This window comes from Coregonus clupeaformis, unplaced genomic scaffold (assembly GCF_020615455.1).
Source record: "Coregonus clupeaformis isolate EN_2021a unplaced genomic scaffold, ASM2061545v1 scaf0212, whole genome shotgun sequence".
NCBI lineage: Eukaryota > Metazoa > Chordata > Actinopteri > Salmoniformes > Salmonidae > Coregonus > Coregonus clupeaformis.
In genome coordinates, this window is record NW_025533667.1 from 417,258 (window position 1) to 548,961 (window position 131,704).

The 131,704-nt window shown below is 42.6% G+C and overlaps 1 protein-coding gene across 1 annotated transcript; it reads right to left on the minus strand.

The window, feature by feature from the left end:
• Positions 1-50,479: 50,479 nt before the first annotated feature.
• Positions 50,480-121,303, minus strand: isy1 (ISY1 splicing factor homolog). Its single transcript, XM_041873321.2, has 10 exons — positions 121,176-121,303; positions 108,820-108,842; positions 103,215-103,266; positions 102,968-103,076; positions 102,677-102,789; positions 92,475-92,592; positions 92,244-92,366; positions 53,432-53,544; positions 52,861-52,953; positions 50,480-51,024 (listed from the first exon to the last, which is right to left on the minus strand). The coding sequence occupies exons 1-10, from the start codon at positions 121,176-121,178 to the stop codon at positions 50,917-50,919; spliced, it is 855 nt and encodes a 284-aa protein (XP_041729255.1). The 5' UTR covers positions 121,179-121,303; the 3' UTR covers positions 50,480-50,916.
• Positions 121,304-131,704: the final 10,401 nt, after the last annotated feature.

Sequence of the window (131,704 nt, forward strand, 5' to 3'; positions counted from 1 at the left end):
GGTGTTGCAATGGTAAGGATTCACTACATCAGGGTTCTTCAATTCCGGTCCTGGAGGGCCGAAACACCTCTGTTTTTCATCCTCTCCTTCTAATCAGGGGCTAATTCAGACCTGGGACACCAGGTGAGTGCAATTAACTACCAGGTAGAAATAAAAAACAGAAGTGTTTCGGCCCTCCAGGACCGGAATTGAAGAACCCTGCACTACATGGTGCTGAAACAAAAGCTCTGCTGTTGTTGCTGTAAATGAGGCTGAATGAACTGTTTCACTGCCAGACGAGGCTCCGCTGATAGCCAGGTGTAGCAGTGGTAAGGTGTTGGGACAGCTTTATGTAGGGTTTGCCCCACCAAGATTTACATGCTAAAGTCGCCACTGGGTTGAGGTGTCAAGGATCAGGGCTGTACAGCTAATCTCCTAGGTGTTTGGTATTTTATTAGGATCCCCTTTAGCTGTTGCAAAAGCAGCAGCTACTCTTCCTGGGGTCCACACAAAACATGAAACATGACATAATACAGAACATTAATAGACAAGAACAGCTCAAGGACAGAACTACATGAAAACATTTTAAAGGCACATGTAAGCTTACATTTCAGTACATACACACAAACTATCTAGGTCAAATAGGGGAGAGGCGTTGTGCCATGAGGTGTTGCTTTATCTGTTTTCTGAAACCAGGTTTGCTGTTTATTTGAGCAATATGAGATGGAACGGAGTTCCATGCAATAATGGCTCTATATAATACTGTACTCTTCTTGAATTTGTTCTGGATTTGGGGACTGTGAAAAGACCCCTGGTGGCATGTCTGGTGGGGTAAGTGTGTGTGTCAGAGCTGTGTGTAAGTTGACTATGCAAACAATTTGGGATTTTCAACACATTAATGTTTCTTATAAAAAGAAGAAGTGATGCAGTCAGTCTCTCCTCAACTCTTAGCCAAGAGAGACTGGCATGTATAGTATTTATATCAGCCCTCTGATTACAATGAAGAGCAAGACGTGCCACTCTGTTCTGGGCCATCTGCAGCTTAACTAGGTATTTCCTTGCAGCACTGGACCACACAACTGGACAATAATCAAGATAAGACAAAACTAGAGCCTGTAGAACTTGCTTTTTGGAGTGTGGTGTCAAAAAAGCAGAGCATCTCTTTATTACGGATAGACCTCTCCCCATCTTTACAACCATTGAATCTATATGTTTGACCATGATAGTTTACAATCTAAGGTAACGGCAAGTAATTTAGTCTCCTCAACTTGTTCAACAGCCACACCATTCATTACCAGATTCAGCTGAGGTCTAGAACTTAGTGAATGATTTGTACCAAATACAATGCTCTTAGTTTTAGAGATATTCAGGACCAGTTTATTAGTGGCCACCCTTTCCAAAACAGACTGCAACTCTTTGTTAAGGGTTTCAGTGACTTTCTTAGCTGTGGTTGCTGATGCGTATATGGTTGAATCATCAGCATACATGGACACACATGCTTTGTTTAATGCCAGTGGCAGGTCATTGGTAAAAATAGAAAAGAGTAGAGGGCCTAGAGAGCTGCCCTGTGGTACACCACACTTTACATGTTTGACATTAGAGAAGCTTCCATTATAGAAAACCCGTTGAGTTCTATTAGATTAGATAGATAGCTCTGAATCCACGATATGGCAGAGGTTGAAAAGCCATAACACATACGTTTTTTCAACAGGTCAACAATATCAAAGGCTGCACTGAAATCTAACAGTTCAGCTCCCACAATCTTCTCATTATCAATTTCCTTCAACCAATCATCAGTCATTTGTGTCAGTGCAGTACATGTTGAGTGGCCTTCCCTATAAGCATGCTGAAAGTCTGTTGTTAATTTGTTTACAGAGAATATAACATTGTATTTGGTCAAACACAATTTTGTCCACCAGTTTGCTAAGAGCTGGCAGCAAGCTTATAGGTCTGCTGTTAGAACCAGTAAAGGCCGCTTTACCACTCTTGGGCAGCGGAATTACTTTGGCTTCCCTCCAGACAAAGACTTTCCTCTATGCTCAGATTAAAGATATGACATATATGAGTGGCTATAGAGTCAGCTACCATCCTCAGTAGCTTTCCATCTAAGTTGTCAATGCCAGGAGGTTTGTAATTATTGATCGATAACAATAATATTTCCACCTCTCCCACACTAACTTTACAAAATTCAAACTTGCAATGCTTTTCTTTCATTATTTGTTTTTTTATGCATGAATACGATGGCTCACTGTTCATTGTTGGCATTTCCTACCTATGTTTGCTCACTTTGCCAATGAAATAATCATTAAAATAATTGGCAACATCAAATGGTTTTGTGATGAATAAGCCATCTGATTCGATGAAAGATCGAGTTGAATTTGTCTTTCTGCCATCATTTCATTTAAAGTACTCAAGTTTTTTCCCATCATTCTTTATATAATTGATCTTGGCGTCATAATACAGTTTCTTCTTCTTTTTGTTGAGTTTAGTCACATAATTCCTAAATTTGCAGTAAGTCAACCAGTCAGATGTGCAGCCAGACTTATGAAGAGAGTTGAAGGGGCAAGAGGCCACAGTTCGGATGAAGATATGGCCGTGGATGCGCCACAACCAATTGCCAATGTTATACGTCAATCAAGTGATCTGGGTACACTTATTGTGAAGAAGGTGAATTTTGTAGCATTTATAGCCACAGTTATTAAAGAAGCTGGACATCGTTATATCTGCAGCCGAGAAGTTTTTGAGCCTCCAAGATTAACGGCAGAACCACTGCAAGGACTACTATCGCCAGAAAATGTACCGCCATCACAGGATCCTTCTTTGCCTGTGTAGGGACCTGATTTAACATTTTGTTAATGCTAGTTTGTATGGAATTTTTTGTAATATTTTTTTTATCCCTCATTTTTTCCTTTTGGGATCTTTATTATCCACCTGTAGAGTAGGTGGTGGAATGCACAAATAATTGTTGTGAACGCCATTATACCAAATAATAATAATAAGAAGGTTCCGGACAGGTATGAATCTCTCGAGTATACGATGGGTATGTGGAATAACAATGATATTGAAGAATAAATAAACTGTTATTCTTTAGGAAGAAAATAAATAAAATCATATGGCGTTCCACAGACCTTTAAACCTAATGTTGCGGTGATAATTAATGTCTGGGGTCATTTTTGTTTGTATTCAGTATCGTGTATTCCTGGTTGCCATGGGAAGTCATGCCAATAAAACAAATATAATAAATACAATAATTGATTTAATCTCTTTGTGTTTCGTAATTTTCACAAGAGGCTGAATGTCACCGGAGAAAGCATCCCGAGTGAAACAGCGCCCCTCTGTGTCTGTATGTGTAACCCATCTATCTGATGCTGTGTGGTCAAAAGGAGTATAACATTGTTGTCGCCCGTAGCATTGAATGTAAGGGAAGCCAGCGAGCATTTGGCCTCCCTTGATATTTTTTTTATACAATAATAGCCAATCAACTATGAATGGTCCTGGCGCAGCAAAAACAAAAAGCCAGTTAGGATTTGGCTTCACACCAATCACATCCCGTCAAAAGACAAACGTCATTGTCAGAAAAAAACTTGAATTGTTGCATTTCGTTGTGTTGTTGTCCTCCAGTGGCTACCTAGCTAGCTAAAATGGGCCCTTTCCCAAATTAACTATGGATGGAGATAGGGATTTGGACTCGTGGTTTTACTTAATTCTCCATACTGGCCAATAATTACAACAGCGATTCTGATCCAACCATAAATTTCATACGTTGTGCCCCTGGCCTGAGAGGATGGAAGTTCAATATGTAGCTAGATGTAGAAGGCTAATGTTAACTAGCTGGCTAATCGTTGCCCATGAAAGGAAGTTATGCTAGCGAGCAAGCATTTTAGCCAGGTAGCCTGGGACAACCAAAACTAAAAGCGTGTACTGTGTGACAGCATCATAGACCATTTCATCAACATGAAAGAGAGGAGGACGTCATTGGTGTTTCTCTACTAGTAGGGTGAGTCAACATGAATGAGAGGAGGATGTCATTGGTGTTTCTCTACTAGTAGGGTGAGTCAACATGAAAGAGAGGCGGATGTCATTGGTGTTTCTCTACTAGTAGGGTGAGTCAACATGAGAGAGAGGAGGATGTCATTGGTGTTTCTCTACTAGTAGGGTGAGTCAACATGAGAGAGAGGAGGATGTCATTGGTGTTTCTCTACTAGTAGGGTGAGTCAACAGTCAACATGTTTTTTCTACTTACACACACACAGAGAAATCAGTTCCATGGACAGCCACATAATATTTAGCTTACGTTGATTGGAATAAATAGTTTTTGGAATCTTTTAGTTTAGTAATCTCACTGTATTAGACTAAGCAGAGGTGATTTGATGATGTTGCAGTTGAAATGGTGCTGGAATAGTGGCGGCAGCTCACTACAGAGAGAGAAATCATGGACATAATAACATAACATACTGTAGGTGATTTGATGATGTTGCAGTTGAAATGGTGCTGGAATAGTGGCGGCAGCTCCTGTTTTCTTTGTGACTTGCGGTAACTCTCTGTGGTTCTAAATCAATAGTTGTTTAGTGGTCCGAAAATGTTGGAAACATTAACGTGATTGACCATGCTGTAGGTCATGTAACTGTTTGTTTACATGCAATATACTTTGTGGACTCCACCGGATAGATGTTGTGAGGAAAAAAAGGTGTGGTTGAATTTATTCTGCCACTGTGTCTTCTAATTGTCTCGGCCTTAGGCCTATATATCCCAGTGGCAAGGCATATGAACTAACGGGTTATAGAGCAAACAACGCAATTATCACAACACATAGTTTGTAATACGGCTTCTTTTAATTTCGGCAGCAAAGAAAAAGCAAACGTAAGTCTATTGGGGAGCGCTAAAGCTTGCAGCAACAAGCAGTAAACAAAAAAACAAAGTAAATAATTTGATATTGCAACACTTTCAAATTAAAAACAAAAACAGGGGCCTCCCGAGTGGTACAGCGGTCTAAGGACCTGCATCGCAGTGCTAGAGGCGTCACTACAGACCCGGGTTCAATCCCAGGCTGTGTCACAACCGGCTGTGACTGGGAGTCCAATAGGGCGGCACACAATTGTATTTTTTTTAGAATTCTATGGAATGTTCTGTTATCAGACCCTTTCTTATCTGGATTGTATATTAAACACAGATCTGCACCAAAACATATTACAAATGACATTGAGTCTTACATACTGTATTACATTTTACATTTTAGTCATTTATCAGACGCTCTTATCCAGAGCGACTTACAGTTAGTGAGTGCATACTTTTTTTTTTTTTCATACTGTATGATAAGGAAAGACATACTACACAAGTAATATAATATGAATAAATCAATAACTTTATTGAGGGTAATACATCATAATAATACATAATCTCATTCAAACCTGAAAACAAATTGCAAGTTACATCGAAAATGTGAATTTAAAAATACTATAATGAATTAAAAGCATGTAAGGGAGGAAATGACCCCAGTGACAATCTGAGCTACTGGGTGAAGACTAGGAGTCCCTTTCCTAGTGCCTATGTCTGCAATGGGTCACTGACTGGAGTACCACAACCTAACACAACTTCAATCCCCTACGATGCATAACTGCTTTCCCTTGCATTCTGGTGCAACACAAACAAACCACGTCATTTCCTCCTTTCTATCTGTTCTGTAACAAAGACAACCATTTCTAGAGTAGTCCTCCAGTACATTGAAGTTCAGCTAGGCTCAACCAGGCTGTGAGGCTGTGATTAGTACTCAGCCTTGTCAGCAGCCCCTGTCCAGTCTCTAAGCCCCTGTCCAGTCTCTCCAGCCCCAGTCCAGTCTCTCCAGCCCCAGTCCAGTCTCTCCAGCCCCAGTCCAGTCTCTCCAGCCCCAGTCCAGTCTCTCCAGCCCCAGTCCAGTCTCTCCAGCCCCAGTCCAGTCCCTCCAGCCCCTGTCCAGTCTCTCCAGCCCCAGTCCAGTCTCTCCAGCCCCAGTCCAGTCTCTCCAGCCCCAGTCCAGTCTCTCCAGCCCCAGTCTCTCCAGCCCCAGTCCAGTCTCTCCAGCCCCAGTCCCTCCAGCCCCAGTCCCTCCAGCCCCAGTCCAGTCTCTCCAGCCCCTGTCCAGTCTCTCCAGCCCCAGTCCAGTCTCTCCAGCCCCTGTCCAGTCTCTAAGCCCCTGTTCTGTCTCTCCAGCCCCAGTCCAGTCTCTCCAGCCCCAGTCCAGTCTCTCCAGCCCCAGTCCAGTCTCACCAGCCCCAGTCCCTCCAGCCCCAGTCCAGTCTCTCCAGCCCCAGTCCAGTCTCTCCAGCCCCTGTCCAGTCCCTCCAGCCCCAGTCCAGTCTCTCCAGCCCCAGTCCAGTCTCTCCAGCCCCAGTCCAGTCTCTCCAGCCCCAGTCCCTCCAGCCCCAGTCCCTCCAGCCCCAGTCCAGTCTCTCCAGCCCCTGTCCAGTCTCTCCAGCCCCAGTCCAGTCTCTCCAGCCCCAGTCCAGTCTCTCCAGCCCCAGTCCAGTCTCTCCAGCCCCAGTCCAGTCTCTCCAGCCCCAGTCCAGTCTCTCCAGCCCCAGTCCCTCCAGCCCCAGTCCAGTCTCTCCAGCCCCAGTCCAGTCTCTCCAGCCCCAGTCCCTCCAGCCCCAGTCCAGTCTCTCCAGCCCAAGTCCAGTCTCTCCAGCCCCTGTCCAGTCTCTCCAGCCCCAGTCCAGTCTCTCCAGCCCCAGTCCAGTCCCTCCAGCCCCTGTCCAGTCCCTCCAGCCCCAGTCCAGTCTCACCAGCCCCAGTCCCTCCAGCCCCAGTCCAGTCTCTCCAGCCCCAGTCCAGTCTCTCCAGCCCCAGTCCAGTCTCTCCAGCCCCAGTCCAGTCTCACCAGCCCCAGTCCCTCCAGCCCCAGTCCAGTCTCTCCAGCCCCAGTCCAGTCTCTCCAGCCCCTGTCCAGTCCCTCCAGCCCCAGTCCAGTCTCTCCAGCCCCAGTCCAGTCTCTCCAGCCCCAGTCCAGTCTCTCCAGCCCCAGTCCCTCCAGCCCCAGTCCCTCCAGCCCCAGTCCAGTCTCTCCAGCCCCTGTCCAGTCTCTCCAGCCCCAGTCCAGTCTCTCCAGCCCCAGTCCAGTCTCTCCAGCCCCAGTCCAGTCTCTCCAGCCCCAGTCCAGTCTCTCCAGCCCCAGTCCCTCCAGCCCCAGTCCAGTCTCTCCAGCCCCAGTCCAGTCTCTCCAGCCCCAGTCCCTCCAGCCCCAGTCCAGTCTCTCCAGCCCAAGTCCAGTCTCTCCAGCCCCTGTCCAGTCTCTCCAGCCCCAGTCCAGTCTCTCCAGCCCCAGTCCAGTCCCTCCAGCCCCTGTCCAGTCCCTCCAGCCCCAGTCCAGTCTCTCCAGCCCCTGTCCAGTCCCTCCAGCCCCTGTCCAGTCCCTCCAGCCCCTGTCCAGTCTCTCCAGCCCCAGTCCAGTCTCTCCAGTCTCTCCAGCCCCAGTCCCTCCAGCCCCAGTCCCTCCAGCCCCAGTCCAGTCTCTCCAGCCCCAGTCCAGTCTCTCCAGCCCCTGTCCAGTCTCTCCAGCCCCTGTCCAGTCTCTCCAGCCCCAGTCCAGTCTCTCCAGCCCCAGTCCAGTCTCTCCAGCCCCAGTCCAGTCTCTCCAGCCCCAGTCCCTCCAGCCCCAGTCCAGTCTCTCCAGCCCCAGTCCAGTCTCTCCAGCCCCAGTCCAGTCCCTCCAGCCCCTGTCCAGTCTCTCCAGCCCCAGTCCAGTCTCTCCAGCCCCCTGTCCCTCCAGCCCCAGTCTCTCCAGCCCCAGTCCAGTCTCTCCAGCCCCAGTCCAGTCCCTCCAGCCCCAGTCTCTCCAGCCTCAGTCTCTCCAGCCCCAGTCCAGTCTCTCCAGCCCCAGTCCAGTCTCTCCAGCCCCAGTCTCTCCAGCCCCAGTCTCTCCAGCCCCAGTCCAGTCTCTCCAGCCCCAGTCCAGTCTCTCCAGCCCCAGTCCCTCCAGCCCCAGTCTCTCCAGCCCCAGTCTCTCCAGCCCCAGTCCAGTCTCTCCAGCCCCAGTCCAGTCTCTCCAGCCCCAGTCCAGTCTCTCCAGCCCCAGTCCAGTCTCTCCAGCCCCAGTCCAGTCTCTCCAGCCCCAGTCCCGTCTCTCCAGCCCCTGTCCAATCTCTCCAGCCCCAGTCCAGTCTCTCCAGCCCCTGTCCAGTCTCTCCAGCCCCAGTCCAGTCCCTCCAGCCCCAGTCCAGTCTCTCCAGCCCCAGTCCCTCCAGCCCCAGTCCAGTCTCTCCAGCCCCTGTCCAGTCTCTCCAGCCCCAGTCCAGTCTCTCCAGCCCCAGTCCAGTCCCTCCAGCCCCTGTCCAGTCCCTCCAGCCCCAGTCCAGTCTCTCCAGCCCCAGTCCCTCCAGCCCCAGTCCCTCCAGCCCCAGTCCAGTCTCTCCAGCCCCAGTCCAGTCTCTCCAGCCCCTGTCCAGTCTCTCCAGCCCCAGTCCAGTCTCTCCAGCCCCTGTCCAGTCTCTCCAGCCCCAGTCCAGTCTCTCCAGCCCCACTCCAGTCCCTCCAGCCCCTGTCCAGTCCCTCCAGCCCCAGTCCAGTCTCTCCAGCCCCAGTCCCTCCAGCCCCAGTCCAGTCTCTCTAGCCCCAGTCCAGTCTCTCCAGCCCCTGTCCAGTCTCTCCAGCCCCTGTCCAGTCTCTCCAGCCCCAGTCCAGTCTCTCCAGCCCCAGTCCCTCCAGCCCCTGTCCAGTCTCTCCAGCCCCTGTCCAGTCTCTCCAGCCCCAGTCCAGTCCCTCCAGCCCCAGTCCAGTCCCTCCAGCCCCAGTCCAGTCTCTCCAGCCCCAGTCCAGTCTCTCCAGCCCCTGTCCAGTCTCTCCAGCCCCAGTCCAGTCTCTCCAGCCCCAGTCCAGTCTCTCCAGCCCCCTGTCCAGTCTCTCCAGCCCCAGTCCAGTCTCTCCAGCCCCAGTCCAGTCTCTCCAGCCCCAGTCCAGTCTCTCCAGCCCCAGTCCAGTCTCTCCAGCCCCAGTCCAGTCTCTCCAGCCCCAGTCCAGTCTCTCCAGCCCCTGTCCAGTCTCTCCAGCCCCAGTCCAGTCTCTCCAGCCCCTGTCCAGTCTCTCCAGCCCCTGTCCAGTCTCTCCAGCCCCAGTCCAGTCTCTCCAGCCCCAGTCCAGTCTCTCCAGCCCCAGTCCAGTCTCTCCAGCCCCTGTCCAGTCTCTCCAGCCCCTGTCCAGTCCCTCCAGCCCCAGTCTCTCCAGCCCCAGTCCAGTCCCTCCAGCCACTGTCCAGTCTCTCCAGCCTCAGTCCAGTCTCTCCAGCCCCTGTCCAGTCTCTCCAGCCCCAGTCCCTCCAGCCCCTGTCCAGTCTCTCCAGCCCCAGTCCCTTCAACCCCTGTCCAGTCCCTCCAGCCCCTGTCCAGTCTCTCCAGCCCCAGTCCAGTCTCTCCAGCCCCAGTCCAGTCTCTCCAGCCCCAGTCCAGTCTCTCCAGCCCCAGTCCAGTCCCTCCAGCCCCAGTCCAGTCTCTCCAGCCCCAGTCTCTCCAGCCCCTGTCCAGTCTCTCCAGCCCCAGTCCAGTCTCTCCAGCCCCAGTCCCTCCAGCCCCTGTCCAGTCTCTCCAGCCCCAGTCTCTCCAGCCCCTGTCCAGTCCCTCCAGCCCCAGTCCAGTCTCTCCAGCCCCTGTCCGTCTTTGACATCGTGGGGACAGCTTCTATTGGCTGCCTGGTGCACGTGGGGACAGCTTCTATTGGCTGCCTGGTTTACAGGTGACATCTCTATAGTACCGTCCTCCTCACAGGTCTGACAGTCCACCAGGGTCCTAATATACAGTATATACAGGCCTAATAGTAAACAACAATAATACATCATTGACAGTTACCAGCTAGACCAAAATGGTCAGATTGAAGGTTCTCTCATATGTGTCTGGAAGTAGCTAGCAAGCTAGTGTGGTGTCGAAGCAATTTATGACTTTGCTAACGTTTGCAAATGGTATCTTAGAGGATGTTGATTCAGCTTAGGGAAGCATCTGGGGAGCAGTTCTATAGGGGCACCCTAAAACAGAGGAAGTCTGTTGTGTGGAGTCATGGGATTGGTCTGTAGGGGAAACCACCCATATCATGTTAAAGATTATAAATACCACGGTTAAAACAAAGGAGGACAGACAACATATTATTTTGGGTCCGTTGTTCTCCAGATGCCTGCAGATGTCTGTAAACTTGCGCTGAAATCTTTTGAAATAATAAACCTTTATAATCAAAGTACCGTGTAAGCGGACTCCTTGTTCTCACAGCATGATTAGCATCATTATTTAGATACCACAGAATGGCGACGAGGAACATTTGGGACGTGCTGCGTCGCTCCAGTGTTCCATTCATGAGCTGCGAAGTGACTCCCGCTCAAGACGCCGGCTCATAAGGTGAGATTTCTCACAATTTTGTGCGGTGGTCGGTTCGCTTGCTTATGTGGGTGTGTGCGCTGGAGAAATGTACCGTTTAAAAGACTTATGTGTGCAATTTTGCTGTTATTTGCTGTGGGATGAGAGTCCGTTCTAAAATTCTAAATTTGTTTGCGCTGGTAACAACGCAAACAGGGGGGAGTGTCTATAACTATTGAAGAATAGAATGAAGGAATAAGGCCAAGGAAAAATGTATACAAATTAGGACATTGCGAATCTATGGCAGCCCTTAAACGAGGCGATCATTAGGATGGGCCGAAAAATCCTAAAAGCACATTAGGTGAATTTAGGTCAATCCCGGGGGTTGTGGTATATTTTATTTTTTTTATTTTTTTTATTTCACCTTTATTTAACCAGGTAAGCCAGTTGAGAACAGGTTCTCATTTACAACTGCGACCTGGCCAAGATAAAGCAAAGTAGTGCAATAAAAACAACACAGAGTTACATATGGGGTAAAATAACAAAGTCAGAAATACAACAGAAAATATATATACAGTGTGTGCAAATGTGTGTGCAAATGTGTGCAAATGTAGCAAGTTATGGAGGTAAGGCAATAAATAGGCTATAGTGCAGAATAATTACAATAGTATTAACACTGGAATGCTAGATGTGCAAGAGATGATGTGCAAATAGAGATACTGGGGTGCAAAAGAGCAAAATAAATAACAATATAGGGATGAGGTAGTTGGGTGGGCTAATTTCAGATGGGCTGTGTACAGGTGCAGTGATCGGTAAGGTGCTCTGACAACTGATGCTTAAAGTTATTGAGGGAGATAAGAGTCTCCAGCTTCAGAGATTTTTGCAATTCGTTCCAGTCATTGGCAGCAGAGAACTGGAAGGAATGGCGGCCAAAGGAGGTGTTGGCTTTGGGAATGACCAGTGAGATATACCTGCTGGAGCGCAGACTACGGGTGGGTGCTGCTATGGTGACCAATGAGCTAAGATAAGGCGGGGATTTGCCTAGCAGTGATTTATAGATGGCCTGGAGCCAGTGGGTTTGACGACGGACATGTAGTGAGGACCAGCCAACAAGAGCGTACAGGTCACAGTGGTGGGTAGTGTATGGGGCTTTGGAGACAAAACGGATGGCACTGTGATAGACTACATCCAATTTGCTGAGTAGAGTGTTGGAGGCTATTTTGTAAATGACATCGCCGAAGTCAAGGATCGGTAGGATAGTCAGTTTTACGAGGGCATGTTTGGCAGCATGAGTGAAGGAGGCTTTGTTGCGAAATAGGAAGCCGATTCTAGATTTAACTTTGGATTGGAGATTCTTTATGTGAGTCTGGAAGTTGAGTTTACAGTCTAACCAGACACCTAGATATTTGTAGTTGTCCACATACTCTAGGTCAGACCCGTAGAGTGGTGATTCTAGTCGGGTGGGCGGGTGCTAGCAGCGTTCGATTGAAAAGCATGCATTTAGTTTTACTAGTGTTTAAGAGCAGTTGAAGGCTACTGAAGGATTGTTGTATGGCATTGAAGCTCGTTTGGAGGTTTGTTAACACAGTGTCCAATGAAGGGCCAGATGTATACAAAATGGTGTCGTCTGCGTAGAGGTGGATCTGAGAGTCACCAGCAGCAAGAGCGACATCATTGATATACACGGAGAAAAGTGTCTGCCCAAGAATTGAACCCTGTGGCACCCCCATAGAGACTGCCATAGGTCCAGACAACAGGCCCTCCGATTTGACACACTGAACTCTATCTGAGAAGTAGTTGGTGAACCAGGCGAGGCAGTCATTTGAGAAACCAAGGCTATTTAGTCTGCCAATAAGAATGCGGTGGTTGACAGAGTCGAAAGCCTTGGCCAGGTCGATGAAGACGGCTGCACAGTACTGTCTATTATCAATCGTGGTTATAATATCGTTTAGGACCTTGAGCGTGGCTGAAGTGCACCCGTGACCAGCTCGGAAACCGGATTGCATAGCGGAGAAGGTACGGTGGTATTCGAAATGGTCGATGATCTGTTTGTTAACTTGGCTTTCAATACTTTTGAAAGGCAGGGCAGGATGGATATAGGTCTGTAGCAGTTTGGATCTAGAGTGTCACCCCCCTTTGAAGAGGGGGATGACCGCGGCAGCTTTCCAATCTCTGGGGATCTCAGACGTTATGAAAGAGAGGTTGAACAGACTAGTAATAGGGGGTTGCGACAATTTCGGCGGCTAGTTTTAGAAAGAAAGGGTCCAGATTGTCTAGCCCAGCTGATTTGTAGGGGTCTAGATTTTGCAGCGCTTTCAAAACATCAGCTGTCTGAATTTGTGTGAAGGAGAAGCGGGGGGGCATGGGCAAGTTGCAGCAGAGGGTGCAGAGTTGGTGGCCGGGTTAGTGGTAGCCAGATGGAAAGCATGGCCAGCTGTAGCAAAATGCTTGTTGAAATTCTTGATTATTGTAGATTTATCGGTGGTGATAGTGTTTCCTAGCCTCAGTGCAGTGGGCAGCTGGGAGGAAGTGCTCTTATTCTCCATGGACTTTACAGTGTCCCAAAACTTTTTGGAGTTAGTGCTACAGGATGCAAATTTCTGTTTGAAAAAGTTAGCCTTTGCTTTCCTGACTGCTTGTGTATATTGGTTCCTAACTTCCCTGAAAAGTTGCATATCGCGGGGCTATTTGATGCTAATGCTGTACGCCACAGGATGTTTTTGTGCTGGTCAAGGGCAGTCAAGTCTGAGGAGAACCAGGGGCTATATCGGTTCTTAGTTCTGTATTTTTTGAATGGGGCATGTTTATTTAAGATTGAGAGGAAATTACTTTTAAGGAACAACCAGGCATCCTCTACTGACGGAATGAGATCTATATCCATCCAGGATACCTGGGCCAGGTCAATTAGGAAGGCCTCCTCGCTAAAGTGTTTTAGGGAGCGTTTGACAGTGATGAGGGGTGGTCGTTGACCGCGGACCCAGTTACGGACGCAGGCAATAAGGCAGTGATCGCTGAGATCCTGGTTGAAGACAGCTGAGGTGTATTTAGAGGGTATGTTATTCAGGATGATATCTATGAGGGTACCCATGTTTAAGGATTTAGGGTTGTACCTGGTAGGTTCGTTGATAATTTGCGTGAGGTTGAGGGCATCTAGCTTGGATTGTAGGATGGCTGGGGTATTAAGCATATCCCAATTTAGGTCACCAAGCAGTACAAACTCAGAGGATAAATGGGGGCAATCAATTCACATATGGTGTCCAGGGCACAGCTGGGGGCTGAGGGGGGTCTGTAGCAAGCGGCAACAGTGAGAGACTTATTTCTCGGAAAGGTGGATTTTTAGAAGTAGAAGCTCAAACTGTTTGGGCACAGACCTGGATAGTATGATAGAGCTCTGCAGGCTATCTCTACAGTAGATTGCAACTCCACCCCCTTTGGCAGTTCTATCTAGACGGAAAATGTTATAGTTGGGAATGGAAATTTCAGAATTTTTGGTGGCCTTCCTGAGCCAGGATTCAGACACTGCTAGAACATCAGGGTTGGCAGAGTGTGCTAACGCAGTGAATAACTCAAACTTAGGAAGTAGACTTCTGATATTTATGTGCAAGAAACCAAGACTTTTGCGATTACAGAAGTCATCAAATGATAGCTCCTGGGGAGTAGGAGTGATACTGGGGGCTACAGGGCCTGGGTTAGCCTCTACATCACCAGAGGAACAGAGGAGGACTAGAATAAGGATACGGCTAAAGGCTTTAAGAACTTGTCTTCTAGTGCGTTGGGTACATAGAATAAAGGGGGCAGATTTCCGGGTGTTATAGAAAAGATTCAGGGCATTATGTACAGACAAGGATATGGAAGGATATGAGTAAAGTGGAGGTAAACCTAAGCGTTGGGTAACAATGAAAGAGATAGTATCTCTAGAGGCATCAATTGAGTCGGTCTCTGAGTGTATGGGGGGAGGGACAAAGGAGCTAACTAAGGCAGGTTTAGCTAGGCTGGGGGGTCTACAGTGATATAGTACAATTAGAAATAACCGAAACAACAATAAACTAACCATGTTTGGGCTGAGGCTAAACATAAACAGGATGTAGTACCGTAAAAAGGAACAGTCCAGCAGATATCAGCTGTATAGCTGAGTTATCATAAGGTCCGGTGGTGAAGCGCTAGTGAGTAAGAGGCCACGGCTAGCGTGTGCTACGTCCGTTTTGTTGTAGCCAGCTGGTAGCGATGAATCCGGAGTTAAAGGTCCAGTGATTCCAGTGATTCCGGCGCGGAAAAACTGATATGTTCTGGGTCGATAACGCGCTGTGCAGACTGGCCGAATATCCGGTGATCAATGTCCAGTGATTAAAAAATTAATCCCGCTGAAAAAAATCCAATATTCTGGGTGAAACACCGCTAGCTGTGGCTAATAGCAAGTAGCTAGTTCAGTAGCTAGTTCAGTTTAGTGAGTAAGAGGCCACGGATAACGTGTGCTAACGGGCCAGGGCTAGCAGATGGATGGAATCTTCGTGGTTAACGTCGTAACCACATCAGGACGATTTCGTCGGCAGACCAGTCGTGTAGGATCGGCGGGGCTCCGTGTCAACACTAGGTGGTCCCGTCCGGTTGATAGAGAGGTAGATAGCCGGGAGATGGGCCTAGCTCGGGATGATTAGCCAGACCACAGCGTCCGCTTTTGTTGTAGCCAGCTGGTAGCGATGAATCCGGAGTTAAAGGTCCAGTGAATCAGTGATTCCGGCGGAAAAACTGATATGTTCTGGGTCGATAACGCGCTGTGCAGACTGGCCGAATATCCGGTGATCAATGTCCAGTGACTAAAATTAATCCCCGCGGAAAAAATCCAATGATCTGGGTGAAACACCGCTAGCTGTGGCTAATAGCAAGTAGCTAGTTAGCTGGCTAGCTAGTTTCAACTGGAGATTCTAGATTCTAGATAAAAGGTAAGTCAATAATAGAATCCGTTCCACATTGAGTGAGGCGGGTTGCAGGAAAGTATATTTTGTAGAAGGATGAAAAGTCTGATAGGGAAATATGTACGAAAAATACAAAAAAACAGGGTATTTACAGGCTATTTACAGACACACGACAGAAACAGGACTGCACTACTTCGCCATCTTGGATTAAAAATATATATACATTCGGTTGCAAGTTAAGATAAGCTCAACTTATAGTTGACGAAGTATATGTTTGATGTAACTGTTCATTGGATGTCCGCGAACTCATAGTAGCATAAATTTAGGAACAATGAAAAAACGGCGCAATGGAGGTAGAATACTGCCTTAGGGGTCCGTAGGAACGGAAAAAAGCCTCTTAAACTGTGTATGTGTGTGTGTGTGTGTGTTTGTGTGTGTGTGTGTGTGTGTGTGTGTGGGAAAGAGAAAAAAAATAAAAATAAAGACGTCTGTTGTGTTTAAACTGTGTGTCGACTCATGTTAGGATAAGATTTATGTTAGAGATATATACATATATATGTTTTGGTTGAGGACAGGGGTTTTTGTTTTTATAAGGAAATATGTAAGTTAAGGTTAAAAATCTTATGAGTCTCCATGGGTGAGAACGTTAATAATTGTTACCTATATATGAGCCCCCTGGAAGGACATTAAGGTAAAAAATCTTATGAGTCTCTATAAAAAGAGAATGTTTACTAACTATTAGAATATCATGAGCCTACAGGGAGGAGTTTTTAACAGTGTATAGAGATGTTTTGTAATGGATAAGAAAATAACTATAAATCTGCAGATTAGGATAAGTGAAGTTAAGAAACTTCAAAGTAGGATTTGTGTTCTATGTTTTGTGTTGGTTTGTGAGCTCTGTTAAGTGTTACTGTTTGCCTCATGAAGAACGGAGGTAAAGTTGGTCTGTCTACTTTTTGTTGTTTAGCTAGGAGAGAGCTCCTTCCACTCTGAAATCGCATTGGTGAATGAACTACGCATGCGTGGGATTTTATGAGTTTAGAGTTACGTAGAGCAAATATGCCACTCCCCTGCCTGCACTGAGCTGCTGGGAGACACAGACTCAGAGCAGACAGAGAAGAAGGGGGAGATTTAGAAACTAATAGAGTAGTCTGTTTGTTAAATCGGCTGTTGTTTAACGATGAAACTATTTGCTTGAGACCTATTGAATTGATAAACTAGAGATATGTTGACAGATTAAAAATAAATAAAAGAAAATGTTATTGAGCTATCTATAAATATTCCTGAGTTAAGTTGTTTGCTTATTTCTTAGCGCGAATGTGAACAGAGGAATATTGAATGGTTGAAATAACACAGTGAGTGCATAAAATACTAAATTATTGTCTGTTCTTTGTTCTTCTGTGATATGAGAGATGATAAGAAGGAGGAGACAGAGAGAGAGAGAGGAGGTGCTGACGAGTGCATTACGCGACAGGGTGTGCTGCAACGGATCCAATCAAATTAAGGCCAGTACTGTTCTATTTACAAAACGTACCTTCCCATACAGGATATTTTGTGTGCCTAGCATATTTGATGTTGTGACAATTTGACAGGGACTTGGCAACAGACTGATCAATTGATGTAATTGCATATTGGAGTTTTTGTGCATAAGTTGGTTTGATTAGAGTTGTGTTGGGAATCGAGTACTGACATTATTCTGTAAAATTAAGGTCATTGGGTGCTTATTAAGCAATTGGTTTGTGAGTGCTGTAGTGTTGCTGGATTATAGGTCTTTCTTTTTTGGATTGCTCTGAAGTTGACTACTTTCCTTTACTTTTCCTGATCGGATGTGGTAAGATTGCCACTAATTAATAAATTGGTAAAAATAAAAATAAAAAAAAAAACTATACATATATTGATTGATTAATTAATTAATTAATTGTTTAATTAAAATTAAAATTAAAAATCATAAAAAAATAAAAGGCTATATATAAGCTATATAGTCTAAAATAATAAAATAATTTACAATAAAGGAATATAAAAGAGTCGTTACAATGGGGAAAAAGGACATCAAAACTATTAAAGTAATTACTCCTGTTGATGTAGTACAAAATAGTAATCCTCTAGTTAATGGTATTGCAAGGTTATCTGGAAAATGGAATAAACGTTGGCCTGACATTGAACAACCATGGCCAGTGGAAGGGACTCTTAACCCTGACGTCATCAACATAATGAAAGTGCTTCTGTCAATTTATAAGGCAGATCAAAAGAAGGGAAAAAAAAGGGAACAACGTAAAGAAAAGACACAAAGAGAGCTGGGTGTTCTTAAGCTGTTTGAAAATGAAGGACACAAACTGATGAAAGATACCAACGATAAAAGAAACAAAGGTATAGAGAAAATGGTAAAAGAAGTGAAGGTGACAGAAAAACTAATGACAGAAGTCAGTACACCTTTCTCACATACGGATTCAGCAAAAAGACCCCCACCTTATGAGAAAGAAGTAGAGTTTAAGGACGTCTATCCTCAGCTTCCAGTGATCATTCAGGAGGGTGATTATTGCATCAGAGATGAAGATGAACGAATAAGAGAGAGGACAAGCAGAAACGACCATAAAGATGAATCCAAACTCCAAAAGTAAGAAGAAAACGAGATGTCTGGAAACTAAGGGTGGAGTGAGGTTCAGGAGGATGGAACTTGAAGATGATGATGATGATGATCAGAGTGATTCAGAAGAGATCATGGGTGGATATGACCCTGTGATCAGACGGAGGTTGGCCAGAGCGGAAAGAAGGGGTGATGGATGTTTGAAGAAGAAGAATACAAGATATTCTAGTTCTGATGAAAGCGAAGATGAAGACAGCGATAAAGATTTGGAGATTAAAGGTGCTTCATATTCAAGAGGATTTTATCCTACAATGACTAGCACAGAAGAAATAGAAAGAGATGTAGACCGATGCGTATCATGCCTGGATAAAGCGAATAATTTAGAAGTAAGAGAACTGGAAGAACAACTCAAGAAGCTGAAGATACAGAAGAAAAAACTGCTGAGAAAAGGATCCCAAGAATAGGAGAAAAAGTATACATTGAGGCCAAGGAAAGAGGGCACCAGTAAGAAGATGATGCCAGTGATCATTCGAGGACAAAACCTAGAATATAAGCCTTTGCAAAATACCGATATGTCAGATATACTTGAGAAGCTGCCTACTCTTCAAGATGGAGCATATCCTTGGATTTCAAAATTGGAAGAAATTACGGTGGGAACACAGTCAGCCATAGGAGACATTAAGAGACTTTTGGCTAATCTCCTTGGGATTCCAGATATGGAAGAAATATTTCAGAGAGCTGGACTCAATAGATATGTGGGGACTGCAGTGAATGACCCTGAATTGTTGGCTGCAAGTAGAAATCGGATGTGGAGAGCACTGAAAGATACGTTTCCAACAAATGTGCATCCTGACAACATTCTGATTGACCCACTAGGACAACAAGAAAATCCGAGAGCCTCTGTGTCAAGAGTTCATCAAGTATGGAGAAATATTACCGGAAATGATCCAGATATGAGTCAAATTGAGCAGTCAATTTTGAGAGCTAAACTGCAGATGGGACTGCCTTCCCAGTAAGGAGCAAACTGGCAGAGGTGGTTGGACTTGGAAGCATGACAAAAGGCGTCTATACAGATCATATAGCCCATCAAGTGGATCTGTACAGGAAAAAAGAACACAACCAGAAAGAACAGGACCAAGAAACTCTCAGAAAACTCAATCAAATACAACTGGTGGAGAATAAGAAGGAGAAGAAACAAGCTTTGGTTATGCAGAATCAGTGTGCACCAAATCAACAATCACTGCCACAGCTTCAACCGGACCAGTTCCAACCGCAATTGTACCAGCCACCAATAGCGGTACCAGTTGTTTCATATCCACAGCCAGTTTCTGGACAGACATAGAATTGGAGAGGAAGAGGACGAGAAGGCTTAGAAAGAGGAAGAGGAGGAAGATTTAAGCCATACTTCCAGCAATCTTCAGAAGTGTGTTATAATTGTGGACAGGTTGGTGACTTTGCTGTGAGTGCAATGGGCCAGGAGGAAACATCAGAAGGAATTTCAAAGGAAGATACAGGGGTCAGTCAAGATCATCTGGAGGACTGGTGAACCCCTATAGGGGCCCGGAGCAAGGATTCTAGGGGTGCCCAGAAGATCCAAAAGGGGGGTGTCAGCTGGTAGCATCAGGACCGGAAATAGATCCAACAATTGAGGTGAAAATAAACAACCGACCATTGGAAGTGATGATGGATAGCGGACCTGCTTTTACCTGCGTTCGGCCTGAAGATGCTACACATCTCCCTATGTCCAATCAACTAATTAGGACAATCGGATTCGAGGGAGTAAAACAGCTGATTCCTCTTACGGAACCAATTGAGCTCTGCTATAAAAATCAGAAAATTACAATACCCATACTGGTATCAGAACATACACCTATTGCATTGTTGGGAAGAGATGCATTGTGTAAGTTGAACTGTACAATAAGATGTACACCAGACGGCTGTCTGGTAGAAGTGCCAAAGGAAAAGGTTTACCAATTGTTGATGATGACAGAGATGGATTCGTCTTTAGTATTCTGGATTGGAAATCTCAGTGAAGATTCTTTAAAGAAGGCTAAGGTTAGGAGAAAGATCACAAAGGAGTAGGGTTTTTGGGAACCATATTTGCTTGAACAGATTGACTATGTCATAGGAAGGTGCACAATCTGTCTGAAAAATAATGTTTGCAGGGGTGTGACTGTTATTCTTGGTTACATTCCTACACCAAGAGGGGAATAAGATGTCAAACTAAGCTAAAAGATGCTCAGTCGTTTGCCAAGTTCTTGTGTAAAGAAGTCATAAGCAGGTGGGGACTACCCGATCACATATCCTCAAATTAGTGGGAAAGGAATTTGTGGATAAATCAGTGAAATGGTTTTTGAAAAGTTAGGAGAAAAGTCAGATTAAAAAAGTTAAGAAAATTAGGGTTGAAGTAACTCTAGGACGGTCAGCTCAGCTTCAATGTTAGTAAGAGAGAGAGAACAGTGGTGAAGGGAAATTTAGAGTTCAGTGGGAAGATAGATATGGCAGGAGTTTAGATCTGTTAGGAGCAGTTGCATTGAGAAAGTATGCGTTGCTGAATGATAAGAGAAGAATGAAGATTGAGGGTGATTGCAGTATCTATATTTACAATTCCCAGCAGGAAGATCAAGGTGATTATAAATGTATTTTTTATAATCAACAGGTTGAAAGTGAGGGATTAGAGTTGGGACTGAGAGTTAATGTAGTGACACTAGTGGTGATAGATGGAAATACAAGTAAAGAGTTCAAAGCTTTAGGGAGAATGGATGAATCAACAACAATGACATCAACACTTCAGCCTATTATAACAACAGTGAGAAGCAATTTAACTCTTTCAACATTGACAGTTATTAAAGCTATAAATATATCACATTTGATTACAAGGGAGCCAATCGCTCCAGCACCAATTTTAGAGGAAAAGACTGTCATTAGGGTTAGGATGGGTGGTACAGCTCATCTTCCTTGTAGATGTGAGAGATGGAGTGGGGGTGGTGACATTCCTCCCACGTGGAGAGATAATTATGGAGAAGAAGTGTTGTTATCAGGACCAGAAGTAGAAGCTGTGCCCCCTAGTCAAAGGAAGTATATTTTGTACAACAATATGAAGTGGAAAAAGGGTTATGAGTGATTGCTCACTTATTTTGCGTAATGTTACATGGAAAGATCAGGGAGAATATATGTGTACTTATTTAGTGCAAGCATTAAAATTTGTTCCGGTTAAGAATTATTGGTTAAAAGGCTATGTAACTCGTAAGGTGACGCTTATGATGGAAGATTTGAAGTATGTTGAAGCTTCCACAGTCCAAAGGAGTTCAGGAGAAGTATATTACAGTAGCCACTCCAACAGTAAATAATACACAGAGGATATCTGTAACTTTCCCACTGGAAATAGTTAAGAGTGTTAATACATCAACTAAAGCAACTATTTTAATAGTAACTTTGAAAGAGATTAATGGTACGACGGCAATAACAATAACTTTTCTGAAACTAAAGGATGTAGCAAGAGTGACTCAGGAGTTTATGATACGGATGGAGAGTGCTGTCAATGGTAGTAAGGATAGTGTTGAAATAGGAGAGCAGATGGTAGTAGAGAATGATGTAGATTCATCTGAAATAGTGCAGAATACCATCATGGAGGTACAGGATGAGTTCTTTGATTTTAATGGAAGACAAGAAGATATATCTGATCAATACCGCTCGTTAGGGAAGAGAGAAACTAAATGGAAGGCATATGGATTTGATTCTTGTGTTTTGCAAATTAAAGATGGATGGGCAGGTAGGAATATTTGGTTCCAGCAGTTAACTCATTCTGTAAGATCAGTGAGGAATCTTGAGGGTCCATGTCTGTTGAGAATTCCAGCACCAGGCACATGGGGGTCTATCTTAGAGACGGTGGCTAAACCTCTATCAAGTACGTGTCAATCTTATGCTTTATCATGGCTGTTGTATCAGCAACAATCATTAACAGATACAATAATGTCGTTGTCGAAGCATTTGTTTAGACCTAGGTTTAAGTGTTCTTGGTTAAATGAATTACCCTATGTGAATTTGTTAGATGGGAAGGAAAATCAGTTAACAGCTATTCCTGAAGCATTGGAGGTGAAACCAGTGAGGGCTAAAAGCTGTTTTTGTTCTAATAAAACATATGATGGAAAGGGTATGTTTATGGGAATATCAGATTGTGATGATTATATGATGACTTTGGGTAAGCATAAACATAAGGTTAGTAATGAGAAATATAATGTAACTTTTTATGTTCCAGTTAGTAAGAAGAGCAGGACTTTGATGGTGAAAGATCAGCTTTTGCCTGGTAATGTGACTATTGGGAATTTTAGAGATATTTGGTGGGTTTGTGGTGATAAAGCCTATATATTCTTACCCTATGGATGGACAGGATGTTGTTACATGTCGACGTTGAAGCTTCCATATGAGGTTTTTACCATTAAAAGAGGGGAAGCACCGGACACAGATAAATCTGAGTCTAGGTTTGGAAATAGGGTGAAAAGGGACATGGCAAAATTTCATAGTCTGGAAGCCTACCATTAGTCTAGGAGAGAAGTGGGGACTTTCCATGGTATGGTGTAACATTTTTGGCAGATCACATTGATAATATTACCTATACTTTGCAGGGTTTTGTAAATGAAACATAAGAGGGTTTAACCTTCTGTCGAATACTCAAAGAAGTCACAGACTGACGCTGTTGAAACATGACATGGCTCTTGACTATATTTTAGCAAAACAAGGTGGCTTATGTTTGGCTATGAATTTGACGGGGATGATTGTTATACTTTGATCCCAGATAGTTCCGATAATATCACTAGTGTTATAGATGCATTGAAGAATATAAGGGATGCGTTTGGTAGATCTGAAGGAGCTGGATGGTCAGCGAAGGCTTGGTTGCAAGATCAGTTAGGCCCAGTGGGAGCAGTGATAGTTCAGATTTTAGTAGCAGCTCTGATAGCGCTGTGTGTGATGTTTTGCTTTTGTACTTTGTTATTGACTTTTGCGAAGGCTATGATATTGAGATGGGTTGGAGTTGTGATGCCTGGAGAAAACACTCAGATGCCGTTGTTAACTGTTACTGATCTGGATGAAGATGAACAAGTGGGACTGGATGGAGTATTGATGGATAGATATCCATTTTGAATATCCGATTATTTTTCACATGTTTTTAAATATTAGTGTGATTTTAGTATTTTGTGATGAATCAAAGGGGGGAAATGTAATGTGATTCATTTTATATATAATTTTATATATCATTTTTAGTTGATATTGATGTTTTAATTTGAATGTGTTGTTTTGCAAAATATACTGTTTGGTCTTTTCTTTTCTTCCAGAAGCATATGGGGGAATGTGTAGAGGGGATTCAAATACTCAAACATGGACAATATGAAGGGACTGGAGGAAGTGGAACAAGGAAGGTGTGGAAATGTTCAGATTCCATCATCGACGTTTCATTGGAAGTCGACACTGCTGAGGAGATGCAGTGTAGTGGACTACATTCCAGTGTCTGTAATGATATATAGACATATTTGCATGTGTAATACATAATTTGTGTCAAATTCTTTCTGTATTAATTTTTGAAGAATGATATTTGCTGTTATTGGGTACATGTGGGGATCTCAGATGTTTTTGTTTATTTCGTGGATGCTTAGGGATATTGGGTCTAGGCAGGGATAGAGAGAATCCACAGGAGGGTCCGATGGGTCGACCAGCCTGAATGTGGACAAATTTGATTGTATTTTGTTTGCTGAGGCTTTCATGTGTATTCAAATTGCATCATAGTTTAAAATGCATTGATAAAGATTTATAAATTGATCTGGAGTACTTAGGTGGTTGCCTGGGGCAGAGGGGCCGTGAGAGAATTTTACTGTCTTGATTGATTGATGGATATTTGGAAAGAAAGCTGCCAGACAGGTTTTTCGCTCTCACACTCCATAAAGATTTGTTCATATTTCATAGAAATGTATTTACACTCCATAGAAAGATGTGTTTTTGGTTTATTGTTAAAGATACTCAATAAGAGAAATTGTTATTTTTCATAATCCTATTCTTTTTGTTTTCGAGACTTAATTAGTCTCGAAGGGGGGAAATATGTGGTGTCGAAGCAATTTATGACTTTGCTGACGTTTGCAAATGGTATCTTAGAGGATGTTGATTCAGCTTAGGGAAGCATCTGGGGAGCAGTTCTATAGGGGCACCCTAAAACAGAGGAAGTCTGTTGTGTGGAGTCATGGGATTGGTCTGTAGGGGAAACCACCCATATCATGTTAAAGATTATAAATACCACGGTTAAAACAAAGGAGGACAGACAACATATTATTTTGGGTCCGTTGTTCTCCAGATGCCTGCAGATGTCTGTAAACTTGCGCTGAAATCCTTTGAAATAATAAACCTTTATAATCAAAGTACAGTGTGAGCGGACTCCTTGTTCTCACAGCATAATTAGCATCATTATTTAGATACCACACTAGCCAACTTTAGCCAGTTAGCTTGAGTGCTTGACTGCTGTTGTGAGGTCAGAATGCTCAGATCAACCTTACTGTATTGCGATCAAATGTTTCATAGATGAGTAAATTAGCAGAATGTCGGCCAAAATCCATCTTGTTCTATCTCCTCCCACTGCCGGCCACTGGGCTTCATCTCACTACCATATTTGCTAGTGAGTGGAAACGCCAAGCGGATGGTTCACATTTATACATCTGGTGAAATATCTGTCATTGTTCTATCTGTGGTATTACCCCGGGACAGTGGAGGGGGATGAGCTAGTAATATCCATCTACAGCCAAACAAGGACGTGATGACACACTCAAACAAGGAAGACACGCACGGGAGAATAACAGCACAATAACAGATACATGAGACAGATATTTCACCGGATGTATAAATGTGAAGCATCCGGTTGGCATTTCCTCTCACTACCAAATATGGTGATGAGAGGAAGCCCAGTGGCCGGCAGAGGGAGAAGATGGAGCGAGATGGATTTTGGCTGACATTCTGCACATTTTATCATCAATGAAACATTTGATCTCGATACAGTTTTCTGTTTCCAAAACTAGAATCTGTAACAAACAGATTGCGTTAAGTTTGGTAGACTTCACTTAGCTAATTGTTTACAGAGATGACTTTGTACAGGACAAGTGCAGTAGGAAAACGTCATATTCAGTAAGGCACAAATGGTCCTCGTCCTCTTCTTGGCGGAAGCTAACTAGCTTGTCCCATGTAGATATCGAGCTGGCTAGCTAGCTAATAGCTAACTAGCTTGTCCCATGTAGATATCGAGCTGGCTAGCTAGCTAATAGCTAACTAGCTTGTCCCATGTGGATATCGAGCTGGCTAGCTAGCTAATAGCTAACTAGCTTGTCCCATGTGGATATCGAGCTGGCTAGCTAGCTAATAGCTAACTAGCTTGTCCCATGTGGATATCGAGCTGGCTAGCTAGCTAATAGCTAACTAGCTTGTCCCAAGTAGATATCGAGCTGGCTAGCTAGCTAATAGCGAACTAGCTTGTCCCAAGTAGATATCGAGCTGGCTAGCTAGCTAATAGCTAACTAGCTTGTCCCAAGTAGATATCGAGCTGGCTGGCTAGCGAATTCACAACTCACAAAGAACAAAGAAAAACGTACTTGGCTTAAATAGCTAGAAATAGATGTCTTTGCAAGTTTTGCCACTACTAGTACGCCGTCTGTGAATCAACCTTTTTCACGATAAGAAACATGTAATCAATAAAGACCTTGTTTACTGTAAAATGTTCTCTGTGATTTTGTTTAGGGGAAGCAATATAAAAAACGACTCATTATGCAAAGCTAATTTCCCGCTTGAAATTGTTGAGCTGGAATCTCATGTGTTTGTTGTCAAAGATACTGATAACTACTGCAATTATTAGGAAGATAGAAAGATTAGGCTTTGTACAGCAATCAGCTGAAATACTGTCCAGAGGAATGGAGAAAAATCCGTTATCCAATTTCCAACAGACGTTGAAAGATATGTAATAAATAAAGAGAAGATGCATTTGGAGTAATTATTGCATGTTGAGGCACACGTCGTTGGCTGTGTAATCAGTAGCGTGCTGTATCCATGACTACCCATCTAATCAATCACTAAAGCAATGATCACTGATAGATAAAACATGCTAGCTACAAGCAACAAAACAAAACTATAGCTGGGTTTAACACAACTAGCATGATGAGGCAGCATGGCTAGCTAACGTTAGTTGACCAATGTGTCCAACTATATTACATCCAAGGGTATCACAGGGTATGCTGCACAATCAGTAGGAGCCATCATTTGTGACACTGGGTCATTGCAAAGCAATTTATCAAGCTGTAGAACACCATTAAGGACCTCTTAAGTTATAGTAGACGTCTGCAAAACATTGTATAGGAAACTACATATGTTCTGTTGCCCTATGATCAGATTAGGTTAGAATACGATAAAATATAGTCTACTATAATTATATGCATCTTCAGAAAATAGACAAAACTCAAAAAGGTTGTACATTTAACAAACATTTATTAAATGCCGTTAACATGGTGAAGAATCTAGAACATATAGAAAGCATGAAAGTAGAGCATGCGTCCCTCTCAATAGGAAAATGGTCCAAAAAAGAAACACGCCTTGTGTAGAATTAGAGCATCGCTTCAAAAGATCAATCAGGTTTAAGAGTGCACCAACTGAAAATGTTTCATAGGATAAAGTGTGGGTCTTTTTCTATAATATGTTCTCAGTTATTGGGGGTGTTGCCAATCAGGCGATGGTTGTTATGGTGGTGTCTCACAGAGAGGAATGTGTCAGTTTTGATTGAAGAGAAGGAATGTGACGTAGACCTCAGAAGTCTGCAGACTACAGGGAAGGAGTCCATATACACTATTAACTATAGCAGGACAGGATCAGTAAGAATGGAAGGTCCTCATTTGGGTACTGGTCACAGGAGTAGCAAGAAAGGTTGCCTTTCCGCTGACTTCTGGAGTCTACGCCACACTCCTCTTTCACATACAGAGAGAAAAACAACATGGCTGCTGTTTAAATGTCCTGGAGAGTACTATTCAAAACAATCAATCAGGGTGAATAACCAGGATAGAGGACATAACCATAAACTATCGTCCACAAACTACAATATACTACCGCAGATGTTATAACAACCACTACACTACTAAATTAACTATAAAACAGGAGACCTTAAGCATATACCAACATCCAGCAGAAACTAGAGTAGAGGTGAGAAAGAGAACAGGAGACCAGGAGACCATGATCATAGACCAACATCCATCAGATGATGCCAAATGTAGTTCAGGTGGTCTGCAGGAGGTTCAGGTGACAGGAGGTGTCCTCAGACTCACGAGCATCTAAAGGACTTCTTAAAACTTCATCTTAAAACTTCAGTGTAGTGTGTAGAGGAATAAGAGAACAAGGATTGAGAACACAACAATAAACTTTAAACCTAACACGCCTATATACACAATGGCTGGGGGTCCCAGAGAAGATGTTAAAAAACAACTGGTGTTAGATTCAAATCAAATCAAATCAAATCAAATTTTATTGGTCACATGCGCCGAATACAACAGGTGCAGACATTACAGTGAAATGCTTACTTACAGCCCTTAACCAACAGTGCATTTATTTTAAACAAAAAAAGTAAGAATAAAACAACAACAAAAAAGTGTTGAGAAAAAAGAGCAGAAGTAAAAATAAAGTGACAGTAGGGAGGCTATATATACAATAGAATAAAGTGACAGTAGGGAGGCTATATATACAGGGGGGTACCGTTGCATAGTCAATGTGCGGGGGCACCGACTAGTTGAGGTAGTTGAGGTAATATGTACATGTGGGTAGAGTTAAAGTGACTATGCATAAATACTTAACAGAGTAGCAGCAGCGTAAAAAGTATGGGGTGGGGGGCAGTGCAAATAGTCCGGGTAGCCATGATTAGCTGTTCAGGAGTCTTATGGCTTGGGGTAGAAGCTGTTGAGAAGTCTTTTGGACCTAGACTTGGCACTCCGGTACCGCTTGCCGTGCGGTAGCAGAGAGAACAGTCTATGACTAGGGTGACTGGAGTCTTTGACAATTTTGAGGGCCTTCCTCTGACACCGCCTGGTATAGAGGTCCTGGATGGCAGGGAGCTTTGCCCCTGTGATGTACTGGGCCGTACGCACTACCCTCTGTAGTGCCTTGCGGTCAGAGGCCAAGCAGTTGCCATACCAGGCGGTGATGCAACCAGTCAGGATGCTCTCGATGGTGCAGCTGTAGAATTTTTTGAGGATCTGAGGACCCATGCCAAATCTTTTTAGTCTCCTGAGGGGGAATAGGCTTTGTCGTGCCCTCTTCACGACTGTCTTGGTGTGTTTGGACCATGATAGTTCGTTGGTGATGTGGACACCAAGGAACTTGAAGCTCTCAACCTGTTCCACTACAGCCCCGTCGATGAGAATGGGGGCGTGCTCAGTCCTCTTTTTTTTCCTGTAGTCCACAATCATCTCCTTTGTCTTGGTCACGTTGAGGGAGAGGTTGTTGTCCTGGCACCACACGGCCAGATCTCTGACCTCCTCCCTATAGGCTGTCTCATCGTTGTCGGTGATCAGGCCTACCACTGTTGTGTCGTCGGCAAACTTAATGATGGTGTTGGAGTCGTGCCTGGCCATGCAGTCATGGGTGAACAGAGAGTACAGGAGGGGACTGAGCACGCACCCCTGAGGGGCCCCCGTGTTGAGGATCAGTGTGGCAGATGTGTTGTTACCTACCCTTACCACCTGGGGGCGGCCCAGAACCTGCAGAGGCCTCTTCTGCTCCTGGAAAGGGTAGAAGCTGTTCTTGCAGGGCTTGAGAGAGAAGAGAGTCAGTCATATTTCCATAAAATGGAAAACATACTGTAATTACAAAAAAAAAAGTAAATTCAATAAATGTGAGATTAAACCTTACACACTTTTGCAATTACTCAGGAGGAAGATCTGGCTGAGAAAACATCAGGCGTAGGGACATCAGTCTGCAGAAGTCCTTCGAGGACCTGAAGAAACGGGGTTATGCTGTGTGCGAGGAGCACTTTGAAGACTGTTTGATTCTGATTACGGTACAGCTACTATCTTTGTCAATAAAAATATATTTCAGTCATATGATACTTTTCTGGTAAAAATGTCTCTTTCAACAGGGTTCACAGAAGACACTGTGCTCCGAGGCAGTACCTACCAGAATAAATTGCAGGAATCCACCCCCTCAATCTGCAACAGATGCACGGCGTAGTAGAAAAATAAGTAAGCCATTAAAGATGCATCGTTATTGTTTTATATCAATACAACAGGTTTAAAGTCTTCAATTGTCTATTTTTGAAGGAGAGGACAGGGAAGCAGATGGAGGAGTTTTAGGTGAGAGAGACAGAGAAAACAAGAGAGTGAAGGAGAGCATAGACCCAGCTCCAGCAGAGGAAGCAGCAGATGGTCTGCAGGAGGTAGTCTGTCAGGTGACAGAGGTGGCAGAAGGAGGCGTCCTCACGACCATACAGGAAGCTCAGGTGACAGAGGTGGCAGAAGGAGGCGTCCTCACGAGCATAGAGGAAGATCAGGTGACAGAGGTGGCAGAAGGAGGCGTCCTCACGAGCATAGAGGAAGATCAGGTGACAGAGGTGGCAGAAGGAAGCGTCCTCACGACCATAGATGTCAAAGGAAGCAGCATGTAGCACAGGTATCATATGCAGGAGGAGGCCATCATCCAATTGAAGGAGGTCTATATTATAATAATAATTGTTGCGGAAATTCAACACAGGGACACTCAAAGTCAATATTAAATGAATCACTCTTTATTGTCAGCAAGCTGGAGAGGTCACAGTCAAACTTACATTTTAGTCATTTAGCAGACGCTCTTATCCAGAGCGACTTACAGTTAGTGAATACATATTTTTTTTATACTGGCCCCCCGTGGGAATCGAACCCACAACCCTGGCGTTGCAAACGCCATGCTCTATCAACTGAGCTACATCCCTGCCGGCCATTCCCTCCCCTACCCTGGACGACGCTGGGCCAATTGTGCGCCGCCCATGAGTCTCCCGGTCGCGGCCGGCGGCGACAGAGCCTGGATTCGAACCAGGATCTCTAGTGGCACAGTTAACACTGCGATGCAGTGCCTTAGACCACTGCGCCACTCAGGAGAACTTAGATGCATAAAGTACCAGTCTGAAGTGAGCTCTGCCGGGGCAGTCCCGTTAGTTCTCTTATATACTGCTTACACAGGCAAGTTATATTTGCATGATTTACATTATTCATAATTAATTCATCATTAACTTTTGGTTCATGCATGTGACCGACCAATACCTCACGAGGCTTCTTCTCTCCAAGCTGAGACCTTGAAACTGAGATATCCCTTTCCGTTCTCAAAACAATGTTCTGGGCGTACTGCCAAATTGCTTCTACTGATAGTGAGGATTCCTCCCAGGCACGATCAATCAGTCACTTGCATGAGCCCAGTCGAATTGGTTATTAGAAAAGCACAAACATTACATTTTCCTTCACATAATAATAATAATAATAATAATACACCCATAGTGATTGATTGCACACACATTGAAACAAAAATATCACAAAGTTAATCTCATAAACGTTACTTTTTTTCAGAGAATACAGTTTCATCATGCATCTATCCTCTTTATAATTTGTAGAACAAAACAAGATCCAATGTTGGAGGCCATGGAGTTGCCACTTCCACATCTAAAGGACTTGTTCAAACTACAGTGCAGTGTGCAGAGAAATAAGAGAGGTGTCACGGTTTTGGCCGAGGCTGCTCCTCCTCCTGGTTCGGGCAGGCTTCGGCGGTCGTCGTCCCCGGAGTACTAGCTGCCACCGATCTATGTTTCATGTTCGTTTGGTTTTGTCTTGATGTTGTACACCTGTGTCTTGTTAGTCCTCGTTAGTGTCCTATTTAGTTCTCGTTGTGTGTGTTTGTCTTTGTGTGTGATTGCTCTTCTGTTTTGTGTTGGAGCTACGTACTTCCCTCCAGTGTTTTGGAGAGGTTTTTCGCACATGTTAGTGCGCCGTTTGTTTGACGCCTGTGTGCGCCGTTATTTCGCCTTCGGGCTTATTGTGCTTATTTTCTACGTGAATATTGCACTAAAGTCTTTTGGACTGAGCTTCTGCGTCCTGCGCTTGATTCATGCACCACACCCACCTTCAGCACCCCTTGACAAGAGGGCGGAGGTTCTCTGTGGAGATGAAACAACTTGGAATACAGCTGTACCGCCACAGTCCTTCCACTTACAGATCTCTGCAGAACAAAATGTATCCTGCCATCCCTAAGTACCCTCCATCGCTACCTTGCCCGCACCATTTGTTTATTTTCTGTAAGAATAAATCTCCTCTAACTGAAGCTAATTGTAGAGATTTTTTTCTATTGATGTAAATGTAAAATTAACAGCCAAACAGAAAGACTCATGTGAAGGTGAAATTACAGAGGAGGAACTTCTGGATGCAATTAAAGACTAAGTCTGGGAAAACTCCAGGGTTGGATGGCATACCAGTCGAAGTATACCAAACCTTTTTTGATATACTAAGAGGACCATTATTAGCATGTTTTAACCACTCCTATGTAAATGGTAGATTATCTGACACTCAAGAAGAAGGTCTGATCTCATTATTACTGAAACAGGATACAAGTGGAAAATATAAAGATCCAGTCCATTAAAAAAATTGGAGGCCCCTTACACTTCAGTGTTGTGACGCAAAAATTCTAGCAAAATGTATAGCGCATAGAATTAAAAAGGTATTGTCGGATATTATTCATTCTAATCAGACAGGTTTTTTACATGGAAGATACATTGGAGATAATATAAGGCAAGTATTGGAAACAATAGAACATTATGGAAAATCTGAGAAACCAGGCCTGCTATTCATAACAGACTTCGAAAAGGCATGTTATAAAGTACGACTGGAGTTTATATATAAATGCCTGGAGTATTTCAATTTAGGTGAATCTCTTATAAAATGGGTCAAAATCATGTATAGTAACCATATGTGTAAAATAGTAAATAATGTATATTTCTCAGAAAGTTTTAAACTGTCAAGAGGAGTGAAACAAGGTTGTCCACTATCGGCATATGTATTTATTGTGGCCATCGAGATGTTAGCTATTAAAATCAGATCCAACAATAATATCAGGGGATTAGAAATCCAGGGATTAAAAACAAAGGTGTCATTGTACGCTGATGATTCATGTTTTCTTTTAAATCCACAACTAGAATCACTCCACAGCCTCATAGAGGATCTAGATACATTTTCTAACCTCTCTGGATTACAACCACATTATGACAAATGTACTATATTACGTATTGGATCAATAAAAAATACAATTTTTACATTGCCATGTAGTTTACCAATAAAATGGTCTGATGGTGATGTGGATATACTCGGAATACATATCCCAAAGGAAATAAATGATCTCACTTCAATAAATTATAATAGAAAGTTAGCAAAAATAGATAAGATCTTGCTACCATGGAAAGGTGGGTGCCTGTCAATTTGTGGAAAAATTACCCTGATTAACTCTTTAGTATTATTTATCCCAGTTTACCTATTTGCTTATGGTCTTGCCTACGCCTAGCGAACAGTTTTTTAAATTATATGAGAAAAAAATATTCCATTTTATTTGGAACGGCAAGCCAGACAAAATTAAATGGGCCTATTTATATAATGAATATGAATTCAGAGGACAGAAATAATTAAATATTAAAGCATTAGACCTATCACTAAAAGCTTCAGTCATACAAAAGTTATACTTAAATCCGAACTGGTTCTCTAACAAATTAGTAAGATTGTCTCACCCAATGTTCAAGAATGGCCTTTTTCCTTTTATTCAGATTACAACCACTCACTTTCAGTTATTTGAAAAGGAAATCATCTCCCAGATATCACTATTTCAAAACAAGCCATAGAAAGTTGGTTGCAATTTCAATTTAATCCTCCAGAAACGACAGAACAAATAATGCAACAAATATTGTGGTTAAACTCAAATAAACTAATTGACAAAAACCCTTTTTTTTTTTACAAAATGTTTAAAAAAGGTATAATCTTTGTAAATGATATCATCGGTAGGACTGGTGGAGTTATGTCGCACATGCAGCTAACAAAAACATATGGAAATGTATGCTCTACCCAAAATACAACCAAATAATTGCAGCCTTACCGCAAAAATGGAAGAGGAAAGTGGAAGGGGGAGAAAGTAAGGAACTTGTCTGTCGGCCCTGCATTAAATAACATAATTGGTTAAGGAAAACTGTGATAAATAAAAAAGTATATCAGTTTCATTTAAGGACCAAAGGATTGACAGCCGTCCCATATAGATTGCAAAATAGTTGGGAAGAGATTTTTGACGTACCGATCCCATGGCATAGTGTTTATGAACTGATACGCAAAACGACACCAGACTCAAAACTTAGAATCTTTCAATTTTAAATTATTATATAAAATTCTTGCTACCAATAGAATGTTATTTATATGGGGGATACAATCTTCCCAGCTCTGCAGATTTTGCTGCGAAGAGACAATCATTAGATCATTTGTTTTGGTACTGTCCATTTGTAGCTTGTTTTTGGACACAGGTCCAGGAATGGCTAAATGATTGCAATATTTACCTGGAGCTAACCCTGCAGATAGCACTACTGGGTGATCTGAAAAGTCATAGTCAATCGATCAATAATATAATAATACTTTTAGCAAAAATGTTTATTTTCAATTTACAATCTGTAGAAACAATGAGAATAGAAAGGTTCAGAACTTTTGTAAGACATCACAGTACAGTTGAAATATATATGGCAAATATAAATCCTATATGGATGGTGTTAAGAGATAGATGGGAGGTATTGAATAGAGTTGAAGGATGGGACTAATAACAACTAACAACAAATAATAACAAAGATAGCTAATAATGTAAGCATACTGTGTCCATAATAAGTATATAGGTTGTATGTTGGGAGCTTTTGGGAAAGAGCACAGTTAGAAAGATATGGCATATAGAAGCAAACCGGATGGACATCATGAAAATGATCGGAGAGGTTGAGAGTAGAAGAAGTTCAGGAGAAAGAACAAACAAAATGTAATTACTGTAAAATTGACTGTGTCCATAAAATGTAGATAGTGGGTATGGGCTGGAAGTAGAGGCCTAGGCGTTGTTGTTCACTAGTTTACTCCAAGTGGGGAAAGGGTGGCGGGGTTGGAAAGTAATAAAAGGGAATATATATATTTTTTTAAAGGATATGTATGTGTATGTATGTATGTGTGTGTGTGTGTGTGTGTGTGTGTGTATGTAGTTTATGTATATATATATATATATATATATATATATATATATATATATATATATATAGTGGGGGAAAAAAGTATTTAGTCAGCCACCAATTGTGCAAGTTCTCCCACTTAAAAAGATGAGAGAGGCCTGTAATTTTCATCATAGGTACACGTCAACTATGACAGACAAAATGAGATTTTTTTCTCCAGAAAATCACATTGTAGGGTTTTTAATGAATTTATTAGCAAATTATGGTGGAAAATAAGTATTTGGTCAATAACAAAAGTTTCTCAATACTTTGTTATATACCCTTTGTTGGCAATGACACAGGTCAAACGTTTTCTGTAAGTCTTCACAAGGTTTTCACACACTGTTGCTGGTATTTTGGCCCATTCCTCCATGCAGATCTCCTCTAGAGCAGTGATGTTTTGGGGCTGTCGCTGGGCAACACGGACTTTCAACTCCCTCCAAAGATTTTCTATGGGGTTGAGATCTGGAGACTGGCTAGGCCACTCCAGGACCTTGAAATGCTTCTTACGAAGCCACTCCTTCGTTGCCCGGGTGGTGTGTTTGGGATCATTGTCATGCTGAAAGACCCAGCCACGTTTCATCTTCAATGCCCTTGCTGATGGAAGGAGGTTTTCACTCAAAATCTCACGATACATGGCCCCATTCATTCTTTCCTTTACACTGATCAGTCGTCCTGGTCCCTTTGCAGAAAAACAGCCCCAAAGCATGATGTTTCCACCCCCATGCTTCACAGTAGGTATGGTGTTCTTTGGATGCAACTCAGCATTCTTTGTCCTCCAAACACGACGAGTTGAGTTTTTACCAAAAAGTTCTGTTTTGGTTTCATCTAACCATATGACATTCTCCCAATCCTCTTCTGGATCATCCAAATGCACTCTAGCAAACTTCAGACGGGCCTGGACATGTACTGGCTTAAGCAGGGGGACACGTCTTGCACTGCAGGATTTGAGTCCCTGGCGGCGTAGTGTGTTACTGATGGTAGGCTTTGTTACTTTGGTCCCAGCTCTCTGCAGGTCATTCACTAGGTCCCCCCGTGTGGTTATGGGATTTTTGATCACCGTTCTTGTGATCATTTTGAGGGTGAGATCTTGCGTGGAGCCCCAGATCGAGGGAGATTATCAGTGGTCTTGTATGTCTTCAATTTCCTAATAATTGCTCCCACAGTTGATTTCTTCAAACCAAGCTGCTTACCTTTGCAGATTCAGTCTTCCCAGCCTGGTGCAGGTCTACAATTTTGTTTCTGGTGTCCTTTGACAGCTCTTTGGTCTTGTCCATAGTGCAGTTTGGAGTGTGACTGTTTGAGGTTGTGGACAGGTGTCTTTTATACTGATAACAAGTTCAAACAGGTGCCATTAATACAGGTAACGAGTGGAGGACAGAGGAGCCTCTTAAAGAAGAAGTTACAGGTCTGTGAGAGCCAGAAATCTTGCTTGTTTGTAGGTGACCAAATACTTATTTTCCACCATAATTTGCAAATAAATTCATAAAAATCCTACAATGTGATTTTCTGGATTTTTTTCTCTCAATTTTGTCTGTCATAGTTGACGTGTACCTATGATGAAATTACAGGCCTCTCTCATCTTTTTAAGTGGGAGAACTTGCACAATTGGTGGCTGACTAAATACTTTTTTCCCCACTGATATATATATATATACAGTGGGGAAAAAAAGTATTTAGTCAGCCACCAATTGTGCAAGTTCTCCCACTTAAAAAGATGAGAGAGGCCTGTAATTTTCATCATAGGTACACGTCAGCTATGACAGACAAAATGAGGAAAAAAAATCCAGAAAATCACATTGTAGGATTTTTAATGAATTTATTTGCAAATTATGGTGGAAAATAAGTATTTGGTCAATAACAAAAGTTGCTCAATACTTTGTTATATACCCTTTGTTGGCAATGACACAGGTCAAACGTTTTCTGTAAGTCTTCACAAGGTTTTCACATACTGTTGCTGGTATTTTGGCCCATTCCTCCATGCAGATCTCCTCTAGAGCAGCGATGTTTTGGGGCTGTCGCTGGGCAACACAGACTTTCAACTCCCTCCAAAGATTTTCTATGGGATTGAGATCTGGAGACTGGCTAGGCCACTCCAGGACCTTGAAATGCTTCTTACGAAGCCACTCCTTCGTTGCCCGGGCGGTGTGTTTGGGATCATTGTCATGCTGAAAGACCCAGCCACGTTTCATCTTCAATGCCCTTGCTGATGGAAGGAGGTTTTCACTCCAAATCTCACGATACATGGCCCCATTCATTCTTTCCTTTACACGGATCAGTCGTCCTGGTCCCTTTGCAGAAAAACAGCCCCAAAGCATGATGTTTCCACCCCCATGCTTCACAGTAGGTATGGTGTTCTTTGGATGCAACTCAGCATTCTTTGTCCTCCAAACACGACGAGTTGAGTTTTTACCAAAAAGTTCTATTTTGGTTTCATCTGACCATATGACATTCTCCCAATACTCTTCTGGATCATCCAAATGCACTCTAGCAAACTTCAGAAGGGCCTGGACATGTACTGGCTTAAGCAGTGGGACACGTCTCGCACTGCAGGATTTGAGTCCCTGGCGGTGTAGTGTGTTACTGATGGTAGGCTTTGTTACTTTGGTCCCAGCTCTCTGCAGGTCATTCACTAGGTCCCCCCGTGTGGTTATGGGATTTTTGATCACCGTTCTTGTGATCATTTTGAGGGTGAGATCTTGCGTGGAGCCCCAGATCGAGGGAGATTATCAGTGGTCTTGTATGTCTTCAATTTCCTAATAATTGCTCCCACAGTTGATTTCTTCAAACCAAGCTGCTTACCTTTGCAGATTCAGTCTTCCCAGCCTGGTGCAGGTCTACAATTTTGTTTCTGGTGTCCTTTGACAGCTCTTTGGTCTTGTCCATAGTGCAGTTTGGAGTGTGACTGTTTGAGGTTGTGGACAGGTGTCTTTTATACTGATAACAAGTTCAAACAGGTGCCATTAATACAGGTAACGAGTGGAGGACAGAGGAGCCTCTTAAAGAAGAAGTTACAGGTCTGTGAGAGCCAGAAATCTTGCTTGTTTGTAGGTGACCAAATACTTATTTTCCACCATAATTTGCAAATAAATTCATAAAAATCCTACAATGTGATTTTCTGGAATTCTTTTTCTCAATTTGTCTGTCATAGTTGACGTGTACCTATGATGAAAATTACAGGCCTCTCTCATCTTTTTAAGTGGGAGAACTTGCACAATTGGTGGCTGACTAAATACTTTTTTTCCCCACTGTATATATACACACACACAGCAAAATGCATTAAATATATATATATACAGTGGGGAGAACAAGTATTTGATACACTGCTGATTTTGCAGGTTTTCCTACTTACAAAGCATGTAGAGGTCTGTAATTTTGATCATAGGTACACTTCAACTGTGAATCCAGAAAATGACATTGTATGATTTTTAAGTAATTAATTTGCATTTTATTGCATGACATAAGTATGTGATACATCAGAAAAGCAGAACTTAGTATTTGGTACAGAAAACTTTGTTTACAATTACAGAGATCATACGTTTCCTGTAGGTCTTGACCAGGTTTGCACACACTGCAGCAGGGATTTTGGCTCACTCCTCCATACAGACCTTCTCCAGATCCTTCAGGTTTCGGGGCTGTCGCTGGGCAATACGGACTTTCAGCTCCCTCCAAAGATTTTCTATTGGGTTCAGGTCTGGAGACTGGCTAGGCCACTCCAGGACCTTGAGATGCTTCTTACGGAGCCACTCCTTAGTTGCCCTGGCTGTGTGTTTCGGGTCGTTGTCATGCTGGAAGACCCAGCCACGACCCATCTTCAATGCTCTTACTGGGAAGGAGGTTGTTGGCCAAGATCTCGTGATACATGGCCCCATCCATCCTCCCCCTCAATACGGTGCAGTCGTCCTCTCCCCTTTGCAGAAAAGCATCCCCAAAGAATGATGTTTCCACCTCCATGCTTCACGGTTGGGATGGTGTTCTTGGGGTTGTACTCATCCTTCTTCTTCCTCCAAACATGGCGAGTGGAGTTTAGACCAAAAAGCTCTATTTTTGTCTCATCAGACCACATGACCTTCTCCCATTCCTCCTCTGGATCATCCAGATGGTCATTGGCAAACTTCAGACGGGCCTGGACATGCGCTGGCTTGAGCAGGGGGACCTTGCGTGCGCTGCAAGGATTTTAATCCATGACGGCGTAATGTGTTACTAATGGTTTTCTTTGAGACTGTGGTCCCAGCTCTATTCAGGTCATTGACCAGGTCCTGCCGTGTATTTCTGGGCTGATCCCTCACCTTCGTCATGATCATTGATGCCCCACGAGGTGAGCTCTTGCATGGAGCCCCAGACCGAGGGTGATTGACCGTCATTTTGAACTTCTTCCATTTTCTAATAATTGCGCCAACAGTTGTTGCCTTCTCACCAAGCTGCTAGCCTATTGTCCTGTAGCCCATCCCAGCCTTGTGCAGGTCTACAATTTTATCCCTGATTTCCTTACACAACTCTCTGGTCTTGGCCATTGTGGAGAGGTTGGAGTCTGTTTGATTGAGTGTGTGGACAGGTGTCTTTTATACAGGTAACGAGTTCAAACAGGTGCAGTTAATACAGGTAATGAGTGGAGAACAGGAGGGCTTCTTAAAGAAAAACTAACAGGTCTGTGAGAGCCGGAATTCTTACTGGTTGGTAGGTGATCAAATACTTGCAATAAAATGCAAATTAATTACTTAAAAATCATACAATGTGATTTTCTGGATTTTTGTTTTAGATTCCGTCTCTCACAGTTGAAGTGTACCTATGATAAAAATTACAGACCTCTACATGCTTTGTAAGTAGGAAAACCTGCAAAATCGGCAGTGTATCAAATACTTGTTCTCCCCACTGTATATATACAGTGAGGGAAAAAAGTATTTGATCCCCTGCTGATTTTGTACGTTTGCCCACTGACAAAGAAATGATCAGTCTATAATTTTAATGGTAGGTTTATTTGAACAGTGAGAGACAGAATAACAACAAAAAAATCCAGAAAAACGCATGTCAAAAATGTTATAAATTGATTTGCATATATATATATATTTTTTCCACCTTTATTTAACCAGGTAAGCCAGTTGAGAACAAGTTCTCATTTACAACTGCGACCTGGCCAAGATAAAGCAAAGCAGTGCGATAAAAACAACAACACAGAGTTACATATGGGGTAAAACAAAGTCAAAAATACAACAGAAAAAAATATATATACAGTGTGTGCAAATGTAGCAAGTTATGGAGGTAAGGCAATAAATAGGCTATAGTGCAAAATAATTACAATTAGTATTAACACTGGAATGATAGATGTGCAAGAGATTATGTGCAAATAGAGATACTGGGGTACAAATGAGCAAAATAAATAACAATATAGGGATGAGGTAGTTGGGCGGGCTAATTTCAGATGGGCTGTGTACAGGTGCAGTGATCGGTAAGGTGCTCTGACAACTGATGCTTAAAGTTAGTGAGGGAGATAAGTGTCTCCAGCTTCAGAGATTTTTGATATTTGTTCCAGTCATTGGCAGCAGAGAACTGGAAGGAATGGCGGCCAAAGGAGGTGTTGGCTTTGGGGATGACCAGTGAGATATACCTGCTGGAGCGCATACTACGGGTGGGTGTTGCTATGGTGACCAATGAGCTAAGATAAGGCAGGGATTTGCCTAGCAGTGATTTATAGATGGCCTGGAGCCAGTGGGTTTGGCGACGAATATGTAGTGAGGACCAGCTAACAAGAGCGTACAGGTCACAGTGGTGGGTAGTATATGGGGCTTTGGAGACAAAACGGATGGCACTGTGATTGACTACATCCAATTTGCTGAGTAGAGTGTTGGAGGCTCTTTTGTAAATGACATCGTAGAAGTCAAGGATCGGTAGGATAGTCAGTTTTACGAGGGCATGTTTGGCAGCATGAGTGAAGGAGGCTTTGTTGCGAAATAGGAAACCGATTCTAGATTTAACTTTGGATCGGAGATTCTTAATGTGAGTCTGGAAGGAGAGTTTACAGTCTAACCAGACACCTAGGTATTTGTAGTTGTCCACATACTCTAGGTCAGACCCGTCGAGAGTAGTGATTCTAGTCGGGTGGGCGGGTGCAAGCAGCGTTCGGTTGAAGAGCATGCATTTAGTTTTACTAGTGTTTAAGAGCAGTTGGAGGCTACTGAAGGAGTGTTGTATGGCATTGAAGCTCGTTTGGAGGTTTGTTAACACAGTGTCCAATGAAGGGCCAGATGTATACAAAATGGTGTCGTCTGCGTAGAGGTGGATCTGAGAGTCACCAGCAGCAAGAGCGACATCATTGATATACACAGAGAAAAGAGTTGGCCCAATAATTGAACCCTGTGGCACCCCCATAGAGACTGCCATAGGTCCAGACAACAGGCCCTCCGATTTCACACATTGAACTCTATCTGAGAAGTAGTTGGTGAACCAGGCGAGGCAGTCATTTGAGAAACCAAGGCTATTTAGTCTGCCAATAAGAATGCGGTGGTTGACAGAGTCGAAAGCCTTGGCCAGGTCAATGAAAACGGCTGCACAGTACTGTCTATTATCGATCGCGGTTATAATATCGTTTAGGACCTTGAGCGTGGCTGAAGTGCACCCATGACCAGCTCGGAAACCGGATTGCATAGCGGAGAAGGTACGGTGGGATTCGAAATGGTCGGTGATCTGTTTGTTAACTTGGCTTTCAAAAACTTTTGAAAGGCAGGGCAGGATGGATATGGGTCTGTAACAGTTTGGATCTAGAGTGTCACCCCCTTTGAAGAGGGGGATGACCGCGGCAGCTTTCCAATCTCTGGGGATCTCAGACGTTACGAAAGAGAGGTTGAACAGGCTAGTAATAGGGGTTGCGACAATTTCGGCGGCTAGTTTTAGAAAGAAAGGGTCCAGATTGTCTAGCCCAGATGATTTGTAGGGGTCCAGATTTTGCAGCTCTTTCAGAACATCAGCTGTCTGGATTTGTGTGAAGGAGAAGCGGGGGGCATGGGCAAGTTGCAGCGGAGGGTGCAGAGCTGGTGGCCGGGGTAGTGGTAGCCAGGTGGAAAGCATGGCCAGCCGTAGCAAAATGCTTGTTGAAATTCTCAATTATTGTAGATTTATCGGTGGTGATAGTGTTTCCTAGCCTCAGTGCAGTGGGCAGCTGGGAGGAAGTGCTCTTATTCTCCATGGACTTTACAGTGTCCCAAAACTTTTTGGAGTTAGTGCTACAGGATGCAAATTTCTGTTTGAAAAAGTTAGCCTTTGCTTTCCTAACTGCTTGTGTATATTGGTTCCTAACTTCCCTGAAAAGTTGCATATCGCGGGGGCTATTTGATGCTAATGCAGTACGCCACAGGATGTTTTTGTGCTGGTCAAGGGCAGTCAAGTCTGAGGAGAACCAGGGGCTATATCTGTTCTTAGTTCTGTATTTTTTGAATGGGGCATGTTTATTTAAGATTGAGAGGAAATTACTTTTAAAGAACAACCAGGCATCTTTTACTGACGGAATGAGATCTATATCCATCCAGGATACCTGGGCCAGGTCAATTAGGAAGGCCTGCTCGCTGAAGTGTTTTTGGGAGCGTTTGACAGTGATGAGGGGTGGTCGTTTGACCGCGGACCCGTTACGGACGTAGGCAATAAGGCAGTGATCGCTGAGATCCTGGTTGAAGACAGCGGAGGTGTATTTAGAGGGTAAGTTAGTCAGGATGATATCTATGAGGGTACCCATGTTTACGGATTTAGGGTTGTACCTGGTAGGTTCGTTGATAATTTGTGTGAGATTGAGGGCATCTAGTTTAGATTGTAGGATGGCCGGGGTGTTAAGCATATCCCAATTTAGGTCACCAAGCAGTACGAACTCTGAGGATAGATGGGGGGCAATCAATTCACATATGGTGTCCAGGGCACAGCTGGGTGCTGAGGGGGGGTCTGTAGCAAGCGGCAACAGTGAGAGATTTATTTCTGGAAAGGTGGATTTTTAGAAGTAGAAGCTCAAACTGTTTGGGCACAGACCTGGATAGTATGATAGAGCTCTGCAGGCTCTCTCTACAGTAGATTGCAACTCCACCCCCTTTGGCAGTTCTATCTAGACGGAAAATGTTATAGTTGGGGATGCAAATTTCAGAATTTTTGGTGGCCTTCCTAAGCCAGGATTCAGACACTGCTAGAACATCAGGGTTGGCGGAGTGTGCTAACGCAGTGAATAACTCAAACTTAGGAAGGAGGCTTCTGATATTTACGTGCAGAAAACTAAGGCTTTTACGGTTACAGAAGTCAACAAATGATAGCTCCTGGGGAGTAGGAGTGATACTGGGGGCTGCAGGGCCTGGGTTAGCCTCTACATCACCAGAGGAACAGAGGAGGACTAGAATAAGGATACGACTAAAGGCTTTAAGAACTGGTCTTCTAGTGCGTTGGGTACATAGAATAAAGGGGGGCAGTTCTCCGGGCGTTGTAGAAAAGATTCAGGGCATTATGTACAGAAAAGGATATGGAAGGATATGAGTACAGTTGAGGTAAACCTAAGCGTTGGGTAACAATGAAAGAGGTAGCATCACTGGAGGCACCGATTGAGCCGGTCTCGGCGTGTATGGGGGGTGGAACAAAGGAACTATTTGAGGCAGTTTGAGAGGGACTAGGGGTTCTACAGTGAAATTGTATAATAAGAACTAACCCAAACAGCAATAGGCAAGGCATATCGACAAGGGAGAGAGGCATAAAGCAATCACAGGTGTTATTAGGGAGAGCTAAGACAACAACTGGTAATAGCGATAAAGTTTGGGCTGAGGCTAAACAGAATAAACAGGACAGGGTACCGTGTAAAGGAACAGTCCAGCTGGCATCAGCTGTGCAGCTGAGTGATCATAAGGTCCAGTGAACAGCAATAGGTGAGTCCGAGAGCAGTTCAAATTGGTGCTTCAGCACAGCTAGCAGGGAGCACAGTTGTAGTTTGCGTGTGCTAGCGGGCCGGGGCTAGCAGATGGATCTTCGTGGTCGTCGCAACGGGAAGCCTGTTGAAACCACATCAGACGATTTCGTTGGCAAACCAGTCATGTTGAATCGGCGGGGCTCAGTGTCAACACTAGGAGGTCCCGTCCGGTTGACAGAGAGGTAGATAGCCGGGAGATGGGCCTGAGGCTAGCTCAAGGCTAACTGGTGCTTGCTATGGGGCAATGGTAATTAGCCAACAACAGGTTGCAGCTAGCTAGCTGGTTGCGATGATCCGGCGCTAGGGTCCAGTGATTCCGGCAGAAAGTCCGGTAAGCTCTGGGTCGATAGCACGCTGTGCAGACTGGCCGACGAATTGTCCAGGCTAGAGCTAGAGCTGGCTGGTGGATAGTGTAGGCCACGGACAATAGTGAAGACGTTAACGGTGACTAATAGCAAGTAGCCATTCAGTTGCAGCTACACTAGTTTCAGCTTAAGGTTCTTGATGAAAGTTATAAAGAAATAATAGAATCCTTTCCACGTTGGGTGAGGTGGGTTGCAGGAAAGTATATTTAGTTAAATAATGAAAAGTAAAATTGAGAAATATATACAAAATAGACAAAAAAAAACTAGAAACGGGATATTTACACTAGGACAATGAATAAAACCACGACCGCACTGCTACGCCATCTTGGATCAAAAACATTTTTTAATGAGGGAAATAAGTATTTGACCCCCTCCCAATCAGAAAGATTTCTGGCTCCCAGGTGACATTTATACAGGTAACGAGCTGAGATTAGGAGCACACTCTTAAAGGGAGTGCTCCTAATCTCAGTTTGTTACCTGTATAAAAGACACCTGTCCACAGAAGCAATCAATCAATCAATCAGATTCCAAACTCTCCACCATGGCCAAGACCAAAGAGCTCTCCAATGATGTCAGGGACAAGATTGTAGACCTACACAAGGCTGGAATGGGCTACAAGACCATCGCCAAGAAGCTTGGTGAGAAGGTGACAACAGTTTGTGCGATTATTCGCAAATGGAAGAAACACAAAAGAACTGTCAATCTCCCTCGGCCTGGGGCTCCATGCAAGATCTCACCTCGTGGAGTTGCAATGATCATGAGAACGGTGAGGAATCAGCCCAGAACTACACGGGAGGATCTTGTCAATGATCTCAAGGCAGCTGGGACCATAGTCACCAAGAAAACAATTGGTAACACACTACGCCGTGAATGACTGAAATCCTGCAGCGCCCGCAAGGTCCCCCTGCTCAAGAAAGCACATATACAGGCCCGTCTGAAGTTTGCCAATGAACATCTGAATGATTCAGAGGAGAACTGGGTGAAAGTGTTGTGGTCAGATGAGAACAAAATCGAGCTCTTTGGCATCAACTCAACTCGCCGTGTTTGGAGGAGGAGGAATGCTGCCTATGACCCCAAGAACACCATCCCCACCGTCAAACATGGAGGTGGAAACATTATGCTTTGGGGGTGTATTTCTGCTAAGGGGACAGGACAACTTTACCGCATCAAAGGGACGATGGACGGGGCCATGTACCGTCAAATCTTGGGTGAGAACCTCCTTCCCTCAGCCAGGGCATTGAAAACGGGTCGTGGATGGGTATTCCAGCATGACAATGACCCAAAACACACGGCCAAGACAACAAAGGAGTGGCTCAAGAAGAAGCACATTAAGGTCCTGGAGTGGCCTAGCCAGTCTCCAGACCTTAATCCCATAGAAAATCTGTGGAGGGAGCTGAAGATTTGAGTTGCCAAACGTCAGGCTCGAAACCTTAATGACTTGGAGAAGATCTGCAAAGAGGAGTGGGACAAAATCCCTCCTGAGATGTGTGCAAACCTGGTGGCCAACTACAAGAAACGTCTGACCTCTGTGATTGCCAACAAGGGTTTTGCCACCAAGTACTAAGTCATGTTTTGCAGAGGGGTCAAATACTTATCTCCCTCATTAAAATGCAAATCAATTTATAACATTTTTGACATGCGTTTTTCTGGATTTTTTTGTTGTTATTCTGTCTCTCACTGTTCAAATAAACCTACCATTAAAATTATAGACTGATCATGTCTTTGTCAGTGGGCAAACGTACAAAATCAGCAAGGGATCAAAAACTTTTTTCCCCTCACTGTACCTCTGCTGCAGAGGATAAGTTCATTAGAGTTACCAGCCTCAGAAATTGCAGCCCAAATAAATGCTTCACAGAGTTCAAGTAACAGACACATCTCAACATCAACTGTTCAGAGGAGACTGTGTGAATCAGGCCTTCGTGGACAAATTCCTGCAAATAAACCACTACTAAAGGACACCAATAAGAAGAAGAGACCTGCTTGGTCCAAGAAACACGAGCAATGGACTTTAGACCGGTATTAATGTGTCCTTTGGTCTGGAGTCCAAATTTGAGATTTTTGGTTCCAACCACCGTGTCTTTGTGAGACGCGGTGTGGGTGAACGAATGATCTCCGCATGTGTATTTCCCACCGTAAAACAACATATTTTGATTTGTTTAACACTTTTTTGTTTACTACATGATTCCATATGTGTTATTTCATAGTTTTGATGCCTTCACTATTATTCTATAATGTAGAAAATAGTAAAAATAAAGAAAACCTTTGAATGAGTAGGTGTGTCCAAACTTTTGACTGGTAGTGTATTTTATGAAGCATTTCACATGTTATCCATATACTGACTTTTAACACTTGGTGGTCTATAGCAGCCTCCCACCAGAATGGGCTTTAGGTGAGGCAGATGAACCTGTAGCCATATTACTTCAACAGTATTTAACATGATATCCTCTCTAAGCTTTACAGTAATGTGGTTCTGAATATAGACCGTGACACCGCCCCAGTGGCATTTGTCTTTTCTGTAAATGTTATAACCTTGTATTGCAACCACTGTATCATCAAAGGTATTATCTAAGTGAGTTTCAGAGATTGTCAGAATATGAATGTGATCTGTTACTAGCAAATTATTGATTTCATGAACCTTGTTTCTTAAGCTACATATGTTAATGTGGGCTATTTTTAACACTTTTCTGGGATGCTTGATTATTTTTCTTGCTTTACTGGGAAGCTTAGCAGAGGTAGACATACTTGGGTTATTTTTATTAGTGCAGGGTGAGCTGCACACAGTGGACTTCCTACTAGGGCACACCACCTCAGTGCTAACAGTATAACTCTGGTTCATAGGCATATGATTACCGCATACAATAGCTGTAGGATCAGCAGAGGCATTCCGGGCAGTAAGAGGGACATAAATTAGGTTCCTTACATTGTGTCTTCCAACGCCCCTATGATAATGTACATTTGCTGAAGCATTATGACAACTCAGCGACACAATGGTAGGGATTAAATTAGCTGGACTTGGGTCATTGATAAGTCATTGTCTCAACGCAGCCTTATAATGCTGTGAAAGGATCCAGGAACCCAAATGATTTGGGTGGATCCCATCCTCCTTATAATACGAGCTTTGTTTCCAGAAGGTATCAACATTTTCAATAAATGTTATACCCACAGAGCTGCAATAGTCTCGTAGCCAGTTATGGAGGGCTAAAAGTCTGCTGAACCGTTCAATGCCACGATTTAGGGAGGGCAGAGGGCCAGATATTATGGGGCGTTTGTTGGTGTCAAGTAGAGACCCAATCAGTTCTTTAAAATCCATCTTCAGCTGTTCTGAGCTGCCCTTCATAATGTCATTCGACCCCACATGAATCATGACAGTATCAGCCCCCGGTGACTGACTCACAGCCTCGGGAATCAACCTGGTGATATCCTGAACTTTTGCCCCACGAAAACACAAAGTCTTTGCCCCAGGTACAGATATGCCTCACCATCGAACTCCATATCACAAATCACCGGAATGATCCGGCCTCTCCCGTGTCTCGAAGCCAGAGCCACAGAACTCACCTGAGAAGAGGGCTGCTGAGACTCCGGCTGCGTGCAGGCCACAACCGCCAAAGGGACAGAGCTCTGATCCAGAGAGCACGGCCCAGTGGAGGGGGGCTGCGGTGGTCCAGAGCTCTGATCCAGAGAGCACGGCCCAGTGGAGGGGGGCAGCGGTGGTCCAGGCTGTGCCCAGGCAGTTGATTGACTAGGACAGGGAGAGGTAACTGGAGGGGCATCCACAGCCATGGAGGGAGCACCCAAGCCCCCGACAGAGGACAGCTGGTACAGGGGCTCAAAGCGATTTGAAAGTCTTAAGTCCGGACTCGGGGGAAGAAGGCAGGCGCGCAGAGAACGATTCTTCTCCTTCTTTCTGGTTCCGACATGCATCCATTTACTCTCACCTGGAGTGGAACAGTGAGCAGTCATTTACTGGTTCAAGCTAGTAGAGGGGTGCAGTGGAGGAAATTGATCATAGTCCAGGAAGGTCCCATTATGATCCTCTTGGATGTTTTGATAGGAAGCATTTAAAGATGCCGATAGTCTCATGGAATCCTTATTCAGTTCAAGGCGCTTGGTCAAATGTTGTATTTCTTCATGTAGAGTAATAATCATTTCTTTAGCTGCATCAAGTTCAATACATTTATCACAAATGAAGGTATCCATCGGACCTTTCCCTGTGACAACGAACATGTCGCATATTATACATTTAATAGCTTGCGAGTCCCCAGCAGATTCAAATGAGTTTTCACTGCTGCATGCCGACAGTCCAAGGGAACAAACATTTCCACGCTCCGCCGGGGACTTAGATGCTTCCTCCATGGCCGCGGACGCCCCCACCAGCCCCCCACACAACTGTGTTGTTGTCTGTCTCTCGTTGAATGTGAGAGTGAGAGAGAAGCGCAGGGGGGCGGATGATGTCTGGGTCGGTTATCAGTGGCAGGTCACAAACTGTTGAGCGTGAAAAAGCAGCGTTGCAATTCTTGACACAAACTGGTGCTCCTGGCACCTACTACCATACCCCGTTCAAAGGCTCTTTTGTCTTGCCCACTAACCGTCTGAATGGCACACATACACAATCCATGTCTCAATTGTCTCAAGGCTTCACAATCCTTCTTTAACCGGTCTCCTCCCCTTCATCGACACTGGTTGAAGTGGATTTAACAGGTGACATCAAAAAGGGATCAAAGCTTTCACCTGGATTCACCTGGTCAGTCTGTCATGGGAAGAGCATGTTTTGTCCAATCTGTGTATATTTGAGTCCTGATGGGGAGCGAGACAGTCGTCCCTATGGTCCTACTATGGAGAGCGAGACAGTCGTCCCTATGGTCCTACTATGGGGAGCGAGACAGTTGTCCCTATGGTCCTACTATGGGGAGCGAGACAGTCGTCCCTATGGTCCTACTATGGGGAGCGAGACAGTCGTCCCTATGGTCCTACTATGGGGAGCGAGACAGTCGTCCCTATGGTCCTACTATGGGGAGCGAGACAGTCGTCCCTATGGTCCTACTATGGAGAGCGAGACAGTAGTCCCTATGGTCCTACTATGGGGAGCGAGACAGTCGTCCCTATGGTCCTACTATGGAGAGCGAGACAGTCGTCCCTATGGTCCTACTATGGGGAGCGAGACAGTAGTCCCTATGGTCCTACTATGGGGAGCGAGACAGTCGTCCCTATGGTCCTACTATGGGGAGCGAGACAGTCGTCCCTATGGTCCTACTATGGGGAGCGAGACAGTAGTCCCTATGGTCCTACTATGGGGAGCGAGACAGTCGTCCCTATGGTCCTACTATGGAGAGCGAGACAGTAGTCCCTATGGTCCTACTATGGGGAGCGAGACAGTCGTCCCTATGGTCCTACTATGGAGAGCGAGACAGTCGTCCCTATGGTCCTACTATGGGGAGCGAGACAGTAGTCCCTATGGTCCTACTATGGGGGAGCGAGACAGTCGTCCCTATGGTCCTACTATGGGGAGCGAGACAGTTGTCCCTATGGTCCTACTATGGGGGAGCGAGACAGTCGTCCCTATGGTCCTACTATGGGGAGCGAGACAGTCGTCCCTATGGTCCTACTATGGGGAGCGAGACAGTCGTCCCTATGGTCCTACTATGGGGAGCGAGACAGTAGTCCCTATGGTCCTACTATGGGTAGCGAGACAGTCGTCCCTATGGTCCTACTATGGGTAGCGAGACAGTCATCCCTATGGTCCTACTATGGGGAGCGAGACAGTCGTCCCTATGGTCCTACTATGGAGAGCGAGACAGTAGTCCCTATGGTCCTACTATGGGGAGCGAGACAGTAGTCCCTATGGTCCTACTATGGAGAGCGAGACAGTCGTCCCTATGGTCCTACTATGGAGAGCGAGACAGTCGTCCCTATGGTCCTACTATGGAGAGCGAGACAGTCGTCCCTATGGTCCTACTATGGGGAGCGAGACAGTCGTCCCTATGGTCCTACTATGGGGAGCGAGACAGTCGTCCCTATGGTCCTACTATGGAGAGCGAGACAGTAGTCCCTATGGTCCTACTATGGGGAGCGAGACAGTAGTCCCTATGGTCCTACTATGGGGAGCGAGACAGTCGTCCCTATGGTCCTACTATGGGGAGCGAGACAGTCGTCCCTATGGTCCTACTATGGGGAGCGAGACAGTCGTCCCTATGGTCCTACTATGGGGAGCGAGACAGTCGTCCATGGTCCTACTATGGAGAGCGAGACAGTCGTCCCTATGGTCCTACTATGGGGAGCGAGACAGTCGTCCCTATGGTCCTACTATGGAGAGCGAGACAGTGTCCCCTATGGTCCTACTATGGGGAGCGAGACAGTCGTCCCTATGGTCCTACTATGGGGAGCGAGACAGTCGTCCCTATGGTCCTACTATGGAGAGCGAGACAGTCGTCCCTATGGTCCTACTATGGAGAGCGAGACAGTCGTCCCTATGGTCCTACTATGGAGAGCGAGACAGTCGTCCCTATGGTCCTACTATGGAGAGCGAGACAGTCGTCCCTATGGTCCTACTATGGGGAGCGAGACAGTCGTCCCTATGGTCCTACTATGGGGAGCGAGACAGTCGTCCCTATGGTCCTACTATGGAGAGCGAGACAGTCGTCCCTATGGTCCTACTATGGGGAGCGAGTCGGTCGTCCCTATGGTCCTACTGTGGGGAGCGAGACAGTCGTCCCTATGGTCCTACTATGGGGAGCGAGACAGTCGTCCCTATGGTCCTACTATTATATGAACCAGCCTTCCTCCAATCTACTGGTCATCACACACACAGGTCAGTACAGGGTGATGGGAGGCATGTGGGTCTAAAGCGGAAACATTGAACTGGTCATTAAATGGGAACGCTAGAATCAACACTACCAGTGGTGAACTGGTCATTAAATGGGAACGCTAGAATCAACACTACCAGTGGTGAACTGGTCATTAAATGGGAACGCTAGAATCAACACTACCAGTGGTGAACTGGTCATTAAATGGGAACGCTAGAATCAACACTACCAGTGGTGAACTGGTCATTAAATGGGAACGCTAGAATCAACACTACCAGTGGTGGACTGGTCATTAAATGGGAACGCTAGAATCAACACTACCAGTGGTGGAACGGAATGATGGACAATATTTATTCAGATTAAAATAGAGAAAGTTTACTTGGGAAAATGTAAAATTGTAAAAAAAAGAAGTTATTTATTTACAATAATGGCATGTACATGATGATGTAACACGATGTGGACCAACACATCCAACAGACCAAGACATTTATCCCCTTCACATGACTAACCTGGTCCCAGGCCTGTTCCTGCTACAGCCAACTCTCTGATTAGTATAGCACTAAGAATAGGAAGGAGTTCGATATTTATAGTCTGGGAAAAGCAGGCCATGACACCTCATCACAACATTAATACACTCATTCAGCCCTAGATCTATAGAGATAGATCTCCCCTCCCTCTCTCCACTACAGCCCATTCAGCCCTAGATCTATAGAGATAGATCTCCACTACAGCCCATTCAGTCCTAGATCTATAGAGATAGATCTCCACTACAGACCCAGTAGTGTCTTGGCTTCTTCACTTTGGGCCATCAGGGTCTCACTGGCGTACTTCTGAAGGAGCTCCATCTTCTTCCTTCTCACCAATGCCTCCTCAATCTGGAAACACATTAAAGATATTATTCAAGAGATTCTCCTGTACTTTTTTGTATACTTCTTAGCCAGTAGTTCGAAAGTAGCGTTCACGTCCCAGAAAACTGCATATGTCATTGCTCTGCTGTGTGTGCATGATGTGCCTCTTGCTAGCTGTCATTCAAATGGCGACGGGCTGAAGCTCATTGGCTAGAACTCGAAATGCCAGGGGGCTGGCCCACGTAGGGGAAAATGTTGCAGCACAACTTCCAAAAAACAGTTGCTTTCAAACTCGGGATTTCATTGCTAATTGAGGTAAAACAGTAATTCTGCTCATAGATTATGAATGTATGAACTTCACACTGACACATCCAGCCCAAAGCGCAAGGTTTAAAAAATACTTAGTAGTCGACAAAGTTCCAGAGCATGTCTTTAACTTAACCCTACTCAAAGAGATTAGCATTAAACTAGCCCTAACCCTTCCCAATCTAATAGATTAGCGTTAAACTAGCCCTAACCCTTCCCAACCTAATAGATTAGCATTAAACTAGCCCTAACCCTTCCCAACCTAATAGATTAGCATTAAACTAGCCCTAACCCTTCCCAATCTAATAGATTATCATTAAACTAGCCCTAACCCTTCCCAATCTAATAGATTATCATTAAACTAGCCCTAACCCTTCCCAATCTAATAGATTAGCATTAAACTAGCCCTAACCCTTCCCAACCTAATAGATTAGCATTCAAGTAGCCCTAACCCTTCCCAATCTAATAGATTAGCATTCAAGTAGCCCTAACCCTTCCCAATCTAATAGATTAGCATTAAACTAGCCCTAACCCTTCCCAATCTAATAGATTAGCATTAAACTAGCCCTAACCCTTCCCAATCTAATAGATTAGCATTAAACTAGCCTTAACCCTTCCCAATCTAATAGATTATAATTAAACTAGCCCTAACCCTTCCCAATCTAATAGATTAGCATTAAACTAGCCCTAACCCTTCCCAATCTAATAGATTAGCATTAAACTAGCCCTAACCCTTCCCAATCTAATAGATTATCATTAAACTAGCCCTAACCCTTCCCAATCTAATAGATTATCATTAAACTAGCCCTAACCCTTCCCAATCTAATAGATTAGCATTAAACTAGCCCTAACCCTTCCCAACCTAATAGATTAGCATTCAAGTAGCCCTAACCCTTCCCAATCTAATAGATTAGCATTCAAGTAGCCCTAACCCTTCCCAATCTAATAGATTAGCATTAAACTAGCCCTAACCCTTCCCAATCTAATAGATTAGCATTAAACTAGCCCTAACCCTTCCCAATCTAATAGATTAGCATTAAACTAGCCTTAACCCTTCCCAATCTGGAAACACACAGATTTACGTACTAATAGATTAGCATTAATATACTGAACATGATTTTCTACACAGTCTAGAGATATGTGTGTGTGTGTGGTGTGTGTGTGTGGTGTGTGTGGTGTGTGTGGTGTGTGTGGTGTGTGTGGTGTGTGTGTGTGTGTGTGGTGTGTGGTGTGTGTGTGTGGTGTGTGTGTGTGTGTGTGTGTGTGTGTGTGTGTGTGTGGTGTGTGGTGTGTGGTGTGTGTGTGTGTGTGTGTGTGTGTGTGTGTGTGTGTGTGTGTGTGTGTGTGTGTGTAGTGTGTGTGTGTGTGTGTGTGTGTGTGTGTGTGTGTGTGTGTGTGTGTGTGTGTGTGTGTGTGTGTGTGTGTGTGTGTGTGTGTGTGTGTGTGTGTGTGTGTGTGTGTGTGTGTGTGTGTGTGTGTGTGTGTGTGTGTGTGTGTGTGTGTGTGGTGTGTGTGTGTGTGTGTGTGTGTGTGGTGTGTCCCTCTGACTGTAGGTACCTCTTTCTGAGACGGCACAGGGACGTGAGCGATAAAAGATGTGAGAGTTCCGTCCTCTCCTTCCATCTGTTCTCTAGACTCGTCATCTGAATGCTGAGACACAGAGAGCACAAAGTTACAGGTTATCATCTAAAGGCTGAGACACAGAGAGCACAAAGTTACAGGTTATCATCTAAAGGCTGAGACACAGAGAGCACAAAGTTACAGGTTATCATCTAAAGGCTGAGACACAGAGAGCACAAAGTTACAGGTTATCATCTAAAGGCTGAGACACAGAGAGCACAAAGTTACAGGTTATCATCTAAAGGCTGAGACACAGAGAGCACAAAGTTACAGGTTATCATCTAAAGGCTGAGACACAGAGAGCACAAAGTTACAGGTTATCATCTAAAGGCTGAGACACAGAGAGCACAAAGTTACAGGTTATCATCTAAAGGCTGAGACACAGAGAGCACAAAGTTACAGGTTATCATCTAAAGGCCGAGACACAGAGAGCATAAAGTTACAGGTTATCATCTAACAGATGAAAATGTTATGCCAGACATGGGAATACGTTTTGACTGATATTCACCTCATCCTCCTTTATAGCATACATGTGTTCCTCCTCTTCCTCCACCTCCTCTCTTCCTCCTTCCAGACGCGCTTCTCTCTCTGCTTTCCATTTCTCCACTGCTTCCAATATCACTGAGACAACACACACACAAGTTACTTGAGGTGACCATGTGTATTGGGTTAAGTATTGTGTATTGGGTTGTATTGGGTTAAGTATTGTGTATTGGGTTAAGTATTGGGTTAAGTATTGTGTATTGGGTTAAGTATTGTGTATTGGGTTGTATTGGGTTAATTATTGTGTATTGGGTTGTATTGGGTTAAGTATTGTGTATCGGGTTAATTATTGTGTATTGGGTTGTATTGGGTAAAGTATTGTGTATCGGGTTAATTATTGTGTATTGAGTTAACTGTTGTGTATTGGGTTAATCGTTGTGTATTGGGTTAGGTATTGTGTATTTTGTTGTATTATTGTGTATTTGGTTATGTATTGTGTATTGGGTTAAGTATTGTGTATTGGTTATATTTGGTTAAGTATTGTGTATTGGTTGTATTGGGTTAAGTATTGTGTTTTGGGTTGTATTGGGTTAAGTATTATGTATTGGTTGTATTGGGTTAAGTATTGTGTATTTGGGTGTATTGGGTTGTATTGGGTTAAGTATTGTGTATTGGGTTAATTATTGTGTATAGGTTGTATTGGGTTAAGTATTGTGTATTGGGTTAAGTATTGTGTATTGGGTTAAGTATTGTGTATTGGTTGTATTGGGGTAAGGCACAAATTCAGGAGAGAGATACCATTACACCAACAATACTGCTTTGTGCCAGAATATGCAACATCATGATGCAACAGAATGCAGGAGACATGGAGAGTTAATGAGAGACTGTCTGATAGAGAACTGGGCTGATGCTGCTGTAATGGTCAAACCAGTGACAGTTATGAAAAGACTACACTGAGTATACAAAACATTAAGAACACCTTCCTAATATTGAGTTGCACTTCCGTTTTCCCTCAGAACAGCCTCAGTTCGTTAGGGAATGGACTCATTCCCGTTTTCCCTCAGAACAGCCTCAGTTCGTTAGGGAATGGACTCATTCCCGTTTTCCCTCAGAACAGCCTCAGTTCGTTAGGGAATGGACTCATTCCCGTTTTCCCTCAGAACAGGAATGGACTCACTCCCGTTTGCCCTCAGAACAGGAATGGACTCACTCCCGTTTGCCCTCAGAACAGGAATGGACTCACTCCCGTTTGCCCTCAGAACAGGAATGGACTCTACAAGATATCGTTCCACAGGGATCCTAATGTGTTGTACACTCAGTGTAGATTTTTAGGTGTCATGTCAGTACCCTCCAACTACCTTCGACCACAGGAAAAACCTTTCATCCAGAGGATTTGTAAAGAGGTATCCTATGAGAGGTATCAGTGGTCCTGTGGTGTTGAGTAAAGAGGTCTCCTATGAGAGGTATCAGTGGTCCTGTGGTGTTGAGTAAAGAGGTCTCCTATGAGAGGTATCAGTGGTCCTGTGGTGTTGAGTAAAGAGGTCTCCTATGAGAGGTATCAGTGGTCCTGTGGTGTTGAGTAAAGAGGTCTCCCTATGAGAGGTATCAGTGGTCCTGTGGTGTTGAGTAAAGAGGTCTCCTATGAGAGGTATCAGTGGTCCTGTGGTGTTGAGTAAAGAGGTCTCCTATGAGAGGTATCAGTGGTCCTGTGGTGTTGAGTAAAGAGGTCTCCTATGAGAGGTATCAGTGGTCCTGTGGTGTTGAGAAAAGAGGTCTCCTATGAGAGGTATCAGTGGTCCTGTGGTGTTGAGTAAAGAGGATGTAATATGAGAGGTATCAGTGGTCCTGTGGTGTTGAGTAAAGAGGTCTCCTATGAGAGGTATCAGTGGTCCTGTGGTGTTGAGTAAAGAGGTCTCCTATGAGAGGTATCAGTGGTCCTGTGGTGTTGAGTAAAGAGGTCTCCTATGAGAGGTATCAGTGGTCCTGTGGTGTTGAGTAAAGAGGTCTCCTATGAGAGGTATCAGTGGTCCTGTGCTCCAAGTAGAGGAATATAATATTAGATATTAACTCTAATAGGGAACACATGATCTCTGAGCAGCATCACATCACCCATTACTATCAGGTCACAAGACCACAGCAGGATACAGCACCTACACAAAGACAGACCGGGACAGCAGAGGGACAGCAGAGAGACAGCAGAGGGACAGCAGAGGGACAGCAGAGGGACAGCAGAGGGACAGCAGAGGGACAGCAGAGGGACAGCAGAGGGACAGCAGAGGGACAGCAGAGGGACAGCAGAGGGACAGCAGAGGGACAGCAGAGGGACAGCAGAGAGACAGCAGAGGGACAGCAGAGGGACAGCAGAGGGACAGACCGGGACAGCAGAGGGACAGCAGAGGGACAGCAGAGGGACAGCAGAGGGACAGACCGGGACAGCAGAGGGACAGCAGAGGGACAGCAGAGGGACAGCAGAGGGACAGCAGAGGGACAGCAGAGGGACAGCAGAGAGACAGCAGAGGGACAGCAGAGGGACAGCAGAGAGACAGCAGAGGGACAGCAGAGGGACAGCAGAGGGACAGCAGAGGGACAGCAGAGGGACAGCAGAGAGACAGCAGAGGGACAGCAGAGGGACAGCAGAGAGACAGCAGAGGGACAGCAGAGGGACAGCAGAGGGACAGCAGAGAGACAGCAGAGAGACAGCAGAGGGACAGCAGAGGGACAGCAGAGGGACAGCAGAGGGACAGCAGAGGGACAGCAGAGAGACAGCAGAGGGACAGCAGTGGGACAGCAGAGGGACAGCAGAGGGACAGCAGAGGGACAGCAGAGGGACAGCAGAGGGACAGCAGAGGGACAGCCTAATGTTACAACCTGGGACAGCAGAGGGACAGCAGAGGGACAGCAGAGAGACAGCAGAGAGACAGCAGAGGGACAGCAGAGAGACAGCAGAGAGACAGCAGAGGGACAGCAGAGGGACAGCAGAGGGACAGCAGAGGGACAGCAGAGGGACAGCAGAGAGACAGCAGAGGGACAGCAGAGGGACAGCAGAGGGACAGCAGAGGGACAGCAGAGGGACAGCAGAGAGACAGCCTAATGTTACAACCTGGGACAGCAGAGAGACAGCCTAATGTTACAACCTGGGACAGCAGAGGGACAGCCTAATGTTACAACCTGGGACAGCAGAGAGACAGCCTAATGTTACAACCTGGGACAGCAGAGAGACAGCCTAATGTTACAACCTGGGACAGCAGAGGGACAGCCTAATGTTACAACCTGGGACAGCAGAGAGACAGCCTAATGTTACAACCTGGGACAGCAGAGAGACAGCCTAATGTTACAACCTGGGACAGCAGAGGGACAGCAGAGAGACAGCAGAGAGACAGCAGAGGGACAGCAGAGGGACAGCAGAGGGACAGCAGAGGGACAGCAGAGAGACAGCCTAATGTTACAACCTGGGACAGCAGAGGGACAGCCTAATGTTACAACCTGGGACAGCAGAGGGACAGCAGAGGGACAGCAGAGGGACAGCAGAGGGACAGCAGAGGGACAGCAGAGGGACAGCAGAGGGACAGCAGAGGGACAGCAGAGGGACAGCAGAGGGACAGCAGTGGGACAGCAGAGGGACAGCAGAGAGACAGCAGATGGGACAGCAGAGGGACAGCAGAGGGACAGCAGAGGGACAGCAGAGGGACAGCAGAGGGACAGCAGAGGGACAGCAGAGGGACAGCAGAGGGACAGCAGAGGGACAGCCTAATGTTACAACCTGGAGTCACGTTAACTAAATTATTGTGCTGACACGTTCCCTTTCCAGAGACACAGGAGGATTCCTGACTGACCTGCTGACCTGCTGACCTACTGATCTGCTGACCTACTGATCTGCTGACCTGCTGACCTGCTGACCTACTGATCTGCTGACCTACTGATCTGCTGACCTGCTGACCTGCTGACCTACTGATCTGCTGACCTACTGATCTGCTGACCTACTGATCTGCTGACCTACTGATCTGCTGACCTGCTGACCTGCTGACCTGCCCTACTCCTCACCATGGCCTTAGTAACACACACACACAGCAGGAAGGATATTAATCTACTGTAGAGGGGTGTGAACCTTGTTTCTCGTACTCCTGCTCCAGAGGTACAGGAGGATTCCTGACTGACCTGCTGACCTGCTGACCTACTGACCTGCTGACCTGCTGACCTACTGATCTGCTGACCTGCTGATCTGCTGACCTGCTGACCTACTGATCTGCTGACCTGCTGATCTGCTGACCTGCTGACCTGCTGACCTGCTGACCTGCTGATCTGCTGACCTACTGACCTACTGACCTGCTGACCTACTGATCTGCTGACCTGCTGACCTACTGATCTGCTGACCTGCTGACCTACTGATCTGCTGACCTACTGATCTGCTGACCTGCTGACCTGCTGACCTACTGACCTGCTGACCTACTGATCTGCTGACCTGCCCTACTCCTCACCATGGCCTTAGTAACACACACACACAGCAGGGAGGATATTAATCTACTATAGAGGGGGAGGAAATTAATCTACTATAGAGGGGGAGGATATTAATCTACTGTAGAGGGGGAGGATATTAATCTACTATAGAGGGGGAGGATATTAATCTACTGTAGAGGGGGAGGATATTAATCTACTATAGAGGGGGAGGATATTAATCTACTATAGAGGGGGAGGATATTAATCTACTGTAGAGGGGGAGGATATTAATCTACTATAGAGGGGGAGGATATTAATCTACTATAGAGGGGGAGGATATTAATCTACTGTAGAGGGGGAGGATATTAATCTACTATAGAGGGGGAGGATATTAATCTACTATAGAGGGGGGAGGAAATTAATCTACTATAGAGGGGGAGGATATTAATCTACTGTAGAGGGGGAGGATATTAATCTACTATAGAGGGGGAGGATATTAATCTACTGTAGAGGGGAGGATATTAATCTACTATAGAGGGGGAGGATATTAATCTACTGTAGAGGGGGAGGATATTAATCTACTATAGAGGGGGAGGATATTAATCTACTATAGAGGGGGAGGATATTAATCTACTATAGAGGGGGAGGATATTAATCTACTATAGAGGGGGAGGATATTAATCTACTGTAGAGGGGGAGGATATTAATCTACTATAGAGGGGAGGATATTAATCTACTGTAGAGGGGAGGATATTAATCTACTATAGAGGGGGAGGATATTAATCTACTATAGAGGGGGAGGATATTAATCTACTGTAGAGGGGGAGGATATTAATCTACTGTAGAGGGGAGGATATTAATCTACTATAGAGGGGGAGGATATTAATCTACTATAGAGGGGGAGGATATTAATCTACTATAGAGGGGGAGGTTATTAATCTACTATAGAGGGGGAGGATATTAATCTACTGTAGAGGGGGAGGATATTAATCTACTATAGAGGGGGAGGTTATTAATCTACTATAGAGGGGGAGGATATTAATCTACTGTAGAGGGGGAGGATATTAATCTACTATAGAGGGGGAGGGTATTAATCTACTGTTGAGGGAGGATATTAATCTACTGTAGAGGGGGAGGATATTAATCTACTATAGAGGGGGAGGATATTAATCTACTATAGAGGGGAGGATATTAATCTACTATAGAGGGGGAGGATATTAATCTACTGTAGAGGGGGAGGATATTAATCTACTATAGAGGGGGAGGATATTAATCTACTGTAGAGGGGGAGGATATTAATCTACTATAGAGGGGGAGGATATTAATCTACTATAGAGGGGAGGATATTAATCTACTATAGAGGGGGAGGGGTATTAATCTACTGTAGAGGGAGGATATTAATCTACTGTAGAGGGGGAGGATATTAATCTACTGTAGAGGGGGAGGATATTAATCTACTGTAGAGGGGGAGGATATTAATCTACTATAGAGGGGGAGGATATTAATCTACTATAGAGGGGGAGGATATTAATCTACTATAGAGGGGGAGGATATTAATCTACTATAGAGGGGGAGGATATTAATCTACTATAGAGGGGGAGGATATTAATCTACTATAGAGGGGAGGATATTAATCTACTATAGAGGGGGAGGATATTAATCTACTGTAGAGGGGGAGGATATTAATCTACTATAGAGGGGGAGGATATTAATCTACTATAGAGGGGGAGGATATTAATCTACTATAGAGGGGAGGATATTAATCTACTGTAGAGGGGGAGGATATTAATCTACTATAGAGGGAGGATATTAATCTACTATAGAGGGGGAGGATATTAATCTACTATAGAGGGGGAGGATATTAATCTACTATAGAGGGGGAGGATATAATCTACTGTAGAGGGGAGGATATTAATCTACTGTAGAGGGGGAGGATATTAATCTACTGTAGAGGGGGAGGATATTAATCTACTGTAGAGGGGGAGGATATTAATCTACTATAGAGGGGGAGGATATTAATCTACTGTAGATGGGGAGGATATTAATCTACTATAGAGGGGGAGGATATTAATCTACTGTAGAGGGGGAGGATATTAATCTACTGTAGCGGGGGAGGATATTAATCTACTATAGAGGGGGAGGATATTAATCTACTGTAGCGGGGGAGGATATTAATCTACTATAGAGGGGGAGGTTATTAATCTACTATAGAGGGGGAGGTTATTAATCTACTGTAGAGGGGGAGGATATTAATCTACTATAGAGGGGGAGGATATTAATCTACTATAGAGGGGGAGGATATTAATCTACTGTAGAGGGGGAGGATATTAATCTACTATAGAGGGGAGGGTATTAATCTACTGTTGAGGGAGGATATTAATCTACTGTAGAGGGGGAGGATATTAATCTACTATAGAGGGGGAGGATATTAATCTACTATAGAGGGGGAGGATATTAATCTACTATAGAGGGGAGGATATTAATCTACTATAGAGGGGGAGGATATTAATCTACTGTAGAGGGGAGGATATTAATCTACTGTAGAGGGGGAGGATATTAATCTACTATAGAGGGGGAGGATATTAATCTACTATAGAGGGGAGGATATTAATCTACTATAGAGGGGGAGGATATTAATCTACTATAGAGGGGGAGGATATTAATCTACTGTAGAGGGGGAGGATATTAATCTACTATAGAGGAGGATATTAATCTACTATAGAGGGGGAGGATATTAATCTACTATAGAGGGGGAGGATATTAATCTACTGTAGAGGGGGAGGATATTAATCTACTATAGAGGGGGAGGTTATTAATCTACTATAGAGGGAGAGGATATTAATCTACTATAGAGGGGGAGGATATTAATCTACTATAGAGGGGGAGGTTATTAATCTACTATAGAGGGGAGGATATTAATCTACTATAGAGGGGGAGGATATTAATCTACTATAGAGGGGGGATATTAATCTACTGTAGAGGGGGAGGATATTAATGTACTATAGAGGGGAGAGATATTAATCTACTGTAGAGGGGGAGGATATTAATCTACTATAGAGGGGGAGGATATTAATCTACTATAGAGGGGAGGATATTAATCTACTGTAGAGGGGGAGGATATTAATCTACTGTAGAGGGGAGGATATTAATCTACTGTAGAGGAGGATATTAATCTACTGTAGAGGGGAGGATATTAATCTACTGTAGAGGGGGAGGAGATATTAATCTACTATAGAGGGGGAGGATATTAATCTACTATAGAGGGGGAGGATATTAATCTACTATAGAGGGGGAGGATATTAATCTACTATAGAGGGGAGGATATTAATCTACTATAGAGGGGGAGGATATTAATCTACTATAGAGGGGAGGATATTAATCTACTATAGAGGGGGAGGATATTAATCTACTATAGAGGGAGGATATTAATCTACTATAGAGGGGGAGGATATTAATATACTATAGAGGGGAGGATATTAATCTACTGTAGAGGGGAGGATATTAATCTACTATAGAGGGGGAGGATATTAATCTACTATAGAGGAGGATATTAATCTACTATAGAGGAGGATATTAATCTACTGTAGAGGGGGGAGGATATTAATCTACTGTAGAGGGGGAGGATATTAATCTACTGTAGAGGGGGAGGATATTAATCTACTGTAGAGGGGGAGGATATTAATCTACTATAGAGGGGGAGGATATTAATCTACTATAGAGGGGGAGGATATTAATCTACTATAGAGGGGGAGGATATTAATCTACTGTAGAGGGGAGAGGATATTAATCTACTATAGAGGGGGAGGATATTAATCTACTGTAGAGGGGAGGATATTAATCTACTATAGAGGGAGGATATTAATCTACTATAGAGGGGGAGGATATTAATCTACTGTAGAGGGGGAGGATATTAATCTACTGTAGAGGGGGAGGATATTAATCTACTATAGAGGGGGAGGATATTAATCTACTATAGAGGGGGAGGATATTAATCTACTATAGAGGGGGAGGATATTAATCTACTATAGAGGGGGAGGATATTAATCTACTGTAGAGGGGGAGGATATTAATCTACTGTAGAGGGGGAGGATATTAATTTCTGTAGAGGGGGAGGATATTAATCTACTATAGAGGGGGAGGATATTAATCTACTATAGAGGGGGAGGATATTAATCTACTATAGAGGGGGAGGATATTAATCTACTGTAGAGGGGGAGGATATTAATCTACTGTAGAGGGGGAGGATATTAATCTACTGTAGAGGAGGATATTAATCTACTGTAGAGGGGGAGGATATTAATCTACTATAGAGGGGGAGGATATTAATCTACTGTAGAGGGGGAGGATATTAATCTACTATAGAGGGGGAGGATATTAATCTACTATAGAGGGGGAGGATATTAATCTACTATAGAGGGGGAGGATATTAATCTACTGTAGATGGGGAGGATATTAATCTACTATAGAGGAGTGATATTAATCTACTGTAGAGGGGAGGATATTAATCTACTGTAGCAGGGGGAGGATATTAATCTACTATAGAGGGGGAGGTTATTAATCTACTATAGAGGGGGAGGTTATTAATCTACTGTAGAGGGGGAGGATATTAATCTACTATAGAGGGGAGGATATTAATCTACTATAGAGGAGGATATTAATCTACTGTAGAGGGGAGGATATTAATCTACTATAGAGGGGAGAGATATTAATCTACTGTAGAGGGGAGGATATTAATCTACTATAGAGGGGGAGGATATTAATCTACTATAGAGGGGAGGATATTAATCTACTATAGAGGGGGAGGTTATTAATCTACTATAGAGGGGGAGGATATTAATCTACTATAGAGGGGGGAGGATATTAATCTACTATAGAGGGAGGAGTATTAATCTACTATAGAGGGAGGATATTAATCTACTATAGAGGGGGAGGATATTAATCTACTATAGAGGGGAGGATATTAATCTACTGTAGAGGGGGAGGATATTAATGTACTATAGAGGGGGAGGATATTAATCTACTATAGAGGGGGAGGATATTAATCTACTATAGAGGGGAGGATATTAATCTACTATAGAGGGGGAGGATATTAATCTACTATAGAGGGGGGGAAGAGGGTATTAATCTACTGTAGAGGGGGAGGATATTAATCTACTGTAGAGGGGGAGGATATTAATCTACTGTAGAGGGGGAGGATATTAATCTACTGTAGAGGGAGGATATTAATCTACTATAGAGGGGGAGGATTTAATCTACTATAGAGGGGAGGATATTAATCTACTATAGAGGGGGAGGATATTAATCTACTATAGAGGAGGATATTAATCTACTATAGAGGAGGATATTAATCTACTATAGAGGGGGAGGATATTAATCTACTATAGAGGGGGAGGATATTAATCTACTGTAGAGGGGAGGATATTAATCTACTGTAGAGGGGGAGGATATTAATCTACTATAGAGGGGGAGGATATTAATCTACTATAGAGGGGGAGGATATTAATCTACTGTAGAGGGGAGGATATTAATCTACTATAGAGGGGGAGGATATTAATCTACTATAGAGGGGAGGATATTAATCTACTATAAAGGGGGAGGATATTAATCTACTGTAGAGGGGAGGATATTAATCTACTGTAGAGGGGGGAGGATATTAATCTACTGTAGAGGGGGAGGATATTAATCTACTGTAGAGGGGGGATATTAATCTACTATAGAGGGGGAGGATATTAATCTACTATAGAGGGGGAGGATATTAATCTACTATAGAGGGAGGATATTAATCTACTGTAGAGGGGGGAGGATATTAATCTACTATAGAGGGGAGGATATTAATCTACTGTAGAGGGGAGGATATTAATCTACTATAGAGGGGGAGGATATTAATCTACTATAGAGGGGGAGGATATTAATCTACTGTAGAGGGGGAGGATATTAATCTACTGTAGAGGGGGGAGGATATTAATCTACTATAGAGGGGGAGGATATTAATCTACTATAGAGGGGGAGGATATTAATCTACTATAGAGGGAGGATATTAATCTACTATAGAGGGGGAGGATATTAATCTACTGTAGAGGGGGAGGATATTAATCTACTGTAGAGGGGGAGGATATTAATCTTCTGTAGAGGGAGGATATTAATCTACTATAGAGGGGAGGATATTAATCTACTATAGAGGAGGATATTAATCTACTATAGAGGGGGAGGATATTAATCTACTGTAGAGGGGGAGGATATTAATCTACTGTAGAGGGGGAGGATATTAATCTACTGTAGAGGGGGAGGATATTAATCTACTATAGAGGGGGAGGATATTAATCTACTATAGAGGGGGAGGATATTAATCTACTGTAGAGGGGGAGGATATTAATCTACTATAGAGGGGGAGGATATTAATCTACTATAGAGGGGGAGGATATTAATCTACTATAGAGGGGGAGGATATTAATCTACTGTAGAGGGAGGATATTAATCTACTATAGAGGGGAGGATATTAATCTACTGTAGAGGGGGAGGATATTAATCTACTGTAGCGGGGAGGATATTAATCTACTATAGAGGGGGAGGTTATTAATCTACTATAGAGGGGGAGGTTATTAATCTACTGTAGAGGGGGAGGATATTAATCTACTATAGAGGGGGAGGATATTAATCTACTATAGAGGGGGAGGATATTAATCTACTGTAGAGGGGTGTAACACAGCAGGGAGGATATTAATCTACTATAGAGGGGGAGGATATTAATCTACTGTAGAGGGGGAGGATATTAATCTACTATAGAGGGGGAGGATATTAATCTACTATAGAGGGGGAGGATATTAATCTACTATAGAGGGGGAGGATATTAATCTACTATAGAGGGGGAGGATATTAATCTACTGTAGAGGGGGAGGATATTAATCTACTGTAGAGGGGAGGATATTAATCTACTGTAGAGGGGGAGGATATTAATCTACTATAGAGGGGGAGGATATTAATCTACTATAGAGGGGGAGGATATTAATCTACTGTAGAGGGGGAGGATATTAATCTACTATAGAGGGGGAGGGTATTAATCTACTGTAGAGGGAGGATATTAATCTACTGTAGAGGGGGAGGATATTAATCTACTGTAGAGGGGGAGGATATTAATCTACTATAGAGGGGGAGGATATTAATCTACTATAGAGGGGGAGGATATTAATCTACTATAGAGGGAGGATATTAATCTACTATAGAGGGGGGAGGATATTAATCTACTATAGAGGGGGAGGATATTAATCTACTGTAGAGGGGGAGGATATTAATCTACTATAGAGGGGAGGATATTAATCTACTATAGAGGGGAGGATATTAATCTACTATAGAGGGGGAGGATATTAATCTACTGTAGAGGGGGAGGATATTAATCTACTATAGAGGGGAGGATATTAATCTACTATAGAGGGGGAGGATATTAATCTACTATAGAGGGGAGGGTATTAATCTACTATAGAGGAGGATATTAATCTACTGTAGAGGGGGAGGATATTAATCTACTATAGAGGGGGAGGATATTAATCTACTATAGAGGGGGAGGATATTAATCTACTATAGAGGGGGAGGATATTAATCTACTATAGAGGGGGAGGATATTAATCTACTGTAGAGGGGGAGGATATTAATCTACTGTAGAGGGGGAGGATATTAATCTACTGTAGAGGGGAGGATATTAATCTACTGTAGAGGGGAGGATATTAATCTACTATAGAGGGGAGGATATTAATCTACTATAGAGGGGGAGGATATTAATCTACTATAGAGGGAGGATATTAATCTACTATAGAGGGGAGGATATTAATCTACTGTAGAGGGGGAGGATATTAATCTACTATAGAGGGGGAGGATATTAATCTACTATAGAGGGGGAGGATATTAATCTACTGTAGAGGGGGAGGATATTAATCTACTGTAGAGGGAGGATATTAATCTACTGTAGAGGGGGAGGATATTAATCTACTGTAGAGGGGGAGGATATTAATCTACTATAGAGGGGGAGGATATTAATCTACTATAGAGGGGGAGGATATTAATCTACTATAGAGGGAGGATATTAATCTACTGTAGAGGGGAGGATATTAATCTACTGTAGAGGGGGAGGATATTAATCTACTGTAGAGGGGGAGGATATTAATCTACTATAGAGGGGGAGGATATTAATCTACTATAGAGGGGGAGGATATTAATCTACTATAGAGGGGGAGGATATTAATCTACTGTAGAGGGGGAGGATATTAATCTACTGTAGAGGGAGGATATTAATCTACTATAGAGGGGGAGGATATTAATCTACTATAGAGGGGGAGGATATTAATCTACTATAGAGGGGGAGGATATTAATCTACTATAGAGGGGAGGATATTAATCTACTGTAGAGGGGGAGGATATTAATCTACTGTAGAGGAGGATATTAATCTACTGTAGAGGGGAGGATATTAATCTACTATAGAGGAGGATATTAATCTACTATAGAGGGGGAGGATATTAATCTACTATAGAGGGGGAGGGTATTAATCTACTGTAGAGGGAGGATATTAATCTACTGTAGAGGGGGAGGATATTAATCTACTGTAGAGGGGGAGGATATTAATCTACTGTAGAGGGGGAGGATATTAATCTACTATAGAGGGGGAGGATATTAATCTACTATAGAGGGGAGGATATTAATCTACTATAGAGGAGGATATTAATCTACTATAGAGGGAGGATATTAATCTACTATAGAGGGGGAGGATATTAATCTACTATAGAGGGAGGATATTAATCTACTGTAGAGGGGGAGGATATTAATCTACTATAGAGGGGGAGGATATTAATCTACTATAGAGGAGGATATTAATCTACTATAGAGGGGGAGTGATATTAATCTACTGTAGAGGGAGGATATTAATCTACTATAGAGGGGAGGATATTAATCTACTATAGAGGGGGAGGATATTAATCTACTATAGAGGGGAGGATATTAATCTACTATAGAGGGGGAGGATATTAATCTACTGTAGAGGGGGAGGATATTAATCTACTGTAGAGGGAGGATATTAATCTACTATAGAGGGAGGATATTAATCTACTATAGAGGGGGAGGATATTAATCTACTATAGAGGGAGGATATTAATCTACTATAGAGGGGAGGATATTAATCTACTGTAGAGGGGGAGGATATTAATCTACTGTAGAGGGGAGGATATTAATCTACTATAGAGGGAGGATATTAATCTACTATAGAGGGGAGGATATTAATCTACTATAGAGGGGAGGATATTAATCTACTGTAGAGGGGGAGGATATTAATCTACTGTAGAGGGAGGATATTAATCTACTGTAGAGGGGAGGATATTAATCTACTATAGAGGGGGAGGATATTAATCTACTATAGAGGGGGAGGATATTAATCTACTATAGAGGGGGAGGATATTAATCTACTGTAGAGGGGGAGGATATTAATCTACTATAGAGGGGGAGGATATTAATCTACTGTAGAGGGGGAGGATATTAATCTACTATAGAGGGGTGTAACACAGCAGGGAGGATATTAATCTACTATAGAGGGGGATGATATTAATCTACTATAGAGGGGGAGGATATTAATCTACTATAGAGGGGGGAGGATATTAATCTACTGTAGAGGGAGGATATTAATCTACTGTAGAGGGGGAGGATATTAATCTACTGTAGAGGGGGGATATTAATCTACTATAGAGGGGGAGGATATTAATCTACTGTAGAGGGAGGATATTAATCTACTATAGAGGGGGAGGATATTAATCTACTGTAGAGGGGGGAGGATATTAATCTACTATAGAGGGGGGAGGATATTAATCTACTATAGAGGGAGGATATTAATCTACTGTAGAGGGGGAGGATATTAATCTACTATAGAGGGGGAGGATATTAATCTACTATAGAGGGGAGGATATTAATCTACTGTAGAGGGGGAGGATATTAATCTACTATAGAGGGGGAGGATATTAATCTACTATAGAGGGGGAGGATATTAATCTACTGTAGAGGGGGGAGGATATTAATCTACTATAGAGGGAGGATATTAATCTACTGTAGAGGGGGAGGATATTAATCTACTATAGAGGGGGAGGATATTAATCTACTATAGAGGGGGAGGATATTAATCTACTATAGAGGGGGAGGATATTAATCTACTGTAGAGGGGAGGATATTAATCTACTGTAGAGGGGAGGATATTAATCTACTATAGAGGGGGAGGATATTAATCTACTGTAGAGGGTAGAGGGAGGTATTAATCTACTGTAGAGGGGGAGGATATTAATCTACTGTAGAGGGGAGGATATTAATCTACTATAGAGGGGGAGGATATTAATCTACTGTAGAGGGGAGGATATTAATCTACTATAGAGGGGAGGATATTAATCTACTATAGAGGAGGATATTAATCTACTATAGAGGGGAGGATATTAATCTACTGTAGAGGGGAGGATATTAATCTACTGTAGAGGGGAGGATATTAATCTACTATAGAGGGGGAGGATATTAATCTACTATAGAGGGAGGATATTAATCTACTATAGAGGGAGGATATTAATCTACTGTAGAGGGGGAGGATATTAATCTACTGTAGAGGGAGGATATTAATCTACTATAGAGGGGGAGGATATTAATCTACTATAGAGGGGGAGGATATTAATCTACTGTAGAGGGGGAGGATATTAATCTACTGTAGAGGGGGAGGATATTAATCTACTATAGAGGGGGAGGATATTAATCTACTGTAGAGGGGAGGATATTAATCTACTGTAGAGGGGGAGATATTAATCTACTATAGAGGGGGAGGATATTAATCTACTGTAGAGGAGGATGTTAATCTACTGTAGAGGGAGGATATTAATCTACTATAGAGGGGGAGTGATATTAATCTACTGTAGAGGGGAGATGTTAATCTACTATAGAGGGGAGGATATTAATCTACTATAGAGGGGAGGATATTAATCTACTGTAGAGGGGAGGATATTAATCTACTATAGAGGGGGAGGATATTAATCTACTATAGAGGGGGAGGATATTAATCTACTGTAGAGGGGGAGGATATTAATCTACTATAGAGGGGAGGATATTAATCTACTGTAGAGGGGGAGGATATTAATCTACTGTAGAGGGGGAGGATATTAATCTACTATAGAGGGGGAGGATATTAATCTACTATAGAGGGGGAGGATATTAATCTACTGTAGAGGGGGAGGATATTAATCTACTATAGAGGGGAGGATATTAATCTACTGTAGAGGGGGAGGATATTAATCTACTATAGAGGGGGAGGATATTAATCTACTATAGAGGGGGAGGATATTAATCTACTGTAGAGGGGGAGGATATTAATCTACTATAGAGGGGGAGGATATTAATCTACTATAGAGGGGAGGATATTAATCTACTATAGAGGGGAGGATATTAATCTACTATAGAGGGGGAGGATATTAATCTACTATAGAGGGGGAGGATATTAATCTACTATAGAGGGGGAGGATATTAATCTACTGTAGAGGGGGAGGATATTAATCTACTATAGAGGGGGAGGATATTAATCTACTGTAGAGGGGGAGGATATTAATCTACTGTAGAGGGGAGGATATTAATCTACTATAGAGGGGGAGGATATTAATCTACTATAGAGGAGGATATTAATCTACTATAGAGGGGGAGGATATTAATCTACTGTAGAGGGGGAGGATATTAATCTACTGTAGAGGGAGGATATTAATCTACTGTAGAGGGGAGGATATTAATCTACTATAGAGGGGAGGATATTAATCTACTGTAGAGGGGGAGGATATTAATCTACTATAGAGGGGAGGATATTAATCTACTATAGGTGAGGGAGGATATTAATCTACTATAGAGAAACAAATCAAGGGAGGATATTAATCTACTGTAGAGGGGAGGATATTAATCTACTATAGAGGGGGAAGATATTAATCTACTATAGAGGGGAGAGATATTAATCTACTGTAGAGGGGAGGATATTAATCTACTATAGAGGGGGAGGATATTAATCTACTGTAGAGGGGAGGATATTAATCTACTGTAGAGGGGAAGATATTAATCTACGTAGAGGAGATATTAATCTACTATAGAGGGGGAGGATATTAATCTACTATAGAGGGGGAGGATATTAATCTACTGTAGAGGGGGAGGATATTAATCTACTGTAGAGGGGGAGGATATTAATCTACTATAGAGGGGGAGGATATTAATCTACTGTAGAGGGGGAGGATATTAATCTACTATAGAGGGGAGGATATTAATCTACTATAGAGGGGAGGATATTAATCTACTGTAGAGGGGGAGGATATTAATCTACTATAGAGGGGACGAGGATATTAATCTACTATAGAGGGGGAGGATATTAATCTACTATAGAGGGAGGATATTAATCTACTGTAGAGGGGGAGGATATTAATCTACTGTAGAGGGGGAGGATATTAATCTACTGTAGAGGGAGGATATTAATCTACTGTAGAGGGGGAGGATATTAATCTACTGTAGAGGGGAGGATATTAATCTACTATAGAGGGGGAGGATATTAATCTACTATAGAGGGGAGGATATTAATCTACTGTAGAGGGGGAGGATATTAATCTACTATAGAGGGGGAGGATATTAATCTACTATAGAGGGGAGGATATTAATCTACTGTAGAGGGGGAGGATATTAATCTACTGTAGAGGGGGAGGATATTAATCTACTATAGAGGGAGGATATTAATCTACTGTAGAGGGGGAGGATATTAATCTACTGTAGAGGGGGAGGATATTAATCTACTATAGAGGGGGAGGATATTAATCTACTATAGAGGGGGAGGATATTAATCTACTGTAGAGGGGAGGATATTAATCTACTGTAGAGGGGGAGGATATTAATCTACTATAGAGGGGGAGGATATTAATCTACTATAGAGGGGGAGGATATTAATCTACTGTAGAGGGGAGGATATTAATCTACTGTAGAGGGAGGATATTAATCTACTGTAGAGGAGGATATTAATCTACTGTAGAGGGGGAGGATATTAATCTACTGTAGAGGGAGGATATTAATCTACTATAGAGGGGGAGGATATTAATCTACTATAGAGGGGAGGATATTAATCTACTGTAGAGGGGGAGGATATTAATCTACTATAGAGGGGGAGGATATTAATCTACTGTAGAGGGGAGGATATTAATCTACTGTAGAGGGGAGATATTAATCTACTATAGAGGGAGGATATTAATCTACTATAGAGGGGGAGGATATTAATCTACTGTAGAGGGGGAGGATATTAATCTACTGTAGAGGGGAGGATATTAATCTACTATAGAGGGGGAGGATATTAATCTACTATAGAGGGAGGGATATTAATCTACTATAGAGGGGGAGGATATTAATCTACTGTAGAGGGGGAGGATATTAATCTACTATAGAGGGGGAGGATATTAATCTACTATAGAGGGGGAGGATATTAATCTACTATAGAGGGGGAGGATATTAATCTACTGTAGAGGGGGAGGATATTAATCTACTATAGAGGGGGAGGATATTAATCTACTGTAGAGGGGGAGGATATTAATCTACTATAGAGGGGGAGGATATTAATCTACTATAGAGGGGAGGATATTAATCTACTATAGAGGGGAGGATATTAATCTACTGTAGAGGAGGATATTAATCTACTGTAGAGGGGAGGATATTAATCTACTATAGAGGGGAGATATTAATCTACTGTAGAGGGGGAGGATATTAATCTACTATAGAGGGAGGATATTAATCTACTATAGAGGAGGATATTAATCTACTGTAGAGGGGGAGGATATTAATCTACTATAGAGGGGAGGATATTAATCTACTGTAGAGGGGGAGGATATTAATCTACTATAGAGGGGGAGGATATTAATCTACTATAGAGGGGGGGAGGATATTAATCTACTGTAGAGGGGAGGGTATTAATCTACTGTAGAGGGGGAGGATATTAATCTACTATAGAGGGGGAGGATATTAATCTACTGTAGAGGGAGGATATTAATCTACTATAGAGGGGAGGATATTAATCTACTGTAGAGGGGGGAGGATATTAATCTACTGTAGAGGGGAGGATATTAATCTACTATAGAGGGGGAGGATATTAATCTACTATAGAGGGGGATATTAATCTACTATAGAGGGGGAGGATATTAATCTACTATAGAGGGAGGATATTAATCTACTGTAGAGGGGGAGGATATTAATCTACTATAGAGGGAGGATATAATCTACTGTAGGGAGGATATTAATCTACTATAGAGGGGGAGGATATTAATCTACTATAGAGGGGAGGATATTAATCTACTATAGAGGGGGAGGATATTAATCTACTGTAGAGGGGAGGATATTAATCTACTGTAGAGGGGGAGGATATTAATCTACTGTAGAGGGGAGGATATTAATCTACTGTAGAGGGGGAGGATATTAATCTACTATAGAGGAGGATATTAATCTACTATAGAGGGGAGGATATTAATCTACTATAGAGGGAGGATATTAATCTACTGTAGAGGAGGATATTAATCTACTATAGAGGGGAGGATATTAATCTACTATAGAGGGGGAGGATATTAATCTACTGTAGAGGGGAGGATATTAATCTACTGTAGAGGGGAGGATATTAATCTACTATAGAGGGGAGGATATTAATCTACTATAGAGGGAGGATATTAATCTACTATAGAGGGGAGGATATTAATCTACTGTAGAGGGGGAGGATATTAATCTACTGTAGAGGGGGAGGATATTAATCTACTATAGAGGGGGAGGATATTAATCTACTGTAGAGGGGAGGATATTAATCTACTATAGAGGGGAGGATATTAATCTACTGTAGAGGAGGATATTAATCTACTATAGAGGGAGGATATTAATCTACTGTAGAGGGGAGGATATTAATCTACTATAGAGGGGAGGATATTAATCTACTATAGAGGGGAGGATATTAATCTACTGTAGAGGGGGAGGATATTAATCTACTATAGAGGGGGAGGATATTAATCTACTGTAGAGGGGGAGGATATTAATCTACTATAGAGGGGGAGGATATTAATCTACTGTAGAGGGAGGATATTAATCTACTATAGAGGGGAGGATATTAATCTACTATAGAGGGGAGGATATTAATCTACTGTAGAGGGGAGGATATTAATCTACTGTAGAGGGAGGATATTAATCTACTGTAGAGGGAGGATATTAATCTACTGTAGAGGGGGAGGATATTAATCTACTGTAGAGGAGGATATTAATCTACTATAGAGGGGGAGGATATTAATCTACTATAGAGGGGGAGGATATTAATCTACTATAGAGGGGAGGATATTAATCTACTGTAGAGGAGGATATTAATCTACTATAGAGGGAGGATATTAATCTACTATAGAGGGGAGGATATTAATCTACTGTAGAGGGAGGATATTAATCTACTATAGAGGGGGGATATTAATCTACTATAGAGGGGGATGAGATCTACTATGAGGAGGATATTAATCTACTATAGAGGGGAGGATATTAATCTACTGTAGAGGGGAGGATATTAATCTACTATAGAGGGGGAGGATATTAATCTACTATAGAGGAGGATATTTATCTACTATAGAGGAGGATATTAATCTACTATAGAGGGAGGATATTAATCTACTGTAGAGGGGAGGATATTAATCTACTATAGAGGAGGATATTAATCTACTGTAGAGGGAGGATATTAATCTACTATAGAGGGGGAGGATATTAATCTACTATAGAGGAACATTAGAGGAGATATTAATCTACTGTAGAGGGAGGATATTAATCTACTATAGAGGGGATATTAATCTATAGAGGAGATATTAATCTACTGTAGAGGAGGAATATTAATCTACTATAGAGGGAGGATATTAATCTACTATAGAGGAGGATATTAATCTACTGTAGAGGAGGATATTAATCTACTATAGAGGGAGGATATTAATCTACTATAGAGGGAGGATATTAATCTACTGTAGAGGGGGAGGATATTAATCTACTATAGAGGAGGATATTAATCTACTGTAGAGGAGGATATTAATCTACTGTAGAGGGGAGGATATTAATCTACTATAGAGGGAGGATATTAATCTACTATAGAGGGGGAGGATATTAATCTACTATAGAGGAGATATTAATCTACTATAGAGGAGGATATTAATCTACTGTAGAGGGGGAGGATATTAATCTACTGTAGAGGGGAGGATATTAATCTACTATAGAGGGGGAGGATATTAATCTACTATAGAGGGGAGGATATTAATCTACTATAGAGGGGGAGGATATTAATCTACTATAGAGGGGAGGATATTAATCTACTATAGAGGAGTGTTATAAGAGAGGATATTAATCTACTATAGAGGGAGGATATTAATCTACTATAGAGGGGGAGGATATTAATCTACTGCTAGAGGGAGGATATTAATCTACTATAGAGGGGGAGGATATTAATCTACTATAGAGGGGAGGATATTAATCTACTGTAGAGAGGATATTAATCTACTGTAGAGGGGATATTAATCTACTATAGAGGGGAGGATATTAATCTACTGTAGAGGGGAGGATATTAATCTACTGTAGAGGGGAGGATATTAATCTACTATAGAGGGGAGGATATTAATCTACTATAGAGGGAGGATATTAATCTACTGTAGAGGGGAGGATATTAATCTACTGTAGAGGGGGAGGATATTAATCTACTGTAGAGGGGAGGATATTAATCTACTATAGAGGGGAGGATATTAATCTACTGTAGAGGGGGGAGGATATTAATCTACTATAGAGGGGGAGGATATTAATCTACTATAGAGGGGAGGATATTAATCTACTATAGAGGAGGATATTAATCTACTATAGAGGGGGAGGATATTAATCTACTATAGAGGGGGAGGATATTAATCTACTATAGAGGAGATATTAATCTACTGTAGAGGGAGGATATTAATCTACTGTAGAGGGAGGATATTAATCTACTGTAGAGGGGGGATATTAATCTACTATACGAGGGAGGTTATTAATCTACTGTAGAGGGGGGATTGGATATTAATCTACTATAGAGGAGGATATTAATCTACTATAGAGGGGAGGATATTAATCTACTGTAGAGGGAGGATATTAATCTACTATAGAGGGAGGATATTAATCTACTGTAGAGGGAGATATTATCTACTGTAGAGGGAGATATTAATCTACTATAGAGGGAGGATATTAATCTACTGTAGAGGAGGATATTAATCTACTATAGAGGAGGATATTAATCTACTATAGAGGGGGAGGATATTAATCTACTATAGAGGGGGAGATATTAATCTACTATAGAGGGGGGATATTAATCTACTGTAGAGGGGGAGATATTAATCTACTATAGAGGAGGATATTAATCTACTATAGAGGGGGAGGATATTAATCTACTATAGAGAGGAGGGAGGATATTAATCTACTATAGAGGGGAGGATATTAATCTACTGTAGAGGGGGAGGATATTAATCTACTGTAGAGGGGAGGATATTAATCTACTGTAGAGGGGAGGATATTAATCTACTGTAGAGGAGGATATTAATCTACTATAGAGGAGTAAAGGGAGATATTAATCTACTGTAGAGGGGGAGGATATTAATCTACTATAGAGGGGAGATATTAATCTACTGTAGAGGGGGAGGATATTAATCTACTGTAGAGGGAGGATATTAATCTACTATAGAGAGGATGAGAGGAGGATATTAATCTACTATAGAGGGAGGATATTAATCTACTATAGAGGGAGGATATTAATCTACTATAGAGGGGGAGGATATTAATCTACTGTAGAGGGAGGATATTAATCTACTGTAGAGGGGGAGGATATTAATCTACTGTAGAGGGGAGGATATTAATCTACTATAGAGGAGGATATTAATCTACTATAGAGGAGGATATTAATCTACTATAGAGGGAGGATATTAATCTACTGTAGAGGGGAGGATATTAATCTACTGTAGAGGGAGGATATTAATCTACTATAGAGGGAGGATATTAATCTACTGTAGAGGGGGAGGATATTAATCTACTATAGAGGGGGAGGATATTAATCTACTGTAGAGGGGGAGGATATTAATCTACTATAGAGGAGGATTTATCTACTGTAGAGGGATATTAATCTACTAAGAGGGGGAGGATATTAATCTACTATAGAGGGGGAGGATATTAATCTACTGTAGAGGGGGAGGATATTAATCTACTGTAGAGGGAGGATATTAATCTACTATAGAGGGACGAGGAGGATATTAATCTACTATAGAGGGGGAGGATATTAATCTACTATAGAGGGGGAGGATATTAATCTACTATAGAGGGGGAGGATATTAATCTACTATAGAGGGGGAGGATATTAATCTACTATAGAGGGGGATATTAATCTACTGTAGAGGGAGGATATTAATCTACTGTAGAGGAGGATATTAATCTACTGTAGAGGAGGATATTAATCTACTATAGAGGGAAGGATATTAATCTACTATAGAGGGGGAGGATATTAATCTACTATAGAGGGGGAGGATATTAATCTACTGTAGAGGGGGAGGATATTAATCTACTGTAGAGGGGGAGTGATATTAATCTACTATAGAGGGGGTCTACTAGAGGGAGGATATTAATCTACTGTAGAGGGAGGATATTAATCTACTATAGAGGGGGAGGATATTAATCTACTATAGAGGAGGAATTAATCTACTGTAGAGGGGAGGATATTAATCTACTATAGAGGAGATATTAATCTACTATAGAGGGAGGATATTAATCTACTATAGAGGAGGTATTAATCTACTATAGAGGGGAGATATTAATCTACTATAGAGGGGAGGATATTAATCTACTATAGAGGGGGAGGATATTAATCTACTATAGAGGGAGGATATTAATCTACTATAGAGGAGGATATTAATCTACTGTAGAGGGGAGGATATTAATCTACTGTAGAGGAGGATATTAATCTACTGTAGAGGGGAGGATATTAATCTACTATAGAGGGGAGGATATTAATCTACTATAGAGGGGATATTAATCTACTGTAGAGGGAGGATATTAATCTACTATAGAGGAAGGATATTAATCTACTATAGAGGAGGATATTAATCTACTATAGAGGAGGATATTAATCTACTGTAGAGGGAGGATATTAATCTACTATAGAGGGGAGGATATTAATCTACTATAGAGGGGAGGATATTAATCTACTGTAGAGGGAGGATATTGTCTACTATAGAGGAGGATATTAATCTACTATAGAGGGGAGGATATTAATCTACTGTAGAGGGGAGGATATTAATCTACTATAGAGGGAGGATATTAATCTACTATAGAGGGGAGGATATTAATCTACTGTAGAGGGGAGATATTAATCTACTATAGAGGGGAGGATATTAATCTACTGTAGGGAGGATATTAATCTACTATAGAGGGGAGGATATTAATCTACTGTAGAGGAGGATATTAATCTACTATAGAGGGGAGTGATATTAATCTACTATAGAGGGAGGATATTAATCTACTATAGAGGGGGAGGATAGAGGGAATTATCTACTGTAGAGAGGATATTAATCTACTATAGAGGGGGAGGATATTAATCTACTATAGAGGGGGAGGATATTAATCTACTATAGAGGGAAGATATTAATCTACTATAGAGGGGGATATTAATCTACTATAGAGGGAGGATATTAATCTACTGTAGAGGAGGATATTAATCTACTATAGAGGGAGGATATTAATCTACTGTAGAGGGGAGGATATTAATCTACTGTAGAGGAGGATATTAATCTACTATAGAGGAGGATATTAATCTACTATAGAGGAGGATATTAATCTACTATAGAGGGAGATATTAATCTACTATAGAGGAGGGATATTAATCTACTGTAGAAGGGAGATATTAATCTACTATAGAGGGGAGGATATTAATCTACTATAGAGGGGGGAGGATATTAATCTACTATAGAGGGGAGGATATTAATCTACTATAGAGGGAGGATATTAATCTACTATAGAGGAGGATATTAATCTACTATAGAGGGGAGGATATTAATCTACTATAGAGGGGAGGATATTAATCTACTATAGAGGAGGATATTAATCTACTATAGAGGGGAGATATTAATCTACTGGAGGAGGATATTAATCTACTGGTAGAGGAGATATTAATCTACTATAGAGGAGGATATTAATCTACTATAGAGGGAGGATATTAATCTACTGTAGAGGGAGGATATTAATCTACTATAGAGGAGGATATTAATCTACTATAGAGGGGAGGATATTAATCTACTGTAGAGGGAGGATATTAATCTACTATAGAGGAGGATATTAATCTACTATAGAGGGAGGAAGGAGATATTAATCTACTGTAGAGGAGGATATTAATCTACTATAGAGGGGGAGGATATTAATCTACTGTGAGAGGGAGGATATTAATCTACTATAGAGGGGGATATTAATCTACTATAGAGGAGGATATTAATCTACTATAGAGGGGGATATTAATCTACTGTAGAGGAGGATATTAATCTACTGTAGAGGGAGGATATTAATCTACTATAGAGGGAGGATATTAATCTACTATAGAGGGAGGATATTAATCTACTGTAGAGGGAGATATTAATCTACTATAGAGAGAGGATATTAATCTACTATAGAGGAGGATATTAATCTACTGTAGAGGGAGGATATTAATCTACTATAGAGGGGAGGATATTAATCTACTGTAGAGGGGAGGATATTAATCTACTGTAGAGGGAGGATATTAATCTACTATAGAGGAGGATATTAATCTACTGTAGAGGGGAGGATATTAATCTACTATAGAGGGAGGATATTAATCTACTATAGAGGGGGAGGATATTAATCTACTATAGAGGGGAGGATATTAATCTACTATAGAGGGAGGATATTAATCTACTATAGAGGGAGGATATTAATCTACTGTAGAGAGAGGGGAGGATATTAATCTACTGTAGAGGAGGATATTAATCTACTATAGAGGGGGAGGATATTAATCTACTGTAGAGGGAGGATATTAATCTACTATAGAGGGGGAGGATATTAATCTACTGTAGAGGGGAGGATATTAATCTACTGTAGGGAGATATTAATCTACTATAGAGGAGGATATTAATCTACTGTAGAGGGAGGATATTAATCTACTATAGAGGAGGATATTAATCTACTGTAGAGGAGGATATTAATCTACTATAGAGGGGGAGATATTAATCTACTATAGAGGAGGATATTAATCTACTGTAGAGGAGAGGATATTAATCTACTATAGAGGAGGATATTAATCTACTATAGAGGGAGGATATTAATCTACTGTAGAGGGAGGATATTAATCTACTGTAGAGGGAGGATATTAAACTACTGTAGAGGGGGATATTATCTACTGTAGAGGAGGATATTAATCTACTATAGAGGGAGATATATCTACTAGAGGAGATATTAATCTACTATAGAGGAGATATTAATCCACTGTAGAGGGAGATATTAATCTACTGTAGAGGGAGGATATTAATCTACTGTAGAGGGAGATATTAATCTACTGTAGAGGGGAGGATATTAATCTACTGTAGAGGGAGGATATTAATCTACTATAGAGGGAGGATATTAATCTACTATAGAGGGAGGATATTAATCTACTGTAGAGGAGGATATTAATCTACTGTAGAGGGAGGATATTAATCTACTATAGAGGGGGAGGATATTAATCTACTATAGAGGGGGAGGATATTAATCTACTGTAGAGGGGAGGATATTAATCTACTATAGAGGGAGGATATTAATCTACTGTAGAGGGAGGATATTAATCTACTATAGAGGGGGAGGATATTAATCTACTATAGAGGGGGAGGATATTAATCTACTGTAGAGGGGAGGATATTAATCTACTGTAGAGAGGAGGATATTAATCTACTATAGAGGGAGGATATTAATCTACTATAGAGGGAGGATATTAATCTACTATAGAGGGGGAGGATATTAATCTACTATAGAGGAGGATATTAATCTACTATAGAGGGGAGGATATTAATCTACTATAGAGGGGGAGGATATTAATCTACTATAGAGGGAGGATATTAATCTACTATAGAGGAGGATATTAATCTACTATAGAGGGAGGATATTAATCTACTGTAGAGGGAGGATATTAATCTACTATAGAGGGGAGGTTATTAATCTACTGTAGAGGAGGATATTAATCTACTATAGAGGGAGGATATTAATCTACTATAGAGGGGGAGGATATTAATCTACTATAGAGGAGGATATTAATCTACTATAGAGGGGAGGATATTAATCTACTGTAGAGGGGGAGGATATTAATCTACTATAGAGGGGAGGATATTAATCTACTATAGAGGAGGATATTAATCTACTATAGAGGGAGGATATTAATCTACTATAGAGGAGGATATTAATCTACTGTAGAGGAGGATATTAATCTACTATAGAGGAGGATATTAATCTACTGTAGAGAGGAGGATATTAATCTACTATAGAGGGGGAGGATATTAATCTACTGTAGAGGGGAGATATTAATCTACTATGTAGAGGAGGATATTAATCTACTATAGAGGGGAGGATATTAATCTACTGTAGAGGGGAGATATTAATCTACTGTAGAGGAGGATATTAATCTACTGTAGAGGGGGAGGATATTAATCTACTATAGAGGGGAGGATATTAATCTACTGTAGAGGGGAGGATATTAATCTACTGTAGAGGGGGAGGATATTAATCTACTGTAGAGGGGGAGGATATTAATCTACTATAGAGGAGGATATTAATCTACTGTAGAGGGAGGATATTAATCTACTATAGAGGAGGATATTAATCTACTGTAGAGGGGAGGATATTAATCTACTGTAGAGGGAGGATATTAATCTACTGTAGAGGGGAGATATTAGTCTACTGTAGAGGAGATGTCTACTATAGAGGAGGATATTAATCTACTATAGAGGAAGGAGGATATTAATCTACTATAGAGGGAGGATATTAATCTACTGTAGAGGGGGATATTAATCTACTGTAGAGGGAGAGATATTAATCTACTGTAGAGGGAGGATATTAATCTACTATAGAGGGAGGATATTAATCTACTGTAGAGGGGAGGATATTAATCTACTATAGAGGAGGATATTAATCTACTATAGAGGAGGATATTAATCTACTATAGAGGAGGATATAATCACTGTAGAGAGGATATTAATCTACTATAGAGGAGATATTAATCTACTGTAGAGGGAGGATATTTCTACTATAGAGGAGGATATTAATCTACTGTAGAGGGGGAGGTTTAATCTACTGTAGAGGGGAGGATATTAATCTACTGTAGAGGGGATATTAATCTACTGTAGAGGGAGGATATTAATCTACTATAGAGGGAGGATATTAATCTACTATAGAGGAGGATATTAATCTACTGTAGAGGGAGATATTGTCTACTATAGAGGAGGATATTAATCTACTGTAGAGGGGGAGGATATAATCTACTGTAGAGGGGGAGGATATTAATCTACTATAGAGGGGGAGGATATTAATCTACTATAGAGGAGGATATTAATCTACTATAGAGGGGGAGGATATTAATCTACTGTAGAGGAGAGATATTAATCTACTATAGAGGAGGATATTAATCTACTGTAGAGGGAGATATTAATCTACTATAGAGGGAGGATATTAATCTACTGTAGGGGGAGGATATTAATCTACTATAGAGGGGGGGAGATATTAATCTACTATAGAGGGGGAGGATATTAATCTACTGTAGAGGGGAGGATATTAATCTACTATAGAGGGGGAGGATATTAATCTACTGTAGAGGGGGAGGATATTAATCTACTATAGAGGGGTGAGGATATTAATCTACTGTAGAGGAGGATATTAATCTACTGTAGAGGGAGGATATTAATCTACTGTAGAGGGGGAGGATATTAATCTACTGTAGAGGGGGAGGATATTAATCTACTATAGAGGAGGAATAATCTACTGTGAGGAGATATTAATCTACTATAGAGGGAGGATATTAATCTACTATAGAGGGGAGGATATTAATCTACTATAGAGGAGGATATTAATCTACTATAGAGGGGGAGGATATTAATCTACTGTAAGAGGGGGAGGATATTAATCTACTGTAGAGGGGGAGGATATTAATCTACTGTAGAGGGGGAGGATATTAATCTACTGTAAGAGGAGGATATTAATCTACTATAGAGAGGGGGAGGATATTAATCTACTGTAGAGGGGAGGATATTAATCTACTGTAGAGGGAGGATATTAATCTACTATAGAGGGGAGGATATTAATCTACTATAGAGGGGGAGGATATTAATCTACTGTAGAGGAGGATATTAATCTACTATAGAGGGAGGATATTAATCTACTATAGAGGGAGGATATTAATCTACTGTAGAGGGGGAGGATATTAATCTACTGTAGAGGGGGGAGGATATTAATCTACTGTAGAGGAGGATATTAATCTACTATAGAGGGGGAGGATATTAATCTACTATAGAGGGGAGGATATTAATCTACTATAGAGGAGGATATTAATCTACTGTAGAGGGGGGATATTAATCTACTGTAGAGGGGGAGGATATTAATCTACTATAGAGGGAGGATATTAATCTACTGTAGAGGAGAGATATTAATCTACTGTAGAGGGGAGGATATTAATCTACTGTAGAGGAGGATATTAATCTACTATAGGAGGAATAATCTACTATAGAGAGATATTAATCTACTATAGAGGGGAGGATATTAATCTACTGGGGAGTAGTTATAGAGGGGATATTAATCTACTGTAGAGAGAGATATTAATCTACTATAGAGGGAGATATCTACTGCAGAGGGAGGATATTAATCTACTATAGAGGGGGAGGATATTAATCTACTATAGAGGGGGAGGATATTAATCTACTATAGAGGGGAGGATATTAATCTACTATAGAGGGGGGGATATTAATCTACTGTAGAGGGGATATTAATCTACTTAGCAGGAGATATTAATCTACTGTAGAGGGAGGATATTAATCTACTATAGAGAGAGATATTAATCTACTATAGAGGAGGATATTAATCTACTATAGAGGAGGATATTAATCTACTGTAGAGGGAGGATATTAATCTACTGTAGAGGAGGATATTAATCTACTATAGAGGAGGATATTAATCTACTATAGAGGAGGATATTAATCTACTATAGAGGGAGGTATTAATCTACTGTAGAGGGAGGATATTAATCTACTGTAGAGGGGGAGGATATTAATCTACTGAGAGGATTTGTCTGAGGGATATTAATCTACTGTAGAGGGGATATTAATCTACTATAGAGGGGGAGGATATTAATCTACTGTAGAGGGAGGATATTAATCTACTAATAGAGGAGAGATATTAATCTACTGTAGAGGGGGGGATATTAATCTACTGTAGAGGGGAGGATATTAATCTACTGTAGAGGGGAGGATATTAATCTACTGTAGAGGGGGAGGATATTAATCTACTGTAGAGGGGGAGGATATTAATCTACTATAGAGGGGAGGATATTAATCTACTATAGAGGGGGAGGATATTAATCTACTAGGCGTAGGGAGGATATTAATCTACTATAGAGGGGAGGATATTAATCTACTGTAGAGGGGGAGGATATTAATCTACTGTAGAGGGGGAGGATATTAATTCTACTATAGAGGGGAGGATATTAATCTACTATAGAGGGAGGATATTAATCTACTAAGAGGAGGATATTAATCTACTGTAGAGGGGGAGGATATTAATCTACTGTAGAGGGGGAGGATATTAATCTACTATAGAGGGAGGATATTAATCTACTATAGAGGAGGATATTAATCTACTGTAGAGGGGGAGGATATTAATCTACTATAGAGGGAGGATATTAATCTACTGTAGAGGAGGATATTAATCTACTGTAGAGGGAGATATTAATCTACTGTAGAGGGGAGGATATTAATCTACTGTAGAGGGGGAGGATATTAATCTACTATAGAGGGGGAGGATATTAATCTACTATAGAGGGGGAGGATATTAATCTACTGTGGGGAGGATATTAATCTACTATAGAGGAGGATATTAATCTACTATAGAGGGAGGATATTAATCTACTGTAGAGGGGAGATATTAATCTACTGTAGAGGGGAGGATATTAATCTACTGTAGAGGAGGAGATATTAATCTACTGTAGAGGGAGGATATTAATCTACTATAGAGGAGGTTTATCTACTGTGAGGAGATATTAATCTACTATAGAGAAAATGTCTATGAGGAGGATATTAATCTACTATAGAGGGAGGATATTAATCTACTGTAGAGGAGGATATTAATCTACTGTAGAGGGGAGGATATTAATCTACTATAGAGGGGAGGATATTAATCTACTGTAGAGGGAGGATATTAATCTACTATAGAGGAGGATATTAATCTACTATAGAGGGAGATATTAATCTACTGTAGGAGGGAGGATATTAATCTACTATAGAGGGGGGGGATATTAATCTACTGCAGAGGAGGATATTAATCTACTATAGAGAGGGAGGAATTAATCTACTATAGGGAGGATATTTCTACTGTAGAGGGGATATTAATCTACTATAGAGGGGGGGGATATTAATCTACTGTAGAGGAGGATATTGTCTACTAAGAGGAGGATATTAATCTACTATAGAGGAAGATATTAATCTACTATAGAGGAGGATATTAATCTACTGTAGAGGGGAGGATATTAATCTACTGTAGAGGGGGAGGATATTAATCTACTATAGAGGGGAGGATATTAATCTACTATAGAGGGGAGGATATTAATCTACTGTAGAGGGGGAGGATATTAATCTACTATAGGGGAGGATATTAATCTACTGTAGAGGGAGGATATTAATCTACTATAGAGGGGAGTGATATTAATCTACTATAGAGGAGGATATTAATCTACTATAGAGGAGGATATTATCTACTGTAGAGGGGGAGGATATTAATCTACTGTAGAGGGGGAGGATATTAATCTACTATAGAGGGGGAGGATATTAATCTACTATAGAGGGGAGGATATTAATCTACTGTAGAGGGGAGGATATTAATCTACTATAGAGAGGGGAGGATATTAATCTACTGTAGAGGAGGATATTAATCTACTATAGAGGAGGATATTAATCTACTATAGAGGGAGGATATTAATCTACTGTAGAGGAGGATATTAATCTACTATAGAGGAGGATATAATCTACTATAGAGGGAGGATATTAATCTACTATAGAGGGGATATTAATCTACCATAGAGGAGGATATTAATCTACTATAGAGGAGGGATATTAATCTACTGTAGAGGAGATGTTAATCTACATAGAGGAGGATATTAATCTACTGTAGAGGAGGATATTAATCTACTATAGAGGGGGGAGGATATTAATCTACTATAGAGGAGGATATTAATCTACTGTAGAGGAGGATATTAATCTACTATAGAGGGGAGGATATTAATCTACTGTAGAGGGAGGATATTAATCTACTATAGAGGAGGGATATTAATCTACTATAGAGGAGGATATTAATCTACTATAGAGAGGGGGGTATTAATCTACATAGAGGAAGATATTATCTACTATAGAGGGATGTTAATCTACTGTAGAGGATGAAATCTACTAGAGGAGATATTATCAAGAGGAGGATATTAATCTACTATAGAGGGGAGATATTAATCTACTATAGAGGGAGGATATTAATCTACTATAGAGGGAGGATATTAATCTACTGTAGAGGAGGATGTTAATCTACTATAGAGGGGAGGATATTAATCTACTATAGAGGAGGATATTAATCTACTGTAGGGGGAGGATATTAATCTACTAGAGAGGGAGGATATTAATCTACTGTAGAGGAGGATATTAATCTACTATAGAGGAGGATATTAATCTACTATAGAGGAGGATATTAATCTACTATAGAGGGGAGGATATTAATCTACTATAGAGGGGGAGGATATTAATCTACTGTAGAGGAGGATATTAATCTACTGTAGAGGAGGATATTAATCTACTATAGAGGGGAGGATATTAATCTACTATAGGGGAGGATATTAATCTACTGTAGAGGGAGGATATTAATCTACTGTAGAGGGGAGGATATTATCTACATAGAGAGGGATATTTCTACTATAGAGGGATTTAACTATAGAGGATATTAATCTACTGTGAGGAGATATTAATCTACAGAGGGATATTATCTACTATAGAGGGAGGATATTAATCTACTATAGAGGAGATATTAATCTACTATAGAGGAGGATATTAATCTACTGTAGAGGGGAGGATATTAATCTACTATAGAGGAGGATATAATCACTGTAGAGGGGAGGATATTAATCTACTAGAGAGGAGGATATTAATCTACTATAGAGGAGGATATTAATCTACTGTAGAGGGAGGATATTAATCTACTATAGAGGGAGGATATTAATCTACTGTAGAGGGAGGATATTAATCTACTATAGGGAGGATATTAATCTACTATAGAGGGAGGATATTTAATCCTGTGAGAGATATTAATCTACTGTAGAGGGGGAGGATATTAATCTACTATAGAGGGGAGGATATTAATCTACTGTAGAGGGGAGGATATTAATCTACTGTAGAGGGGGAGGATATTAATCTACTATAGAGGGGAGGATATTAATCTACTATAGAGGAGGAGGATATTAATCTACTATAGAGGGGGATATTAATCTACTATAGAGGATATTAATCTACTGTAGAGGGAGGATATTAATCTACTATAGAGGGGAGGATATTAATCTACTATAGAGGAATTAATCTACTGTAGAGGGGAGGATATTAATCTACTATAGAGGAGATTGTCTACGAGGGTTTATCTACTGTAGAGGGAGGATATTAATCTACCATAGAGGAGGATATTAATCTACTAGAGGGGAGGATATTAATCTACTGTGAGGGAAGATATTAATCTACTGTAGAGGAGGATATTAATCTACTATAGAGGGGAGGATATTAATCTACTGTAGAGGAGGATATTAATCTACTGTAGAGGAGGATATTAATCTACTATAGAGGGGGGTTGGAGGATATTAATCTACTATAGAGGGGGAGATATTAATCTACTGTAGAGGGGATATTAATCTACTATAGAAAAAATGTTAATCTACTGTAGAGGAGGATATTAATCTACTATAGAGGAGGATATTAATCTACTGTAGGAGGAGATAACTACTGAAAGAGGGAGGATATTTATCTACTCTAGAGGGGAGGATATTAATCTACTGTAGAGGAGGATATTAATCTACTGTAGAGGGAGATATTAATCTACTATAGAGGGGGAGGATATTAATCTACTATAGAGGGAGAGATATTAATCTACTATAGAGGGGAGGATATTAATCTACTGTAGAGGAGGATATTAATCTACTATAGAGGAGGGATATTAATCTACTGCAGAGAGATATTAATCTACTGTAGAGGAGATATTAATCTACTATAGAGGGAGGATATTAATCTACTATGGGGGAGAGATATTAATCTACTGTAGAGGAGGATATTAATCTACTATAGAGGGGGAGGATATTAATCTACTGTAGAGGGGGAGGATATTAATCTACTGTAGAGGGAGGATATTAATCTACTTAGAGGGGAGGATATTAATCTACTATAGAGTGGGGAGGATATAATCTGCTGTAGAGGGGAGGGATATTAATCTACTATGAGGGGAGGATATTAATCTACTGTAGAGGGGAAGAGATATTAATCTACTGTAGAGGGAGATATTAATCTACTGTAGAGGGGGAGGATATTAATCTACTGTAGAGGAGGATATTAATCTACTATAGAGGGGAGGATATTAATCTACTGTAGAGGGGGAGGATATTAATCTACTATAGAGGGGGAGGATATTGATCTACTGTAGAGGGGAGGATATTAATCTACTATAGAGGGAGATTTAATCTACTGTAGAGGGGGAGGATATTAATCTACTCAGAGGAGGAATTATCACTATAGAGAGGATATTAATCTACTGTAGAGGAGGATATTAATCTACTGTAGAGGAGGATATTAATCTACTATAGAGGGGAAGGATATTAATCTACTATAGAGGGGGAGGTATTAATCTACTGTGAGGGGGAGGATATTAATCTACTATAGAGGGGAGGATAGTATCTACTATAGAGGGGGGATTTAATCTACTGTAGGGAGGATATTAATCTACTATAGAGGGGAGGATATTAATCTACTGTAGAGGGGAGGAGGATTAATCTACTATAGAGGGGAAGGATATTAATCTACTATAGAGGGGGAGGATATTAATCTACTATAGAGGGGAGGATATTAATCTACTATAGAGGGGGAGGATATTAATCTACTATAGAGGGGGAGGATATTAATCTACTGTAGAGGAGATGTTGATCTACTATAGGAGGGTCTACTGGAGGATATTAATCTACTATAGAGGGGAGGATATTAATCTACTATAGAGGGGGAGGATATTTATCTACTATAGGAGGGGGATATTAATCTACTGTAGAGGGGGAGGATATTAATCTACTATAGAGGAGGATATTAATCTACTGTAGAGGGGAGGATATTAATCTACTGTAGAGGGGATATTAATCTACTATAGAGGGGTAATTACAGCAGGGAGGATATTAATCTACTATAGAGGGAGGATATTAATCTACTAGAGGGGAGGGATATAATCTACTATAGAGGGGAGTTAATCTCGGAGGATATTAATCTACTGTAGAGGGAAGATATTAATCTACAGAGGGGAGGAATAATCTACTATAGAGGGGGAGGATGTTAATCTACTGTAGAGGATGAATCTACTAAGGGGGGGAGTATTAATCTACTGTAGAGGGGAGGATATTAATCTACTATAGAGGGGGAGGATATTAATCTACTGTAGAGGAGGATATTAATCTACTGTAGAGGGAGGATATTAATCTACTATAGAGGGGAGGATATTAATCTACTGTAGAGGGAGGATATTAATCTACTATAGAGGGGAGGATATTAATCTACTGTAGAGGGGGAGGATATTAATCTACTATAGAGGTAAGGAGGATATTAATCTACTAGTAGAGGGGGAGGAGATTAATCTACTGTAGAGGGGGGAGGATATTAATCTACTATAGAGGGGAGGAGGTTAATCTACTATAGAGGGGAGGTTATTAATCTACTGTAGAGGGGGAGATTAATCTACTGTAGAGGGGAGGAGTATAAAAACTACTGTAGAGGGGGTGATAAATCTACTGTAGAGGGGGAGGATATTAATCTACTATAGAGGGAGGATATTATCTACTATAGAGGGGATATTTCTACTATAGAGGGGGAGGATATTAATCTACTGTAGAGGGGGAGATATTAATCTACTGTAGAGGGGGAGGATATTAATCTACTATAGAGGGGGGGGATATTAATCTACTGTAGAGGGGAGGAGATCTACTGTAGAGGGGGGAGGATATTAATCTACTGTAGAGGGGGAGGATATTAATCTACTATAGGGGGAGGATATTAATCTACTATAGAGGGGGAGTATTAATCTACTATAGAGGGGGAGATATTATCTACTGTAGAGGGGAGGATATTGTCTACTGTAGAGGGGGAGGATATTAATCTACTGTAGAGGGGAGGGATGTCTACTGTAGAGGAGGATATTAATCTACTATAGAGGGGAGGATATTAATCTACTGTAGAGGTGTAACAGCAGGGAGGATATTAATCTACTATAGAGGGGGAGGATATTAATCTACTGTAGAGGGGGAGGATATTAATCTACTGTAGAGGGGGAGATATTAATCTACTATAGAGGGGGGAGGATATTAATCTACTATAGAGGGGAGGGGATATTAATCTACTGTAGAGGGGGAGGATATTAATCTACTATAGAGGGGAGGATATTAATCTACTATAGAGGGAGGATATTAATCTACTATAGAGGGGGAGGATATTAATCTACTATAGAGGGGAGGATATTAACTACTATAGAGGGAGGATATTAATCTACTATAGAGGGGTGTAACACAGCAGGGAGGATATTAATCTACTATAGAGGGGGAGGATATTAATCTACTATAGAGGGGAGGGTATTAATCTACTGTAGAGGGAGGATATTAATCTACTGTAGAGGGGGAGGATATTAATCTACTGTAGAGGGGGAGGATATTAATCTACTATAGAGGGGGAGGATATTAATCTACTGTAGAGGGGGAGGATATTAATCTACTGTAGAGGGGGGATATGAATCTACTATAGAGGGGGAGGATATTAATCTACTATAGAGGGGGAGGATATTAATCTACTATAGAGGGGGAGGATATTAATCTACTATAGAGGGGTGTAACACAGCAGGGAAGATATTAATCTACTGTAGAGGGGGAGGATATTAATCTACTGTAGAGGGGGAGGATATTAATCTACTATAGAGGGGAGGATATTAATCTACTATAGAGGGGGGGGGATATTAATCTACTATAGAGGGGAGATATTAATCTACTATAGAGGGGGAGGATATTAATCTACTATAGAGTGTAACACAGGGAGGATATTAATCTGCTGTAGAGGGGGAGGATATTAATCTACTGTAGAGGGGGAGGATATTAATCTACTATAGAGGGGGAGATATTAATCTACTATAGAGGGAGGATATTAATCTACTATAGAGGAGATATTAATCTACTGTAGGGGGGAGGATATTAATCTACTGTAGAGGGGGAGGATATGAATCTACTGTAGAGGGGGAGGATATTAATCTACTGTAGAGGGGGAGGATATTAATCTACTATAGAGGGGGAGGATATTAATCTACTATAGAGGGGGAGGATATTAATCTACTATAGAGGGTGGAGGAATATATTAATCTACTGTAGAGGGGGAGGATATTAATCTACTGTAGAGGGGGAGATATTAATCTACTGTAGAGGGGAGGATATTAATCTACTGTAGAGGAGGATATTAATCTACTGTAGAGGGGGAGGATATTAATCTACTGTAGAGAGGGGGAGGATATTAATCTACTGTAGAGGGGGAGGATATTAATCTACTATAGAGGGAGGATATTAATCTACTATAGAGGGGGATATTAATCTACTATAGAGGAGGGATGTTAAGCTACTATAGAGGGGGAGGATATTAATCTACTATAGAGGGGGGAGGAGTAATCTACTGTAGAGGGAGGATATTAATCTACTGTAGAGGGTTGTAACTTACGGCAGGGGGATATTAATCTACTATAGAGGGGAGGATATTAATCTACTATAGAGGGAGGATATTATCTACTATAGAGGGGAGGATATTAATCTACTGTAGAGGGGAGGATATAATCTACTGTAGAGGGGGAGGATATTATCTACTGTAGAGGGGAGGATATTAATCTACTATAGAGGGAGATATAATCTACTATAGAGGGGGAGGATATTAATCTACTATAGAGGAGGAGATGTCTACTATGAGGATATTAATCTACTATAGAGAGGGGGAGGATATGAATCTACTATAGAGGGGAGGATATTAATCTACTATAGAGGGGTGTAACACAGCAGGGAATATATTAATCTACTGTAGAGGGGGAGGATATTAATCTACTGTAGAGGGGGAGGATATTAATCTACTGTAGAGGGGGAGGATATTAATCTACTATAGAGGGGAGGATATTAATCTACTGTAGAGGGGGAGGATATTAATCTACTGTAGAGGGGGGATATTAATCTACTATGAGAGGGGAGGATATTAATCTACTATAGAGGGGGAGGTTATTAATCTACTATAGAGGGGGAGGTTATTAATCTACTATAGAGGGGAGGATATTAATCTACTATAGAGGGGGGAGGATATTAATCTACTATAGAGGGGGAGGATATTAATCTACTGTAGAGGAGGATATTAATCTACTGTAGAGAGGGGAGGATATTAATCTACTATAGAGGGGGAGGATATTAATCTACTATAGAGGGGGGAGGATATAATCTACTATAGAGGGAGAGGATATTAATCTACTATGAGAGGAGGATATTAATCTACTATAGAGGGGGGAGGATATTAATCTACTATAGAGGGTGGAGGATATTAATCTACTATAGAGGGGGAGGATATTAATCTACTATAGAGGGGGGAGGATATTAATCTACTGTAGAGGGAGGATATTAATCTACTAGAGAGGGAGGATATTAATCTACTATAGAGGGGGAGGATATTAATCTACTATAGAGGGGAGGATCTACTATAGAGGGAGGATATTAATCTACTATAGAGGGGGAGGATATTAATCTACTATAGAGGGGGAGGATATTAATCTACTATAGAGGGGTGTAAACCTTGTTTCTCGTACTCCTGCTCCAGCGGGACAAGCGCACCATCGTCCTCATCTCTGTATCCGTAGTACTCAGCATCGATGTCCTTCATCAGCTCAGCTCTGCTCTTCCTGGGAGGAGGGATGGCTGGGGGGGACAATCAGTACACATTCAATAGTGCTGTCAAACATGGTATCCATGGTATTAACCTAAACTGGACATCATCCATGGACTATAAATTGGCAGTAAACGTACGTTCTTTCTCAAACAGCTCTCTGACTCCAGGCAGGTCTTTAGCCGCTCCAAAGTATTTATATCCTCTGTTTCCTGGGACCTCCTTTCCTTCGTGGTCCAGCATCCTTGGTCCCACTCTCTGGAAGATGGTACAAGAGAACATGACAATGACCCTGTGTTCTGATTCAGGACAAGACTAATACTGTCATTTAATATCCCATTACATTAACATGACACTAGTGATCAGGTAATGACTTGACTTGCTGTTTGATCTGGCTTTGGAATTCAGTGATTTTACCGGTGTCTTGGTTTTGGTCACTTTGAACTTATCATCTGCTCCACCACTGTCTCCCCCTGTCTCCCCCTGAACTTATCTGCTCCACCACTGTCTCCCCCCTGTCTCCCCCTGTCTCCCCCCTGTCTCCCCCTGTCTCCCCCCTGTCTCCCTCTGTCTGGTACAGGTACCCCCTGTCTCCCCCTGTCTCCCCCTGAACTTATCATCTGCTCCACCACGCACCTGTTTGGTAAAACACCTCCTGTCATACTCAGCCCCCCGACAAAAGCTACCTACTCCCGTTGCCTGCTGCTTGGATCTCCCCCAGTGGTCTGCTCCCCATCTGCCCTGCTGTCCCCCTGTCTCCCCTGTCTCCCGCTGTCTCCCCCTGTCTCCCCCTGTCTGGTACAGCTCCCCCTGTCCCCCCTGTCTCCCTGTCTCCCCTGTCTGGTACAGGTGCCCTGTCCCCCTGTCTCCCCCTGTCTCCCCCTGTCTGGTAGGTACCGCCTGTCCCCCCTGTCTCCCCCTGCTCCCTGCCCCCCCATGTCTCCCCTGTCTCCCCCTGTCTGCGTATAGGTACCCCTGCCCCTCCCCTGTCTCCCCCCTGTCTCCCCGTCTGGTACAGGTACCCCTGCTCCCCCTGTCTCCCCCTGTCTCCCCTGTCTCCCACCTGTCTCCCCTCGTCTGGTACAGTCCCCCTGTCTTCCCCCTGTCTCCCCCTGTCTCCCCCTGTCTCCCCTGTCTCCCCCTGTCTGGCAGTACCCGGCCCCCTGTCTCCCTGTCTGTCTGTCCCCTGTCTCCCCTGTCTCCCCCTGTCTCCCCTGCCCCCCTGTCTGCCCCGTCTCCCCCTGTCTCCCCCTGTCCCCCCTGTCTCCCCTGTCTGGTACCCCGCACCCCCTGTCTCCCCATGCTCCCCTGTCTCCCCCTGTCTCCCCCTGTCTGCCCCTGCTCCCCCTGTCTCCCCTGTCTGGCAGTCCCCTGCTCCCCTGTCTCCCCCTGTCTGGCATAGGTACCCCTGTTCCCCTGTCTCCCCCTGTCTCCCCCTGTCTCCCCCTGTCTGGTACAGGTACCCCCTGTCTCATTTACATTTACATTTAACATTTAAGTCATTTAGCAGACGCTCTTATCCAAAGCGACTTACAGTCAGTGAACACATATTTTTTTATACTGGCCCCCGTGGGAATCGAACCCCACAACCCTGGCTTGTAAACTCCATGCTCTATCAACTGAGCTACATCCCTGCCGCCATTCCTCCCTACCCTGGCGCACGCTGGGCCACTGTCGCCACCCATGAGTCTCCCGGTCGCGGCGGCTGCGACAGAGCCTGGATTCGAACCAGGATCTCTAGTGGCACAGTGACTGTCGATGCAGTGCCTTAGACCACTGCGCCACTCTGGGAGTAGTCTCCCCCTGTCTCCCCCTGTCTCCCCCTGTCTGGTAGAGTACCCCTGTCTCCCCCTGTCTCCCCGTCTCCCCTGTCTCCCCTATCTCCCCTGCTCAGCTGCCCTGTCTCCCCTGTCTCCCCCTGTCTGGTCACCCCCCCATTCCCCCTGTCTCCCCTGTCTCCCCCTGTCTCCCCCTGTCTCCCCTGTTCCAGTTCCCAACCCACCCTGTCTCCCCCTGTCTCCCCCTGTCTCCCCCTGCTCCCGCCCCTGCTTGTGCCCCCTGTCTCCCCTGTCCCCCTGTCTCCCTGTTCCCCTGTCTGGCAGACACCCCACCATCTGCCCCTGCTCCCCCTGTCTCCCCCTGTCTCCCATGTCTGGTATAGACACCCCCACCACTCCCCCTGTCTCCCCTGTCTCCCCTGTCTGGATGACACCCCCACCACCTCCCCCTGTCTCCCCTGTCTTCCCCTGTCTCCCCTGTCTCCGTCTGAGAACACCCCCACCCACTCCCCCGTCTCCCTGTCTGTATAGACACCCCCACCACACTTCCCCTGTCTCCCCTGTCTCCCTGTCTCCTGTCTCCCCTGTCTGGTAGACACCCCACCACACTCCCCTGTCTCCCCTGTCTCCCCTGTCTCCCTGTCTGGATGACACCACCACCCCCTGTCCCTGTCCCTGTCTGTATAGACCCCCACCCCCTGTCTCCCCTGTCTGGTATAGACACCCCCACCCCCTGTCTCCCCCTGTCTTGGCACCCCACCACACTCCCTGTCTCCCCTGTCTCCCCCTGTCTCCCCTGCTGCCCCTGACTCCCCTGTCTCCCTGTCTCCCCGACCCCACAACTCCCCTGTCTTCCCTGTCTCCCTGTCTCCTGTCCTGTATGGAAACACACTCCCCTGTCTCCCTGTCTGCCCCTGTCCGGTATAGATACCCCACCACCCCCCTGTCTCCCCCTGTCCCCCGTCTCCCCCTGTCTCCCCTGTCTCCCGTCTGCAGACACCCGCACCACACTCCCCCGTCTCCCGTCTCCCCCCTGTCTAAACCCCTGTCTCCCCCTGTCTCCCCCTGTCTCCCCCTGTCTGGCAACACCCCAACCACACCCCCTGTCTCCCCTGTCTCCCTGTCTCCCCCTGTCTCCCCTGTCTGTGCCCCCCCACCCCCCTGTCTCCCCTGTCTCCCCTCCCCCCGCTCCCCCTGTCTCCCCCGTCTCCCCCTGTCTCCTGTCTCCCTGTCTGGGCACCCCAACACCCCCCTGTCTCCCCTGTCTCCCCCTGTCTCCCCTGTCTGGTATAGACACCCCCACCACACTCCCCCTGTCTCCCCTGTCTCCCCTGTCTGCTGTCTCCCCGACACCCCCTGTCTCCCCCTGCCCCCTGTCTCCTGTCTGGTCTGACACCCCACCACACTCCCCTGTCTCCCCCTGTCTCCCCTCCCCCTGTCTCCCTGTCTGGCCCACCAGCCTCCCCTGTCTCCCCTGCTCCCTGTCTGGTATAGACACCCCCGTCACACCCCTGCTCCCCTGTCTCCCCTGTCTGGTTATAGACAACACCCCCACCGCCACCCCCTGTCTCCCCTGTCTCCCCCTGTCTGGTATAGCCCCCACCACACTCCTGTCTCCCTGTCTGGTTAGACACCCCCCCACCTCCCCTGTCTCCCCTGTCTCCCCCTGTCTCCCCTGTCTGGTATAGACACCCCACCACACTCCCCTGTCTCCCCTGTCTCCCTGTCTGGTATGACACCCCCACCAACCCCCCCCTGTCTCCCCCTGTCTCCCCCTGTCTCCCCCTGTCTGGTATAGACACCCCCACCACACTCCCTGTCTCCCCTGTCTCCCCTGTCTCCCCCTGTCTGGTATAGACACCCCCACCACACCCCCTGTCTCCCCCTGTCTCCCCCTGTCTGGTATAGACACCCCACACCCCCCCTGTCTCCCCCCTGTCTCCCCCTGTCTCCCCCTGTCTGGTATAGACACCCCCACCACACTCCCCCTGTCTCCCCTGCTCTCCCCTGTCTGGTAAGACCCCCACCACCTCCCCCTGTCTCCCCCTCTGTCTCCCCCTGTCTCTGGTGCAGATACCCCCACCACACTCCCCTGTCTCCCCCTGCTCCCCTGTCTGGTATAGACACCCCCACCACCCCCTGTCTCCCCTGTCTCCCCTGTCTCCCCCCGTCTCCCCCTGTCTGGTGAATTTTATATTTTTTACTGACGACATGATTGTCGGTTTCATATCTTCATATTAAAACGTCAGTTCTACTTTAAAGCTGCAAAATGTAACCTGACAGACAGTTGAAGTCAGAAGTTTACATACACCTTAGCCAAATACATTTAAACTCAGTTTTTCACAATTCCTGACATTTAATCCTAGTAAAGATTCCCTGTCTTAGGTCAGTTAGGATCACCACTTTATTTTAAGAATGTGAAATGTCAGAATAATAGTAGAGAGAATGATTTATTCCAGCTTTTATTTATTTCATCACATTCCCAGTGGGTCAGAAGTTTACATACACTCAATTAGTATTTGGTAGCATTGCCTTTAAATTGTTTAACTTGGGTCATACGTTTCGGGGAGCCTTCCACAAGCTTCCCACAATAAGTTTGGTGAATTTTGGCCCATTCCTCCTGACAGAGCTGGTGTAACTGAGTCAGGTTTGTAGGCCTCCTTGCTCGCACACACTTTTTCAGTTCTGCCCACATATTTTCTATAGGATTGAGGTCAGGGCTTTGTGATGGCCACTCCAATACCTTGACTTTGTTGTCCTTAAGCCATTTTGCCACAACTTTGGAAGTATGCTTGGGGTCATTGTCCATTTGGAAGACCCATTTGCGACTAAGCTTTAACTTCCTGACTGATGTCTTGAGATGTTGCTTCAATATATCCACATAATTTTCCTTCCTCATGATGCCATCTATTTTGTGAAGTGCACCAGTCACTCAACTTAGTGTATGTAAACTTCTGACCCACTGGAATTGTGATACAGTGAATTATAAGTGAAATAATCTGTCTGTAAACAATTGTTGGAAGAATTACTTGTGTCATGCACAAAGTAGATGTCCTAACCGACTTGCCAAAACTATAGTTTGTTAACAAGACATTTGTGGAGTGGTTGAAAAACGAGTTTTAATGACTCCAACCTAAGTGTATGTAAACTTACGACCAACTGTAGATACAGTGGGGGAAAAAAAGTATTTAGTCAGCCACCAATTGTGCAAGTTCTCCCACTTAAAAAGATGAGAGAGGCCTGTAATTTTCTTCATAGGTACACGTCAACTATGACAGACAAATTGAGAGAAAAAAAATCCAGAAAATCACATTGTAGGATTTTTAATGAATTTATTTGCAGATTATGGTGGAAAATAAGTATTTGGTCACCTACAAACAAGCAAGATTTCTGGCTCTCACAGACCTGTAACTTCTTCTTTAAGAGGCTCCTCTGTCCTCCACTCGTTACCTGTATTAATGGCACCTGTTTGAACTTGTTATCAGTATAAAGACACCTGTCCACAACCTCAAACAGTCACATCCAAACTCCACTATGGCCAAGAACAAAGAGCTGTCAAAGGACACCAGAAACAAAATTGTAGACCTGCACCAGGCTGGGAAGACTGAATCTGCAATAGGTAAGCAGCTTGGTTTGAAGAAATCAACTGTGGGAGCAATTATTAGAAATGGAAGACATACAAGACCACTGATAATCTCCCTCGATCTGGGGCTCCACGCAAGATCTCACCCCGTGGGGTCAAATGATCACAAGAACGGTGAGCAAAATCCCAGAACCACACGGGGGGACCTAGTGAATGACCTGCAGAGAGCTGGGACCAACGTAAAAGCCTACCATCAGTAACACACTACGCCGCCAGGGACTCAAATCCTGCAGTGCCAGGCGTGTCCCCTGCTTAAGCCAGTACATGTCCAGGCCCGTCTGAAGTTTGCTAGAGTGCATTTGGATGATCAAGAAGAGGATTGGGAGAATGTCAGATGAAACCAAAATATAACTTTTTGGTAAAAACTCAACTCTCGTGTTTGGAGGACAAAAGAATGCTGAGTTGCATCCAAAGAACACCATACCTACTGTGAAGCATGGGGGTGGAAACATCATGCTTTGGGGCTGTTTTTCTGCAAAGGGACCAGGACGACTGATCCGTGTAAAGGAAAGAATGAATGGGCATGTATCGTGAGATTTTGAGTGAAAACCTCCTTCCATCAGCAAGGGCATTGAAGATGAAACGTGGCTGGGTCTTTCAGCATGACAATGATCCCAAACACACCGCCCGGGCAATGAAGGAGTGGCTTCGTAAGAAGCATTTCAAGGTCCTGGAGTGGCTCTAGCCAGTCTCCAGATCTCAACCCCATAGAAAATCTTTGGAGGGAGTTGAAAGTCTGTGTTGCCCAGCCGACAGCCCCAAAACATCACTGCTCTAGAGGAGATCTGCATGGAGGAATGGGCCCAAAATACCAGCAACAGTGTGTGAAAACCTTGTGAAGACTTACAGAAAACGTTTTGACCTGTGTCATTGCCAACAAAGGGTATATAACAAAGTATTGAGAAACTTTTGTTATTGACCAAATACTTATTTTCCACCATAATTTGCAAATAAATTCATTAAAAATCCTACAATGTGATTTTCTGGATTTTTTTCCCTCATTTTGTCTGTCATAGTTGACGTGTACCTATGATGAAAATTACAGGCCTCTCTCATCTTTTTAAGTGGGAGAACTTGCACAATTGGTGGCTGACTAAATACTTTTTTTCCCCACTGTATGTCATTCTCATTGAAAGCAAGTCTAAAAAGGGGTAGATCTGTTCTATGTGCTCTATTTCTATTTCTAGGCTTCCCGTTCTTAAGTTGAGTTTTTGCGTCTTTTACTTTCGGTTTTGTCCACCAGCTTTAAACAGCTGAATTTTTGGTTATGGAATAGATATTTAACAGCAATTTAGATGGTACAATGATTCTCTACACTATACTTGCTTGTTTTGTCACAAACTGAAGTTAGGCTAACTATTACAATTTTAGCAACCAGGAAATGGCGGAGTGATTTCTGCATAGTGCACCTTTGAAGACTGAATCCATATTAGGGGAAACACATACACATACGCACAATATCACACATGCACACACACTTTCACAAAATACGATATTGCTACTATTTATTATTATTATTTATCCTGCTGCTAGTCACTTTATACCCCTGCGTACATGTACAGATTACCTCAACTTCCACCGTATCCCTGCACATTGTTAATATGGTATAGAACTGACCCTGGAACTGTCCCTGTATATAGCTACTGACCCTGGAACTGTCCCTGTATATAGCTACTGACCCTGGAACTGTCCCTGTATATAGCTACTGACCCTGGAACTGTCCCTGTATATAGCTACTGACCCTGGAACTGTCCCTGTATATAGCTACTGACCCTGGAACTGTCCCTGTATATAGCTACTGACCCTGGAACTGACCCTGTATATAGCTACTGACCCTGGAACTGTCCCTGTATATAGCTACTGACCCTGGAACTGACCCTGTATATAGCTACTGACCCTGTATATAGCTACTGACCCTGGAACTGTCCCTGTATATAGCTACTGACCCTGGAACTGACCCTGCTATAGCTCGACTGTCCCTGTATATAGCTACTGACCCTGGAACTGACCCTGTATATAGCTACTGACCCTGGAACTGACCCTGTATATAGCTACCCGACCCTGGAACTGTCCCTGTATATAGCTACTGACCCTGGAACTGTCCCTGTATATAGCTACTGACCCTGGAACTGACCCTGTATATAGCTACTGACCCTGGAACTGTCCCTGCATATAGCTACTGACCCTGGAACTGTCCCTGTATATAGCTACTGACCCTGGAACTGTCCCTGTATATAGCTACTGACCCTGGAACTGACCCTGTATATAGCTACTGACCCTGGAACTGACCCTGTATATAGCTACTGACCCTGGAACTGCCCCTGTATATAGCTACTGACCCTGGAACTGTCCCCTGTATATAGCTACCGACCCTGGAACTGACCCTGTATATAGCTACTGACCCTGGAACTGACCCTGTATATAGCTACTGACCCTGGGAACTGACCCTGTATATAGCTACTGACCCTGGAACTGACCCTGTATATAGCTACTGACCCTGTAAATAGTCACCTGACCACTATACGCTACTGACCCTCCATCACACTGTACCCTGCACATTGTTAATATGGTCCCTGGAACTGACCCTGTATATAGTCACCTGACCCCTGTATACATATCTACCTCCCATCACTCAGTATCCTGCACATTGTTATATGGTATACCTGGAACTGACCCTGTATATAGTCACCCTGACCCCTATACATATCTACATGACTCCAGTATCCCTGCAATTGTTATATGGTACTGGAACTGACCCTGTATATAGTACTCACCCTTGACCCCTATACATATCTACCTCCATCACTCCAGTATCCCTGCACATTGTTAATATGGCTGGAACTGACCCTGTATATAGTCACCTGACCCTATACATATCTACCTCCATCACTCCAGTATCCCTGCACATTGTTAATATGGTACTGGAACTGACCCTGTATATAGTCACCTGAAGTGTCACTTACCCCTATACATATCTACCTCCATCACTCCAGTATCCCTGCACATTGTTAATATGGTACTGGAACTGACCCTGTATATAGTCACCTTACCCCTATACATATCTACCTCCATCACTCCAGTATCCCTGTCCCCTTACCCCTATACATATCTACCTCCATCACTCCAGTATCCCTGTCACATTACGCTAATATGGTACTGCAACTGACCAGTATCATAGTCACCTGACCCCTATACATATCTACCTCCATCACTCCAGTATCCCTGCACATTGTTAATATGGTACTGGAACTGACCCTGTATATAGTCACCTGACCCCTATACATATCTACCTCCATCACTCCAGTATCCCCTGCACATTGTTAATATGGTACTGGAACTGACCCTGTATATAGTCACCTGACCCCTATACATATCTACCTCCATCACTCCAGTATCCCTGCACATTGTTAATATGGTACTGGAACTGACCCTGTATATAGTCACCTGACCCCTATACATATCTACCTCCATCACTCCAGTATCCCTGCACATTGTTAATATGGTACTGGAACTGACCCTGTATATAGTCACCTGACCCCTATACATATCTACCTCCATCACTCCAGTATCCTTGCACATTGTTAATATGGTACTGGAACTGACCCTGTATATAGTCACCTGACCCCTATACATATCTACCTCCATCACTCCAGTATCCCTGTCACCTTACTCCTATACATATCTACCTCCATCACTCCAGTATCCCTGCACATTGTTAATATGGTACTGGAACTGACCCTGTATATAGTCACCTGACCCCTATACATATCTACCTCCATCACTCCAGTATCCCTGTCCCCTTACCCCTATACATATCTACCTCCATCACTCCAGTATCCCTGTCCCCTTACCCCTATACATATCTACCTCCATCACTCCAGTATCCCTGTCCCCTTACCCCTATACATATCTACCTCCATCACTCCAGTATCCCTGTCCCCTTACCCCTATACATATCTACCTCCATCACTCCAGTATCCCTGCACATTGTTAATATGGTACTGGAACTGACCCTGTATAGAGTCACCTGACCCCTATACATATCTACCTCCATCACTCCAGTATCCCTGCACATTGTTAATATGGTATTGGAACTGACCCTGTATATAGTCACCTGACCCCTATACATATCTACCTCCATCACTCCAGTATCCCTGCACATTGTTAATATGGTACTGGAACTGACCCTGTATATAGTCACCTGACCCCTATACATATCTACCTCCATCACTCCAGTATCCCTGCACATTGTTAATATGGTATTGGAACTGACCCTGTATATAGTCACCTGACCCCCTATACATATCTACCTCCATCACTCCAGTATCCCTGCACATTGTTAATATGGTACTGGAACTGACCCTGTATATAGTCACCTGACCCCTATACATATCTACCTCCATCACTCCAGTATCCCTGATATCTACTCTCCCAGTATCCCTGTCACCTTACCCCCTATACATATCTACCTCCATCACTCCAGTATCCCTGCACATTGTTAAGGAACCAAGTCATGACCCCTATACATATCTACCTCCATCACTCCAGTATCCCTGCACATTGTTAATATGGTACGGAACTGACCCTGTATTAGTCACTGACCCTATACATATCTACCTCCATCACTCCAGTATCCCTGTCCCCTTACCCCTATACATATCTACCTCCATCACTCCAGTATCCCTGCACATTGTTAATATGGTACTGGAACTGACCCTGTATAAAGCTCATATTCTTCTGTCTTATTTCTCCTGTTTTTATTTTGTGTTGATTCAGTGCTTTTTTTAAAAGATCCTATTCTGGATTCTCTATTTTGTACCTTGATATTAAACTCTGCATAGTGAACTCGTAAGGAAGAATTCGCTGTATGGTTTACAACTGTTCTTTTCTGTGCATGTTAGAAATCCCCCAACCCGATTACCCCGTAGTCAGGTCCTCCCAGCTCCTTGATCCTGACCTCCCAGTGACCTTTCTCTCTCAGCAGCTTATTGATCTCATCGTTCAGGTCCCGGATCTTAAACTCTCCCAGACCAGCTAGCAGAGAGAATAACAGGGAAACACATGGATGAGGTTATGCTCTTCATTCATTTATATTTTTACATTTTAGTCATTTAGCAGACGCTCTTATCCAGAGCGACTTACAGTTAAGTGAGTGCATACATTTTTCATAAACATTTACTAACGGTTCAATGTCACATGTAGGACAACTCACCGTTTTGAATTTGAGCAACTTTCTTGGAGATCTCACTGATAATCTGTCGTCTCCACTTCTCTGCTTTAGGCAGCTCCGTACATTCTGAGGCCAGAAACGGTCTCCTCTCCTGGAACAGTCAACAGACATGTCAGGATAACACAACACAAGAGCCACGACCACTGAAGACTTTATGATGATTAGTGAACTCTCTGGGATAATAAAGCTGAACGTTTTAATCATTCTCCATCATAATCATCATCCTCACCCTGACTTTGCCCTCCTCCATCTGAGCATTTCTGAACCGGGCCAAGGCCGTCCTGGGGAGACAAGGTGTATTTCATAAGTTAATACAAATACATACTGATACATAATACATTCATGAGCAGTACTTAGAGTAGCCAAATAGAAAAAGTAGCCAGCCAGGTGCCCCCGGGCTGGGTTAAATTTTCTTTTCCTATTTTGGTGGCCTCTGGTGCATTTTTTTTGCCTTGATTCAATCTGAAATACAGAGAAATTATTGAATACTTTGAGTTTACCTCTCAGAATGGAAAAATGAGTTGTGGTATTGTGAATAAAGACATGACTTTACAATTTAAATAACAGAAAATGTCTGAATTCAGTGTATTGTCAGTTGTTTTGGATATCGTTTCAGTGTATTGTCAGTTGTTTTGGATATCGTTTCAGTGTATTGTCAGTTGTTTTGGATATCGTTTCAGTGTATTGTCAGTTGTTTTGGATATCGTTTCAGTGTATTGTCAGTTGTTTTGGATATCGTTTCAGTGTATTGTCAGTTGTTTTGGATATCGTTTCAGTGTATTGTCAGTTGTTTTGGATATCGTTTCAGTGTATTGTTAGTTGTTTTGGATATCGTCTAGGACTATACGATCAGGACTATTTTCTAAGTAAAAGAACAGTAAACCTTTAACATTTAACCTGTCTTCTCTTGAGATTTAAGTCTTATTTACAGTTTTACTGCAAGATATGAATTGCCACAAAGATGTTTGTTTTTCAAATTATGAATTTTATTAAAACAGACAAAGTAAGTAAATAGCCCCACATTATCTTAAAATCAATTAAAGGTTTTGTTTTTTTAACACTTTATTCAGTAACCGTAGACTGGGTAGATGACATGAAATATATTGTAATATACTATGAAATATTGAATGTTCTGAGTCCACAACCTTAAACCACATCAGGAGACCACTTTTGAGGTCTGGGAAAATCTAGAAAATGTTGATTTGTGGTTTTAGTTCCCCTTTAATTCAAGTCTACACCTAGCAAGAGGCTGTTGTTTAGCAGTGTTTTTGTAGTGACCATGTCATGGTAGAGTTCGCCAAACTAATACCCACTGGATTGATGAAAATAATCATATCATTCTGCCAGGTTAGCATAGGCTACTTTGTAGTTAACATTTTATTGAGAAGGTTTTTGGGAAAGCCTTTCCCTCTACCAGAAGACTGTTTTCATTAGCATCATCGCTAACGGCTACACACAGACAGGGGCATTCCTGTTGCCTCTTCAGAAGTTTGCAGGAAATACGAATCACTGAAGCATTCGGTTCCTGTCTTATGATAAACTTGGGAAAATTAATATACACTGCTCAAAAAAATAAAGGGAACACTAAAGTAACACATCCTAGATCTGAATGAATGAAATAATCTTATTAAATACTTTTTTCTTTACATAGTTGAATGTGCTGACAACAAAATCACACAAAAATGATCAATGGAAATCAAATGTATCAACCCATGGAGGTCTGGATTTGGAGTCACCCTCAAAATTAAAGTGGAAAACCACACTACAGGCTGATCCAACTTTGATGTAATGTCCTTAAAACAAGTCAAAATGAGGCTCAGTAGTGTGTGTGGCCTCCACGTGCCTGTATGACCTCCCTACAACGCCTGGGCATGCTCCTGATGAGGTGGCGGATGGTCTCCTGAGGGATCTCCTCCCAGACCTGGACTAAAGCATCCGCCAACTCCTGGACAGTCTGTGGTGCAACGTGGCGTTGGTGGATGGAGCGAGACATGATGTCCCAGATGTGCTCAATTGGATTCAGGTCTCGGGAACGGGCGGGCCAGTCCATAGCATCAATGCCTTCCTCTTGCAGGAACTGCTGACACACTCCAGCCACATGAGGTCTAGCATTGTCTTGCATTAGGAGGAACCCAGGGCCAACCGCACCAGCATATGGTCTCACAAGGGGTCTGAGGATCTCATCTCGGTACCTAATGGCAGTCAGGCTACCTCTGGCGAGCACATGGAGGGCTGTGCGGCCCCCCAAAGAAATGCCACCCCACACCATGAGTGACCCACCGCCAAACCGGTCATGCTGGAGGATGTTGCAGGCAGCAGAACGTTCTCGACGGCGTCTCCAGACTCTGTCACGTCTGTCACATGTGCTCAGTGTGAACCTGCTTTCATCTGTGAAGAGCACAGGGCGCCAGTGGCGAATTTGCCAATCTTGGTGTTCTCTGGCAAATGCCAAACGTCCTGCACGGTGTTGGGGTGTAAGCACAACCACCACCTGTGGACGTCGGGCCCTCATACCACCCTCATGGAGTCTGTTTCTGACCGTTTGAGCAGACACATGCACATTTGTGGCCTGCTGGAGGTCATTTTGCAGGGCTCTGGCAGTGCTCCCCCTGCTCCTCCTTGCACAAAGGCGGAGGTAGCAGTCCTGCTGCTGGGTTGTTGCCCTCCTACGGCCTCCTCCACGTCTCCTGATGTACTGGCCTGTCTCCTGGTAGCGCCTCCATGCTCTGGACACTACGCTGACAGACACAGCAAACCTTCTTGCCACAGCTCGCATTGATGTGCCATCCTGGATGAGCTGCACTACCTGAGCCACTTGTGTGGGTTGTAGACTCCATCTCATGCTACCACTAGAGTGAAAGCACCGCCAGCATTCAAAAGTGACCAAAACATCAGCCAGGAAGCATAGGAACTGAGAAGTGGTCAGTGGTCACCACCTGCAAAACCAGTCCTTTATTGGGGGTGTCTTGCTAATTGCCTATAATTTCCACCTGTTGTCTATTCCATTTGTATTGTCAATCAGTGTTGCTTCCTAAGTGGACAGTTTGATTTCACAGAAGTGTGATTGACTTGGAGTTACATTGTGTTGTTTAAGTGTTCCCTTTATCTTTTTGAGCAGTGTATTTTCAATACATTCAGTTGATTCCCTATTAAGGTTAATACATTTTAGAAAATTGTTGAATTCCGTTTTAATGTGTGGATTCTGTGAGGACCCTAATGATCATATCTGGACCAGAATGAGGCTCTCCACTACCTGTTGTTCCTGCAGTGATGATTCACCATCTGCATAGCATGTTTTCATTATTTATCTGCAGATAATCATCAAAAAGTCTACCAGTAGCCTATGCAAAATAGGGAGCCAAATGAACGGCTTTCTCACCGATGCGAATCAGTATGCTACACTGACTGACGAGACGATAGTCACTCACTTTAGCGTCATTGTCTGGCAAGCCCCTACATCCTAAGAAAGGACACCTAGGAAATATTTTGGTTTACTTGTCCTGATGCGATACCATGGACATACAGTGCATTCGGAAAGTATTCAGACCCCTTGACTTTTTCCACTTTGTTACGTTACAGCCTTATTCTAAAATGAATTAAATTGTTTATTCCCCTTCATCAATCTACACACAATACCCCATAAAACAGGTTAATACATTTGCTAAAAAAAACGGATACACATTTACATGAGTTCAGACCCTTTACTCAGTACTTTGTCGAAGCACCTTTGGCAGTGATTACAGCCTCAAGTCTTCTTGGGTATGACGCTACAAGCTTGACACACCTGTATTTGGGGAGTTTCTTCCATTCTTCTCTGCAGATCCTCTCAAGCTCTGTCAGGTTGGATGGGGAGCGTCACTACACAGTTATTTTCAGGTCTCTCCAGATATGTTCGATCAGGTTCAAGTCCGGGCTCTGGCTGGGCCTCTCAAGGACATTCAGAGACTTGTCCTGAAGCCACTCCTGCGTTGTCTTGGCTGTGTTCTTAGAGTCGTTGTCCTGTTGGAAGGTGAACCTTCACCTCAGTCTGAGGTCCTGAGGGCTCTGGAGCAGGTTTTCATCAAGGATCTCTCTGTACTTTGCTCTGTTCATCTTTCCCTCGATCCTGACTAGTCTCCCAGTCCCTGCCGCTGAAAACCATCCCCACAGCATGATGCTGCCACCACCATGCTTCACCATAGGGATGGTGCCAGGTTTCCTCCAGACGTGACACTTGGCATTCAGGCCAAAGAGTTCAATCTTGGTTTCATCAGACCAGATAATCTTGTTTCTCATGGTCTGAGAGTCCTTTAGGTGCCTTTTGGCAAATTCCAAGCGGGCTGTCATGTGCCTTTTACTGAGGAGTGGTTCCATCTGGCCAATCTACCATAAAGGCCTGATTGGTGGAGTGCTGCAGAGATGGTTGTCCTTCTGGAAGGTTCTCCCATCTCCACAGAGGAACTCTATAGCTCTGTCAGAGTGGCCATCGGGTTCTTGGTCACCTCCCTGACCAAGGCTCTTCTCCCCCGATTGCTCAATTTGGCCAGGCGGCCAGCTCTAGGAAGAGTCTTGGTGGTTCCAAACTTCTTCCATTTAAGAATGATGGAGGCCACTGTGTTCTTGGGGACCTTCAATGCTGCAGAAATGTTTTGGTACCGTTCCCCAGATCTGTGCCTCGACACAATCCTGTCTCTGAGCTCTACGGACAATTCCTTTGACCTCATGGCTTGGTTTTTGCTCTGACATGCACTGTCAACTGTGGGACCTTATATAGACAGGTGTCCAATCAACTGACTTTACCACAGGTGACTCCAATCAAGTTGTAGAAACATCTCAAGGATCAATGGAAACAGGATGCACCTGAACTCAATTTCAAGTTTCATAGCAAAGGGTCTGAATACTTATGTAAATAAAGTATCTGTTTTTTATTTTTAATACATTTGCTAAAATGTCTAAAAATCTGTTTTCGCTTTGTCATTATGGGGTATTGTGTGTAGATTGATGAGGATTTTTATTTATTTAATCAATTTTAGAATAAGGCTGTAACGTAACAAAATGTGGAAAAAGTTAAGAGGTCTGAATACTTTCCGAATGCACTGTATAACCACGTTGCATGATTTATGAATGGCAAAGGGATAAAGGAGATCGACTTTATTCAGTTTTACACCTTATATAAACTAGTCAACACTCGCTATTCAGTTGTCAATCAACGCTCAGTAAATAGACTACTGTGCACTACGACTCCACATGGCTGGCTATGTGAAACACGCAAAATAAAATAAATGAATGTGTCAGAAAACAATCATTAGGCTAAGAGGATTGACTCATCGTTACATGGGACCAGCATCATGCTCCCTCCTCGGTGTAACCAGAGATCTGTATATAATGAGGAGATGCTCACGTCTCCACCCTAACAATGGGAGCTCCCTCCTCGGTGTAACCAGAGATCTGTATATAATGAGGAGATGCTCACGTCTCCACCCTAACAATGGGAGCTCCCTCCTCGGTGTAACCAGAGATCTGGATATAATGAGGAGATGCTCACGTCTCCACCCTAACAATGGGAGCTCCCTCCTCGGTGTAACCAGAGATCTGGATATAATGAGGAGATGCTCACGTCTCCACCCTAACAATGGGAGCTCCCTCCTCGGTGTAACCAGAGATCTGGATATAATGAGGAGATGCTCACGTCTCCACCCTAACAATGGGAGCTCCCTCCTCGGTGTAACCAGAGATCTGGATATAATGAGGAGATGCTCACGTCTCCACCCTAACAATGGGAGTTGTTGTCCCAAAGGCAGGAGAATAATAATCAAATATAAGACAAGCACACTATGTTCAATGCATATACTTACATGGCCTTCTCCGCATTACGAGCCTGTTAGAAAGGAAACAATAAAAGGGTCAATCCATTTGAATCCAATCCCTTTTTGACAGAACCCCTTTTGATTTGAACAAAACTTTCCATACATATTTGGCCATTTTAGAAGTGCTCAGAAAGTGCATTTTTGGACATAAATGCCAAAACATTCAAAAGATAACAGGGTATGATATTAACTTTTTTAGCCACTTGTCCATGCCCCCCCATGGGCCAAAAGGGTGACTGAAAACTAGTACATAGCAGGGTTCGGAAATAATTTTATGCGCTTGGTTGGTGACCACCGCCATAGATTATGTTATCGACCCCTAGCGGCCAGCTAAAACTAATTACAAAAAATGTACAATAAAAAAAGACTGCTACGCATTTAGCTGGCATGCTACAGGAGGGACGAGAGGAATCATGACATTGACTAAATATATTTAGTGGAGACAAATCTGTTATAGCCTGTTCCACTCTGGTGGAGCTGTGGTACTATAGAGATGTGTAGTAGCCTAGGTATATCTGGTCTATCTGTGGTACTATAGAGATGTGTAGTATCCTAGGTCTATCTGGTTATCTGTGGTACTATAGAGATGTGTAGTATCCTAGGTCTATCTGGTCTATCTGTGGTACTATAGAGATGTGTAGTAACCTAGGTATATCTGGTTATCTGTGGTACTATAGAGATGTGTAGTATCCTAGGTCTATCTGTGGTACTATAGAGATGTGTAGTAACCTAGGTCTATCTGGTTATCTGTGGTACTATAGAGATGTGTAGTATCCTAGGTCTATCTGGTCTATCTGTGGTACTATAGAGATGTGTAGTATCCTAGGTCTATCTGGTCTATCTGTGGTACTATAGAGATGTGTAGTATCCTAGGTCTATCTGGTTATCTGTGGTACTATAGAGATGTGTAGTAACCTAGGTCTATCTGGTCTATCTGTGGTACTATAGAGATGTGTAGTATCCTAGGGCTATCTGGTTATCTGTGGTACTATAGAGATGTGTAGTAACCTAGGTCTATCTGGTCTATCTGTGGTACTATAGAGATGTGTAGTATCCTAGGTCTATCTGTGGTACTATAGAGCTGTGTAGTATCCTAGGTCTATCTGGTCTATCTGTGGTACTATAGAGATGTGTAGTATCCTAGGTCTATCTGGTTATCTGTGGTACTATAGAGATGTGTAGTATCCTAGGTCTATCTGGTTATCTGTGGTACTATAGAGATGTGTAGTATCCTAGGTCTATCTGGTCTATCTGTGGTACTATAGAGATGTGTAGTATCCTAGGTCTATCTGGTCTATCTGTGGTACTATAGAGATGTGTAGTATCCTAGGTCTATCTGGTCTATCTGTGGTACTATAGAGATGTGTAGTATCCTATGGTCTATCTGTGGTACTATAGAGATGTGTAGTATCCTAGGTCTATCTGTGGTACTATAGAGATGTGTAGTATCCTAGGTCTATCTGTGGTACTATAGAGATGTGTAGTAACCTAGGTATATCTGGTTATCTGTGGTACTATAGAGATGTGTAGTATCCTAGGTCTATCTGGTCTATCTGTGGTACTATAGAGATGTGTAGTAACCTAGGTCTATCTGGTTATCTGTGGTACTATAGAGATGTGTAGTATCCTAGGTCTATCTGGTCTATCTGTGGTACTATAGAGATGTGTAGTAACCTAGGTCTATCTGGTCTATCTGTGGTACTATAGAGATGTGTAGTATCCTAGGTCTATCTGTGGTACTATAGAGCTGTGTAGTATCCTAGGTCTATCTGGTCTATCTGTGGTACTATAGAGATGTGTAGTATCCTAGGTCTATCTGGTTATCTGTGGTACTATAGAGATGTGTAGTAACCTAGGTCTATCTGGTCTATCTGTGGTACTATAGAGATGTGTAGTATCCTAGGTCTATCTGGTCTATCTGTGGTACTATAGAGATGTGTAGTATCCTAGGTCTATCTGGTCTATCTGTGGTACTATAGAGATGTGTAGTATCCTAGGTCTATCTGGTCTATCTGTGGTACTATAGAGATGTGTAGTATCCTAGGTCTATCTGTGGTACTATAGAGATGTGTAGTATCCTAGGTCTATCTGGTCTATCTGTGGTACTATAGAGATGTGTAGTAACCTAGGTATATCTGGTTATCTGTGGTACTATAGAGATGTGTAGTAACCTAGGTCTATCTGGTCTATCTGTGGTACTATAGAGATGTGTAGTATCCTAGGTCTATCTGGTTATCTGTGGTACTATAGAGATGTGTAGTAAGCTAGGTCTATCTGTGGTACTATAGAGATGTGTAGTAACCTAGGTATATCTGGTCTATCTGTGGTACTATAGAGATGTGTAGTAACCTAGGTCTATCTGGTCTATCTGTGGTACTATAGAGATGTGTAGTATCCTAGGTCTATCTGGTTATCTGTGGTACTATAGAGATGTGTAGTATCCTAGGTCTATCTGGTCTATCTGTGGTACTATAGAGATGTGTAGTAAGCTAGGTCTATATGTGGTACTATAGAGATGTGTAGTAACCTAGGTCTATCTGTGGTACTATGGAGATGTGTAGTATCCTAGGTCTATCTGGTTATCTGTGGTACTATAGAGATGTGTAGTAACCTAGGTCTATCTGGTCTATCTGTGGTACTATAGAGATGTGTAGTATCCTAGGTCTATCTGTGGTACTATAGAGATGTGTAGTAGCCTAGGTCTATCTGGTTATCTGTGGTACTATAGAGATGTGTAGTAAGCTAGGTCTATCTGTGGTACTATAGAGATGTGTAGTAAGCTAGGTCTATCTGTGGTACTATAGAGATGTGTAGTAACCTAGGTCTATCTGGTTATCTGTGGTACTATAGAGATGTGTAGTATCCTAGGTCTATCTGGTTATCTGTGGTACTATAGAGATGTGTAGTAGCCTAGGTCTATCTGGTTATCTGTGGTACTATAGAGATGTGTAGTATCCTAGGTCTATCTGGTTATCTGTGGTACTATAGAGATGTGTAGTATCCTAGGTCTATCTGGTTATCTGTGGTACTATAGAGATGTGTAGTAACCTAGGTCTATCTGGTTATCTGTGGTACTATAGAGATGTGTAGTAACCTAGGTCTATCTGGTCTATCTGTGGTACTATAGAGATGTGTAGTAACCTAGGTCTATCTGGTTATCTGTGGTACTATAGAGATGTGTAGTATCCTAGGTCTATCTGGTCTATCTGTGGTACTATAGAGATGTGTAGTAACCTAGGTAGTGGTACTATAGAGATGTGTAGTAACCTAGGTCTATCTGGTTATCTGTGGTACTATAGAGATGTGTAGTATCCTAGGTCTATCTGGTCTATCTGTGGTACTATAGAGATGTGTAGTAACCTAGGTATATCTGGTTATCTGTGGTACTATAGAGATGTGTAGTATCCTAGGTCTATCTGGTCTATCTGTGGTACTATAGAGATGTGTAGTATCCTAGGTCTATCTGGTCTATCTGTGGTACTATAGAGATGTGTAGTAACCTAGGTATATCTGGTTATCTGTGGTACTATAGAGATGTGTAGTAGCCTAGGTCTATCTGGTTATCTGTGGTACTATAGAGATGTGTAGTATCCTAGGTCTATCTGGTCTATCTGTGGTACTATAGAGATGTGTAGTAACCTAGGTATATCTGGTTATCTGTGGTACTATAGAGATGTGTAGTATCCTAGGTCTATCTGGTCTATATGTGGTACTATAGAGATGTGTAGTAGCCTAGGTATATCTGGTTATCTGTGGTACTATAGAGATGTGTAGTATCCTAGGTCTATCTGTGGTACTATAGAGCTGTGTAGTATCCTAGGTCTATCTGGTCTATCTGTGGTACTATAGAGATGTGTAGTATCCTAGGTATATCTGGTTATCTGTGGTACTATAGAGATGTGTAGTAGCCTAGGTATATCTGGTCTATCTGTGGTACTAAATAGATGTGTAGTAACCTAGGTATATCTGGTTATCTGTTGTACTATAGAGATGTGTAGTATCCTAGGTATATCTGTGGTACTATAGAGATGTGTAGTATCCTAGGTCTATCTGTGGTACTATAGAGATGTGTAGTATCCTAGGTCTATCTGTGGTACTATAGAGATGTGTAGTAAGCTAGGTCTATCTGTGGTACTATAGAGATGTGTAGTATCCTAGGTCTATCTGGTTATCTGTGGTACTATAGAGATGTGTAGTATCCTAGGTCTATCTGGTCTATCTGTGGTACTATAGAGATGTGTAGTATCCTAGGTCTATCTGGTTATCTGTGGTACTATAGAGATGTGTAGTATCCTAGGTCTATCTGGTTATCTGTGGTACTATAGAGATGTGTAGTATCCTAGGTCTATCTGTGGTACTATAGAGCTGTGTAGTATCCTAGGTCTATCTGGTCTATCTGTGGTACTATAGAGATGTGTAGTATCCTAGGTCTATCTGGTTATCTGTGGTACTATAGAGATGTGTAGTAAGCTAGGTCTATCTGTGGTACTATAGAGATGTGTAGTATCCTAGGTCTATCTGGTTATCTGTGGTACTATAGAGATGTGTAGTATCCTAGGTCTATCTGGTCTATCTGTGGTACTATAGAGATGTGTAGTATCCTAGGTCTATCTGTGGTACTATAGAGATGTGTAGTAACCTAGGTCTATCTGGTCTATCTGTGGTACTATAGAGATGTGTAGTAACCTAGGTCTATCTGGTCTATCTGTGGTACTATAGAGATGTGTAGTATCCTAGGTCTATCTGTGGTACTATAGAGATGTGTAGTATCGTAGGTCTATCTGTGGTACTATAGAGATGTGTAGTAACCTAGGTCTATCTGGTTATCTGTGGTACTATAGAGATGTGTAGTAACCTAAGTCTATCTGTGGTACTATAGAGATGTGTAGTAACCTAGGTCTATCTGGTCTATCTGTGGTACTATAGAGATGTGTAGTAACCTAGGTCTATCTGGTCTATCTGTGGTACTATAGAGATGTGTAGTAACCTAGGTCTATCTGGTTATCTGTGGTACTATAGAGATGTGTAGTATCCTAGGTCTATCTGTGGTACTATAGAGATGTGTAGTATCCTAGGTCTATCTGTGGTACTATAGAGATGTGTAGTAACCTAGGTCTATCTGGTTATCTGTGGTACTATAGAGATGTGTAGTATCCTAGGTCTATCTGGTCTATCTGTGGTACTAAAGAGATGTGTAGTATCCTAGGTCTATCTGGTTATCTGTGGTACTATAGAGATGTGTAGTATCCTAGGTCTATCTGGTTATCTGTGGTACTATAGAGATGTGTAGTATCCTAGGTCTATCTGGTCTATCTGTGGTACTATAGAGATGTGTAGTATCCTAGGTCTATCTGTGGTACTATAGAGATGTGTAGTAACCTAGGTCTATCTGGTCTATCTGTGGTACTATAGAGATGTGTAGTAACCTAGGTCTATCTGTGGTACTATAGAGATGTGTAGTATCCTAGGTCTATCTGTGGTACTATAGAGATGTGTAGTATCCTAGGTCTATCTGTGGTACTATAGAGATGTGTAGTAACCTAGGTCTATCTGGTTATCTGTGGTACTATAGAGATGTGTAGTAACCTAAGTCTATCTGTGGTACTATAGAGATGTGTAGTAACCTAGGTCTATCTGGTCTATCTGTGGTACTATAGAGATGTGTAGTAACCTAGGTCTATCTGGTCTATCTGTGGTACTATAGAGATGTGTAGTAACCTAAGTCTATCTGTGGTACTATAGAGATGTGTAGTAACCTAGGTCTATCTGTGGTACTATAGAGATGTGTAGTATCCTAGGTCTATCTGTGGTACTATAGAGATGTGTAGTAACCTAGGTCTATCTGGTCTATCTGTGGTACTATAGAGATGTGTAGTAACCTAAGTCTATCTGTGGTACTATAGAGATGTGTAGTAACCTAGGTCTATCTGTGGTACTATAGAGATGTGTAGTAACCTAGGTCTATCTGGTCTATCTGTGGTACTATAGAGATGTGTAGTATCCTAGGTCTATCTGTGGTACTATAGAGATGTGTAGTATCCTAGGTCTATCTGTGGTACTATAGAGATGTGTAGTAACCTAGGTCTATCTGGTCTATCTGTGGTACTATAGAGATGTGTAGTAACCTAAGTCTATCTGTGGTACTATAGAGATGTGTAGTAACCTAGGTCTATCTGTGGTACTATAGAGATGTGTAGTAACCTAGGTCTATCTGGTTATCTGATGGGCTGTAAATCATCAGGGCTCCAGAGCAACTCTCTTTTCCACAGAACTGGATCACAATAAACTGATCCCATGTTTTCCTCCTCTCTTAATAGGCCTAGGCTAGTATATGTGTTGTAGCAGGTTGCCCATTGGAAATAAGGCTAGTATATGTGTTGTAGCAGGTTGCCCATTGGAAATAAGGCTAGTATATGTGTTGTGGAAATAATGCAGGTTGCCCATTGGAAATAAGGCTAGTATATGTGTTGTAGCAGGTTGCCCATTGGAAATAAGGCTAGTATATGTGTTGTAGCAGGTTGCCCATTGGAAATAAGGCTAGTATATGTGTTGTAGCAGGTTGCCCATTGGAAATAAGGCTAGTATATGTGTTGTAGCAGGTTGCCCATTGGAAATAAGGCTAGTATATGTGTTGTAGCAGGTTGCCCATTGGAAATAGGCCTAGGCTAGTATATGTGTTGTAGCAGGTTGCCCATTGGAAATAAGGCTAGTATATGTGTTGTGGCAGGTTGCCCATTGGAAATAAGGCTAGTATATGTGTTGTAGCAGGTTGCCCATTGGAAATAAGGCTAGTATATGTGTTGTAGCAGGTTGCCCATTGGAAATAAGGCTAGTATATGTGTTGTAGCAGGTTGCCCATTGGAAATAGGCCTAGGCCAACTACGCATTTCTTTCCTCCGCTGTAGCCTCAGTTTTATTTAGACTCCTCATTAGATTTTCCCATCTTGGTATTGTTTGTTCAATTTCACTTCTTGTGGTCTAAAATATTTGTCATTCAAAATAAATCTGTGAATGAGAATAGCATAGACAGACCTTCAGAATTATTCCCATTTAAAAGCTGCAACTTTAGGACATTAAACACTATTCGAATAGTTTGGAAAATAATCTTCAGAACTTTAATTTGTCTTAATGCTTTTATGACATTTCAATTAGTAGGATTAGGCTTTTGGTCGTTTGGTTCGCAATGGCAAGGAAGGATTTTACCTGGCCTCGCATGCATGCACCTTTCTGCCTTATAATGCTTTGCTCAACTGTAAGGTTTGTTCAAAATTCGATTTTAATATATGGCTATTGTTTCTTCCATCTCTCTCATTATTACCTTAGGCCTCTCATGTTTTGGGGTTATTCAAAAACAACTAAAATCATTCTGAGATAGCCTAGAACTCTGTTAGATTCAATAATTGTTTGATCATGAAATAGTGCGGCAGGAGAAATCTTTCATACATTCAACTGAGTGTCTTAATATACCAGATCATAATCATATCAAACGGAGAGGAAATAGAACATATGGCCTCCAACAACAACAACACACTGGAGTGTCCTCTATAACAACAACAACAACAACACGACACTGGAGTATCCTCTATAACAACAACACGACACTGGAGTGTCCTCTATAACAACAACAACAAGACACTGGGGTGTCCTCTATAACAACAACAACAACAAGACACTGGAGTGTCCTCTATAACAACAACAACAAGACACTGGAGTGTCCTCTATAACAACAACAAGACACTGGAGTGTCCTCTATAACAACAACAACAAGACACTGGAGTGTCCTCTATAACAACAACAACAAGACACTGGAGTGTCCTCTATAACAACAACAACAAGACACTGGGGTGTCCTCTATAACAACAACAACAAGACACTGGAGTGTCCTCTATAACAACAACAACAAGACACTGGAGTGTCCTCTATAACAACAACAACAAGACACTGGAGTGTCCTCTATAACAACAACAACAAGACACTGGGGTGTCCTCTATAACAACAACAAGACACTGGAGTGTCCTCTATAACAACAACAACAAGACACTGGAGTGTCCTCTATAACAACAACAAGACACTGGAGTGTCCTCTATAACAACAACAAGACACTGGAGTGTCCTCTATAACAACAACAACAAGACACTGGGGTGTCCTCTATAACAACAACAAGACACTGGAGTGTCTCTATAACAACAACAAGACACTGGAGTGTCCTCTATAACAACAACAAGACACTGGGGTGTCCTCTATAACAACAACAAGACACTGGAGTGTCCTCTATAACAACAACAAGACACTGGAGTGGCCTCTATAACAACAACAAGACACTGGGGTGTCCTCTATAACAACAACAACAACAAGACACTGGAGTGTCCTCTATAACAACAACAACAAGACACTGGAGTGTCCTCTATAACAACAACAACAAGACACTGGAGTGTCCTCTATAACAACAACAACAAGACACTGGAGTGTCCTCTATAACAACAACAACAAGACACTGGGTGTCCTCTACAACAACAACAAGACACTGGAGTGTCCTCTAAATAACAACAAGACACTGGAGTGTCCTCTATAACAACAACAAGACACTGGAGTGTCCTCTATAACAACACAACAACAAGACACTGGGGTGTCCTCTATAAAAAACAACAACAAGACACTGGAGTGTCCTCTATAACAACAACAAGACACTGGAGTGTCCTCTATAACAACAACAAGACACTGGAGTGTCCTCTATAACAACAACAACAAGACACTGGGGTGTCCTCTATAACAACAACAACAAGACACTGGGGTGTCCTCTATAACAACAACAAGACACTGGAGTGTCCTCTATAACAACAACAACAAGACACTGGAGTCTAGTGTCCGCTAGAAAAATACACTTCAGCTATTGGCCCAGATCATCCAACATTCGAGAGAGAGAGAACAACATTTTCTGACCTGATATTTTGCGCTGCTTTGGTGAGACTAGCTCTGACTACATTGTTCCCTTGCTTTGTGTAAATATAACATATTCAGTGAAATAGGCTATAGCAAATAGGAATATGGGAAATTTACTCAGAAAGTCAACCATGCACTGCGCTGCCTGATCCAAGTAATAGTTTGATATTGTGATTTTTTACTTGTCCATTCGGACAACTGAAATCTATATTCTGGTTATCAGACATTTATTTATTTATTTATTTTTTACCCCAGACAAGCAGACAAGCCTTAATTTTATTTTATTTATTATTAACTTGTATTTATTCAGAGTAGCCCAATTGAGACCAGGGTCTCATTCCCAATGGTGTACTGAGTACCTACATTTTGTCACAACATGAAGAACAATTTAGATTACAATTAAAACAAGAATAAAAATAACAAGGCACAACCTCAACACCACAATGTCAACAAATAAACCACTACCATCAATCGAAACAACTGCAATCCTCAATGAATTCACTCACCAGAGTCCTAAAATGCCCAAGCGGCACGAGGGAATCAAGATGCAAGGAATTTTGTAGGTTATTACCTAAATTGGTCAAGACCAGAGGGACCTCAAGAGTTAACCAATCTTGCTAGCGGGTTTGGTAGCTCATTCTTTTATATGTTAGCAACAGAGTTATGTACAGTGGGGAAAAAAAGTATTTAGTCAGCCACCAATTGTGCAAGTTCTCCCACTTAAAAAGATGAGAGAGGCCTGTAATTTTCATCATAGGTACACGTCAACTATGACAGACAAAATGAGATTTTTTTTCTCCAGAAAATCACATTGTAGGATTTTTTATGAATTTATTGGCATATGACGGTGGAAAATAAGTATTTGATCAATAACAAAAGTTTCTCAATACTTTGTTATATACCCTTTGTTGGCAATGACACAGGTCAAACGTTTTCTGTAAGTCTTCACAAGGTTTTCACACACTGTTGCTGGTATTTTGGCCCATTCCTCCATGCAGATCTCCTCTAGAGCAGTGATGTTTTGGGGCTGTCCGCTGGGCAACACAGACTTTCAACTCCCTCCCAAAGATTTTCTATGGAGTTGAGATCTGGAGACTGGCTAGGCCACTCCAGGACCTTGAAATGCTTCTTACGAAGCCACTCCTTCGTTGCCGGGCGGTGTGTTTGGGATCATTGTCATGCTGAAAGACCCAGCCACGTTTCATCTTCAATGCCCTTGCTGATGGAAGGAGGGTTTCACTCGAAAATCTCCACGATACATGGCCCTATTCATTCTTTCCTTTACACGATCAGTGCGTCCTGGTCCCTTTGCAGAAAAACAGCCCCCAAAGCATGATGTTTCCAACCCCATGCTTCACAGTAGGTATGGTGTTCTTTGGATGCAACTCAGCATTCTTTGTCCTCCAAACATGACGAAGTTGAGTTTTTTACCAAAAAGTTATATTTTGGTTTCATCTGACCATATGACATTCTCCCAATCCTCTTCTGGATCATCCAAATGCACTTCAGACGGGCCTGGACATGTACTGGCTTAAGCAGGGGGGACACGTCTCGCACTGCAGGATTTGAGTCCCTGGCGGCGTAGTGTGTTACTGATGGTTGGCTTTGTTACTTTTGGTCCCAGCTCTCTGCAGGTCATTCACTAGGTTCCCCAGTGGTGGTTCTGGGATTTTTGCTCACCGTTCTTGTGATCATTTTGACCCCACGGGGTGAGATCTTGCGTGGAGCCCCAGATCGAGGGAGATTATCAGTGGTCTTGTATGTCTTCCATTTCCTAATAATTGCTCCCACAGTTGATTTCTTCAAACCAAGCTGCTTACCTATTGCAGATTCAGTCTTCCCAGCCTGGTGCAGGTCTACAATTTTGTTTTTGGTGTCCTTTGACAGCTCTTTGGTCTTGGCCATTGTGAAGTTTGGAGTGTGACTGTTTGAGGTTGTGGACAGGTGTATTTTATACTGATAACAAGTTCAAACAGGTGCCATTAATACAGGTAACGAGTGGAGGACAGAGGAGCCTCTGAAAGAAGAAGTTAAGGTCTGTGAGAGCCAGAAATCTTGCTTGTTTGTAGGTGACCAAATACTTATTTTCCACCATAATTTGCAAATAAATTCATAAAAAATCCTACAATGGGATTTTCTGGATTTTTCTTTCCTCAATTTGTCTGTCATAGTTGACGTGTACCTATGATGAAAATTACAGGCCTCTCTCATCTTTTTAAGTGGGAGTACTTGCACCATTGGTGGCTGACTAAATACTTTTTTCCCCACTGTACGTTGGAAGCTTGTGTAGTAGGGCTTTGGAAATAAAAAGGGAGTAATGAATTGATCTACAGGACTTTAATGAGGACCAGTCAACATTTTGATACAGAATGCAGTGGTGAGGGGGGCCCGTGTAGCTCAGTTGGTAGAGCGTGGCGCTTGCAACGCCAGGGTTGTGGGTTCGATTCCCACGGGGGCCAGTATGAAAAAAAAAAATAATGATGCACTCACTAACTGTAAGTAGCTCTGGATAAGAGCGTCTGCTAAAATGACTAAAATGTAAAACATTAAAAAATGTGAGTATTAAAACCGTCACCAGTGATAAAACGAATGTGGCATCCAAAAGTTTAAGAGTAGTGGCTGTAGTTGACTGTACAATCTGCTTCCTGCTATTTAGGGAGAGGCAAGATCTATAAATAAATAAATAAAACACTTTAAATCTTAACTTTTTAACTAGCTCAAATCCCTGAGCAGACTAGTTGTCAAATCTGTTGATGTGGCCTTGAGCAAGGCACTTTACCCTAATTGCTCCTGTAAATCCCTCTGGATAAAAGCGTCTGCTAAATGACTAAAATGTAAATGTATGCAATAAGGGTCAACTTTGAGCACCTATTTCTCATGAATGTTTTGGCAACCAGGTCCAAAAAGTCACCTTCTGACCACATCTTCCATGGGCAAACATGTATGGAACGTTTTGTTTAAATCAAAAGGGATGCTGTCAAGTTAGTTGCGCTTTTCTTATAGCATTTACCAAAATTACATCAAGGGAAATTATCCACCATCAGTGGACAACATTTCTGAACATCATATCATTCCTGACCCCGCTAGCAGAGTTGATGTTGCATGAACGATGACTTCTTCTCACTTTCCAGAGGTTAACCTAGTCACACATATTCCATACAGTACAGCTATGGAAGTCAGTAGTTCCACATCGTTCATGAGAAATTAACTCAAAAAATGTGCTAGATAGCTAGTTAGTCAAGGATTTCTTTAATTTTTTATGTGTGATAGCAAGCTAGCTTCTAGGGCTAGCAGCTAAAGTTAGCCAGCTAGCTAGCAAGCTAATAGCAAGATTGTTAGCTACATTAACCTGTTAAATTATTACTTATCTCTGACTAAATAAATCAACTACGTTTATTACTTACCATATGTATTGATTATCTAGCTAAAATAGTTACTTCAGTCTTTGAACACCTCTTCCAAAACGTTTGCTAGATGTTTTTCACAAGTTGAAAGCGGGTGCACCAAAGACAGTACAGTATGAAGAGAGGCTGAAACTGCTCCTCCAATAGAAATCCCCGATCAGACGTCATGGCAACGTCATAAACTCATGCGCAGAAACTAGTCATCGGGTCTAACGGTCGTCTCGTGCCGAACTGCGCATGTGCAAGAAGTCAAACCAAAGACACTCCTTCGATATAAAGTTGTTTTTGACGAACAACGAAAACGTGTCAATTTGTCACTTTCACGAGGTTGGAGTAAGAACATGTTCAACTACTTAAGACATTGTCTCGAATCTAGGCTGTGTCTTTAGATTTCGAGAAAATTAACAACTAAGGAAGTATTTTTCACTTTTCTCAACGACTTCTCAAACCACAATCTCTGGCCTGGTTTGTTTCGCAATTGTTCCCGGAAGTCTCGCGAAGCTGCGCCTCTGGGTTTAGAAACTCTGTGGGTGCACGCTGCGAAACCAACAGGAAGTAGAACGTTGCATTCTGGGTCAAAGTTGAAAGTTGACGCGAAAGCACTCAAACATGATTTTTGTTTTCAGCCACGTTGAAATAATGTTTTAGCTTATACATAGCGCATTTTTTTAATGAACAGATAGTCCAGATTTGTTGAAAAGCCTTCATAGGCAATCGAAGTGAATCTCATGGTGTAAGCTGTTTCTTTATTTTTGTATGACTCTGACAAAAACGGTTTATGTTGCATTCTTTCTGTGCATTTTTACCTCAGCTGCCTACATTCATGATATATTGTGGGTATATTGTAAGAATGCTACACAAAACTGTGAATATTGCGTAGCCATCACGTCTAAGAATTGTCCTGATGGTGCTTGTTTACTATTCACACAGCTGAAATAGACTAGATAACAGTTACGTTTGGTCATGGTGATACAAATGTTAATTGAGCATTGACTATAAAACATTGAATGATTTTGCCTTTGCTCCCCTACAGGTTCTGAAAATAATCTGAACGTGATGTCAGCTCTCTACAAGGACAGGTTGCAGCTATTGTTCCCCCTTTTTTTTTTTTTGTGCTTTTTGAATAAATAACATTATTATAAGCTGTGTGTGTGTCAGTGTGAGTGTTTAGGACTCCATGGGCTATCCCAATTTTAACTGGTGTAGGTCTATGTGAGGGTCTTTAATATAAAGGGTTGTCCTATCCCCACTATGTGAGGGTCTTTAATATAAAGGGTTGTCCTATCCCCACTATGTGAGGGTCTTTAATATAAAGGGTAGTCCTATCCCCACTATGTGAGGGTCTTTAATATAAAGGGTAGTCCTATCCCCACTATGTGAGGGTCTTTAATATAAAGGGTAGTCCCTATCCCCACTATGTGAGGGTCTTTAATATAAAGGGTAGTCCTATCCCCACTATGTGAGGGTCTTTAATATAAAGGGTAGTCCTATCCCCACTATGTGAGGGTCTTTAATATAAAGGGTAGTCCTATCCCCACTATGTGAGGGTCTTTAATATAAAGGGTTGTCCTATCCCCACTATGTGAGGGTCTTTAATATAAAGGGGTAGTCCTATCCCCACTATGTGAGGGTCTTTAATATAAAGGGTAGTCCTATCCCCACTATGTGAGGGGTCTTTAATATAAAGGGGGTTGTCCTATCCCCACTATGTGAGGGTCTTTAATATAAAGGGGTTGTCCTATCCCCACTATGTGAGGGTCTTTAATATAAAGGGTAGTCCTATCCCCACTATGTGAGGGTCTTTAATATAAAGGGTAGTCCTATCCCCACTATGTGAGGGTCTTTAATATAAAGGGTAGTCCTATCCCCACTATGAGGGTCTTTAATATAAGGGGTAGTCCTATCCCCACTATGTGAGGGTCTTTAATATAAAGGGGTTGTCCTATCCCCACTATGTGAGGGTCTTTAATATAAAGGGGTAGTCCTATCCCCACTATGTGAGGGTCTTTAATATAAAGGGTAGTCCTATCCCCACTATGTGAGGGTCTTTAATATAAAGGGGAGTCCTATCCCCACTATGTGAGGGTCTTTAATATAAAGGGGTAGTCCTATCCCCACTATGTGAGGGTCTTTAATATAAAGGGGTAGTCCTATCCCCACTATGTGAGGGTCTTTAATATAAAGGGGTAGTCCTATCCCCACTATGTGAGGGTCTTTAATATAAAGGGTAGTCCTATCCCCACTATGTGAGGGTCTTTAATATAAAGGGTAGTCCTATCCCCACTATGTGAGGGTCTTTAATATAAAGGGTTGTCCTATCCCCACTATGTGAGGGTCTTTAATATAAAGGGTGTCTATCCCCACTATGTGAGGGTTTATAAAGGGAGTCCTATCCCCACTATGGAGGGTCTTAATAGGGTAGTCCTATCCCCACTATGTGAGGGTCTTTAATATGAAGGGTAGTCCTATCCCCACTATGTGAGGGTCTTTAATATAAAGGGTTGTCCTATCCCCACTATGTGAGGGTCTTTAATATAAAGGGTAGTCCTATCCCCACTATGTGAGGGTCTTTAATATAAAGGGTAGTCCTATCCCCACTATGTGAGGGTCTTTAATATAAAGGGGTTGTCCTATCCCCACTATGTGAGGGTCTTTAATATAAAGGGTTGTCCTATCCCCACTATGTGAGGGTCTTTAATATAAAGGGTAGTCCTATCCCCACTATGTGAGGGTCTTTAATATAAAGGGGTAGTCCTATCCCCACTATGTGAGGGGTCTTTAATATAAAGGGGTAGTCCTATCCCCACTATGTGAGGGTCTTTAATATAAAGGGTAGTCCTATCCCCACTATGTGAGGGTCTTTAATATAAAGGGTAGTCCTATCCCCACTATGTGAGGGTCTTTAATATAAAGGGTAGTCCTATCCCCACTATGTGAGGGTCTTTAATATAAAGGGGTAGTCCTATCCCCACTATGTGAGGGTCTTTAATATAAAGGGTAGTCCTATCCCCACTATGTGAGGGTCTTTAATATAAAGGGGTAGTCCTATCCCCACTATGTGAGGGTCTTTAATATAAAGGGTAGTCCTATCCCCACTATGTGAGGGTCTTTAATATAAAGGGGTAGTCCTATCCCCACATGTGGGGTCTTTAATATAAAGGGTAGTCCTATCCCCACTATGTGAGGGTCTTTAATATAAAGGGGTTGTCCTATCCCCACTATGTGAGGGTCTTTAATATAAAGGGTAGTCCTATCCCCACTATGTGAGGGTCTTTAATATAAAGGGTAGTCCTATCCCCACTATGTGAGGGTCTTTAATATAAAGGGTAGTCCTATCCCCACTATGAGGGTCTTTAATATAAAGGGGTAGTCCTATCCCCACTATGTGAGGGTCTTTAATATAAAGGGTAGTCCTATCCCCACTATGTGAGGGTCTTTAATATAAAGGGGTAGTCCCTATCCCCACTATGTGAGGGTCTTTAATATAAAGGGGTAGTCCTATCCCCACTATGTGAGGGTCTTTAATATAAAGGGTAGTCCTATCCCCACTATGTGAGGGTCTTTAATATAAAGGGTAGTCCTATCCCCACTATGTGAGGGTCTTTAATATAAAGGGTAGTCCTATCCCCACTATGTGAGGGGTCTTTAATATAAAGGGTAGTCCTATCCCCACTATGTGAGGGTCTTTAATATAAAGGGTTGTCCTATCCCCACTATGTGAGGGTCTTTAATATAAAGGGTAGTCCTATCCCCACTATGTGAGGGGTCTTTAATATAAAGGGTAGTCCTATCCCCACTATGTGAGGGTCTTTAATATAAAGGGTAGTCCTATCCCCACTATGTGAGGGTCTTTAATATAAAGGGTAGTCCTATCCCCACTATGTGAGGGTCTTTAATATAAAGGGTAGTCCTATTCCCCACCATGTGAGGGTCTTTAATATAAAGGGTAGTCCTATCCCCACTATGTGAGGGGTCTTTAATATAAAGGGTAGTCCTATCCCCACTATGTGAGGGTCTTTAATATAAAGGGTAGTCCTATCCCTCACCATGTGAGGGTCTTTAATATAAAGGGATGTCCTATCCCCACTATGTGAGGGGTCTTTAATATAAAGGGTAGTCCTATCCCCACTATGTGAGGGTCTTTAATATAAAGGGTAGTCCTGTCCCCACTATGTGAGGGTCTTTAATATAAAGGGTTGTCCTATCCCCCACTATGTGAGGGTCTTTAATATAAAGGGTAGTCCTATCCCCACTATGTGAGGGTCTTTAATATAAAGGTAGTCCTATCCCCACTATGTGAGGGTCTTTAATATAAAGGGTTGTCCTATCCCACTATGTGAGGGTCTTTAATATAAAGGGTAGTCCTATCCCCACTATGTGAGGGTCTTTAATATAAAGGGTAGTCCTATCCCCACTATGTGAGGGTCTTTAATATAAAAGGGTAGTCCCTATCCCCACTATGTGAGGGTCTTTAATATAAAGGGTAGTCCTATCCCCACTATGTGAGGGTCTTTAATATAAAGGGGTAGTCCTATCCCCACTATGTGAGGGTCTTTAATATAAAGGGGTTGTCCTATCCCCACTATGTGAGGGTCTTTAATATAAAGGGTAGTCCTATCCCCACTATGTGAGGGTCTTTAATATAAAGGGGTTGTCCTATCCCCACTATGTGAGGGTCTTTAATATAAAGGGTAGTCCTATCCCCACTATGTGAGGGTCTTTAATATAAAGGGTAGTCCTATCCCCACTATGTGAGGGTCTTTAATATAAAGGGTTGTCCTATCCCCACTATGTGAGGGTCTTTAATATAAAGGGTAGTCCTATCCCCACTATGTGAGGGTCTTTAATATAAAGGGTAGTCCTATCCCCACTATGTGAGGGTCTTTAATATAAAGGGTAGTCCTATCCCCACTATGTGAGGGTCTTTAATATAAAGGGTAGTCCTATCCCCACTATGTGAGGGTCTTTAATATAAAGGGTAGTCCTATCCCCCACTATGTGAGGGTCTTTAATATAAAGGGGTAGTCCTATCCCCACCATGTGAGGGTCTTTAATATAGGGAAGGGTAGTCCTATCCCCACTATGTGAGGGTCTTTAATATAAAGGGTAGTCCTATCCCCACTATGTGAGGGTCTTTAATATAAAGGGTAGTCCTATCCCCACTATGTGAGGGTCTTTAATATAAAGGGGTAGTCCTATCCCCACTATGTGAGGGTCTTTAATATAAAGGGGTAGTCCTATCCCCACTATGTGAGGGGTCTTTAATATAAAGGGTAGTCCTATCCCCACTATCGTGAGGGTCTTTAATATAAAGGGTTGTCCTATCCCACTATGTGAGGGTCTTTAACATATAAAGGGTAGTCCTATCCCCCACTATGTGAGGGTCTTTAATATAAAGGGTAGTCCTATCCCCACTATGTGAGGGTCTTTAATATAAAGGGTGTCCTATCCCCACTATGTGAGGGTCTTTAATATAAAAGGGGTAGTCCTATCCCCACTATGTGAGGGTCTTTAATATAAAGGGTTGTCCTATCCCCACTATGTGAGGGTCCCTAATATAAAGGGTAGTCCTATCCCCACTATGTGAGGTCTTTAATATAAAGGGTTGTCCTATCCCCACTATGTGAGGGTCTTTAATATAAAGGGGTAGTCCTATCCCCACTATGTGAGGGTCTTTAATATAAAGGGGTTGTCCTATCCCCACTATGTGAGGGTCTTTAATATAAAGGGTAGTCCTATCCCCACTATGTGAGGGTCTTTAATATAAAGGGTTGTCCTATCCCCACTATGTGAGGGTCTTTAATATAAAGGGGTTGTATCCCACACTATGTGAGGGTCTTTAATATAAAGGGTAGTCCTACCCCACTATGTGAGGGTCTTTAATATAAAGGGTAGTCCTATCCCTACTATGTGAGGGTCTTTAATATAAAGGGTAGTCCTATCCCCACTATGTGAGGGGTCTTTAATATAAAGGGTTGTCCTACTCCCACTATTTGAGGGTCTTTAATATAAAGGGTTGTCCTATCCCCACTATGTGAGGGTCTTTAATATAAAGGGTAGTCCTATCCCCACTATGTGAGGGTCTTTAATATAAAGGGGTAGTCCTATCCCCACTATGTGAGGGTCTCTTAATATAAAGGGGTAGTCCTATCCCCCACCATGTGAGGGTCTTTAATATAAAGGTAGTCCTATCCCCACTATGTGAGGGGTCTTTAATATAAAGGGTAGTCCCTATCCCCACTATGTGAGGGTCTTTAATATAAAGGGGTAGTCCTATCCCCACTATGTGAGGGTCTTTAATATAAAGGGTAGTCCTATCCCCACTATGTGAGGGTCTTTAATATAAAGGGTAGTCCTATCCCCACTATGTGAGGGTCTTTAATATAAAGGGTAGTCCTATCCCCACTATGTGAGGGTCTTTAATATAAAGGGTTGTCCTATCCCCACTATGGGGTCTTTATAAAGGTCCTACTCACTGTGAGGGTCTTTAATATAAAGGGTAGTCCCTATCCCCACTATGTGAGGGGTCTTTAATATAAAGGGTTGTCCTATCCCCACTATGTGAGGGTCTTTAATATAAAGGAAGTCCTATCCCCACTATGTGAGGGTCTTTAACATAAAGGGTAGTCCTATCCCCACTATGTGAGGGTCTTTAATATAAAGGGTAGTCCTATCCCCACTATGTGAGGGTCTTTAATATAAAGGGGTTGTCCTATCCCCACTATGTGAGGGTCTTTAATATAAAGGGTTATCTACCACTATGTGAGGGTCTTTAATATAAAGGGGTGTCCTATCCCCACTATGTGAGGGTCTTTAATATAAAGGGTGAGTCCTATCCCCACTATGTGAGGGTCTTTAATATAAAGGGTAGTCCTATCCCCACTATGTGAGGGTCTTTAATATAAAGGGTAGTCCTATCCCCACTATGTGAGGGTCTTTAATATAAAGGTAGCTATCCCTACTATGTGAGGGTCTTTAATATGAAAGTGAGTCCTATCCCACTATGAGGGTCTTCTGGTAATATAAAAGGGTTGTCCTATCCCCACTATGTGAGGGTCTTTAATACAAAGGGTAGTCCTATCCCCACTATGTGAGGGTCTTTAAGTATAAAGGGTAGTCCTATCCCCACTATGGCAGGGGTCTTTAATATAAAGGGGTAGTCCCTATCCCCCTACCATGTGAGGGTCTTTAATATAAGGTTGTCCTATCCCCACTATGTGAGGGTCTTTAATATAAAGGGGTAGTCCTATCCCCACTATGTGAGGGTCTTTAATATAAAGGGGTAGTCCTATCCCCACTATGTGAGGGGTCTTTAATATAAAGGGTTGTCCTATCCCCACTATGTGAGGGGTCTTTAATATAAAGGGTAGTCCTATCCCCACTATGTGAGGGGTCTTTAATATAAAGGGTTGTCCTATCCCCACTATGTGAGGGGTCTTTAATATAAAGGGTAGTCCTATCCCCACTATGTGAGGGTCTTTAATATAAAGGGTTGTCCTATCCCCACTATGTGAGGGTCTTTAATATAAAGGGTTGTCCTATCCCCACTATGTGAGGGTCTTTAATATAAAGGGGTTGTCCTATCCCCACTATGTGAGGGTCTTTAATATAAAGGGTTGTCCTATCCCCACTATGTGAGGGTCTTCAATATAAAGGGTAGTCCTATCCCCACTATGTGAGGTCTTTAATATAAAGGGTAGTCCCTATCCCCACTATGTGAGGGTCTTTAATATAAAGGGTAGTCCTATCCCCACTATGTGAGGGTCTTTAATATAAAGGGTTGTCCCCATCCCCACTATGTGAGGGTCTTTAATATAAAAGGGGTTGTCCTATCCCCACTATGTGAGGTCTTTAATATAAAGGGTAGTCCTATCCTCACTATGTGAGGGTCTTTAATATAAAGGGGTAGTCCTATCCCCACTATGTGAGGGTCTTTAATATAAAGGGGTTGTCCTATCCCCACTATGTGAGGGTCTTTAATATAAAGGGTAGTCCTATCCCACTATGTGAGGGTCTTTAATATAAAGGGTTGTCCTATCCCACTATGTGAGGGTCTTTAATATAAAGGGTTGTCCTGTCCCCACTATGTGAGGGTCTTTAATATAAAGGGGTTGTCCTATTCCCACTATGTGAGGGTCTTTAATATAAAGGGGTAGTCCTATCCCCACTATGTGAGGGTCTTTAATATAAAGGGTAGTCCCTATCCCCACCATGTGGGGGTCTTTAATATAAAGGGTAGTCCTATCCCCACTATGTGAGGGGTCTTTAATATAAAGGGTAGTCCTATCCCCACTATGTGAGGGTCTATAATATAAAGGGTAGTCCCAATCCCACTATGTGAGGGTCTTTAATATAAAGGGTAGTCCCTATCACTATGTGAGGGTCTTTAATATAAAGGGTAGTCCTATCCCTACTATGTGAGGGTCTTTAATATGAGGGGGTAGTCCTATCCCCACTATGTGAGGGTCTTTAATATAAAGGGTAGTCCTATCCCCACTATGTGAGGGTCTTTAATATAAAGGGTTGTCCTATCCCCCACTATGTGAGGGTCTTTAATATAAAGGGTAGTTCTATCCCCACTGTGAGGTCTTTAATATAAAGGGTTGTCCTGTCCCCCACTATGTGAGGGTGTCTTTAATATAAAGGGTAGTCCTATCCCCCACTATGTGAGGGTCTTTAATATAAAGGGTAGTCCTATCCCCACTATGTGAGGGGTCTTTAATATAAAGGGTAGTCCTATCCCTACTATATGAGGGTCTTTAATATAAAGGGTAGTCCCATCTCCACTATGTGAGGGTCTTTAATATAAAGGGTTGTCCTATCCCCACTATGTGAGGGTCTTTAATATAAAGGGTAGTCCTATCCCCACTATGTGAGGGTCTTTAATATAAAGGGGTTGTCCTATCCCACTATGTGAGAGGGTCTTTAATATAAAGGGTAGTCCTGTCCCCACTATGTGAGGGTCTTTAATATAAAGGGGTTGTCCTATCCCCACTACGTGAGGGGTCTTTAATACAAAGGGTTGTTCCATCTCCCACTATGTAGGGTCTTTAATATAAAGGGTAGTCCTATCCCCACTATGTGAGGGTCTTTAATATAAAGGGTAGTCCTATCCCCACTATGTGAGGGTCTTTAATATAAAGGGGTGGTCCTATCCCACTATGTGAGGGTCTTTAATATAAAGGGGTAGTCCAATCCCCACCATGTGAGGGTCTTTAATATAAAAGGGTAGTCCTATCCCCACTATGTGAGGGGTCTTTAATATAAAGGGTAGTCCTATCCCTACTATGTGAGGGTCTTTAATATAAAGGGGTAGTCCTATCCCCACTATGTGAGGGTCTTTAATATAAAGGGTAGTCCCTATCCCCACTATGTGAGGGTCTTTAATATAAAGGGTAGTCCTATCCCCACTATGTGAGGGTCTTTAATATAAAGGGTGATCCTGTCCCCACTATGTGAGGGTCTTTAATATAAAGGGGTTGTCCTATCCCCACTATGTGAGGGTCTTTAATATAAAGGTAGTCCTATCCCCACTATGTGAGGGTCTTTAATATAAAGGGTAGTCCTATCCCCACTATGTTGAGGGTCTTTAATATAAAAGGGTAGTCCTATCCCCACTATGTGAGGGTCTATAATATAAAGTGGGTAGTCCAATCCCCACCATGTGAGGGTCTTTAATATAAAGGGTAGTCCTATCCCCACTATGTGAGGGTCTTTAATATAAAGGGTTGTCCACTCCCCACTATGAGGGTCTTTAATATAAAGGGTTGTCCTAGTCCCTATGTGAGGGTCTTTAATATAAAGGGTAGTCCTATCCCACTATGTGAGGGTCTTCCTAATATAAAGGGTAGTCCTATCCCCACTATGTGAGGGTCTTTAATATAAAGGGTAGTCCCTATCCCCACTATGTGAGGGTCTTTAATATAAAGGGGTATCTATCCCCACTATGTGAGGGTCTTTAATATAAAGGGTAGTCCTATCCCACTTGTGAGGGGCTTTAATATAAAGGGTAGTCCTATCCCCACTATGTGAGGGTCTTTAATATAAAGGGGTAGTCCTATCCCCACTACGTGAGGTCTTTAATATAAAGGGGTAGTCCTATCCCCACTATGTGAGGGTCTTTAATATAAAGGGTAGTCCTATCCCCACTATGTGAGGGGTCTCTAATATAAAGGGTAGTCCAATCCCCACCATGTGAGGGTCTTTAATATAAAAGGGTTGTCCTGTCCCCACTATGTGAGGGTCTTTACAATATAGAAGGGTAGTCCTATCCCCACTATGTGAGGGTCTTTAATATAGAGGGTAGTCCTATCCCCACTATGTGAGGGTCTTTAATATAAAGGGTAGTCCCTATCCCACATGTGGGGTCTTTTAATATAAAGGGTAGTCCTATCCCCACTAGTTGAGGGTCTTTAATATAAAGGGTGGTCCTATTCCCACTATGTGAGGGTCTTTAATATAAAGGGGTTGTCCGATCCCCACTATGTGAGGGTCTTTAATATAAAGGGTAGTCCTATCCTTATTACGTG

What these genes read in the sequence shown, in the direction of transcription:
- isy1 (XM_041873321.2), bottom strand. An exon ending in TGGAGGAGGGCAAAGTCAGG is followed by an intron (nt 103,077 to 103,214) that starts GTGAGGATGATG and finishes TGACTGTTCCAG; the next exon opens with GAGAGGAGACCGTTTCTGGC. An exon ending in AGAGCTGTTTGAGAAAGAAC is followed by an intron (nt 92,367 to 92,474) that starts GTACGTTTACTG and finishes TGTCCCCCCCAG; the next exon opens with CCATCCCTCCTCCCAGGAAG.